The sequence below is a fragment of the Stenella coeruleoalba genome (genome assembly GCF_951394435.1).
Source record: "Stenella coeruleoalba genome assembly, chromosome: 10".
Lineage (NCBI taxonomy): Eukaryota > Metazoa > Chordata > Mammalia > Artiodactyla > Delphinidae > Stenella > Stenella coeruleoalba.
This window is the reverse complement of record NC_137156.1, coordinates 21,375,338-21,519,516: the sequence shown is the minus strand read 5'-3', so window position 1 is coordinate 21,519,516 and position 144,179 is coordinate 21,375,338. Positions and strand designations below refer to the sequence as shown.

Sequence of the window (144,179 nt, the reverse complement as noted above, 5' to 3'; positions counted from 1 at the left end):
TGGAGATTATGGGGAGAAACACCGGAAGAGTGTGCAATATGCCTGCCTCGTACTCTTAGACCGACGGTTCTAATGTTTAAATAGGTTTATTTTTTTTAAATAGGTTTATTAAAGGAGGGTTTTAGCCCTTCTCACGGGCTCTCTCCTTGCCTATGTTACTTTTTATTTTATTGTGGGAATGCGAGAGCATGAACACTGCGGGAAGCAGGCTGAAGCGGTCTTCGAAACCAGCGCTAATTCTGTTCTGTGGGCTTTTCTATGATTTGTGAAATTCCCACACCATGGGGACCGTCGTGGGCCGTGGCCTGGCGGGCCTTTGGGAGGCAGGCAGCGCGGTGCGGGAGGGGTAAGGGGACGTGTGGTGGGAGCGGCTTATCAATACCCCCGGCTCCCGGGCTCTGGGGCTGACTTAACTTTGTGCCATAGCAACAGCCTCTAGCTTCAATCAAAAATTGTCTTTTTGCCTCTTCCGTTTTGCGATCAGTTCAGAGCTTTGTGTTTCACCCCACGTATTCTGGATGTAATACGAATTTCATTGGTTGTTAATCACAGCAGCAGATTATACCACACTTAAAAGCAAATATGTCAGGATGGCCGAGTGGTCCAAGGCGCCAGACTCAAGTTTCTACTTCCCGAGCTCGGGGTTTCTGGTCTCTGGTTGGAGGCGTGGTTTCGAACCCCACTTCTGAGATGGGGTTGTTCTGTTCTTATCACGCCCAAATTCTGCACCTTCTGTGAGTGGTCACAACTACCTTCGTATGAGGCGTTGCCAAATCTTACCCAATACCATCCATATTTCACCCTTCTTAGACCAGTGCGATTTAGATGTCTGTTCCCTCATCACGCCCGCCTTCCTTCCCTCTTTTCCTTTTCTTTCTTTCAATAAAAATTGCATGTTTATGAATATCTATGGAATAATACTAATATATCAGTATTAAAATGCAGGTCTTCAAATATATTTGAGGTGATGGTTATAAGTTCCTATATTCAGTATTTTAACTGTTCTGTAAGGATAACTTTTGCATATTCTTCCACAGCTCTCCTGCGTGTCCCTCCCTCTCCACTGTCCTCAACTGACTCTCTTTTTTTCTTCTCCTTCCTCTTTCCTTTCTTGCATACCTTCTCCCATCACGTCTCTTTGCTAGTCTAAGGGTATGGGCTGTGAAATGAAGAGGTTGATATGTTCTATGGCATAAGGTAAGAGAGGTGTGAGAGGCAGAAGGAGTAGAACAGTGATTCTCAGGCAGGAGTAATTTTTAAATCAAGTTGTTTTCATAGACAGAAGGAAAGAAAGAGAAAGAAGAAAGAAAGAAAGAAAGAAAGAAAGAAAGAAAGAAAGAAAGAAAGAAAGAAAGAAAGAAAGAAAGAAAGAAAAACTTGCCCAGGTCCCATTGCCCCTAAGGGTGGCTCTACCTAACAGAACCTAAATTATTTGTTAAATATATGTTTTATTACCTTGATTTTTTTTTTTTTGGTAAATCCAGCAATTCATATGTTGAATCTTCTTTGCTTTTCTTTTTACATATCATTTTCTACCTAATCCTTTTTGAAATTTTAGTTCTGTTTTTGCTGTTCTCTTCTGATATCCTCTATATCATTTGCTGTTTTTTTCATTGTCAATTCTCTTTTGTGCTTGTGCCATATATATATATATTTTTTATAGTGTGTGTGTGTGTGTGTGTGTGTGTGTGTGTGTGTGGCTCTTCACCCTACTGCATGCTGATATAGCCCTTGGACCTGGCCTGTATGGGTTTTCGAGCTCTTTGGTTTCCAGCTGGGTTAGGTCAGTGGGAGTCCCAGGAGGAGATATGAGTGGCAGGTATTTACTTCTTGTCTCTCTCCCTGCAGGTCACCAGATGAGCTGCATTACTTGACCGGGGGCCACACCTCAAGGTAGCCCTCTCTACAAGGCTCTCTTCCGAGTTCAATTAATTACACTCTCTCGATGCCTCCTCAGGTATAGGAGTAATAATACCCCTACTATTACTTGTGCTGGAGAACTACATCCTCCCTGGTGGTTTTTCTCTAATTGTATACATCTTTATAAATAGTCCTTATATTAAAAATAAAAATGAGTGCTTTCTGAATGTCTCAGTATAAATTCCTCTAGCATGCATATGCTTTGAAAGGTTCAATATTACTAGAAGTCTTATTGTGAAATATGTAAGTCTTCTGTCCCCTAATTCCTCAAATTACCTTGTCTAGATGCCACCAAAATTAACATTTTAACTGTTTCCTTCTTGGATTTACAGATCTCTATTTTCCTAAATAATATGTATAACTGCTATTATTGATTAATCAATTAAGATATTATCCACTTACTTTCCATCATGTTAATTAGTTAACTGTTTTACACCACCATCACCCACTACTCCTTATCCTTCCAAAATAATTATGTTTCAGCTTTTGTTTAATTCAACATTTATTGTTTATGTCATTTTCCTATGAAAGTATTATACATAGCATTGTTGTGAGCTATGATTCTGTTTCCATTCTTTACTGGATGCTAATAATTGCCTAAAAAGGCAAACTTTAAAAAGAAAAACTTTAATGTACCTAAGTTCCTTCGCATCTATTGGTAATTGCTAATTCTTCCTTAACTGCCAAATAGCTTTCAGTAGAGCTTTCCACAAGATCAATCAAATCAGGTAATACATCAGTTCAAATATTTTTCTTGAAGCTATTTTTCCAGTTGACCTCTACTTGCTTGCAGTCTGAACTGGTTGCTCTGTGGACCTGCTGCACAGCTGTCATCTGAATCTTCTCTTTGCTCACCTGTTTATAATCTATTTTTTGTACGTTTAATTGCTCCACTGTTTTAGTGGAGAGTGTTCTCAAGGGTTTTTTGTTTTTATTTTTTAGGTTATAAAAATAACTCAAAGTCTGAGGTAATGGTGAAGAGAGCCTTCAATATGCTTATCTGTTATGTTAGACTTTCCCAACTTACATCAGTTGCCCCATACATAGATCCTTAGTATTTTTATCTTTCATTTTTGAAAGTCTGTTTTTTTCAGTCCTGCCAGCAGGGTAAAGCCCTAACTGGCAGAGATCTGAGAGTAAGGTGAAGAAGAAGAGCTAGGCATTTCGGCCTTCAGCGTTCCTATACACCAAAATGCTTAACCTCTCCCGTTCTCACTATGGTACTCAGATCCTCATCTGTAAGAGTCTAACCCCATTCTTTATTTCCTTTGAAGGATAAATCTCCAGATTTCTTCCTGGGCGGTGGAAGGCCAAACAGTCAGTATATATAAGTGCAGAGAATTTAGGAATCTAATTGCTTCTCAAATTTTAGACAATCTGCTTAAATTTCCCTTTAGCCTCCAGTACATAGTGCTCTCAGTTCCAGAGCTTTTTGAAGAATCTTTGGTATAAATCAGGTTGTTTCTGTGAAGTCTATTTGTCCACCTGTTTTCTGGCTTTAATGTTTCTTGCTTTTCACTTCTTTTGTGTTCTTCCCATAGTTGTGCTTTAAAAAGTCTTTTTACTATAGTATCAGTGAGTTTTCGGAGGACATACAATAAAATATGTAATTTCTGTCTCAATAATATCTTAATTTAATATGGATAATGTTTGTTATAGAAACTCCATGTAATTTCTAACCCATCTAAAAATTTTAAGTTGAATTGAATCAAGCTAGCAATGCTTCAAGTTATTCCAAAAGTTGATGACTATTGGAAGGCATACTATGACTTAAAAGCATAGTCTTCAAACCAGTACATATTGTTTCAAGTGATCTTACTTTACCTTACCAGTGGTCCCATGGCAAGGGGAGGTTTAAAAGAAAAGTATGCAATCCATTATTCTTTAGTAAAACACTTCATTTCTGATGGCAGATTTCCAAAGCACCAACAAAACTGACCAAAACTATGAGAAACATCCGACAGTAGAAACCGACCCTCCTGGAATCCACACAATGGTAGTCCAACAAAGTGATTCAAAATTAGCTGCACTTAATATAGTCAAAGGAAATGACACACAAAATTAAGAATTTTGACTCAAAAAAAAAAACCCACCTGAAAATAGAAAAAGAAAATATAAACTTTAAAACAAAACTTTAAAAAATAATTTAAGAATGTAATGGATGGGTTTTAAAACAAATTAGCAAAAAGAGAGTTAATAAACTGGTCAGGTGAAATTATCCAGAATAAAAAGGTTATTAAAGGAAAACAAAATCAAGAAGTTGAGAAGGTATAACACATTGACAGTTACAGCCAAGAAGGCAAGGAGAGAAAAGATTGGAAAGAAGCCACATTTGAAAAGATAATAACTGGAAATTGATCTGAATATTCAAAAAGCCCTACTACAACCAAGGTGGATAAATACAAAGACCACACTTAGACATATCTGGTAGCCAGCCTCCAAGATGTCCTCCCAGTGATCCCTGTGGGGATATGATACTTGGGGAATCAGTTCAAATGATGTTATCAGGTTACTGATATTGTGGTGAATAATACATTGTCCTTTGTCTCTCATCCAGGAGTCTCATATCTTCTGCCAGTATCCATGAAACTGTAGTAGGCTAACTTCTTAGCTTAGAGTAATTATGATTTCTTTTTAGTGTTTGAGTAATTAAGTTCTAGTTTCTTAGCAAGTTTGATGATTATAATACAATAGTGTTGTCTAGATCGTTTATTTTTAAAAGAAAATTGAAGTGGCCATTTCACTTTATAAAGGAAACTGATTTTTTTTTTTTTGGTAGTGTCTTGACCATTTTGTCTATGGATGATGGATCAGAAAATAGAAATTTATGGTTATGTCTGTGGGTTTTTTTTTTTTTGTCAATGACAGTCCACTATTCCAGATGCAGAACTGGGCAAAGCCATTTAAAAACTTTTTTTATTAAATCCTTTTTGGGCAAAGCCATTTCCCTCCACTTTAGTTCTTGTTCTCATAGACTAACTTCCTCCTTTCCCTATCCTCCCAAAGAAGTGCCTTCTTTGCCAAGCAAGAGTGGTCACTAAAACTTATTTAGACATTTTTGGTACTGTCTTCAAGTCTGTGCAGATCTTATATTCCTTTGGTTCTCTGGATTATTATTAATCTTTTAGTTATTAGAGTCCAAACTTATGATCTTTCCTTCATCAAAGACTTTGTTCGCATCCAAGACCAGAGCCAATTTTAGTCCCCTCCCCTGTGACCAGGTGCTGAGTTAGCCATATTCACATCTTAGCTTTCAAATGCATAATTTTAGCCTATTTAATTTTAAATGAATTTGCATTGCTCTGAAGTAAAACTTCTTAGAGACAAAATACTCTTAACAATGAGAAGTAAGGTTTCAAGTGGGGTTCTGCAGATAGAGTATACTAATGTCTCGAGTATGTTAAGGAAAAAGAAACAACTGCTCTCCAAGTGCTAAGGCGTTGTGGTGAAACTAGTCCAGGATTCCAGAGCCCAGGGCAGCTGTGCCTTGTCCAAACTGAGGAGATGCTGACTGACCTCCTGCAGGAGCCATCATTGGCCCTTTCTTGATTTCCCACTAAATTCTGCACGGTGCCATTCTTCTCCAAGCGATTCTTAGCATTCTGTTCTTTTTCCAATAATCTGCCACAGAACTGTAGACATTGTGTTGTCATCGTAGTACAGAAGCCAGGACCATTACTTCCACTGCTGGGTTCACATCCTGTTACCTCACATTTTTCTTCCAGGAAAGGATCACCAGCATCTTCTCCTATGAATCAGTTACTTTTACTCATAATTATGGTTTCCTAAGGAATGCACAGAAGTGACATAAGAAACAGTTATGGCCTGAAACGTTGGCATTATTAGAACGAACTCCCCAAAACTAAGCAAAGCATTCAAGCAAAAAAAAAAAATTTTTTTTTTCTCATTGTGACAGACCACATTTCTTATGAATGTCCTATATGTGACTGTTTATCTTTGGACCCAGAAAATGACCCATGCACACATCCGTTTCTACTTCTGCCTTATTACTGCATTCTTATTAGTAACAATACAATCTGTCTATCCACTGACCCAATTTTGGGTGCTTAAAAGTTCTTGTTTAGAAGTCCTGGGCTCTAGTAACAGCTCTACTTACAACATGTAGCCACTCCAAGGAATGAGAATGACACTTTCAACTTTGAGAATGACAGAATCTACTTTTCCTCCCATAGGATTTCAAGTATAATTTAAGCCCCAACAATTCTCCCTGATATCTGGCTTTCTGATTCTTTCTCTTCTCCTGCTATCATGTATATACACACAAAAGATGGGTAGGATATATAATTTTTTCATCAAATCACTGTTGACACACGTGGGAATGCTTATGAAGAAGCTCCTCAAATGTAAACACCAGAAAGTAGAAATATCGGCAGTGAGAAATGTAGGGACCTGGTATTCGCTGACTGTGGAGAAAACGTTCAATTCATACAGGAATGGACCGACTATTGGCAAGGGCATCCACTTGGTGACAAAACATCCACGACTCTGGCGGGACTCGAACCCGCAACCTTTGAATACCTCGCTTCCACACTAGAAGTCCAATGCGCTATCCATTGCGCCACAGAGCCTGACAATGCATGGGGCTTGGCTGGTTCCCAAAGACTGGTGATTATTTATTTGCCTATCAATAAATACAATTCGTGGAGATTTAATCTGTTCCAGTCACCGTGAAAGTTCAAGAAACACAAAAACAAATAAGACAGTGCAAGGGACACGCAGTGCCCAACATAGGGGAATTTCTGAGCCTTTCAGTGACTAATGTCATTCGTTGTCATGAAATAAGAAATAGTTTGTCCAGTTTCATTTGGTCTCTCCAAGTCCACTCTCGGGACGGTTGGCTTCGCAAAAATGGAATTTGAGGAACTTCCAGCAAATGACGTTGGGAGATATTGTAAATATGTGGCCAGCCCCACCACTCCCTTTCCTCCAGTTTGGAGTTCTCTCTTTCGATCTGGGGGCCCTTCTTGTTCGTACTTGTGTTCTTTTTGAAAACGGTGAGTTCGTATGTTGTTTTGCCAATGGGCTCATGGAGCAACGCAATCCCACTGTCGCCCTCTCTCTTGAAGGAAAGGACTACAGTTTTTAAATGCGTCCAGGGAGCTTTGGAAAGATCGCAGGTTTTCTAACTCGGGAATTTTCTTTTGGTGACTGCGCTGAAATTAAAAGACGCCTTTTTATTCGCTGCCGCTTTTCTGTGACACCGTATGGTCCAGTCGCACTGGCTCATTTAGCGACCGTCGGTCATGTGGGTTGATGTCTTTGAGGACAGAAAGGGATGAATTACAGGTGAGGTCATTAAGGGTGAAACTCAAGTGCAGGAGAGTCCAAGGTTTGTTGACCCGGAGCAGGCGAGTGGTTGTGATCTGAGGAACTGGAGGAGGGTTGTGGAAGGAAGAGAAGAAAGCTCAGGCCATTTTATTTCAGAAATGAAAATAATTCTGAAAATTACAAGACAAAACGCGATCTCTGAACCGACTGTCTGCAAAAACGCAAAGCAGAAAAAGGACGTGTTAGACCAGAGCTGAAGTTTGAGTTGAGTGAAAAAGTTCTTGCAGCCCTAGAGCCTAGGAGCCTGGGTATTGAGGGCCTGCGCGTTCACACCCGCAGCCCACTCCCGCATCCTCTCCTCCGGGCCGTGGTTGCTCTCCCAATGCTCGGCTTCTTCCCAGGACCACGCCGCGCATCACTCCCTTAGCTCCTCAGCTCCTTCCGGCAGCCTAAGGACTGGGGAGGTGGGAGGTAGATCTGGTCAAGCTTCCTTGACCACAGAGTTTATACTCCAGCCTCTTGTCTTTGAGGACGTGTCGGTTCAAGTCCAAGTTTCGGGAACTGAGGAGACGCGGGCCGGAGCTGAGTGGCACCTCCAGGCAGCCTCAGACTTGGAAATGCTAGTGGGAGAAGGACCCGGAATGAAGGGCACTCGAAAGAATCGGGGTGTCTGCGTTTGCTTTCACAGCTAACCGGTAACTGACTTTGATAACAGTAAACTGGGTTGCCCTTCCTCTGGCCCAAAGGACTATTCGAAGTCTCACGTGGGGGGAATGCTGGCTAAGAGTCGGTGGGGAGCTGACCAGCTCCCTTCCCTACTGAAAAGGAGGATTCAGGGACGGTCTCCAACCCGCTCAGAAGTTCTGTCGCTCACAAAGCTCAAAGGACAGGTAGAAACATGTAAATAAAGCTACGCAGAATTAAGTTTTATTATACATAGGGTTGATTCTGGGTTTAGAGATTATGTGGTTCATGAGAGGAGGATTTTGAGCCAGCTCCCTGCTACTGGGAAACAGGACAGGGACAGTTAATTTAGACTCCCAATCCCCATTCTGGGAATCGAAGTGTGTTGCTAGGGCACAAGTAAATACCAACACATTTTCAGATTACAAGGGAAAAGTTTTCTCAAGTCCATATCTCCCAAACTCTCATTCGTAGTTAAATTTCACCAGCTTCTCTTTTCCTCTGCTGTAACAGGAGTAATTATTCCCTTCTTTATAATCTCACAAGATGTTATTTGTTCCTGAAACCATAGCACTTACCAAATACAGTCATTTCATCTAATTTTAAGCTTGATAACACTTGAATCAGTAATTCGTTTTGTAAAACACTGTTCTAGGAAATTAATATTAAGTGAAGAAAAACACTTGGTGCACAAAAACAATGATGGTATTTTTAAAACACTGATAACAGTAGCACAGCAGAAATTACATAGCAGTCCAACAAAGGGGAATATTTCATTAATTCTTACTTCATCTGAATAATGGAACATTACAAAGCCACTGAAATAACATTTAGAAAGCTCCTGAAAAAATATTGATATAATATTCAATTAAATTAGTAAAATACACAATTTAGAGAGATAAAAGCAACCCTTGACATTTGGGAGCTGACCTGGTACTATCAGCTAGGACTTGATGTTCTTTTATTGAACAGAAACAATTTCACAGAGCACCAATGTCAGACAAGGCCATTCTGTGACCATGGTTGATCAAGACAAAATTAAGATCACTTTGTAATCATGCCTGAACACGAACACAAACATGAAACACACACACACACACACACACACACACTTGCACAAAAGCATTGTTCAAACCACAAAAATGACCCCAAACCTCATCTTGGTAAATACACATGCCAAAAAATGACTAAGGTTTTTTGCCAATCATAGTTTTAGCATTGCTCTATTCTTCCTTCCTTCAGGATAGGATTTTAAATCTTAATCCTAAATTTAAGCTATTTAATCACAGAATCACCCCTTACTTCCAGACAACATTTAATCTAAAACAAAGTCCTGATTCTTTAACTCTTTTCCCAAATCGCCCAACACAAGACTAAATTCTTTGAGTACTCTTTAGTACTCTTTTACTAGGATGTACCCATGCTTCCCCACCGTGTTCTCAATTGCTACAAGGAGCTCTATGCCCAGCTTGTTCAACTGCATATGTATTCCTGGTGGTTTCTATCTGGAAGATATTGGCACAATTCATATCCTGTATGACTTCAACTATCCACATTTTTCTGCATTCAAAATACTGAGGGAGAGATAAATCAAAGTGCTGCTGTTGCTGGTTTCTCTCCATGCCCCCCCGACCCCCAGTGTGTTAGTCATCATTACCCAAGTTTTCTCAAGAAGGAGAAATTTATTTTACTTGGCACAAGAAAGATGAATTCTCTAAATGTAGACTCAAGGACTTTGAGGTTACTGAATGTTACCTCAGTAGTATTTGGTTTGAGCAACTGTCTTTTTCAATGCCCTTCACAATCACGTGGGCCTTGAGTTTGTTTCTTGAATAATTGATGCTAGTTAGAAGTTTGTAGAATCCATGGAGGCATCTCTCCCCCCCATCACCTGCTAATATTTAATTAGACTTTTAAAATTATTTTGTATGCATACTTTGATAAACTAATCTTTTATGGGCCTTTATTTTCATAACAAAAAGATTGTAACTTTAAAAAAACATTTTAGGAAACCTCATGACACAGGTCTGCCCCAAAAATACTCCTACAGGGACTTTTAAAATTATTTTGTATGCATACTTTGATAAACTAATCTTTTATGGGCCTTTATTTTCATAACAAAAAGATTGTAACTTTAAAAAAACATTTTAGGAAACCTCATGACACAGGTCTGCCCCAAAAATACTCCTACAGGGACAGAAGATAAAGATTTTAAATATATTTGGCAATCTCTTAATGCACATGGTTGGGAATTTTCCAAAAATTGCCAATGGAAAAACACATCAGAAATGCTCTGAATCTATGAGCACACAGAGTGAGTGATGCACTTGCTTCTCGTGACCAGATTTCTTCTGTTAGTCATGGCATTATTGATCTTTTCTGGATGTAGATAAAAGTAAATTATTTGATATTTAATTAGATCTACCCCTCCCATAAGGCTTTCTCAGTGATATCTGAATTGAATAGAACTCTATTTAAAGAACACTTTGTTACCTCTGGTTAAATATAATGTATTAAATCCAAGCAACTACCTACCAGCTTTCTCAACGATACATCGTATTCATCAGTTCTCACCTCTTACACACTAACAGTTTGTTGGTCATAAAATGGGGACCTATATATGCATCTTGGGATCCAGCATCTGCATTTAACCATTCTATTCTGAATCGTTTCTGCAGAGCATCTGGAAATTCTGCTGAAGGAACCAGTGAGTTACAAATGTAAAAAGGAGAACGGGAAACGTGCAGTGTGAGTTACATTTAGAGAAAACGAGCCCTTGCATTGCCCCCAAAAAACTGAACACGTAATCCATTTTTTAGAAAGCAGCTATGATCTCACAGAAAATGAAACTCATGGACCGGCAATGCCTCTTCTTAATGTGTGTGGAAAGTGAAAGCGTATTGGCATCTGCAAAGCACTTTCCCAAACACAGTGAGATTAATACTTTGGGCCTAAATTAGGAGCCTAGGAACAACGAGTGAGGGAATCCAGAGGAGATTTTCAACGTCGCTTTTCTCTCCTCCCACCTTAGGCACAAATCAGCGGGAGCATTTCCTTCCCTGAAACCCGTTGTGCACAGTATCATTCATCGAGCAGGCTAGAAGTTCTAGCAGAAGTGTTGGTCCCACCACGCCTAAAAGTAGGATTACGCTGATTTCACCTCGGTGCTGAGTAAATTTGGTTCCTGTTTCGGAGACCCAAGCACTCAGCATGAAACCAACTCATCCGCGAGGGAGGCAGGCGCTAATTGGTGAACTGACCTGAACTTTGAACAATGATACTTGTACAGCGAGTACTATCATCCCAGTTCTCCTAAATGTCGGGGTTGCCGGAGAGAGTTTGACTTCCCTCCCCAAGCTTTCATTCACCTTAGTGTTTTTGCCCAACTCGCTGCACACACTTTTATCTACACAGGAGTCTTATCTTTATATCTACCACATATCGTTTTATAGTGAGACCCCTCCCTTCCCATACCAGTAGTCGTGGCCGAGAGGTTAAGGCGGTGGACTAGAAATCCATTGGGGTTTCCCCGCGCAGGTTCGAATCCTGCCGACTGCGATTGAAATTTTAACCTACGGAGAGTGCACCTGCTCCAACCTGGCAAAAACGTGCCTCCGGCGAGCCTTAGTAATTCCCCGTTCCCATCCTTGTACAAGGGTCAAGTGTGCCCGAGTTTTCTCTCCCCAAAACCCTCCCCAAAATAACACGTTGGTGAAAGTGTTAAGCTATTTCTATTTTATTAAGAATTTTGTCATAGAGTAATATTGGCTTTTTGAAATTATACGCATATATTCCTGTAACCACTACCATAATCAGGATACAGAACAGTTCCATCAATCCATAAACCTCCCTTGTGTTATCCCTTTATAGTCACCTCTTAATCCCGTACATAACAGTTGGACAACCAGATACGTTTTCTGTTGCTTTGTTTGACTTTTTTGAGAATGTTATGGAAACTGAATCATACAAAATGTAACATTAGCTTTTTGAGATTAGCTTCTTTCACTTAAGATACAACATGCCTTGAGATTTATGCAAGTTGCTGCATATATCAAAATTTTGTACCTTTTTGCTGTTGAATAGAATTCCATTGTGCGGGTGTACCACAGTTTATTTCTTCACCTATCCATTGAAGGACATATGGGTTGTTTCCAGTTTTTGGCAATTGTGGGGGAAAAAGCTATTAACATTAGCATATGTACATTTTCATTTTTCTTGGATAGATTCCTAGAAGTGCAATTGCTGGGGTACATGGCAAGTGTATAACTTTATAAGAAATTGTCAAACTGTTTTCCAGAGTGGCTGTACTTTTCTTTATTATCAGCAATGAATGAGATTTCTAGTTGCTCCTCATTCTCACCAGCCACTGATGTTGTCTGTATCTTTAATTTTAACCATTTAAATAGGTGTGTAATGATACCTCATTGTTATTTTAATTTGCATTTCCTAATGGTTAATGATGCTGAACATCCTTTTGGGTGTTATTTGCCACCTTCATACTCCTTTTGGTGAAGTGTTAACTAACCTCATTGTGGTAATCATTCGCAATATATACATATATCAAATCATTATGTTGTACACCTTAAACTTACACAATGTTATATGTCAATTATATCTCAATGAAGTTGCAAAAATTAAAAATAGAATTATGATATGTTCCAGCAATTGCACTTCTGGGTATACCCAAAATAACTGAAAGCAGAGACTCAAACAGATATTTGTACACCCATGTTCATAGCAGCATTATTCACAATAGCAGAAAGACAGAAGCAATCCAAGTGTCCATTGATGGATGAATGGATAAACAAAATGTACATACATACAAAGTATACATACAATGAAATATTATTCAGCCTTAAAAAGGAGTGAAATTCTGGTGCATACTGCAACATGAGTGAACTTTAAAGACATTGTGATAAGTGAAATATGCCAGTAATAAAAGGACAAATACTGTATAAATCTGCTTATATGAGATACTTAGAGTAAATTCATAGGGATAGAAAGTGGAATGGTGGCTGCCCAGGGCTGGGAAGAGGGGGAAATGGGCAGTTATTAATTAATGGATACAGAGTTTCAGTTTGAGAAGATGAAAAATGTTATGGAGATAGATGGTGATGATGGTTGCCCAGCAACGTGAATATGCTTAATGCCGTTGAACTGTACACTTAAAAATGGTCAATTTTATGTTACGTATATTTTGTCACAATAAAAAATCAAAAAGCGATTACCATTTTTGTTGTTAGTTTTGTTGGCTATTTTTCATTTTCAAAATGCATTACTTAATTTTTGCATTAAAATGCATTACTCATAAGGCAACCATACATTTTAAACCTTAAGTATGTGACTGTCACAAGATTTCTTCAGAAAGCCATAGGGTTTCCATGAGCGCTCCTGGAGCTTACAGCCTGAGTAGTCCCTAGGAGTCAAATGTTAAAGCTTTCTCCACAGCCACTTGTGTCTTTGTTGTTTGGGTTAATGAACACAAACTCACTGGATGATTTGTCTTCAACATAGTCCATTTCCATTCCTAAAAGTGTTAGCTGTGCTTTCTTTTCGATGAACACTCTGAGTCCATTTTGTATTTATTTTCTATTGCATTACTATCTGCTCTTTGCTTCATTATTTCCTTCCCTAGTGTTTCATTTGAATTAAATTAGTGGCTGATTCTTAATTTCAGGTAACGAATGCTTAATTACTCCTTAGCATTTATTTTATTTATACATATGTGTTTAAGGTACCCTTCTAGGATATCTAGGGTACTTACCCTCTAAGTACCCTTCTAGCTGCACAGTATACGTCTTGACATATACTATTTTATTATCATTTATTTCGGAATGGTTCCTAATTTCTTTCTTTTTTGGTCAATATTTTTATTGAAGTATAGTTGACTTACAATGCTATGTAAAATAGTTCCTAATTTTGATTGATATTTGGTCTTTAAACCATAAATTATTTAGAAGCATATTTATTTTGTAAACAAATACAAATTTTAACTTTTGTGTTTTGATTTTTGGCACAATTTTATTTTCTGAAATAATAGCATGTATCTAACCCTGTTATGTTTTTGGAGACTTGCTTTGTGGTCTGGTAAAATGTCAAGTTTGAGATAATTCCATGTGTGTTTGGAAAAAGTTGGAATCCAGAAGTTGGTATGTGCACTGTTCCTTATATATGTATGTGTATTATATGAATTGCATTCCTTTGTCTTATGGCTATTTTTTCATGTGTGGTTTTAATTAGTTTTTCAGAGAGGTGTATTGTGCAAACCTATCCCACCATGACTGCGATTTTTATATTGCTCTTTGTACTTCCATCAGTTTCTGGATTTTCTTCTCCATTTCTTAAACTTCCAGAAACAAGAAATTCTGCATAGAGCATGATTTATTTAACAGCTAGGACTTGGAGATACCAGGTGCTCCCTCCAATTGGACAACTGCAACAAGAAAAGCCTCGGGAAAAACATATATTTAATTTATACAAGCTTTAGAATATCCATTGAGACTTTAGGGACATGCTGCTTCTTAGAAATTTACATGTTTCCTTCCTCAAAAGAAATGAGGAAAATGTAATTCAAACATAATTTGTCTCATGGGAAACTCTGTATAAAGACTGAGGATAAGCTGCAGTGCAGATTCTGATCACCCTGTGCTTAAAAATGAACCTGGTTCCATCCACTGGTCCTGACCTAGAGATGTCTGACTCTGGCTTCTCAAAACTGCATAGTCAGGAACCCACGTCCCATAACCAACCACTCTGAGATGAGAGGGGCACTCAGAACTGGTTTGACTAGAATCTCAGCCTCAGGCATGTGTGTAACTTTGCCTCGTAAGTTACAATATTGGGGCTAATGAATCATGGAGCCTGAATTTAAAGATGTTTCTTTAGCAGCTTTATGCCTAATTTTACTTGAGTGATTTCATTTTTTAATAGTTACAATTAGACCACATGATATAAAGGAGAAACTCTTAGCCTAAGTCATAGAGTCTTCAATAATTTTGTGAATTCCCTGGTATGGTTTGCTAAGTGCTGTGTTTTGTGTCTAGGTTCATCTTGGTGTGAGAGAGTGCCTAAGTTTCCATTCCATTTGCCATGGGTTGCTAAACAAACAAAGGTTTTAGAAGTCTTCCCTAATAACTTCACAATCTATTAAAGGGAGAGAGAGGAAAATGCCAACTTAATTTTCTGATTTTGAAAAATGCATTAAATGCCTTTTGGTGGCCATGAGGCCCCAAGCAATTTCTTTTTAAATAGTACAAGCAGCTTTTCTACATGGGCTCAATGCCTTTTTCCCTCATGGCAATCAATGCTCACCAATATATTAAGGATACAAGCCCCACCAGAAGCTCCTATGTTCACCAGCAGTGCCCTACTTGGTTTTCACATTCACATGTGGCATGTCCCCCTAAAAGTAAACAGCAATGGGGCTTGTCTGAGCCATAATTCTAAGTCCATTATGGAGCTTATTCTTTATTTGCTCTTTTATATATTACTATATTGTTGCTGCCCAAGATAAACCACTCCATCTTTTACAATTAGGATCCATGTGCTGCACTCTTATTGTGTATTTTGTGTATGGAAGATCATGGACCAGCACTTTCTGCAGAGTAGCAGTATTAATTCTTGTGCAAACCAAATTCCATTTTATTTGTATTTTAGCTTTCCATCATACCTGTGCCATTACTCTGCGTTACAAGCGCTTTCTCCAACCTATTCCTGGCTAAGCTTTGTTTTATGTACACGTTGATAGAGCTCCCTTCCTAGTAGATACGCATCTCCACAAGGACAGGGGTTGCCCGCTTATCTTGTTTATCTTTATGCCTCCAGCACCTTGCACAGCATCCGATCCTTCACAGGAATTCAGTAAAACTAGCTAAACAAATGATTTGAAACAGGTGCTAATCTAATGACTTTTTTCCACAATAAGAACTTAAAAAAATCTGTTTGAATTCTTTGTTTCATTTCTAATTTCTTCTTATCCCATTCCTTCTTCCTGATTTTCTGCTACACACACACACACACACACACACACACACACACACACACACACACACACATATATATATATATATATATATATATATATATAGTAGCCCTAGACAAAGAGGTGACATCGTCTATCACCCGGCCTGAAAGAATGGCTTATTTAGGAAAGGTGGGGAGGTTTTATCTCTGGACTCTGCAAGCGTTAGTTCTACATTCCCTTTAAAATTATTTCCTTTGGCTATGGTTTTTGTTCTGTGCTCTTGTGAGTTACAGGATAATACTTTATTCACGCGCTGAAGATCATATGCAGTTGTGTTGGGAGAACACAACTCAGGGTCTGGTACAAGTTCCTATAGCCTTTAGAAGGTCCGCACTATAAGGGTTTTACACGGGGTTGATGTTTTGCAAGATCCTCGTGTGTTTGTAAACACTGAGACTGCTGGAAGAAGTGGGCCCTCTTTGCAATTTTGTTCATCTCAGTTAGCAGGAGAGTTCCATTCTGTTATCTTCCGCCGCGTGGGCGAGTGCACCAGACAGCAGGAATCTGCTGTGAGTGAGAGGCGGAGGGCCGTACGTGGCGACGTTCTCGCTGCCATCGCAGAGGCCTCTGTCACTGAACTCTCAGAACAGTCCTGAGGGCGGACATTTGTTTTCCCCGGGTAGTCACTGCGCCGCCTCATTTAAGGGGGCAGATGTCCTTCCATGGAGTTAGAAGTCATTATGCAGTCGTAGGAGAATGCCTATATACACATCCACTGGGACGAGTGCTGGGAAAGGAGCCAGCGTCCCCAGAATTCCACCAACACAAATGCCAAAGCGCAACTCAGCTAAAGCTCTGTGGAAATCTCAACAGAAACTTGCTGCTGGGAGGCCTCGGTGAGTGCAGCCGAAAGGAGGCGAGAAGCCAGGAGAGCTGAAAGGGAGTCAGGGGCTCTATTGGCTGCGTAGACACGGAGGGATCCACCGACACCGCCCAAGAAACCTAGTGTTTAAGGAAGCGCGCTGGGTCTAAGAAAAAGGTGTCTATGGAATAGCAGTAAAACAAACAAAAACACCCCACAAAGTCTTTAGTACAATTTGGCAGCCTTCACTGGGCACCTTCTTCTCGATGAAGGCGAGTATGATGAGTCTCTGATCCTGAAATATCGCGTCCCTTACAGATCGCTACAGGTGACAAAATTCAGACTTTTTCTTCAAGCATACCTTTTCCATTTTCTCGAAAACATAGCTTTTCTCAAGGTTTCTTCTGTGAATGTGCCAGAAATTAACACATTAAAGCTTGTTTTCCTAGAGGCAATGGACCTGATCACTACATAATCTCTGTGGGGAAAAATAGCACATGGCTGAAATTGAGCAGAGGTGCAGATAAAAGACTTGAAATTTCTAAGGCTCAGTTTTCCCGTCTATATAAAGACTAAAAAAGTTTCAGCGAGGTTTTAAGTATTAAATCATATAATGGATATAAGACGTTCAGTTCAGTGCTGGTGTATATAAGAACTGCTCACTCTGTTTTTCTTAATGAAGAAAGCGAGGGCTAGGATCGCCAAGTTTCTGAATTAATGGTAGGGGGCAGACACTATGGGTTCCTTGGCAAAAAATAGGATGAAAAGTAAAAATAAATAAAATTAAATCCCCTAGGATTTTCTTCGAAAGTGACCTGAGTGGACGTAGACTAAAAATTTTGATTGTTTAAGCTAAATGATTTCAGTAGAGCTACTAAGACATATCATGGACAATTATGAGGTGAAACACTTCGTGTGCGGTTCCATGGTGTAATGGTTAGCACTCTGGACTCTGAATCCAGCGATCCGAGTTCAAGTCTCGGTGGAACCTGCTTCGTCCTTTAGTATCACTTGTTTTCCCCTGGAAAATACTGTCCACCTAAAAGACCGCTATCAATTTTGCCTCTAATATCTCCTGTGAGCTCCTGTGAGTCCAAACATATCTGTATCTGAGTGAGGAGGCAGAAGTGGAATTCCATTCTGGTTTAACGGAATTCATTTTATAAGGAATAAAAGAAGTATCAGAAGTAAGTTAAGTACAGGTGGAAGATAACAAAACCCCTGCACTCTGCTGCGACTAGAAAACCAACTCTAATAAAAAGCAATAACGCTCTTTTAATAAAGTTTATTTTCTGTGCACATTAAAAAGAATATTTGAAATTGTTCAATATTTCAAATACGGGAAATAAATAAATCTAATAGTATTGGATAATATACAGTTAATAGCAAATTTCTCTTCTGCCCATGACCTCTACCTGCACAATTTCTGACGCACTCCACCCCATCCACAAGGCCACTGAACCCAGTATATATAAGTGCTTTATATATACTAAATACAGACAGACACCACAGACACGGTGGGGCGGGGGGGGGGGGGGGGCGCAGATCTAAATATGGAATATCTTAAAGTAGGTGACTCTAAGTAAAAGGTCATGCAAGACTCATTATTACATTTAAAAAATATCTACAGATTTAACACGCTTCAAGTTAAAATTGGGGGGGAATCCATAATGATATTTTCATTGCAATATTCATCTGGTCATTGTGCCATGCACAAAACACCAAACATCCCTTTTTCTCAGATAAAATGAGTGACTTATGCTAATGAATGATTTCTTTACTAATTACATTCTTTGTATATAAGTTTTCCTTTCTTCATTTGTTCTTGTACTGTTTTGCCCAGGTCTCAGGAAATTTTTTTTTTTTTTTTAGTATAGTATTTGTCTTGGATGAAGTGTGAGTTGTTTTATTTTGTTTTCCTGAATTAGAAATTTGCAGGCATTTCACATGGACTAGGGGCTGGGAAGATTCCCCCCCCCCCCACACACACACAAATAGTCAGGTTGTGTGTGGAACTTTTAAGCAAAATTTTTTTCTCACAACCAACACATATCACTAACTCCAAGTGTGCTCACAATGAAGATTCTCCCCCCATACACTGATCTTATTCACTGTCTGCTTCTTCTTAACATTGCCCATGTGTAAGTTGCTTATCCAAACATTCATATGTAGATTCTCCTTCATAATAAATGAGTTCTGTGAAGTTCCTGCTTCCACATGTAAACATATTTCATTGTTCAAAACCAGAGAGTGTTGGTTTTCTCTCTCACAGTGCCACTAACTGTGAAACACTATGCACCCCTGTTTGTTTGTTTGTTTTTTGCAAATGCTGTACTGGGAAAACACTGCTTATGGTTTCATTACAGCCCTTCGACCTTCACAGTATGTGGAATCTACTCTTCATGCTCCGTCATTCATATACTGCACAGATCACTTTTAGTTTGGTCAGAATTGAAGTTTGCTTTATCTTTCTTGTATTTATTGATACATAAATTTTCTTTCCCAGATGAAAGTGCAAAAAACGCCTCTACTCTGCAACTGTAACTCTATCTTTACTGCATACATTTATTGCCATCACACAGTTTAAATACCAAATGGAGATATAAATATTATGGAGCTCTTGTTTATATCACATCTTAAGTGTTCAACAAAAATGGTCCGTCTCGCTACTTTTTATGAAACCCGACAGCCCTTTGGTTGACCATAGTGACGAATCAACAGTAGGAGAATATCACTGTGCTTTTATAGTAGCAAGAGGGACTGCAATGTTCTTTCAGGCGTGTTTAACCACGCAGAGTTCCTGGTAAAATCTTAGTCGACAGGATTCGAACCTACGCAGGAAACTCTCAATAGATTTCAAATCCATCACCTTAACCACTCGGCCACAACTACCAACTTACTGACTGTTTAGTGGGCTAAAGTGAAAACTAGTGGTGGATATGTGGCACGTTCCCCAACAGTAGGTCTGGCAACAAAAAGTTTCTTAGCCCTGTCCAGGCCACTCCCTCGAGAATGAATGAGCTCATCTAGAGCAAATCAAGAGCCAGCTGGTGATGTAATTCAATAAAATGCTCCTAGACAAGCGACTCGAACTTCTTAGACGCTGGAGCTTGTCCAAAGCCGGTGATAATCTTGGACACGCACGATCACACCTAATTCTCGGGAACCTGCTGAAGGGGAACTTTGAGTTTAGAGTGAGCTCTAAACAACCTCCAGTCGCAAATACCAATGGGAGAAGGAACTCGAATGAAGGGAACGTGCGAGAAATGGCGGGGGTGGGGGTGGGGAGTCATCTATGTTTACTTTCAGGTTTAAAATCTAAATCAGGAATCTCTTCCATGGATCAAACTGACATGCTTCCAAAAGAACGATTAAAATTGGACTGCGGCGACAGTTCGGAATGAGGGGGCGGGGTGGGGGGCGAGCAATTTCTGTCCTAACTGGAAAAGACAAGGCAGGAGAGGTCTCGGACCCCTTCCTTTGAAGGTCACTTATGTTGTCCTAGTGAAGGACGCGAGACAATTCCCAAGCGAGCGAAGCCTTCAGCCTCCGGAGCCCGGGGGAAAGAGAGGAACTCAGAATACAGGTTTTCCAGGGATCCGAACTCAGCAGGAAGACATTCTCAACGCAGAATAGCGCCAAAAAGAAATGCAAACATGTATATGTCAGAATAAATCTAGCTAAATTAATAAGGTTGGTTCTTGAGTCAGAGACTATCTGGTTTATGAGAATGGGATGATGAAGGGGACACTTGGCTTAGATTCCTTTTCATGGAAATGTCAAGGACTCCAAAACCAAGGATTTTCTCTGAGTTCCAGCAATGGAAGTGCGTCCCCAGGGCATAAACTAGTAGATTTAAAGAGAATCTCAGATACGAAAGGAATGTGACCTCCGTAATCGAGGCTGGAATTTGTCCCTCTGGTAGTTAAAAAACATGTTTTTCTTTAGGACAGTAAAAACAATCCTCCCCTCACTGTAGTCTTGCAAATATTATTTGGTCTTACTACCATGGCGCTTGCTATATACCTCCATTTAGATTCATAAGGAGTTTATAACCTTTAACACAGTAAATTTATTTTCAAGTTTGTTGTCCTTGAGCGGTCTTATCAAAGTTATTGTCCCCAGCAGCAGCGTGTGCACCACCTGGGGACTTGTGAGAAATGCAGATTCTTGGGCTTGAATTCAGATCTACAGAATTGAAAACTTGCTAGGAGCGGGGAGAGCAGAAGCCGGGAGATCCAGCAATTTGTATTAACAAGAAGCCCTCCAGGTGGTTCTGATGCCCACCGAAGTCTGAGAAGCACCCTCTTAAGGAACTAATCTTAACAAAGAAAAACACGTACTGCATAAAAATCTTTATTTTTATTTCTCATTGTGATAGCAAAAAACAGGTATTTAAAAATAGATAAGTGTTTAAATATTTTTGCTTCATCTGTGTAATAGATCATTACAAAGCCAGTAAAACAAAATCTGGGAACACTTTGTGATTGATCTGGGAAAATGTTTATAATGTTCACTGACAAGAGCAGGATGCAAAGAACATGACTTCAACTATGCAAAACTTTTGCATATGAAATATTGGGAGTAGAGGAGGAATACTTCAAAACGTTGCTAGTGCTGGTTTCTGGGTTACAGGATTATGAGTTAATTTTGTTGTTGTTGCTTTTTACAGTGTAAAGTAATCATCAAGTTTTGTAAGTGAATAGCAGAACAATGTCTTTTATTGATTTATTGGTTATTTATTGATGTTGCTCGAGAGCTGATATTTGCCTCAAGTGGTAATTGGATTAATCATCTGTCTTGTTCAATACACTCCACAGTGAAAGCATTCACCTTAAACTTGTTTCTCAAATAATCAATGTCATTTAGAGATTGTTAGAATTAATGAAGACTTCTCCACCCCTTCTTGCTTACTAGCATTTAACTGTATTTTTTTTCTTTTTTAAAAATCATTTTGAAAGAACACTGAGCACAGTTTTATAAGTCTTTTAAATTTGTAACATGAATTTTCACGTTTTTAAGGTTTGGGGAGCTGTTTTATTTGAGGTCTGTTCCCTAGTTATTCTTGCATATGGATGCAGGAAGATAAAAAAGTGTTGACATAGGTGGGACAATCCTTCAAATCAAATAGTTGTGAGTTTTCTAAAAGATTGAAATCTTTTAGAAATTTCAGAATCTTCCACTATATGGATGTCCCAAAAATTTATTTTTAAAACTGATGGTCATTTCAAGTTTTTCAAATCGTGGTTATACTCATAATTCTGCAACAAATGTTAGAGTGTGTCTCAGTTTTGAGTGTGTGTATTTCAAGGATCCCCATCAGAAGCTGCCAGATCAGGAAGCTGGTCCCTCAGGATGTCTCCTGCTTAGGTTTCTTCTAGCAGAGCATCAGAATAAGGGGCCCTTCCAGACTGAGGAGGAAGTGTTACTTGCCAGTTTGCCGCCATAGCATGATATTTGTCTAAATGATGTCAAGGAAAAAAGAAATTTTTCTTAAAAAAAAAAAAAGAAATTTTTCTTAATATGAATACACTTTCTGGTAGAAAATTTGATCCTTTGAAGAGAGCTGGAGTTCCATGCAGCTACTTATGCTAATAGAGGGAGCAGCTGCTACGTAGTCGTGGCCGAGTGGTTAAGGCGATGGACTAGAAATCCATTGGGGTTTCCCCGCGCAGGTTCGAATCCTACCGACTACGGCACCTTTCCCTATTGAGACAGCCAGTTGGGGAAGAATGCTGTTGCCTTACAGAGAGAAACTGGATTGTTCTCCAACCTGGCTCTTTATGGTTGCCGCTGAAAGGCTCCACGAAGCAACCGGATTACGCCCCAAACAGCGTGGGGTCTTCTTATTACTGTTATTATGTTTAGGTAATTACTACTATTATTTTTAAGTAATTCTCCCTAGAAGAGCCAAGGCTTTGGTGATGCCTTCCTGCTTCCTGCAATCAAAACCTTGCTTACAAAACAGATGTTCCTAAAGAAAAAACTTGATAGGAGCATTTCCATGTCCAAAGAATCGCACCCTTATCAGGGCTCTTCTCTAATCATGTACGTCTTTGTTCATGTACAAAAGGAAACTCCACGAAATCTTGGATCAAATACAAATGAAAGTCAAGACTCATAGCTAGGTCACCAAGTCGCGAATCCAAACTGGGTATTAATTAGCAAACTACTTACGCAACTAAAGAAATTAAATAAAGCCATTTCCTTTGTGATCCAGCCAGATAGGGACGACAACATTACACCTGGCTGGCTTTTACTGGGGCCCCAAAGCAGTTATGGGTATGACTGTGGATGGATCTGCAAGTTGTATTTTTTTCTTATTCTTAACTTACTGGGTCCCCAGACATTCTCCACTGGGCAGCGATCTTCCAGGTAGGCCGTAGGTCATATCTGGTGAGGCTGAAATCAAAAGAAGAAAAACAGGGATTTGAATCATAGATGCTCAGTTTAAAAGTGTGCGTCTCTATCAACTCAGTGGTCCATAATCTGAGGGAATATATGGGTCTTTCCGAAGCCTTGGTAATTCCTAATTCCACCCCAGGCCTTGGGGATCGGGGGGTCGGTGGCAGCTGAGTGGGTCATTGTTGATCTCTGCATTATTGACGATAAATACACGAAAGTGCAGGGTAAAAGTAGATCAAAGTCGGGCTGAGTACTTAGGGTAAGATTGATTCAGGGAGTTTATTCCTGGAATCAATGATTGCACGTATATGAAGGGGGTGTGTTTTATCTCCGTGTAGTCAGGAGAAAAGCCCCAGGCCCGAATTATACAAAAATGTGCAGAGGGAAACCAGCTTCTATTTGAGGAAGAAGCAACACCCAGCTGATGAAGAGGACTGAAGCATAATGTATTTGCTTGATGCCTTTTAGGTATGTGGCGGGAGGTCAGGAAGTCCTAGGCTCAAGGGTCAAGTTCCCTCCTGGTCCCTTACCTGAAACCAAACAAACGGGAGCCTGCAATTATTTTTGTTTCAGTTGGTGAAGACCGTCTCTCTCAAACTCCACATCGCCCCAGTCCTGTACTTCTGGTCTCCTTTCTCGTCATCTTCCATTCTTTTTCCTCTTCTCTCCGCTCCTCTCCCTCTTCTCCTGCCATTACCCAGCATTTCCCAACTGGACACTTTCGCCTCCATGTCCCTTCCTCTAGGACAAGGTGAAATCACATTAATCCACCTCTGCCTCCACCCAACACACGGAGATTCCCCATCATTCCAGGTCTTTGTCTAATGCTTTCCTTCCACAGTTTATCTTGACTTCATCCCATTCAAAGACCACAACACCAGCAGTGGAGGAAATGCGTGTGGCCGTGGTCATGGTAAGGCTTCTCTGGTTCAGCATATATTTTTTGAGCACCTCTAAGTGAGAGCCAAGCAAGCAGTGAGGGAGTAAGCAGTTGAGGTGGAAGACAAGTAAGATTGGGTAGCATTTGCCATCATTCTGTGGGCTTTGAAGATAGTTGGAGCAGAGAAAATGAGATACTCCTGCCCCAGGAAGATGAGAGGATGAGAATGGTTGTGAGATTGTCTCCGGTGGCTTTCTTTTGACTGCCATTTCTGCTTTGTGGATGTTTCAGTAGGTGTAGGAATCAGGAAAAAAATCTCCGGACCTGAGAAAAACATGCAAGTCTGGCAGAGAATGGTTTCGATCCACTGACCTCTGGATTATGGGCCCAGCATGCTCCTGCTGCACCACTCTGCTCACTGCAAAAAGCTGAGAAATACTTTTCACTCTTGATTCTTACCCACTTTCCCAACACTTCAATGTCTTCTTTTCACTATTTTTCTTCATCCGCCTCCTCTACACTTTTCACTTTATTTCCCACCCTTACAGTCATGTCATTCTCAAAATATTAATACCACACCACCTCTAGTTTGAGGTCTTCACAAATCTTCAACCCTTTCTTCAAGTGGATGCCAATCATTCCCCTTGGATTGGGAATTATGATAGCTAGGTAGGGAACAATGATGGCTACAATGTCAGATTTCCAGAACTAGAACCCAGCAAAGCCTTATAAAACCTTTCAAGAGTCAGGTTCTTCCTCAACCAAAGCCCTTGCCTCAGGATTTCTTCTTGGTCCTGAAACCGACTACCTTTCTTCTTTTCCCTCCTTCCAAGTACGCACTCCTATCTATCAGGCAAAAGTGGACAATATCTCTGTTTCAGCTTTAGTTTCCCCCCTCCTCCTGTGTCTGCGCAGGTTTCACTTGCTCTGCTGCTCTCTATTACTGGAGACTCCAAAGTAAGCCTCCCTTTTTCCAAGTTCCCCCTTCTTGCGGGATTCAGGGCCAACTGCGATTCCTCCTCTCCATAACTCGATATGGAGTCCTCAACACTTCGCTCTCCACTTTCAAAGGTCTCCTCATATGGAAGGTTCGTTTGAACGTGTTCTCATCGCTCGGAAACGGAGAGACTTAGGAATTAAGATAGAAGGCCCCAGCGACTCAACAGGTTGCCAAGGCCCCAAACTGGAAATGAAATCTCCCAAGGGTAGGGACAAGTCCCTTTTCTGAAATGCGGATTTTTCCATGACCTCGGGACAAGTTTCCCCTGAGGCAAGCGTGGTTTGTAGCAGCAAGAAGTCAAACCTCAGAAGATGCTGACTGGTTTCCTCCTTGAGCTGTCCTTCATTCTTTTTGATTCTCTTCTGAATTCTGCAGGCTGCTCGCCTTCTCCAGTTGATTCTCAGAGTTTCTGTTCTTTTCCCTATTCTCTGCCACAGAAACTGCAGAGCCAGTGTTGACAGCCCAAGACAATTTTGTGGGGGGAGAAGGGGGCCCTCATTTCTACATCTGTATCGACTGCCAGTATTCTCCCGCCAGCATTAACAGAACACAGTAGCCACCTCCAAAGAGGTTCATTTGGCCTATGCAGCTGAGCATCAGTCATTTTCTAGGAAATGGAAAGTTTTGAGCCAAGACCTGAAAAAGGGTATGTGGGAAAGCTGTAAGATCATTATGGCCAGGGACTATGACATTGCTAGAGTCAATTTTATAAAGCTGAGCCAAACTCCCTGCGCATGTTCCTAGTCATGCGCTGATTTGCCATCTGTATATCCCCATCGGTGCAATATCTCATGTGTTTTATCCATGTTCTAATTGGATTGTTAGGGTTTTTGTTGTTGTTGTTTTAATCTGCTGAGTTTTGAGAATTCTTGTGCATTTTCTAGATATTGTCCTTTGTCAGATATGTGGTTTGCGAATATTTTCTCCCAATTTGTAGCTTGTTTTTTTCAACCTCTTAATAGTGTCTTTTGAAGAGTAAAAGTTTTTAATTTTGATGAGGTCTAATTTATCTGTTTTCCTTTTAAGGACTGGGCTTTTGTATCAAGTCTAAGGACTAAGATCCTGAAGATCTCCTATGTCATTCTCTAGAAGTTTTATAGTTTACATTTAAGTTTTGATTTATTTTAAGTTTTGTATACGCAATGAGGTTTAGATCAACGTGGGGTTTTGTTTTTACCTATGGATGTCCATTTGTTGAAAAGGCTATCCCTCCTCCAGTGAATTTTTTTTGTACTGTTGTCAAAAATTCAGTTGGGCATATTATGTACATGTCAGAATATATGTTTAAGGGAGAGAAAAAACCAAGACCATCACTGAATATAAGTTTGCTACCATTCATTTAAAAATAAAGAGTGGATTGAACACTATACACACATATAACTCTGGAAGGTTATACAAAAATTCATTTCACTGTGGAGAAATTAAACAGCCACAGCACACAGATAGAAGATACATTTTATTCATTGCATATAACCTCAAAATCATTAGAGCTTCATATCATGATTATTATGTTTGATTAGTGTAAATATTAAAATTCTTTTTTTTTTTTTTTTTTCCGGTACGCGGGCCTCTCACTGTTGTGGCCTCTCCAGTTCCCGAGCACAGGCTCCGGACACGCAGGCTCAGCGGCCATGGCTCACAGGCCTAGTCGCTCCGCGGCATGTAGGGATCTTCCCAGACCGGGGCACGAGCCCGTGTCCCCTGCATCGGCAGGCGGACTCTCAACCACTGCGCCACCGGGGAAGCCCTAAAATTCTTAATAGGGAAGGAAAATAAACTTTATATCAGTTGATTACTGTTTTTTGGTAGATACAGTTTTCCAGTCACATGGGGGCAAAGAATTTTGCTGTCTTCAAATAGCATTTACTCCTGGCACTTTATTTACCCCATAAACGGGCTGGAGTTGTGTGAAGCAAGCCTGGAGTTATAGATCAACCTCACTCAGACATGAAACTATGAGTGTGTTGAGACATATAAAGGATACAGTTATATACGAGAAAGGAAATCCCTGAAAAGGTAAAATTCCATGGAGAAGCAAGTAGGATTTTGATAGCAGGAAACACCAAGGTATCTCTGAAGCTAGGACTCTTCTTGGGAGGAAAGAAAATATATTAGGATACAGGTCAAGCCTACTGGAAAATACAGTAATTATGACTTCTTTTTTCTGGCCAGCACGATGGAGCCCCATCATGGGTAAGTTAATTGCAGGATCATAAACTGGCGAGTTTAGTAACCACCTGCATCTTGGTTAGAATTCATGTTTTGTCTTTGGGCTAGCAACTCCAGGATTTGTCAAAATGTACAGCCTTAAGGAACTAATTCAGCTAACTACCACGTAGTCGGCAGGATTTGAACCTGCGCAGGGAGACCCCAATGGATTTCTAGTCCATCGCCTTAACCACTCGGCCACGACTACACGACAAGGTGTTTTCTTATAAAAGTAAACAGCTGTGCTGAAACTTAGGTCTCATAAAAGCAAATCACATACCGGAAAGACTGAATCATGTATCAGAAAGAGTATTTGCAGTCAGTGTTTCCTATTCTTTGTTGTCATTTGGGTGACTATCATGCTGTTGTAACCATATTGCCAAGTAACACTTTATCCTCAGAACTGGAAGGACTCCTTATTTGATGGATTGTTGGAATGAGATCAGCTTCCGCTCTGCCAGCCTCTGGTGGAGGTTCGTGAGATATCCCCCGCAAACTGGAACAAACTCTAACATTCACTTAAGAATTATATGTAACAGCAATGATTTTTAAAAAATAGAGCTTAAGTGCATACATATATTTTAACTCTGGAAGATTGTATGAGACCTGGTTTCAGTTTGCTACTGTGGATAGAAATTAAATAGCTGAGCACATAGACTGGAGAGAGATTTTAGTTTTCACTGTACATACTTCAAAATAACTTGAGTTTTATTATCATTATTATTTATTTATATATTTTCCTTTTTCTGGTTTATATACCTAGGAGTGGAATTGCTGGGTCACACGGTAAAGCTATGTTTCATTGTTCCAGGCACTGCTAGACTGTTTTCGAACGTGGACGCATGATTTTCCTTCCCACCAGCAGTGTATGACGGTTCTGAATTCTCCATTCTTTCCCAACACTTGCTATTATATGTCATTTTCATTCAAACCATCCTAGAAGGTGTGAAGTAGTATCTCATTGTGGTTTTAATTTGCATTTCCCAGATGACTAATTACAGCATTTTTTTCTCATGTGCTTATTGGCCATTTGTATATCTTTCTTGGAGAAATGTCTATTCATGTTCTTAACCCATTTTTTTTTTTTACTTCTTTATTGGAGTATAATTGTTTTACAGTGGTGTGCTAGTTTCTGCTTTATAACAAAGTGAATCAGTTATACATATACATATGTTCCCATCTCTCTTCCCTCTTGCATCTCCCTCCCTCCCACCCTCCCTATCCTACCCCTCTAGGTGGTCACAAAGCACTGAGCTGATCTCCCTGTGCTATGCGGCTGCTTCCCACTAGCTATCTATTTTACGTTTGGTAGTGTATATATGTCCATGCCACTCTCTCACTTTGTCACATCTTACCCTTCCCCCTCCCCATATCCTCAAGTCCATTCTCTAGTAGGTCTGTGTCTTTATTCCTGTCTTACCCCTAGGTTCTTCATGACATATTTTTTTCTTAAATTCCATATATATGTGTTAGCATACGGTATTTGTCTTTCTCTTTCTGACTTACTTCACTCTGTATGACAGACTCTAGGTCCATCCACCTCATTACAAATAGCTCAATTTCATTTCTTTTTATGGTTGAGTAATATCCCATTGTATATATGTGCCACATCTTCTTTATCCATTCATCCGATGATGGACACTTAGGTTGTTTCCATCTCCTGACTATTGTAAATAGAGCTGCAATGAACATTTTGGTACATGACTCTTTTTCAATTATGGTTTGCTCAGGGTATATGCCCAGTAGTGGGATTGCTGGGTCATATGGTAGTTCTATTTTTAGTTTTTTAAGGAACCTCCATACTGTTCTCCATAGTGGCTGTACCAATTCACATTCCCACCAGCAGTGCAAGAGTGTTCCCTTTTCTCCACACCCTCTCCAGCATTTATTGTTTCTAGATTTTTTGATGATGGCCATTCTGACTGGTGTAAGATGATATCTCATTGTAGTTTTGATTTGCATTTCTCTAATGATTAATGATGTTGAGCATTCTTTCATGTGTTTGTTGGCAGTCTGTATATCTTCTTTGGAGAAATGTCTATTCAGGTCTTCTGCCCATTTTTGGATTGGCTTGTTTGTTTTTCTGTTATTGAGCTGAATGAGCTGCTTGTAAATTTTGGAGATTAATCCTTTGTCAGTTGCTTCATTTGCAAACATTTTCTCCCATTCTGAGGGTTGTCTTTTGGTCTTGTTTATGGTTTCCTTTGCTGTGCAAAAGCTTTGAAGTTTCATTAGGTCCCATTTGTTTATTTTTGTTTTTATTTCCATTTCTCTGGGAAGTGGGTCAAAAAGGGTCTTGCTGTGATTTATGTCATAGAGTGTTCTGCCTATGTTTCCCTCTAAGAGTTTGGTAGTTTCTGGCCTTACATTTAGGTCTTTAATCCATTTTGAGCTTATTTTTGTGTATGGTGTTAGGGAGTGATCTAATCTCATACTTTTACATGTACCTGTCCAGTTTTCCCAGCACCTTATTGAAGAGGCTGTCCTTTCTCCACTGTACATTCCTGCCTCCTTTATCAAAGATAAGGTGACCATATGTGCATGTGTTTATCTCTGGGCTTTCTATCCTGTTCCATTGATCTATATTTCTGTTTTTGTGCCAGTACCATACTGTCTTGATTACTGTAGCTTTGTAGTATAGTCTGAAGTCAGGGAGCCTGACTCCTCCAGCTCCGTTTTTCGTTCTCAAGATTGCTTTGGCTATTCGGGGTCTTTTGTGTTTCCATACAAATTGTGAAATTTTTTGTTCTAGTTCTGTGAAAAATGCCAGTGGTAGTTTGAGAGGGATTGCATTAAATCTGTAGATTGCTTTGGGTAGTAGAGTCATTTTCACAATGTTGATTCTTCCAATCCAAGAACATGGTATATCTCTCCATCTATTTGTATCATCTTTAATCTCTTTCATCAGTGTCTTATAATTTTCTACATACAGGTCTTTTGTCTCCTTAGGTAGGTTTATTCCTAGATATTTTATTATTTTTGTTGCAATGGTAAATGGGAGTGTTTTATTGAGTTCACTTTGAGATTTTTCATCACTAGTATATAGGAATGCCAGAGATTTCTGTGCATTAATTTTGTATCCTGCTACTTTACCAAATTCATTGATTAGCTCTAGTAGTTTTCTGGTAGCATCTTTTGGATTCTCTATGTAGAGTATCATGTCATCTGCAAACAGTGACAGCTTTACTTCTTCTTTTCCGATTTGGATTCCTTTTATTTTCTTTTCTTCTCTGATTGCTGTGGCTAAAACTTCCAGAACTATGTTGAATAAGAGTGGTGAGAGTGGGCAACCTTGTCTTGTTCCTGATCTTAGTGGAAATGCTTTCAGTTTTTCACCATTGAGGACGATGCTGGCTGTGGGTTTGTCATATATGGCTTTTATTATGTTGAGGAAAGTTCCCTCTATGCATACTTTCTGCAGGGTTTTTATCATAAATGGTGTTGAATATTGTCGAAAGCTTCCTCTGCATCTACTGAGATGATCATATGGTTTTTCTCCTTCAATTTGTTAATATGGTGTATCATGTTGATTGATTTGCATATATTGAAGAATTCTTGCATTCCTGGAATAAACCCCATTTGATCATGGTGTATGATCCTTTTAATGTGCTGTTGGATTCTGTTTACTAGTATTTTGTTGAGGATTTTTGCATCTATGTTCATCAGTGATATTGGCCTGTAGTTTTCTTTCTTTGTGACATCCTTGTCTGGTTTTGGCATCAGGGTGATGGTGGCCTCGTAGAATGAGTTTGAGAGTGTTCCTCCCTCTGCTATATTTTGGAAGAGTTTGAGAAGGATAGGTGTTAGCTCTTCTCTAAATGTTTGATAGAATTCACCTGTGAAGCCATCTGGTCCTGGGCTTTTGTTTGTTGGAAGATTTTTAATCACAGTTTCAATTTCAATGCTTGTGATTGGTCTGTTCATATTTTCTATTTCTTCCTGATTCAGTCTTGGCAGGTTGTGCTTTTCTAAGAATTTGTCCATTTCTTCCAGGTTGTCCATTTTATTGGCATAGAGTTGCTTGTAGTAATCTCTCATGATCTTTTGTATTTCTGCAGTGTCAGTTTTTACTTCTCCTTTTTCATTTCTAATTCTATTGATTTGAGTCTTCTCCCTTTTTTTCTTGATGAGTCTGGCTAATGGTTTATCAATTTTGTTTATCTTCTCAAAGAACCAGCTTTTAGTTTTATTGATCTTTGCTATCGTTTCCTTCATTTCTTTTTCATTTATTTCTGATCTGATCTTTATGATGTCTTTCCTTCTGCTAATTTTGGGGTTTTTTGTTCTTCTTTCTCTAATTGCTTTAGGTGCAAGGTTAGGTTGTTTATTCGAGGTGTTTCCTCTTTCTTAAGGTAGGAATTTTTTGCTATAAACTTCTCTCTTAGAACTGCTTTTGCTGCATCCTGTAGGTTTTGGGTCGTCGTGTCTCCATTGTCATTTGTTTCTAGGTATTTTTTGATTTCCTCTTTGATTTCGTCAGTGATCACTTCGTTATTAAGTAGTGTATTGTTTAGCCTCCATGTGTTTGTATTTTTTACAGATCTTTTCCTGTAACTGATATCTAGTCTTATAGCATTGTGGTCAGAAAAGATACTTGATAGAATTTCAATTTTCTTAAATTTACCAAGGCTTGATTTGTGACCCATGATATGATCTATCCTGGAGAATGTTCCATGAGCACTTGAGAAAAATGTGTATTCTACTTTTTTTGGATGGAATGTCCTATAAATATCAATTAAGTCCATCTTGTTTAATGTATCATTTAAAGCTTGTGTTTCCTTATTTATTTTCATTTTGGATGATCTGTCCATTGGTGAAAGTGGGGTGTTAAAGTCCCCTACTATGAATGTGTTACTGTCGATTTCCCCTTTTATGGCTGTCAGTATTTGCCTTATGTATTGAGGTGCTCCTATGTTGGGTCCATAAATATTTACAATTGTTATATCTCCTTCTTGAATCGATCCATTGATCATTATGTAGTGTCCTTCTTTGTCTCGTGTAATAGTCTTTATTTTAAAGTCTATTTTGTCTGATATGAGAATTGCTACTCCAGCTTTCTTTTGGTTTCCATTTGCATGGAATATCTTTTTCCATCCCCTCACTTTCAGTCTGTATGTGTCTCTAGGTCTGAAATGGGTCTCTTGTAGACAGCATATATATGGGCCTTGTTTTTGTATCCATTCAACCAGTCTGTGTCTTTTGGTGGGAGCATTTAGTCCATTTACATTTAAGGTGATTATCGATATGTATGTTCCTATTCCCATTTTCTTAATTGTTTTGGGTTTGTTATTGTAGGTCTTTTCCTTCTCTTGTGTTTCTTGCCTAGAGAAGGTCCTTTAGCATTTGTTGTAAAGCTGGTTTGGTGGTGCTGAACTCTCTTAGCTTTTGCTTGTCTGTAAAGGTTTTAATTTCTCCATCAAATCTGAATGAGATCCTTGTTGGGTAGAGTAATTTTGGTTGTAGGTTTTTCTCCTTCATCACTTTAAATATGTCCTGCCAGTCCCTTCTGGCTTGCAGAGTTTCTGCTGAAAGATCAGCTGTTAACCTTATGGGGATTCCCTTGTGTGTTATTTGTTGTTTTTCCCTTGCTGCTTTTAATATGTTTTCTTTGTATTTAATTTTTGACAGTTTGATTAATATGTGTCTTGGTGTGTTTCTCCTTGGATTTATCCTGTATGGGACTCTCTGTGCTTCCTGGACTTGATTAACTATTTCCTTTCCCATATTAGGGAAGTTTTCAACTATAATCTCTTCAAATATTTTCTCAGTCTCTTTCATTTTCTCTATTTCTTGTGGAACCCCTATATCTTTGCCCATTTTTAAATGGGTTATTTGTCTTGAGTTGTAAGAGTCCTTTGTATAAGCTAGATGCAAGTCCCTTATCAGATATATGATTTGAAAATATTTTCTTCCATTCTTTGTGTTGTCTTTTCACTTTCCTGATAGTGCCTTTTGAAGCACAAAAGTTTGTAACTTTTAAGAAGTCTAATTTATCAATTATTTTTTGTTATTTGTGTTTTTGCTGTCATATCTAAGAATCCACTGCCAAATCTGAGGTTATGAAGATTTACTCCTATGTTTCCTTCTAAGAGTTTTATAATATTACCTCTTACATTATGTCTTTGATTCATTTTGAGTTAATTTATGTAAATTGTATGAGGTAAGGATCTAACTTCGTTCTTTTGCATGTAGTTACATAGTTTTCCCAGCACCATTTGTTGAAAAGACTATTCTTTCCCTACTGAATGGTCTTGGCACCCTTAAAAAAATCAGTTGACCATAGACATATGACTTTATTTCTGGACTCTCAGTTCTATCCCTTTGATCTAGATGCTTATCCTTACACCATTATGACACTGTCTTGATTATCATTGCCTTGTAGTTAGTTTTGAAATTGAGAAGTACAAGTCCTCTTACTTTTTTCTTCTTTTCAAGATTGTTCTGGATATTCCAGGTCCCTTGAAATTCCATGTGAATTTTAAATCAAGTCATCAATTCCCACAAAAAGGTCAGTTGGGATTCTGAAGGGAATTGAATTGAATCTGTAGAACGATTTGGAGGAAAATTGCCATCTTAACAATGTTAATTTAAGATCCAGTCTATGAACATGAGATATATTCCTCTTTATTTAGATGTCCATTCATTTCAGCAATGTTTTGTAGTTTTCAGAGTATAAGTTTTGCACTTCCTTTGTTAAATTTATTCCTGAATATTTTATTCCTTTTGATGCTATTTTAAATGAATGTATTTATTTTTGACCCCTTTCTTTCCCTGTGAAACATGATGAGGCTGTCTGAAGCCTCCTAGATACAGATATTAAGTGCTGAGAGAGGTCAGGAATAAAATTGCTTAGTATGGTTTTTGTAGACAATGAACTCCTGACAACAGGGAAACAAAGCTGTGAAATAAACAGCTTCTTTAAACTCAAGATGGCTGGATTCAGAGACCAGAGTGCTAATCATTACTTCTGGGAACCACCTTAATGGTTAATTAACCACCTTAATTAAAAAGTCTCTTTCATATGGTTCATGATATGATAAAATCCCATTTCTGAATGGAATTAATCATATTGACAGGAGTGTAATAACACAAAGTTAACAAGGCAAAGAGCATGACCCCTGCCCTTGTGATTCAAGTCCATTAGGTGGAATACTCCATAGAGGGAAAATAAATATAGCTCACACAGGGACAGTTTGAAGAAACTGCCTAATACTGACAGCATGATGACAGAGATAAGGTGGAAAGCATAAATAAAATTGAAATTTGTAATTTTAGGTGAATGGGGCTTGAAGGTGCTGAATAGAAGAGAGTACCAGTCCATGTCTTTTCTATGTACAAGAGGTGGCTTGTGAACTAGATTAAGATACTGCCTATTTGTTCTCAGGATCAATGTGATAGTGAAATGTAAAGAAAAAGAAAAACTTTGTCACTGCCCTTAGCAACATGGGTCAGGCAAGGCTTTGAAAATTATTTGCTTTAGATGGACGTGTGCCTGTTTTGGTCTGTGGACATTAGAAATATACAAAGGCATGGCAGTGAGCATAGTGATTTTCAATAAAACTTTCTTCCCCAGTATAGTGGTAAGTGTGAATTTGTCACTGGGAAGACAGATATTGGGTTCATGTCAGATAAATCTATTACAAAAGTGAGAAGGAATTTGTTTGGAGCCCACATATCTTTTCATAGTCATTTTATGTATTTCCCAAAACAACAAAATAGAGCTAACAAATTCTTCTCATTCAGTGGTCATGAAGTTAGTAAGACAGAGACTCTTAAATTATTTTTTGGCTCAAAATCCCACAGTCTGTAAAATAAAATTTGTTCACCCTCTCACAGAGAGATGGCCCTGACACAAAGCTAACAACTGTAGAAACCATACCAGGGATTCACAAGTACTGTTTGAGAACACAGACACAAGCTGAGAACCCTCTACATTGAAGAGTCTCCTTTATGTTACAAGACCTAATTTTAACTAATAAGCTTAACCATTACTAAACTGTAATTAAGTACAAAGTTGCTGAAGAAATATCATCTTTGAAATATGGCTATGTGAGTCATTAACCTCAATTTTGTAAGTTAGGAGGCCAAAGTGCACCCATGCCTGAAGCTAAAATGCCAGTCAAACCAGTTCTTAGAGCGTCTCTCCCCTTTTTCAGAGGGATCATGGGTGTGGGCTTCTCACGGTACACATTTGGGACACTAGAATTAAACATATGTAGGTCCTACACAGTGGAATGGAACCTTGTTCTTTTTCAACCAGAGGTTATTTCATTTACTTTTCAACCCCTACTCTAAGATCTCCACTGAGAAGAAGCCCTTGATTTGTGATATTCTCCCTTTCTTGTTGAAGAAGGTAGCATGCAAAAGGAGACAGGTGCTAGACAACATTGGCTCTCTTAAGTCTTAATGATTATTCTGAATTCTGTGTTTTTACTGAGTGTTTACTACAATTTCCATGTAGAGGTGGCACTTTCCTTTTCAAAGTCAAAGATAGCTCATAAATAGCACTTAATTTAGGATGTTCTGTTGCTTCTGAAAGACTAACAGGTGTAGCACAGGAAATATAAAAGATTAATAACATATATAAGGAAAAATGATGGATTAATTGACCATCTACTTTATTGAGACTTTTAGATGGTGCCAAGAAAACAAAAGAGATGAAAGGATGCACTAAAGGAACATATTATTTAAAGAACACACACCAGTTCGATTCATAAATGGGGTTAGTTTCTACTACATTAGTTTACATCATTTAAAGTGATTTAATAACCGACTACCTGGGCTTGGAGGATTAAGATAAGACTTAAACAGTTCATTTCTTCAAAAACACACATGCTAGCAGGCAGAATGCATGATAAATATAGAAGTAGTTTCATATAAGACTTATAAACAAGAAATATGGAAGCACTAATATTATTGTTGCATTTTCTTAAACAATGTTATGGTAAAGACACCATAAGCAGCACAGAAGGAGGGGAATGAAGGATGAACTTGAGGACTTTTCAAAGTAGGAGACGTGGGGAGGCAATCTTTAAGAATGCACAAAAAAAAAAAAAAAAAAGAATGCACAGGATTTCAGGAGGTGAAGGACCTGAGAGTGACAACATTGGAGAAGCTAATAATCAATTTTACAGTTGAGGAACACTACCTTGGCTTTAAGGACAGCAAATCAGCCAATCAGAGACGAATGATCCCCAAAACTGAAACAAATGAAAAGAAAAGAGACATGAGTGAAGGAGGCTCGTGGACTTCCCGGCCTCTGCCTTCCTAGAAATAGAATCTTCGGTGGGCTGACAGTGCCCACGATACTGAAACAGGAGCTGTCCACCACGCTGGGCCAGGTGCGGCCTTCCGCGCTGGAAGAGGAGCTGGGAACAGCACTCGCTGGGCTTCCGCAGACACTCCTGAGGGAGGTAAGGAAGAGCTCCCTGAAATAGCAAGTTTAGTTACTGGGTGTTACAGCAGCACGAGTCCCAAAAGCACGGAGAAGTGCATGCCAAGAAGACTTCTATCTTGGACTGTAGCCTATTGTTTGCAGTGTAAACCCTCCCTTGGTTTCAGTCTTCTACCAACTCAGTTCTATGCCCTCTACACACTCTAGATCTGTGATGTCCAATACTTTAGCCACTTGAGACATGTGACTATTGGGCACTTGGTCCTACTTGGGACGAGCTCTTACTGCAAAATACACACCACACTTTGAAGATTTTGTATGAAAAAAAAAAAACACGTGAAATATCACACTGTCAATTTTTAATATTGCTTACATGTTGAAATGATATTTTGGATATATTGGATTAAATAAAATACATCATTAAAATGAATTATGCTTGTCTCCTTTTACTTTTTAATATGACTACTAGAAAATTTTAAATTATGTCAGTGGCTCACATTTATTTCTATTGGAAATGTACTTCCTTACTTACATCCTCTGTTGCAGTTGCTGTAACTCTGGTTTTTGTTTCACTGTTCACCAGTGTGTTTCGGTTTTGGTTTTATTTTCCTTGTTTATAAGAAATTTCAGCGATTTAAAAGTAAAGAGAGAAGAACCCCTTCTAGAATCCTAAGCAGTATTTGGAAACCAGATCACAGGCTGATACTCCACAAAGCAAGATTCTGTGTAATGGCCAGTCCTGGCTCAGGATCTCTATTCCAGCCCCCAGAACCGAAGCTTCATTCTCCATAGGCTCCTACAGAAAGAAGTGTCCAGAATGAGAGGAATTTCTGCTTATACTATCAACACTCTTCTCTAAGGTATCTTTTTGAACAAATTTTTATTTTTAAATTCTGTACATTGATGTCATGTGAGTCACTTTCCTCAGCTCTAAAGTTAGGAATTGTTTCCACAGAAGGGCCTTAACATTTCATTAGCTTTGACATTCCAGAATTCTATTAGTTTCTCAAAGCAACCCGTATGCTGAATGTGAGAGACAGCTTGATGAGAGATGATGAGTTTTGCAAAGAAAGAAGTTCATCCTCTGGAAGCCCAGGTCTTAGTAGACAAAACCAAGTCATGTTCATCAGGCGGGCACTGCTCAGCAAAGAGGACTTGTCACAGCTCAGCATCGCTGACCCATGTGACTTTGCAACTCAACGCTTTTTATTGTACTTCATTCCTCTGAACAGACACATGAAAGAGGAAGGAATCTGGTATTTAATCAATGACTATGGAAAGCACTGTGTTTAAGAAAAATTATTAGATGCATTCTTGGATGAGATGCACCAAAGTATGACAACTGTGCCAATCTCCACAAGAGAGGTGAGGACAAGTTCCATTAAACTGTCAGGGTAGTGATAAATTTTCCTAGGAATTCCTAGAAAGGCGCTCAGCTGAGGTTAACATTCCTTTAACACTTTAATACATTAACCCAAACATGTTAATCATACAATGGGATTTTGCATCTGAATTCTGTGCCCAGAATGAGTCAAAACTTCACCTCATTTTAAGTCCCTCTCTCTTTACCACTGTCCTGGACCCCAGGACAAGTCAGTCTGGCATAATGTCGTCAAGCTTTTTGTTGGGTTACCCAAAAAAAGGCTTAATTAGTATCTTTAGTTATGTAGTGGTTTGCCTATTAATACCCAATTTGGATTCGCAACCATAGCTATGAGTCTTGGCTTTCACTTGTATTTGATCCAAGATTTCGTGGAGTTTCCTTTTGTACGTGAACAAGGACGTACATGACTGCAGAAGAGCCCCAATAAGGGGAAAACGTTTCTGCCAAGTTTTTTCTTTAGAAAACGCTGCCTAGTAAGGAGTGTTTTGATTGCAGGAAGCAGCAAGGCATCACCAAAGCCTTGGCTCTTCTAGGGAAAATTACTTTAAAATAATAGTAGTAATTACTTAAAAATAATAATGGTTATAGAAAGACCCCACGCTGTTTGGGACGCAATCGTGGAGCCTTTCAGCGTCAACCATAAAGAGCCAGGTTGGAGAACAATCCAGTTTCTCTCTGTAAGGCAACAGCATTCTTCCCCAACTGGCTATGCCTCAATAGGGAAAGGTGCCGTAGTCGGCAGGATTCGAACCTGCGCGGGGAAACCCCAATGGATTTCTAGTCCATCGCCTTAACCACTCGGCCACGACTACTTGACGAGGGAGTCCTTTCATGGAAGTAGCTGTAGAGAACTTTGGCTCTCTTCAAAGTGTCACATTTTCTATCGGAAAATGTACTTGTATTAAGCAAAGTTTCTTACTCTTTGGCATCATTTAGACAAATATGCAGTTGTGGCAAGTAATGCCTCCTCCTCAGACTGGAATGACTCCTTATTCGGATGCCCTGACGGAAGGAGGCTAAGGCTTTTGATTTTGTTTATCTTTGTCTCCTTTGATGTGCAGAAGCTTTTTAATTTGATACTCCCACTTGCTTATTTTTGCCTTTGTTGCTTTTACTTGTGGTGTTAAATCCAAAAAATCATCACCAAGACCTATGTCAAAATTGAAATGAATTAAAGACTTGAATGAAGAATCTAAAACCATAAAACCATTGGAATGGGAGAAATATGTGCAAATCATATATCTGATATGGGATTAATATCCAAAATATATAAAGAACTCATACAACTGAAAGGCAAGAAAACAATCCAATTTTAAAATGGGTAGAAGGTCTGAATAGATCTTTGTCTTCCAAAGAAGACGGATATATGGCCAACAGGTACATGAAAAGATGCTCGATGTCATTAGTCATCAGACGAATGCAAATCAAAACCACAATGAGCTATCATCTCACACCTGTTAGGATGGCTATTATCGAGAAAACAAGAAATAACAAGTGTTGGCAAGGATGGGGAGAAAAGGGACCTCTTGTGCACTGTTGATGGGAATGTAAGTTGGTGCAGCCACTATGCAAACTGTATGGAAGTTACACAAAAAATTAAAAATACAACTACCATATGATCCAGCAATTTCACTTCTGGATATTTATCTGAAGAAATGAAAACACTAACTTGAAAATTATATCTGCACCCCCATGTTCATTGAAGCACTGTTTACAACACAAGGTATAAAAACAACCTGTGTCCATCGACGGATGAAGGAATTAAAGAGGTTATAGTATATATATATATGTATATATACACACATACACACACATATATAATGAAATATTATTCAGCCATAAAAAAGAATAAGACCTTGCCATCTATGACAACATGGATGGACCTTGAGGGCATGATGCTAAGTGAAATAAGCCAGAAAGGAAAGACAAATACCAATCTAAAAAAAAAAAAAAATTACAAGCTTATAGATACAGAGAACAGATGAGTGGTTGTCAGAGGTGAGGGCAGGGCCAGGGGAAGTGGGAGAAATGGAGGAAGGGGATCAAAAAGGTAAATAAATTTTTAAAAAATTAGGGATGCATGTACTACCATCAAACCTTTCTACAGAGGACAGGTACTAGAGAGCTTCCCAAGGGCCCTGGCACTCCCTCCACCCATCTGTTTCTCAGGGGGTTTTGTGAGGAAAGTGTCCTTTGAGCCCTCTAGGGAGATAATAGAGGGAGGATGAGAGGGTGTCACATGTGACAAATCCATTGCAAGTTCCCTGCATCTTTTAGGATATTGGATATCTTTCTCTACCTTATACCGAAGAAGTCTTGGCTTCTTTATTTACTGTAGTTCCACTGATTTCAGGTTGCAGGCAACCTACCAAGCACACTGTTATAATAACTCCCAGCTATTCTAGCTAACACACTAACTTCAGAGTCTCCATTAAGTGTACCCATATCAATAAATTTGATCGAATTCTACACTGTGTTTCTTTTTTCCTGACCTAGCACTCCCACACACATTACTCTGGTTTCTTTTGATATGAATTAGCATGATCTTGTAATTCTTTCAGTATGTAAAATAGCAATATATACTGATTCCCTGAGTCCTGTAGGCAGAGAGGAGTGGTAGAGGTGGGTCTTGAGAAAAATCAATATCCTCATGCAAGGTAACTGCTTCAGGTGAGATCTTTACCTGTTTTTAAAGCAAGGATAGGCTAGTGTTTGGGGATAGAGGATGGGCTGCTTCTGCTGGGAAGAAAAATATTTTTAGGAAGGAAGCATCATTGTACTTGAATTTATCCAAAGAGACCAAAATGTCCCCTTTCCCCCATTCTGTCCTTTTCTTTCTTTCTTTTTCTTTCTTTCTTTCTGTCTTTCTTTCTTTCTTTCTTTCTTTCTTTCTTTCTTTCTTTCTCTTTCCTTTGTTCGAAGGAGGAGGAGGAGGAGGGGGAGGAGGAGAGAAAAGAAAAGGGGGAGAGAGAGCTTTAATATTTGTGGAGTGTCTTCCTTAAGTAAGGTACTTACTATGGTAAAACATAGTAAAGAATGCCTTACCTTCTTTTACATATAAAGAGACTGAGGTACAGAGCAGTTATATATTTCAAAAATTACAGTTAGACATTCACAGAGTAAGAATTCAGTTCCAGAGTGTCTCCTTTTCCTGACCTACCATGCTGATTCCACTGTGCTAATAGAAGCAGGAAGTGGCTCCCTGAGGACCCCGCTGCCTACAGCAATTGTTGACTTTGTTAGGTTGTTTCTCCATTTTTTGAGTTCAAGTTTTGGAGGTGAATTAGTAGATGTTTTATTATGGAGTCCTATGTTTAAAAATAGTGTTGTGGACATCCTTATTAGGAACTGGTGCCAGCTGAGGTTCACTGTACCTATCAAATTTCCATGGCTTTATAAGTAAATGCACTCAGGGAAGGTGACAAAACGTGTACCTATAACAAAGGGTTTGAGGCCCCAGGGATATACATCTACCAGGAAGCAGTCTCTGATAATAGCATCCACGCAGGGCTTTGCACAAATTGTATCATTGGTAGAAATGAAAATATGGCCTTTTCACAAACTCCTGAGGAGTTAAGATTTCAAATTACAATCAGGCAGTTGATGTCTTCATAAAATGCAGTATCAGTTAGGCTGAAGTATTAGCAACCACAATAACATAGCAAAGAAAGAAAAGGTGTCGACAGGTGGTTTTCCCCCTTTATTTTAGCAATTTGCTTTTCCAAATTGCTCAGTAACATCTGTTGGTAATTGAAAATTCAGTTAAAAAAAAATAGATAGACGCAATGAGAATAAAAATTCCAGCTATTAAGCATAGAGTGAAAATATCCTTAATGTGCTTTACATGCTGAAATACTATGAATCAGTTAAAGTGTGAATGAATATTCAAGGGCTTCAATAATTAATAATTTGAGAAAACTGTTAATTTTATCTATATTTTATGTAAGATTAATAATTAACAAAAATTGAATTAATTAATATAAGGAAATTAATATAATGAAAGCGTTCTTTAGCTAATAACAGTAGAAAGGACATCATACACTTTTATTCCCAGCAAACGTTTATAAATATTTTCATTAGAATATAATGAGGAATAATAAGGATGTGATTGTATCTTAATTCTTTACTTCTAGAATATTTTAAAACAACTTTGAAAGCTATTTTCTGTTTTGGCTTTGAGTCTTTAAAGTTCTATTTGAAAATTCTTCCCATCTGGTTAAGATAATTTAAAAGCAGAATGTATACTTGGCCATTTTAAACTTTCACAAGGAAGAAAAACTCTAAAATTATGAATTATACCACGATAAATATTCATTTATTCACGTATATTAAAGTCTATAAAGAAAAGGTGAAATGTGAACCGCGGACTCCCAGCCAACCATCCCTAAAAGGAAAACTGGAAAGATACGTAAATACATTTAACTAATTAGAAAGTAAAAGCACTTAGGTTCCACCGAGATTTGAACTCGGATCGCTGGATTCAGAGTCCAGAGTGCTAACCATTACACCATGGAACCCTGCAGCAACCGGCCGTGATAGCGTTCCTCCCTGATACGATATAGCTTCAGTTCTGCAATCAAGAAGCCCTCTGAAAAGCCGAACTTCTCATCCTTGTTTTCTCTATCTGCCTCCACAGCACACGTCCCTTTTCTTGCGCGCACAGGACTCCTAGTGCAAAACCCAAGAGCAAATCGGTTTCTAGGGATAGATACGGTTGGTCCTTGCTTTTTAGCGCCCCTCTGCCTTTTCTGCAGCTCGCGGGGCGGCTGTCCGCTGGGCCGCAGTCAGCCAGGCTGCCCAGACGCAGAGGCCGGCGGCTCCAACACGGCATCCGCCGAGCCGCGCTCCCCGCTTGCGTTGCTGGAGCAACGGCGGGGCTCGCTGCCTCCCGAGTCTGTGTCCCGAGTTCTCTTCTTCGAACGCAAGGAACGCTCTTGGAAGTTTAATTTCGTGACATATAAACTGTGGATGACTTCATCTGAAGTGGTGTGCCAACCAGTCCTGGCCCTGTGGGGCGTTGCCCAGTGGGGAGAAAGCGGGATGCTAAGAGATGGCTTCTGCTTCTCGGAAAGCTTCCACCTCGTGGAGACCGAAGGGTAAAGCACGATAAAAAAAGCGTGAATGTTTTCAAAGCAGGGTTTTGTAACTTGGTTCTAGCTGAGAAAGCTGTGACCTGCCTCTTTTAAGGGCAGCAAATATGAGACTCTCCCAAACTCCTCAGCAGGAAATTTTTCCTGAGGTCAAGCAGGGGACGTGACTTGTCCAGGACGGTTCGTTGCCTCCGCAGCAGGGTAGGGAAACGGCAGGAGACGGAAGCCTCCAGATTGCCAACCCGAAGGGTTGAGGAGAAGAGCAAACGTCTTTACTAAGAGTAAAAAATCGTAGCTGTGCGGATTTGAACCTTCTGAGCAAGAACCCTGGAGACAAATCGGCATTCAGCCAAGACAACCTGTGTTGCATAAAGATGTCTGGTATGTGGAAGGAAATACTTCCAGCTTGTAGAGGCCGCACCGTAACTGCTTCTCTGCCTCATGTAACATCACCTGGCAACAGCAGTTGTGTCTCCTCCATGACTCCAGACCCTACCAGACAGGCCTGCTGCCAGAATGTGATTCCCCCCAACGCCCACCCCCGGGTTCCGATTTCCCTGCATTAGAGACACCCAGATTTAAGTCCTCAGGAGGTTTCTGCTTCCAGGTTATCCCCTCCCACCACCAAATATAATGCATTTCTGAAAAGGTATTTATTCTAACTTCATAAATGATTTAGTTTGGTCAGCTAGAGATTTCTAGAGTGGAAATCATTTTATCTTAGAATTTGGTGAGCATGACTCCTTTGTCTTTTAGGTATCATTGTGGTGATGAAGTTAAATGCCATTCTTAAATAGACGCTCCGGTATATTCTTGGTCTTTTTCATTCATTGTGTGGAGCAATAAATAGGTGGATGTTTTAGGTTTGGGGATTTTTTTGCCTTTATAAATAATTGTCACCCCTTTATTTTCTCTGTTGTCTTTTCCTGGAACTCTTTTAATCAGATGTTGTTGGACTTCCTAGAATGACCTTTTAATTTTCTTATCTTCTGTCCTCTCATTTTCCATCTTTCTTTTCTCTTCCTTTTTATGGGAAAACATTTCCAAATTTATCGTCCAACCCTTCTATTAAATTTTTTCCTATCATCACAGTTTTTAAAAATTTTCAAGAGTTCTTGTTCTCTTGATGCTCTTTCAAAAATAATAGCAACTATTATTGTCCCATAGGTGCAAAATGTTCTTTTAGTTCTGAAAAAATTAATAATACTTTTTTTTTCTTTCTGTTACTTACTGGTCTCTATTTCCATCATGTTCTCTTTCTTCTATTTTTTTCCTTCAGTGCGTATCTTTCCTCAGATTTCTGGTGACCCTTAGCAGCCCAGTCTTATTTAAGAAGTAGACCCAAAAACCTAATTGGTACTATAAGCCTATATACCAATAGATGTACCCATTCTAGAATGATTGTATATGATAGACCACCGCAATCAGGTTACCTGATATGTTCATATCTGTGGTTCAGTTTTTCCATGACAGTTTTCTCAGAGACTAATCCTTTAATCTTCTAAGTGTTTAGGATCAGAGGTTATGTAAAGTTAGCTTTCCATGCTTTCTGAAACAAATACAGAAAAGGAGCTGCGGGTCTCCCAGAGAGACTTTCATTCAATCCCCCAGTATTCAGTATGGCTCTTCACCTCCACCTTCAGCTGTGCTTAATCTCTGTAAGTCAAGAGCATCTTGGAGCATTTTTGCCCTAAAATGAAAGTCTTGTCTTTGACCTCTGTGAGAGAGGGGCAATCCAGAATAATAAGCCTAAGGTTACATGTTTTTTTTTTTTTCAATTCCTATTAGCCTTTCCAAGGATCTGTAATATCCTTTACAGGTGTTAATAACTTTATAATTTTTAGCTTTCCACCTTGCAGACAGTAAGGTTTCAGCTTTAGTCACTCTATGAATTCAATTACTATTTATCCGACGCCTTTCTACCTCCCAAAATGTTGTTGGTAATTGTAGTATTCACCTAAATTCATGTTCCATCTTCCACAGTACAGAGTTGTCTATGGGAATAAGCTACCCAGTCAGCATCTGTATCTACCAAGACAACTTACATCTCAGTGTGACTGTGTGATTAGTAATAATAAATGGATTATGAATGCAAAAGTAACATGTTTCCCTTTAGACTTTTAAGAAGCATGGACTTTCACAAGGCTTAGGAGATAGCAGATCCTTAAGGTGGAAGAAGCTGGGTCCCTGAATCAGCACAAGGGCAAAAATGTGTTCCCTTTTCTTTTCTGACTCAAAAATCTACAATGGACTCTTACACGAGTAAGGAATAAATCTCAACTGCCTCATGCTACTGCAATTTGGAAAGCAAACAATGCTTCTTACCATCTGTTATTTGCTCTCCTGCTCTTTTCATCACTGTGAGATTACACCTCTTTTAATTACATTTATTGTTAACTTACAAGCATCATAAGAAAGCAAAGATAAAGTCCTGGGTTTCACCACTATAGCAAACAGTAGTCCCTTTGGAAAATGACCACTTGAGCTCAATGTTTGATTACGGAGTAATACAAAAGTCTTGTATCTAGAGACTACGTTTTTCTTGTCCCAGCAATAAAATCACTATTTCTGCTTCCTCACTTTTAAAACTTGAGTAATGATGTCTGCTTCACATCATAGAAAAACAAAGAGAAAAAAATAATAACCCTCAATCACACAACCCAGAAACTACACTAGCAACACTTTGGTTTATTTTCTCCCACCACCCAAATTTTACATAATTGAGGTCATATAGCACATATATTTTTTATCCTACTCTTTTCATTTAACATTATATCTTGTGCTTCTCCCCTGAGCTATTCAAAACTTCTTACAGAATATTATTTTCAATGGCTTGGTAATATTCTTCCAGGTATATATATATACTCCAAGTTATATAATCATCCCCCTCCCCATTATTGAAAATGTTTAATTATTTTATTGTTATAACTAAAAGTATCATAAATATCTCTGCACATAAATGATTTCTTTTAGTTTGGATTACCTCCCTAGGAAAGTTTTGTTCAAAATGAGTTTACCATATGAAAGGAAGTAGCTATTTGCATGAGCCTTGCTGGTGGAATTAAGAAGTGCTAACGTGGCAAGAAGGATCTTGTTCCAAGCATAAGGAGAGGGGAACAGTGTTAGCTTCCTAGGGCTGTCTTAACAAATTACCACAAAGTGGGTGGCTTAAAACAGCAGTAATTTATTCTTTCACAGTTCCAGAGGCCAGAAATCCAAACTCAAGGTGTCTGCAAGTTTGGTTCCAGAGGGTCTGCAGGAGACTCTGTTTCATGGCTCTCTCCTGGCTTCTGGTGGTTGCTGGAAACCCTTGTAGCTCCTTGGTTTGCAGCTGCATCATTCCACTCTCTGCCTCCCTTTCACACAATCTCCTGTCTCTGTGTGCCTGTTTTTCTGTATGTCTCAAATCTCCCTCTCCTTATAAGGACGCTGTCATTGGATTCAGGGCCCACCCTAATCCAGTATGACCTCGTCTTAACTTGATTGCACTGGCAAGGACTACTTTCAAATAAAGTCATATTCACAGGTATCTCGAATTAGGATTTCAACATATCTTATTGGGTGACACAACTCAACCCACTACAGGAACAACTGTCTCTTTGCCTGTTGTAAATGACAACAGATATGGGAGAGCTCTACGTATGAAAGAGTTTGAGGGCCTCAGCCATGAAAGGCATTCTCCCGTTTGTAACTGAAAGTCTGTCTGAATCTACTTGACGGTGTTTTTGGCAAAGTACTTCAATTCTCAGAACTCAGAGCTATAGCCCTAAATTCCCCATTTAAAAAAAAAAAGGAAAAAAGAAGCCACTTCTACAGTGTTTCACTGAATCAAGTCTCTAAACCCAGAAACAATCCAATTACTACAGCTAGATTTAGTCTGGCATTCACGACCTTGTGTGTTAAGAGAGATAGAGAATGTCCTCAGGCTGCTTCTCCCTCGTAAGGCTCCTGGGCTATGGGCTTTCCTCTCTGGGGAAGGCGAAAAGGAGTGAACTTTTCCTGAGGGGTTGGAGATCTTCCCAGCATCTTTTCCTTCAGTTCCTGGACCCTCCCCACCCCTCTCACCCCGCACCCGGCTCAAGTCCGGTTTCAAGTAGTTCTTTTAAGGCAGGGAAAGGTAAAAGCAGTTGAAAGCCATTGAAGATATTTCTGTTTTAGTGTTTAACGCTGAAAAGTAAACGCGACTGGCCCCACGATTTCGGATTTCCCCAGATTTCTTCCAGCCCGTTTGCAGTTCCATTGGCACTTGCAGGTCTGAGGCTACTAGGGCGACACTCAGTTCTAGTGCATAGAGAATTCGAATCCCTTTGTCTCAGAATGATTCTTTGAGTTCCATCTTCCTCCGCTGAATTTCAGTTTGCCGTGGATGACTTATTTCATCCAAGCGTGAGAAGCCCTGAATGGACATAGGAAATTCTTTGTTACCAGACCTAATAGTTATGTACCAAAATAGCTCTCACTATGTTTTGATTCACAGCGATTAAATAGCACGCTGCTCTCTATACCTTCAACACTGTTAACAAGAAGCAGCCTTCAGCAGGTAGTCGTGGCCGAGTGGTTAAGGCGATGGACTTGAAATCCATTGGGGTTTCCCCGCGCAGGTTCAAATCCTGCCGACTACGGTTTTATCCGCACCTGACGAAGGCTCCTTTGTATCGTTTCCCGCCACTATCAACCGAAACTGCTCTGTAGTCTCCTTCACCCTGTGTCATTCGTCACCTATTTCCCTTGGATCAAATAACCTGTCCTCCTGAAACACTGACAGTTTGAGATGGAGGAGTAAGTCTACTACGGTGTCAGCATGATATCAAATCCTGAATCGAGGAAGGCCGTTCCTTTTTCCTTATTTACAGGTCATGCCAACTTGGATTCACTCAGCCTCCAAGTCAGATTCCTTCCTCTCCTAGGGTGGAGGTGCTTTCACTGCTACTATCTGTTCTAGGGAACTCAAGATTTATAAAAAACAGTATATATTCTAACAGCTACAATTTTTGAAGCCTTACTATGCCCCAGGCATTGAATTGGCATTACATGGATTATCTCACTTAATCACCAATAGAACCCTATCAGGTAGATAATATTAGCACCATTTTAAACATGAAGAAACTGAGAATTGACTCGCCCAACACTGCACAATAAAATGGTATTTGAACCATCGACTTAAAAAAAATTTATTTGAGTATAGTTGATTTACAGTGTTGTGTTACTTTCTGCTGTACAGCAAAGTGAATCAGTTATACATACATATACCTATATCCACCCTTTTTAAGATTCTTTTCCCATAGTGGTTAACAGAGTATTGAGTAGAGTTCCTTGTGCTAAATAGTAGGTCCTTATTGGTATCTATTTTATATATAGTAGTGTGTATATGGCAATCCCAATCTCCCAATGTATCGCTCCCCTCCTTTCCCCCGGTAACCATAAGTTTTTTTCTACATCCATGACTCTGTTTCTATAGATTAAATAAGTTCACTTGTACCTTTTTTTAGATTCCACATATAAGTGATATCATTTGATATTTGTCTTTCTCTGTCTGACTTCCTTCACTTAGTATGATGATCTCTAGGTCCATCTATGTTGTTGCAAATGGTATTATTTCATTCTTTGTTATGGCTGAGTAATATTCCATTGTATATATGTACCACGTCTTCTTTATCCATTCCTCTGTTGATGGACACTTAGGTTACTTCCATGTCTTGGCTATGGCAAACAGTGCTGCAATGAACATTGGGGTGCATGTTTCCTTTCGGATTATGGTTTCCTCTGATATATGCCCAGTAGTGGGATTGTTGGATCATATGGTAGTTCTACTTTTAGTTTTTTGAGGAACCTCCATACTGTTCTCCATAGTGGCTGTACCAATTTACATTCCCACCAACAGTGTAGGAGGGTTCCTTTTACTCCACACCCTCTCCAGCATTTATTGTTTGTAGACATTTTGATGAAGGCCATTCTGACTGGAGTGAGGTGATACCTCACTGTAGTTTTGATTTGCATTTCTCTGATAATTAGTGATGTCGAGCATCTTCTCATATGCTTTTTGGCCATCTGTATGTCTTCTTTGGAGAAACGTCTGTTTAGATCTTCTGCCCATTTTTTGATTGTGTTGTTTGGTTTTTTGTCGACTTACTTAAACATGGTTGTGAACATTTATCTGGGCTTTACAGTTCATTCAGGAAACAAAATATGAATTCAGAAACTCAGTACTTTGATTCCCATGCAGAAGAAAGTGGAAAGAAAAGGTCCAGGTAGGAGCAGAGAATATGTGGAAAAACGAAAGGAAGGAGAAACAGGAGGGGGTAGTGAGGGAGAGAACGAGAAGGAGGAAGGCTAGGAGATGGATGGGATGGAACAGAAGAGAAGCCAGCAGGGTACCAAATACAGGAATGTCCTCACCCCTTCCGGACACTCTTATTCTGAGCTTCCTCGGTCACAGAAGCCCCTTGTTCTGACAGGCATCTTTGCACCATCTCCACTCTTCAAAATCAGCCCCAGATGTCAAGGCATTTCTAAAATCCACCTCCTCCACAAAGTCACTTGGATTGTTTCCAATTTTGGCTATTATAAATAGTGTTGCCATGAATATTCTTATATATGTTTTTCAGTGAATACAAACAAGGATTTTTGCTGGGTGGAGACACTTATGGACGAAATTGCAGAGTCACGATTGCAGTCATTGTGTATGCTCAAGCTTTAGTATGTAATGCCAAAACAATTTTGCAAGTGATTGAACCAATTTATATTACCATGTATGAGAGAGTCCAGTTGCTCCACATCGTTGATAATGCTTGGTATTATCTGTCTTCTATTATTTTATTTTAACCCTTCTAGTAGGTAAATATTTGTGATGGTTAATTTTATGTGTCAACCTGCTGGACCACAGTGCCCAGATATGTGGTCAACCATTAATCCATGCTTCTGTGATGTTTCTCTGAGGGTGTTTTTGGATGAGAGTAACATTTAAATTAGTGGATTCTGAGTAAAGCAGATCATCCTCCATAATATGGGTGGGCCTCATCCAATTGCAAAAATAAAATTAAAGACTGGTCTCCCTTGTAAGAGGGAAATCTGCCAACAGTCAGCCTTCAGACTTGAACTGCAGCATCAACTCTTCCTGGGTCACTGGCTTGCTGCTCACTCTGCAGATTTTGGACTTGCCAGCCTCCAGAATCACATGAGCCAATTCCTCAGAATAAATCTCCTTCACACATCCTATTGGTTTTGTTTCTCTGGTAAACTCTAACAAATAGAATAGTGGAATCTAATTGTTTTACTTTTCACTTTTTCTGAGGACGAATGAAGATCACCCTTTTGTATGTTTATTGGTTATTTTGATATATCTTTTGTGAAGGACCTGTAGAACTCTTTTGCCCATTTTTCTAATGGATTGTCTATCCTTTCCATATTTGTTTTTCTTATTCACGTCTATCTGTGTTTATACATGTCAAGAGTTTAGCTAAGCTATTCCATGGTATTACTGCCTTAGCATCCAATTTGTTTGGCCAAGTGGTGTGCAGGGACCTTGAGCTGATACTAGCCTCGTCATGCAAGTGTATGCCCTAGATAGCGGCCTACAGAGTCTCAAACAAATGTAAGTTACTGATATTACCTCCCCAACAGCCCTTGTGATCAACTGTCATCCCTGCGCAGGACCATTCCCTTGTGTACCCCTTAGATTAGACCCCTTTGGAATTTACCAAAAGAACTTACTCTCTCTTTTGGTTTGAATTGATCAATCCCGCCTTAGTCTGGGAACCCCAAAGAACTCCACCCATGGACCCTAATAAAAACATGTGCCCCAGGTCCTATTGCTCTGTTTTGTCTATACTCTGCCTTGACCTCCCCCATGTGGCCCCTTGAAGTATGCAGTGTACTACTTCCTCCAGGATCTGTGAATAATAAACTTCTCTATTTCAATTTCTCTGTAGTCTGTTGTTGAAACTTGACTGACTCACCATCTGGCATCCTGTGCTCTACTTAACAACTGTTAATTTAACAAAGTCATAACAATGCATCTATATCTGAATCTATATTCTAGACACAGTCTTCTGTTAGGCATATGTAATACAAATACCTTCTCTAAGATTTGCCTTGTACTTGCTTACTGGTGGACAGTAGTTTCCAATGCTGAAGTCTAATATATAAATATATCTTTTGTGGTGACTGTTCTTTGTGCTCTGTTTTACAAATTCTTGCATAGTCCAAAGTCATGAAGATATTATCCTAAGTTATCTTTCAGAAGCATTATTTCATGTTTAAATATACATTTCATCAGAGTTTTGTGTACGTCGTGATTCATTTATTTCCATAATATCCAATTGAGCCACCAATTTATTGAATTTCAATTTATTGAAAAGAACGGTCTCTCCCTAGTGCACTGCAGGGTGGCCTTTGTTTTAAATCAAGTGACTATATAAGTCGGTCTGTTTAGGATGCATTCTTCTGTTCCATCAGTTTATTTATCCATTCCTGAGTTCCCCGCCCCCCTTCAGAAAGCTTTAATTCGTAAAGTCTGATGTACAGTCACAAACACATTACTTGGAGCTTCGGATCTTGTTGAAAGCAGCAATGTTGACACTCCTCACGTGCCCCTGGAAATTGGGAATCTCCTCTTCCCGCATGTCTGTCATCTTCCTCCACACCTTTTATATGCATCTAAGGGCACCAATTTCGAGTTGCCTAGGCTAGCCAGTTCAGCTGGATGGAGCACACATGGCCCCCAGTTGTGCCAGGTCGGTATCATCATTCCAGAGTTTGATGTCTAGGAGGACGGAGGTCTTGAACATGGGATTTTTGATCTTGGCATTTGGCCTCAGTAGTTCTTTCTGCATTTAAATAGAAGGCAGGTGCCAGACAACCATAATCTCATTAACTCTCGATGAGCATTCTCAGTCCTGTGTCACTTAAACCTAGATTTCCCTCTGGGCCTTAAAGTAGCTTTGATGGGCTGAAATGTTTTCTGATTAGAGCAGCCGGGACTAGAAGTGACGGAAACGGGGGAGGGTGCTGTAGTTGGGAAGAACTGGCAGAAGGGTCCCCGTGTATTTCAGTTCCCAGTCCCAGAGCCCTGTAGTGGCCATCGCCGAACACACTCCAGAATTCAGAAGAAGCCGCAGCAACTTCCGCAGAATCTGAGGTCACCTGCTCAAGATCGCTAACCAGAGTGAGTTCTGCAGCTTTCATGCTAAAGAAAGAAGGTGTATAATATTCGATTCTAAGCAGTGACAACACGATTGTTGGGAATTCTAAAATACGTGACGAGATACAAAACAACACTATCTCCCCGTCGGGGAATCGAACCCCGGTCTCCCGCGTGACAGGCGGGGATACTTACCACTATACTAACGAGGAGGAAGTTAATTTTCGCTTCTTAAAGATACCTAATAAATGTAAATACTAGTGTTCGTGTTCTTTTAGCCGACAGATTTTGTGTTCTACTATAGATTACCTTTGGCAAATTTGAGCCTGAACTCCCTCGGACTCGTCCGCGACCAACCAAGTGTCGCTCCAGCCCTTCTCTCAGCCCTCTCGCTCCACCCACCTCCGCCCCGGAGCTGAAACTGCAGGCCAGGGAGGACAGCCTGCTCTTTTGACAGTGATGGCGTCGGTTTCATTGACGATTTGTTGTACTAGATTTGCAAACAGCGAATCCAGGAGAGCAAAGCAGTTGAACCATTGATTCCCCGGAATTTCCCTGCTAACTGACCGAAGACTGGGCTAGGAAACAGGGCTCCTTTCCATTGCGGAAGGAAAACTACAAAGAGTTGTCTTGAAAATATAGGCTTCCAGGGGGTTTGGAGGGCAGGGAAACTCAAGGTGCTCCGGAGAACTGTGCGGAGGCTCCGCTGGCGGGAAAATGATTAGGGCTCTACTTATTAAGACACCTTTAATTTTAATAAAAAGTAATGAAATAATAATAACTTCCGTTCCCCATAGCTGTGGAGTTTGGGCCTGGGCAAAGAACACAATAAGTTTAGTCAAGATCTCGCAAAGCTGTGGTTTCGTTTCAATTTTCTCTCGGCGGAGCAATTCCCAACTACTTTCACTTGGAAAAAGTGACTGCCGTAGTCGGCAGGATTCGAACCTGCGCGGGGAAACCCCAATGGATTTCTAGTCCATCGCCTTAACCACTCGGCCACGACTACACAATGTCCCCACTGTTTTTTGTTTTTTTTTTTAAATTATAGACAAGAAAGAACGGAAACCAGGGTGACCATTACTCAGCATACAAGAAAGTAGGTTTTGAGAGTTGAATACAAGCCTTCAGGTAAAATAAGGGTTTCATTTTTTTTTTTTTTAATTTAAGTCCAACCTCTCATGCCTCCTACGCGATCGAGAGCGCTTGTGTGAGAGTCCTCACCGCATGATCATAGGTGTTTCAAGCAAACAAGTCAATTAAGTAAACTCTGAGCGAATGCCTGCCGGCCCTGGAGACTAGGCTGTGGTCTGAGCTTGGGCTCTGGAGGGTCTGCAACTAGAACCAAACTTTGCTTACTCCGAGGTGGAGTCAGATCCTAACTTCCAACCCCCACTGAACACTTGCTTTTGAACAGCTCGTCTTCCAATAGTCCTGGATACTCATAAGCATACTGAAGAGAGAGTGGGAGATTAGATAGCTTGTGTGAAATCATCACTTTGACCCACTCGGAAACAGGGCAGAAACAGCTGGTGATTTACATGATTACAATGTCCACTGCAGCATTGTTTGTAATAGCAAAAATATGAAAGTAAAAATTTCAGTCAGGGTTCAATAAGACAAGCAGAACCACTAGGATGGATATATACATTTCATATATGTATGAGGTTTGTAGGGATTGGTAAAATAGTCTCTATAATGCTGAAGCTCGAAATCCACAGAGAAGGTTGTCGAGAAGGGAAGATGAGCCCCATGCAATGGATTGATACCTGTGTCAGCTCTGGTTGCCCCTGACCTTGGTGGTGCAGGTGTCGAGCAGCAGCCAGAGCCCTGTGTGTTTACCTGGAGGTAAACACACACATTTGGTCCAGGAAAGGAGGCGGGTGAAGGAGGATCCAGGGGAAGGTGAGGCAGCTGCAGGCCCAAATGTTGCCACATGACAAGTCAGCAGATGAGTTAATGTGAGCTACAGAATGGCTTCGACTTGACTTTCTCCCTCCAAATTTCCTACAAGAATATCTCTTGAGGACTATCCAACCAGAAACACACAGGAAAAGGAATTCTGGGGAATGTAGTTCAACCTGGCCAAGTTGATACAGAGATGAAGATAATGTTTTTGTACTTACTTATATATAATAACCAATAGCTTACCATTTTAGTTACTGTAGATTTATAAGTAATTACATATGTCTTGATATATATTTGCGTAATTCCTCCAATTTTGCTATCTTCAATATTTTCTTGTTTTTTAATTTGCTCTACATTTCCAAATGTGTTTTTGAAACTGAGTTAACTTCCATAAAATACATATTTGGAGGCTGATTGGGATTTCATGGAATCTGTTGATCAATTTGGAAATAGTTGTCATTTTGACAAGATTGTGTCTTCCAGAAAAATAAACATAGTACTTTCCTCCATTTAATTCCCACAGCAATATTTTGTAGTTTTTAATATAGATTTCTTGCACATCTTCTGTTAGATTTATTCCTAGACTTTTACATTTTTGCTGCAAATGGAATATTTGAATTTTAATTTCCACTTGTTATACACACATACATTTTGTATATGGTCTATAATGAAAAGAAGAAACACAGACAAATAATAGTTAAGCTTAGCTGAAATTGGGCATCTACATACTACTTCAAATGTGAAGTAGAGTGACTGAAGAAATAATTTAGTGAATAATTCTGTTACACAGTATCACGTTTTAATATTTTAACCACTAACATTTTGTTTTGTTTTTAAAATTAAATTTAATTTTTTAAATTGAAGTATAGATGCTGTACAATATTATATAGGTTACAGGCATACAACAGTGTGATTCACAATTTTTAAATGTTATACCCCACTTATAATAAAATATTGGCTATACTCCCCATGTTGTATGATATAGCTTTGTAGCTTATTTTATACCTAATAGTTTGTAATAAATACTAACATTTAAATAACATAATGGTAATAATTAATAGTTAAATTAAAATGTTGATTAAATTTTCAGGTTTATTTTTATAGTCTAGACAGGTGTTTCTTAATTATGAACTTTGATGCTGATGTCACAGAAAAGCTGATGTAAATGCACTTTTCATTTTCACCTGATACAAAACCATTAGACCCCAAAATTATTTTATTATATTCACACACTCCAACCATGCATAATATTACTGTGTAATACTTCCATCTTGTACCTATATCTTAAATATCAGTCATCATTAAAAATAATGTTTTTTGCCTTGCTTGCTATAGAATTTTGCATACTATTCTTCCATCAGGTCTAATATTATATTTAATAGTTTCCTCATCACCTATGTTACACCTAATGTTCAAACTGTATTTGGGGTTTAATTTCCATGAGTGTATTTTTATTATTGTTCTATCTGTTTCTTTTCCTTTTCTAACTTATTTTGATATAATTTCAAATTTATGAAAAAATTGCAAGGGTTGTACAGAGATTTTTCATAAACGCTTTACCTAGATTCCCCAAATGTTAACAATTTATCATATGTGCTTTATTTTTCTTGATAGATATAGACAGATTTACATATGTATAACTTTTTTCTTAACTATTGAGTGAATTTTAGACAAGGTGTCCCTTTACCTTAAATACTTCATTATGTATTTTCTTAAAACATGGACCTTCTCCTTCCTAACCATGGAATAATTATAAAATCAGGGTTGAAACTCATTTAATCTACACACCTTGTTAATGTTTTGCCAATAGTGTGAATCCTTTATTTTAAGAAAAATACACTACATTCAGCTAACATGTCTCTTTAGTCCTTTAATCTGGATCGAGTTCCTCAATCTTGCTTTGTTTTGCATTTCATTGACATTTTGAAAAATCAGGTCAGATATTTTGTAGAATGCCCCCTCACTTTGAATTCGTCTGTTGTTTTCTGAGAGTTAAATTCAGATAATGCCTTTTCAACACGAATACCACACTAGTTAGGTTGTGTCCTGTGCATTTCATCATATAGAGAGGCACATGATGTTGAATGTCCTAATACTTGAAATACTAACTATGATCAACTGATTAAGGGAGTATCTGACAAGTTTCTCCCCTGTCAAGTTACGAGTTTCCTTTTGTGTTACTCATCACATGATTTATTCTGCTCGCTTCTTTTTCATTACATTTAGTTGTCTTGAAAAGAATAAGTTAAAAGAAGAAACTTAACATTTGAGTGGAAGAACAAGAATAGGTTGTCAGAGCCACAAAATTCAGAAAAATCACTTAAATATCCTGTCTGGGAACCGAGCCCCTGTATTGCAGGTAACAAACCAGCGCACACACCACTATACTAAAAAAAAAAAAGCACCTAGTGAAGAGTACCTCTTGTTTCACCTGTAACACAGGCTCCTCGGCTGGGTCATCTAGCGAGATAATGTTGGTTTGCTTGCTGGTGTGACGATTCTTACTAGAATTGTAAATGGAATATCTCAGATTCGACTCCCTGGAAACGGAGCAGTGAGTCAGGATTTCATGAAGTGTACTTTTCTAAGCGAGATATATTTTGTGTGTGTTCTCTCAAATAGGGCGTAATTCCGTGGACAAGAAAATCTGAGGTGGGGGTTTGAGCATTTCGCTCAAAGAAAGGCTTGGGTTGTTGTTGTTGTAATCATCGCAGGACAGGAGCTCCGTGCGTTTTGAGTGATGTCCGGGCCGGAACGGGACAAGTTTAGTCTAGAAGCTTGCGTTATTGTGGTGAGAAACGGTTAGCGAGTTCCTTTCTGGGTAACTTCAGATTGTCAAACTGATCAGTTTAAGAGGTTAAGTATAAATTCAGGGAGGAAAAAAGCTTGCCGTAGTCGGCAGGATTCGAACCTGCGCGGGGAGACCCCAATGGATTTCTAGTCCATCGCCTTAACCACTCGGCCACAACTACATCTGCGGAGCGAAGGTGGAGTGACAGGAATCACGTGGCAAGCTGAGTGGAAACGCTGAGGTGAAACGAGAATTAGGAAGAGAGGCCAACCTCGGACATCCCCTGGAATCAGAACACCGGAATGAGATAGCGCCCTCACCGCGTGGGCATTAGCGTTACCAGCAAACTTCAAATAACACTCCGGGGCGCAGCCTCTGGGGAGCGTCTGCAATCCCCATGCACTGGCACCAAACCTAGCCCGTATCGAGGGAGAGTCAGGACCTAACCGTTTTCTAGTCCGGGATGTTCGGACTTCCAAGGGTCTGCTCCGGGATGAAGGCCGCTGTGCCAAATGGGTTCCAAGCAGAAAATTGCTTCCGCTGATTTGTGTCCCAGGTGGACCGCGCGAAAAATGACGTGGAAAGCTGCCTTGGTATTCCCTCGCCACGTTATTGCTAAGGCTTTAGGCTCATAATCTGGTTTGAGTTTCGGCCCGCGCAGGGGCCATTTCTTTCTAAAGTTAACCAACGCAACAGGTTGTTGTGTTTTTGTTTTTGTTTTTCTCCTTATATTTCGACCTTAGTTTCTCAGTCACAATGTTTTCCCAAGTCCTGAAACTGATTTTTGTCTAGGTTGCTTAGGAGGTATTAATCTAATTTTTAGAAGAAGACGGACGAGGACAAGGGGGAAGACAAAGAAGGGGAGGAGGAGAAACCGAAGACAGAGGAATCTGTCAAGCGGTCCAAACAGAAGAGGCGGAGGGAACAGAGTGGTGAAGAGAAGAGTGCAGCGGCTCAGGGGATGAGGAGAGATTGTTTTCCACCGAAATAAAAGCAACCCTAAGAAACCTCAGGGTTTAATGGAAAAGGGAGTCTGCTCTGAGTATTAAGCCGAGTTTTGGGTAGAGAAGCCAGATTCCATATCTAAGCAGCCTATTATTTGAACTGTCTTTCCTTTCAAAATGAAAATCACATAAACATTCTTCAAAACTCATGGCAAGTTATCACATAACTAATTGCAAATTTAAAGTAAAATATAAGTTGTGATACAGATGTTGCCATATTTAGTCATATCACAGCCCTTTTATTTGGTCTACACATTTTTAACAAGCCTATAACATTGTAGGTAAATTCCTTTGGGACTCTAGTTTGAAGGGAGTTAAACACTGAAGAAATGACAGAACGTTTCATGCTTTAAAAAAAATCTGATCCTCCCCCCTCAAAAAAATTGACTGCAATCAAGATGAACTGAATTTAATCATTTTTTTCACTTACAATAAAATAAACAGAGATCCTTGTAAGTTTCAACCTTGTTTATTTTTCTCTCCATTAACATATATGGACTGAAAAAAAAAAAAAAGATAGCCTGGCAGAATCGATTCAGATAAAAGAAGTGAATCTGAGTTCAGCTTCATGAAACAAAATCGTTCTACCCATTTTAGTCCCAAACTGGAAACAATCCAAAGTCCATCAGCAACAGAAAAGATAAATAATTGCTTTTTATACAAAGGAATAGTAAAGCAATGAGAATAAATGATTTCAACTGCACACAAATTGGGAGAATCTCACAACATATTATTGGAGTGATGCCAGACATAAAGGCATACATAGCTCATGATTTTATTTATATATAGTTCAAACCAGGCAAAACAAATCTTTGGTGTTAGAAATCAGAAAGGTGATTGTTGAAAGCAGAGAAAGGCCATAAGGGGGGCTGTTGGAGATGCTGGGAATGGTTCTGTTTCTCATTCTGGGTGCTGTCTACATAGGTGTGTTTACTTTGTGGAAATTTCTTGAGCCGTAAATTATGGTTTATGTACTTTTCCACATTAATATTGTGTTATATGTCAAAAAATTACTTAAGAAACAAAGACTCTCAAGCTATTTTAAGCAAAAGGGGGATTAATAAGAACACAGAAGCTTACAAACTTTTTGGCACAGAGGGATGAAGGGAGGTGCCAGCTCTAATTCACCTCTAATTCACCATCATTTCTAATGCAGAAATTCCCAAAACAACGCTGAAGTAATAGTCTCCCAGAGAGGTTGCCATTGTCTACAATGAAGAAAATAGGAAATCAAAATGCTGCTGCTGAAATCGTTGATTTCAGGGGTCTATTGCCTGAACTGTAGTGCAGATATCTGTAGGCTTCTGCAACAGCAGTGTTCTCTCTAGGAAAGTTGCTCTCAAAATTTAGTATGAAAGCTATCTATCATGACAGAAAGCAAGTCAGCCAGGTCTTAATTTACAAAGGTGAGTGAGAGAAGACAGGGAGAGGCCAATGCCACCAAAGAGAGGTTTGATGTTACTCACAGTTTCCCTAGAAACAGTTCCTCTAGAAACTACTCAGGGCCCCAGGGGGAAGTACCTGGTGTTGGTCAGGAGGCAGAAAAGAGCAAGAGGAAGGCACAAGTTACAGACTTTATTGGGATTTCCATAGGAAAGGAAAGGCAAGTCAGAGTAAACAGTTTAGGATTAGATCATTTTAATAATCCAGGGAGTTTGGGGGCATAGGGCCTGTCCCTAGTTATCTGGTACCTGGCCCTGGGCTTATTTAGGGCAGGAGAAATATTGGCTTGACTGTGAGAGCTAGATAAATGAGGTGGTAGCAGGAAATGTAAACAACTCTGGTGGTTAATTTGGACCTGTGGTTAATGGGTGACAAATAGACAAACACAGAACAGTCAGAAAGCAACTTACATTTCTAGGCAAGGTGCCAAATGTTGCTGCTGGTGTTGGTGTGGGGACCACACTTTGAGAATTCCACGTTCTGGAGTGTGCCATGCTCCTAGATATGAATTAGCAAAACAACTGACACCCCTCAACTGTGTTCCTCTGCAGGAAATCCCAATTTTTCCATAACAATGCTTGTTAGCACAAAACAACTGAATTAGAAGGTGCCTTATTTCCACCTTAGAAAACTCCCAGAAAAAGCTTAAATCACACCTAGCTGCAAGGGAGCTAGGAAAATGTAGTGTTAACCGTCTAGCCTCTGTAGTACAGGAAGGTTCTCTTGGGAGAGATGGAAATAGATGATTACTGGCCATCTACTATACCCTGTACAGACACTGAAGCGGAAATGTTCTGTCAAAAATGGAGGTTCTTCCCAGAGAATTAAAAATAATGTGTCAGTATTGTGCTGAGAGGGAGCTGATTGACACTGTCCTTGAAAGAGGACCCCTACAGCGACCAGCTTATCAGCCATCATCAGAAGAGATACTACCCAGATTCCCACCATCTGATTTATTACCTATTGTCTTTTTTCTTACTGATTTTAAGGAGTTCTGTATACAGTCTAGACATAAATCTTTTGTCAGATGTACTTATTAAAAACATCTCCCACTCTGTGCCTTTTCACATTGTTAATGGTGTCTTTGGATGTACTGAAATTCTTAAGTTTAAAAAAGTATAATTTACCTATCTTTTATGGTCATTGCTTTTTGTGCTTATTATACAGGGAATCCTTGGCAACCCAAAGTTCATGAAGATAGTCTCCTGTTTTCCTCTGTAAATTTTATTATTTTACCTTGCACATTTAGGGTTTTAATTCATCTTGAATTAATTTAGGGAATAGTTTACAGAAGAGGCCAATGTCCACATTGTTTTCCTTTGTATATCCAGTTGACCCAGCACCATCTTTTGAAAAATCTATCATTTTCCCCTTTGAGTTGCAGTGACACTTTGTTATATGTATGTGGTTTTGTACCAGCATATCTATTTTGTTCCAATGATCTCTTTCTTTACCTTTACGTCAATAGTATATTTTATTAATCACTATAGCTTTAGAATAAGTCTTGTTATGTGGTGGTAAAACTCCTCCAGATTTGTTCTTCCTTTGCAAGATTTCCTTTACTATTCTAGGTTCTTTCCACCTGCACATATATTTTAGAGAGAGTTTGTCAATTCTATCAGAAGTACTCTTTGAGAATTTTATTTCAAATACATTGAATCTGAGCCTTTCAATCAATGAATATGATGTATCTTTTCATTTATTTAGATATTACTAAAAATTCTCTGCACAGTGATTTGGAGTTTTTAATATAGCACTCTTGCACATTTTTATTACATTTATTATTGTATTTATTATTAGGATATTGGTAGTTTTCTTGCTATTGTAAATGACAAAACAGTTGTCTATTTTTGCCAGTATATATGAATACAATATATATTTGAATATGGGGTTTTGTATCTAGTAAATTTGCTATTTTTACTTATTAATTCTAATAGTTTGTATATCTGGGGGGATTTTCCAAGCACTTAATGATATCATCTGCAAATGATGACAGTCCTATTTCTTCATTTCCAATCTTAATATCTTTTAATTCTTTGTCTTATTTTATTTCATGGCCTAAGACCCCCAATACAATGTTGAATAGCAGTGGTGATAGTGGTCCTGATTGTCGTGGTCCCAGTAACTGGGAGAAAGTGTCAAATATTTACCATAATTAGGATGATAGATGTAGGATTTTGTATATATGCATCATGGGATTAAGAAATCTCCTTTCTATTCGTAGACTGCTGGAAATGTTTAATGATTGGCATTGAATTTTTTCAAATGTTTTTCCTGTATCTACTAATATGATCTTTTGTTTCTTCTCTTACATTTTGTAATAAATTTAAAGTGATTGATTTTTATATACAAAACAAATTTCATATTACTAAAACAAGCATTACCTTTTCACTTTGACTCTTCTCTCTCTATATTACTGGATCTGATGGCTATTATTTTGTTTAATGGTTTTGCATCTAGAATGCTTAACACAAAGTTTGACCTGCACTTTCCTCTCTAGTAACAACCTTCTCAGATTTTAGTATGAAGATTTTGCCGGCCATATAAAAAGAGTTGGAAATTAAGTTAATTTAAGTTAAAATGAGGCTGTTAAAATGGGCACTAATTTAACCTGACTAGTATCCTTATAAGAAGAGGAAATTTGGGCACACAAAGAGATGCCAGGGATAAGCAAGCACAGAGGAAAGACCAGGTGAGGATACAGAGAGAAGGTCACTACCTGCAAGCCAAGGGAAGAGGCCTCAGGAGAAACCAAACCTGTGGACACCTTGATCTTGGAATTCCAGCCTCCAGAACTGTGAGAAAATTAATTTCTGTTGCTTAAGCCACTTGATCTGTGGTATTCTGTCATGGCAACCATAGTAAACTAATATAGAAGGTAATTATGATTTTTAAGTTATTTAATGAACTTCAGACTATTTAAACTTTTCATTTCTTCTTGTGTCTGCTTTGGTAAGTTGTGTTTATATAGAAACCTGTAATTTATCTTCTATCGTCAAAGTTATTCCCCAAAACTATTCATTTTATCCTCTGACTCTAATTTGGTATCAGTAAGATCTTTAATGTTGCCCTCTTTTTATCCTTGTTATTTTTTCTTTGTTTCTTTTAAAAAAAATCAATTTGGGGTAGCAATTTTACTAACAAGCGAATTTTTGCTTTGTTGATTTTGTCTATTTTTCCTTTCTTTTTCAGTGATTACAGCTTTTATTATTTCTTTCCTTCTAACTTTTAGAGTTTAATTTTTTAAACTCTAAAACCTAGCTATATTTTTAAGCTAGGTTCTTGAGATGAAAGCTTAGATCATTAAATTTCAATTTTCCCTCTTTTTAATATATGAATTTGGAGATAAAAATTCGACTTTAAGCACTGTTTTGGCTTCATGTCACAAGTTGTGATATGTCTTATTTTCATTATCATTCAGTTAAAAATATTTTATAGTTTTAAAAAACTTATTTGACCCATGGGTTTATTTAGCACTGTATTACTTAATATTGCAACATTTAGGAATTTTCTATTTATCTATGCTATTGATATTGATTTTTATTTAGTTGTACTGTGCTCAGAGAACATATTCTGTGTGATCTCAATCTTCTGAAATTTGTTGACACCTGCATTATGCTTACCATTTGGTGATTTTGTTAAATGTTTCATGTATACCTCAAAAACAGAGGTATTCTTCAGTTGGGTATAGTATTAATCCTATTGCTTAACATTTTCTGACTAAACTTTTGTCTGTTTGTTGCAGTAGTTATTTCTATAGAAGTGTTAAAATATTCAACTATGATTATGGATTTTTGCATTTCTCCATTTAGCTCTGCCAATCTTTTGTTTTCTATACTTTGAAGCAGTTATTATGTGCATATAAAATTGTTATATCCTTTTACTAAATTGACCCTGGAGGTTGTGAAATAGCCTCATTATTTCTAGTAATGCTACTTTCTCAAGAGTCTACAAATACCACATTATTATCACTAAAATGGTTCTGGTCTGCCTTTTTTGGTTACTTGTTCTGATATGTCTTGTACATTCTTTTACTTTAATCCTTTTTTTTTAAAACAAATATATTAAACTGTATGCCATATAAAGAACATGTAGTTCGGGGTAAATTTTTTCCAGTATGACAATCTTCGTTTTTTAATTGAAATAGTTAGTCTACTTACATTCAAGATAATATTTATTTAGTTAAGTTTAAGTCTACCATCTTGCTCTTCTTTTAATTTTGCCAGTATGTTCTTGTTCTCTAATTTCTGCTTTCTTAACCCCTTTTAGATTGAAAGTATTTATATTATTTTACTTCTTCTCTTTGGATTGATTTTTACTTATATTTTTATTTTATTAAATTTACTTTTATTAGATTTACTCTTAAACAGTTGTTGTTTTTGATGTTATTGAAATGGAAACTTTAAATTTCCAATTGTTTGTTGTTGGTACGTATTAACACACTTGATATGTCGTATACTGACCATGAAACCAGCTACTATGTTAATTCACCTATTAATTCCAATTTTCAAATCTTTTATTTTTCTTTAATCCAGGAATACCTTTTATTATGTCTTGTAATGCACAGCTGCAAGTGAGGAATTCTCCTTACTTTTGTTTGAGTTAAACCATCCTTACTTTGCTTTAATTTTTCTCATTTTCTAAATTTAGGTGTAATTTGCATGCTGAAGAGACCATAAATCTTGATTATACAGTTTGATGAATTTTTACTTATGCATATACTTGTATAATAATCACCATGATCAAGATATAGAATATTTTCTATTCTCTGAAAGCGTTTCTGTAAGATTGATATTATTTATCTCTTATTTGTATAGAAGAATTCACAAGAGATTCTACCTAGGCCTGGAGGTTTATAGGAGTGACTTTTTAAATTATGGATTTAATTTTTTAATAGGCATAAGACAATTCAGATTTCCTATTGCTTTCTGTGTCCCTTGTGATATACTGCATTTTTCAAAGAATGCATCCATTTTATTAACTGCTTCATGTATATTGACATAAAGATGTTTATGATACCATTCTTGTTTTTAAAATATATCTAAAAAATAAACAAATAAAGTATATCTAGGATATATATGAATATCAGCTATTTCCTTCCTGTTGTGGTATTTTGTGTTTTAACTTACTCTTTTCTTTATTAGTTATTCTTGTTTGGGATTTATCTATTTCATCAATTTTTTCAAAGAACCAACCTTTTACTTTGTTGATTTTCTCTGATGTATGTCTGCTTTCCATTTACTGATTTCTGCACTTATTTTAATAGTTCCTTCTACTTTTTGCATTTAAGTTCCCAATTTTTTATAGCTTCTTGAGTTAGATCACTGATTTCCAACCTTTTCCTTGTTCTAATACTTGCAACTAAAGACAAAAATTTCCTTCTAAAAATAGTTTTAGCTACATTAGACAAATTATGATGTGTCATATTTTCATTATCATTCAGCTCAAAGTATTTTAAAACTTCTATTGTGTTTTCTTCATTGATCCATGGATTATATAGACATGTATTGCTTTCTTTCCAAACATTCAGAGTTTTCTGGTAGTCTTTCTGCAATATACAAAGATTGAGCCTTTGTTATGGTCGGTCTATTTAGTTTTTCTTTACTCTGAAGACATAGCCCTTGCTCTTCTTGTTTGGTCCTTACAGCTGGGTTTGTCACTTACTACTTAAGAGGTATGCTTCTGAAGTCTCAAATGACAGCTGATAGTGTTTATCGGGTTCCCTCCAACTGGGAGAGGTATGAACTTAGTTCTCCAGAACTAAGCAGCTGCTGAATCTCTACAGATCATTAGCCTTCCAGCTGCTCTTTCCCACAGAGTTTTGGAACATCTTCCTGTGTGTGTACAATTTAGGAATTAGCCAATGCTGTAAGGAGAATTTATACATGGAAATTTGAGCTCCTTCTCTGTGGTTCCCTCATCATCTGAATTTTGACCCTAAGGTCCTATGGATTTTGGTAGCCAAACACTGACGAGTGTCTCCTCAGTCCAGGGCAACTGCTTCTTTCCACTTGGAGTCTATTCTAAAATGCTGCAAAATAGAACATGTCCCTCAAGGGCAAGCTCTTGTGCAACTCATATCATGTGTTTCCCTTCTCTCAAGGATGTGGCCCTTCAAGCACTGCCTGTGTTGATTGCTCATCCATGCCCTTATAGTTCTTATCTATGATCAATCATTTTTTCCTCTGTAAAAAATAAAAAAGAATATTTTGTCTATGATGAAAAGAATTAATAGTTAGAGACAAATGAGATTCAATGTTAGTTGAAAAGGAATGGACTTTGATCACTCAACTGTGCAACAGAATTACTGAAGAAATAATCTAGTGTCTGGCAGTGCTGCATAAAAATATTAACTTTTAAATTCGACTAAATTTTATAAAATGTTAAAAATTAATTCTAAATTAAAATTTCAAATTTATTCTTATATTTTGGAAGGATGTTCCTTCATTAAAAAGAAAAGCTGTTTGGCTTTGAACATGGCCCACAAAAATACTGATTTTAAGACTCATCCATTCAGCAATTGGTCCAAAGTATGTATCATGTTTTGAGTGAACATCTAATTCTGAACTTATTCATTATTATAAAGGAGCATAGAATAATTTGGATTATGGCCACACCTTCCCATCATACATGTTACTGCTGTTTTGAATTATAGTACCATCTTATTTTCATATCCCCAAATATAGTCATTATTGAACAATACTGTTTTAGGCACGCACTCTCTATTTAGCTCTTCTCATGGTTATGAATTTTCTTGCTCACTGTAGCAGTTTGCATCCCATTCCTTCATCAATTCTAAACTCTTATTCATTAATTTACTTCTTATCTCTTTTATATCTATGGTTCAAATTGCATATCTGTGCTTTTAAATGTCAATGAATATATTTTTCATTTATAGTTTTATTAGTCTTTTTTTCTTTTAACTTTTTATTTTAAAATAATTTAATTTTGAAATAATTTCAGAGTGACAGAAAAGTTACAAGAATACAGAGAATTCCTGGTTATCCCAGTCCCCAAATGTTAGCATATTTAGCATATTACTGCATTTTCTTTTCCTTTTCTCTCTGTCATATACATGAGAGAAAAGTACACACACACATATATATGCTTTTAAAATATATACTCTTAAATGTGTATATATGCATGTATTTTTAAGTACATATGTACACATAATAGTATATATTTACATCACATCAAGATGTAATCTTTACTTGTCACCAAACCGGCTGTATCACTTGGTATTTGTGGAGAGGCCATCCTCTCTTCATGTTACTTCCTGAACCCCAGTCCTTGGTGGTTAACTAGAAGAGAGACAATGGCCAACGTGTAGCGTAATTGAACTATGGTCTCCAGCATGACAGGTAGAGATATACACTACTGCACTAATGTGGAAAACACAGTATGCTACTCTGGAGGAATTTCCATACAGTTGCTCACTGTTGTCTTTATTACGTCACTGTGCAGGCTACGCTTCCTGCTATCAAGCATACATTATGCGATTCAGCGTCCGAGCCGAATCTGTCCAAGTCTAGCCTTGAGTCCACTCCAGTCCGTCCCTCACTTCCCAGAACAGGCAGCACAGAGGGGCGGCCGGCCATGGCGCTATGTGACAACCTTACGGTAAAAGACAAAAAGGAACCAGTGCACCGGTTCCTATCTATACTCACAGCCATGATCTGAATCTACTGAACACGGAGGTAGTTGCTAAACCCTACCAGGGGCATCCGTTGACTACAGAAATACTTTCAAGTTTCCAAGGAAGGAAGTGCACAGAGGCAAAGGAAAAAGAGGTTGCTTGCAAACCTATATAATAGTCAGGTAATAAGCTTCGTATTTTGCTCGCTAAAGTTAACGTAGTCGGCAGGATTCGAACCTGCGCGGGGAAACCCCAATGGATTTCTAGTCCATCGCCTTAACCACTCGGCCACGACTACACGAGTAATACCGAATGCTGTTAAATACTTAAATAGAAATTTCACTGGCTGATGTAAGGTAAGGACAAAAAGGGAAGAAAGGATAAAAATGAGCTGGAGTGCAAGAAAACGCACTCTGCAAATTGGATAGAAACCCTCAGGTGAAGTGCAAGTTTGGCGTGGAGGCCAACCTCGCTGGGCAACTGCGGGAGTCGAGAGCCTTAAAACGGGGTGTCCTCACCGCATCAGCAATAGGTTTTCCAGACAACTTGAGGCCTCTGTAATGTCCTCACCTGGAACCAAACTAACCTCCCAACGAAGTGGAATCAGACTGTCATCCTAGTTTTAGGCCTGATACGTGTAGCTTTTGTTTGAAACTTTCAGGCACTGAAGCTCCTTGAAGAGCTAGTGGCTAGTGGCTTTCAGAGAGGAACTTAGTTCGATGACTTGCGTCCTGAGTAAAGGGCGAGGGAAATGATGCAGAAAAGCCTCCTTGCATCCCCTTGCTCTGGTGTCCCCAAGTGCCGAGCCCACATCAATCCTAAGGGAACATCAATCCCATTGTGTTTGCACCGTGGTTTGCATTTCACAGTGTGTTTCCACGCTCTCGTCACGTTAAGAACAAAATTTATAGATGGTTCGTGAGTTCCTGTCGCCCCTGGAACCTGGCTACCTTCTAAAAGGAAGATCCTAGTTTGATTTTTGGCCAAGACAGGAGTTCATGTTCTCGAAATCTAAACAACGCAAATATGTTTCCTTTCCCCCTTCTTACTTTTCCATCTGAGTCAAAACTGCGGGTCACGTGTTTTCCTGAGCCTGTCCAGTGCAAACAATACTGTAATTGGCTTTTGTCTACTTCTTGGTATTATTTACTAATGATTTAAGAAAAGAGGAAGACGATCACAAACAGAGAAACCACGTTGCCTAAACAGAGAAGTGAGGAAGAGGGACGAGAGGGAGAGGGAGAAGGAGAGGTAGAGAAGAGAGTGAGACGAAGACAGAGAGACGTAAGATGTCCAGTGGTTTTATGGCAGACGACCTGCTCTGACAGGAGAGGCATGAAGCAGTTTTGATAGAAATTATACTATAAAAGATTGCTGTCCATAATTTATACATATCACTTTATTCGATGTATAGATTTTTATCAAGCATATATATATATTTTTTTCCTTAAGTCATTTGGAACGCTAGTTTTGCCTGAAGTTACATACCAAAGAAAACCTTGTGCTTAAAAAAAAAAAAAAAAAATATATATATATATATATATATATATATATATATATATATATGCAGGGGCTTCCCTGGTGGTGCAGTGGTTGGGAATCTGCCTGCTAGTGCAGGGGACACGGGTTCGAGCCCTGTTCCGGGCAGATCCCACATGCCGCGGAGGAACTGGGACCATGCGCCACAACTACTGGGCCTGCGCTCTGGAGCCTGTGAGCCACAACTACTGAGCCTGAGTGCCACAACTATTGAAGCCCACGCAGCCTGGAGCCAGTGCTCTTCTGCAGCAAGAGAGGCCACCCAATGAGAAGCCCGAGAACCGCAACGAAGAGTGGCCCCTGCTCACCGCAACTAGAGAAAAGTCCGCGCGCAGAAACAAAGGCTCAAGGCAGCCAAAAATAAAAATAAATAAATAAAATTAAATATATATATATATATATATGCAAAACAGAAAGCAATTAGTGATGCATTTGAAGCAAAATTATTTATCAACAGGAGTTTGTTTTAGGGTAACAGGGAACAAGGACTGGACACAGCTGCAACTTTTACTGCACTGAAAAAAAGTTTAAACATATCAGAATAGATCTCAGTAAAGGAAGAGCCAGGGTTGAGTTGTAAGAAACACAAAGTAGTCTAGTTATTATTTTAGGCCGAAACTCGAAACAACACAAATGTCCACCTACAGTAGAAAAGACATATTGAGAGGTTTTCCCAATGTAATACCACACCACGAGCGTGAATGAATTACAAGTACACACAACCACATGGATTAAATCTCACTAACTAATATTGAGTGGAAAAAGCCAGACAAAAAAACACATATTATAGTGCCTTCCAACTTTTGAAAGTTCAAAAACAGGTGAAATTAATGTTCCTTGTACAGTAGAAACCAGGGTAATGATTACCCTTGGTAGGTAGTGACTGGGAGGTCCCACTACCCTCGGAAGGAGTTTCTGGGATTCTGACAATGATTTTGGTTCTCAGATTGGGTGCTGGGTATATGGATGTGTTTGCTTTGTGTAAATGCATTGAGTGGTTCGCTTTCATATGTTTTTTGTGTGTATCTGCTAAGCTATGGTAAATATTTTTCTTTTAAAAAATTATTCATCAATATGATGCAATACTTTTGCTGCCATTAAAAGGCATTCAATGCATGAATATTTATTGATGACATACTAAGATATTCATTATGTATTTTTTGAGTAAAAAAATCTGGTCATTACCAAAATTATGGCCATTGTGCAAAAAGATACATTATTAAGGTAGGGTTGTATCTTAAATTATTAACCTATGCGTTTTCTGTGAATTTCCATCCTTTTCTGTTCTCTATTTGGTAACCGGAGTTAATTAAATGAGTTGATTCAAGTAAAGTACCTAGAGCTAGGAGCCAAGTAAAAACTCAAGAAACTTTGACTTTTATTCACTAGATTATACCTTATATGCAGAGAGTGTTTCTTATTAGTGTTCGGCACATAGTAGGTACTCAATATTTTGCATATACACTCAGGAAGTATCTATATGCTGCTTGCTATGGTTGCTTACTTTTTTTATGTGTACACCCAGTTGCTAAAACTACAAAGAGAAGTCACTGAGGACAGAAATTTTACATATATATATGTTTTTTCAATACATATGTATTTCAATTTGTATCGAAAGCCTCGTTTGTATAAGGTGTAGCTGAAAATTTTCCAAACGATCAAAAAAATGGCTCCTTTTGCTTAACAGGTCCTTTCTCAATTTGTCTCTCTCCTCACATATTTTGCTATAAATAGCACACAGAAACCAGGATGCTCTTTGCTTGGAAATCTCCTCAGCTAAATATTCAAGTTCATTGCTTACAAGTTGTTTTTCACCCAACTGTAGAACACAATTCAGCCAAGTTCTGCCACTTTACAACAAGAATCAGTTTTCTTCCAGTTTCTAACTACACATCCCTCATTTCCTGCTGAGACCTTAAGAGAAGCACCTTTAACATTTACATATTTTTAAAATTAATACACTTTTTAAAAAGTTTTAGGTTTACAGAAAAACTCCATATGCTCTCACCACTGCCCCTCCCCCTAGTTTTCCCTATTAACATTCATGCATTAGTACGGTGCATTTGTTACAACTGATGAGCAAATATTGATAAATTATTATTGACTAAAGACCATAGTTTATATTAAGGGTTCACTCTGTGTGTCTGACATTCTATGGGGTTTGACAAATGTATAATGACATAGAGCCACCATTACAATATCATACAAAATAATTTCACTGCCCTAAAAATCCCCTGTGCTACAACCATTCATCCCTCCTTCCCTTCCCCAAACCCCTAGCAACCACTGATCTTTGCTGTCTCCATAGTTTTGACTTTTCCAGAATGTTATATAGTTCGAATTGTACAGTATGTAGCCTTTTCACATTAGCTTCTTTCACTCAGCAATTTGCATTTAATGTTCCTTTGTGGAGTTTTTTGGTAGCTTGATTGTTCATTTCTTTTCATTGCTGAATAATATTACATTGTATGGTTGTACCGCAGTTTAGCCATTCGCCTATTGAAGAACATCTTGGTTGCTTCCAAGTTTCGGCAATTAGGTTTTCGTGTGCGCATAAGTTTTCAACTCATTTAGGTAAATACCAAGGAGTACAATTGCTGGACCATATTGTAGGAGTGTGCTTAGTTTCGAAACTAAGGACTGTCCTGCCAAACTGTCCTCTAAACTAGGTCATCTTGCACTCCCACTCGCAGTGAATGAGAGATGCATTCTTTCTTAAACTTAGGAAATTGTTCATCTCTTTACTAGGGATTCTAGTGTTAAAGATTAAAAGTGGGAGCTTGGGACCAAAGTACTACATTCAAGTCTTAGCTTCCCCATTTATTGGTTATGTCACCTTGGGCAGGTTACTCAACTCATCTGTGCCTGAGTTTCCTTTGTAGTAAAGAAAGAATAATAATGAACAACTTCATTAGATTGTTTTAAGAATTAAATAAGTCAGGTGTAAAGCACTTAGAACACTGTCTGGCACATAGAAAGTGTTAAATGATAGCTGATTTCATGTGGTCTCTCCTTCCTGATGGGCAATCATCCACATGTTGGCTTTCCATCCTCTGTCCTTTATATCTATCACTTTCTTCTATTTCATTCACCTTTTTCTTTTGAACCATGCAGCTTTAAAAGAATATCCTATACATAACTGATTCACTTTTCCATAGCATCAATTCAGTTCTTTTCCAGTACGATTCTAGTTATGTTGCTGCATTTTAAATATGCTTGCACGTGTTTTAATCCCTTTTCATATAGTGTTTTTATTTCAGACTGTTCTCTCACAGCTTTCATTCCTGTTTCACTTAGGCCATGTCTTCCTGATTTCCAAGTTTAGTGTTTTGTCAGTCAACAGGCTGAGTGACTTGACCTTAGCCCCACTATACAAATATGGAGATGCACTGAAGCACAGTAAAGTGCTTGGGCCACACATTTAAAAATACAGAAACCTACCTACTTCTGTTGGATTCTTTTCTCCCAAGAACACACCGACAGACTGGCGTTGGGCTCCATTTGAGAGTCGTGGTTGAGCGTCAATATAATGGGTCACGGCTAGAATTTTTTAAACAAAGGGATAGAACACTAAATACAATGCAGGACAGGTAATAAAGGCAAGTTATGCATTGTGAAATGTTTGTTTGCGTTTTTAAATTATATATGTGTGTAAATGTGTATTCTTAAAATCAGTCCGGTGACACACGCTTGAGAGTCACTGCTCTAACGCATACTTTTACCTGAGACGTGTACGAACAAACGACTAGTGGGTACAACACTCGTCCCCGCTCCACTGGATTTCATACGTTGGCTTTCTTCTGGGAAATGGAGTTTAGCGTCGTGGAGCACTCTGGGAATCGTAGTCCTATGTGTCCGCGGGGCGCGGTTTAACGCTAGCGAGCGGGTGGGGGGTGGGTGTTCTCTTCTCCCACCAGCGGAAGTGGCCGTTGAAGCCGGCTGTAGGCGTGAAAAGAGCTTGGCGAGGGGGAAAGTCCAGCTGCTTCGGCTCACTTCACTAGGTTTGGTGATTGTCCCAGAGCTTCTGGACCCGGGATCAGAGTGCGAAAATCGCTCTAGCGGGAGGGAAGCCCAGGTATCACTATGGCAACCGCCAGCCCCTCTGGCCGCGTGACGTCACCCCTCTCTCTCTCCGCTTGAAGCGGCCTCTGCGAGAGGGAGCTGGGGAGTCCTCGAAGGGGGCTCCCCTCTCCTCCTTTAGTGTGGGACTATTCCGCCCCGATCCCTGGGAGGGCTTTGTTCTTTTGTTCCGGCCTAGGAGGAAGGACGCGAGCCGAGCCCCGCCCTGTTTGTCCACCTTCCAGCTTTTCCGCTCCGCAACAGGTGTGTCTTCTTGAGCCCGCGGGGGTGTGAACCCACAAGTGTGCACCGAGGTAACCGTCCGAGTAGGTGGGCGCCTCTGCCCAGATTCTAGGGTAGGCGCCAGGGGTCTTTTGGAATCTGGGGCCGAACCTGCGTACTCGATCTCCATTCTGTTTTTGTTCAGCGGGAGTGCCACATGCCTCTTTACTGTTCTCTCCGGGCACTTCTCTTTTCCAAGGACCTCTTGGCCACTGTGCAAAACTCTTGAGGTGTGATTTTGTGACGGTTGCCGCTGACCCCATCTTGTGTCTTTTAGGGCAGCCAGCTTCACTGTGTGTAAGGGCACAGACTCGTGCCGGACATCTGGGCTCCAGAGAGAGGACCCCACTGGAGGGACGCTGCTTGGGAAACCCTGGTGTCCAGATTTCAAGAGGAACGGGATGAGCACCTGAGATGGAAGGTAGTGGGGACGACTTGGGAGAGAGTGGGATAAAGGGGGCAAAAGAACAGCCATGACATGAAGATTGAATACTTGACAGAGCTGGAAGAAGTGGAAGGAGGGAACCTTATATGACGATCGAGAAAAGAAACAATTACATCATAGGGAGAGATTCTTATTTACATTATAGGGAGAGACTTGGAGGAAGAGTTAATTCTGCTTGGCTTTGGGATTGGGGAATGAAAAGGAGTAATGATTCAGAATGTCTGTGACCCTCACATGATTTCTATTTATTAAAAATTAGAATGATAATCTTACAGTCAGAAAAAATCTTGGTAATCATCTCTTCAATGTAAGAATCAGTTCTGAAATATCCTTGGCGGATGACCATCTGTTAAGCCTATGCCTGAACAATTGTGGCATTAAGCTCCATTTTGGGTGCAGACTATTCCCTTGTTGGTGTTTTCTTTTTTTAGTTCCTTATATGAGGCAGAAGTGCCTTTCCCTGTAACTTCTGTGTTGATCTTAGTTCTTAGTCCCCAAAAGCAAGAGACTGCTCTCTCTTTAACATTGCTGCCCTTCAGATATGTGAATTCAGCTGTTACAACTCCTACTCACAGATTCTTTTTCTCAAAGCAAAATAGCCTCAGTTCCTTTGATGGGTCTCCATGCGATATATCTAGACCTCTTCTCTAAAAACTCTACTGCATGATAGCATGCTTCTTAAAATGCATTGCCTAAAACTAAACAGTCATTTAGATGTACTTTGAAAAATACCTTAAAGTGTGACATACTATTTCTTTTGATTTGGATATTTCTGCTGTTTAGTATCAGATTGTATTTGCTTTTTAAAAAATGAGCGATATTATGCTGTTAGTCCTAGATCTTTTTTACATAAACTGCTGTGAACTAGATTTATGTCATCCTTGTATAATAGACTTGTTTTTTATCCTTAATGTCAGGACTTCACATTTATTATGATTGTTCACATTTTTTGGCCAAGTGTTCCAGCTTGTCAGAATAATTAATAATTAATATTAACTTGGTTGTTCAGTGTTTTAACTGTTCTTTCCAACTTTATGTCACTAGCATATTTAATGAATATTCCTTCTCTTTCTTCCTATATGTCATTCAACAGGTCAGGGTAAGGACAGAGCCCTGTGATATGTCACTGTAGACTTCTTTCTGCATTGTCATTGTCTTTACATTCTGTAGGTATGGCTATGCAGTCAGGTTTGGTTTAACCTAGCTGCTATCATACAGTCCTTTTTCTCGGATTTGTTTAATATCATTAGAAATCTTAACATTATTTAGGTTTGAGCTATACCTTATATTTGTTCTCAGCTCTTTTTTTCTAAAGATACAAAGAATCTCTGTTTTATTTCTCACAACTGCATGTGTATCTACAATTATCTCAAAACAAAAAGTTTGATGAAAAAATCAACTGTTTCATTCTATCACCAATGAGCAATTGGAAATTGTAATAAAAATAATAATTCCATTTATAATAGCATCCAAAATATGAAACAAGAATATAAACCAACAAAAATATGCAAGATCTCTACACTGAAAGCTACAAAATTTTGCTGAGAAGTTTTTTCCAGCTTTATTGAGATATAATTGACCCTGACATTGTGTAAGTTTAAGTTGTCCAGTGTTATGATTTGACCCACCTATATATTGCAAAATGATTACCACAATAAGGTTAGTTAACCACATTGGTCACCACACATATTTGGTGGGGTGTGTGTGTGATGAGAATGTTTAAGATTTATTCTCTTAGCAACTTGCAAGTGTATAATACTGTATTGTTAACAATAATTACCATACTGTACGTTAGATCTCCAGAACTTATTTGTAACTTAAAGTTTGTACCCTTAATCCAAAATCTCCCCATTTCCCTCACCCTCCAGCCCCTGAAAACCCTCATTCTGCTCTTTGTTTCTGTGTTCGGACCTTTTAGATTCCACATATGAGATCATGCAGTATTTGTCTTCCTCTTATTTCACTTAGCATAATGCCTTCAGAGTCCATCCATGTTATCCCAAATGACAGGATTTCCTTCCGTTTTATGACTGAATAATATTGCATTATATATGTGTATGTGTATGTACATTCCCACTGTTTGTGGGAATGTAAATTGGTTTACCCACTATAAAAAACAATATGGAGATTCCTTAAGAAATCAAAACTAGAACTACCATATGATTCAGCAATCCCACTTCTGGGTATGTATCCAAAGGAAATGAAATCACTATCTCAGATATCTGCACCTCCATGTTCATTGCAGCATTATTTGCAAGAGCCAAGACATGAAAGCAACCTAAGTGTCCATCAGTGGATGAATGGATAAAGAAAATGTGGTATATATTTATATTTCCATAGTGGCTATATCAATTTACATTCCCACCAACAGTGGACAAAGTTTCCTTTTTCTCCACATGCTCACCAACACTTATCTCTTGTCTTTTTGATAATATTCATTCTAACAGGTCTGAGGTGATATCTCATTGTGGTTTTGATTTGCATGTCCCTGATGATTAGTGATATCAAGGACCTTTTCATATACACTGGCCATTTGTATGTCTTCCTTGGAAAAATATCTATTCAGGTTCTCTGCCCACTTTTAAACTGGATTATTTGTTTTTATGCCGTTGAGTTGTATGAGTTCCTTATACACTTTGGATATTAACCTCTTATCAGATATATGATTTGCAAATATTTTCTCCCATTCCATAGCTTATCTTTTCATTCTGTTGATGCTTTCTTTAGCTGTGAAGAAGGTTTTTCGTTTGATGTAGTCCCATTTGTTGCTTTTTCCTTTTGTTGCTTGTGTTTTTTTGGTGTCATATTGAAAAGATCATTGCCAAGACTGATGTCAAGTAGCTTTTTCCTCCTGTTTTCTAGGAGTTTTACAGTTTTAGGTCTTGTTTAAATCTTTAATCCATTTCAAGTTAATTTTCATGATTGGTGTAAGATAGGGATTCTGTTTCCTTCTTTTGTATGTGATTATCCAGTTTTCCCACCACCATTTGTTGAAGAGACTGTCCTTTCCCCATTAAGTATTTTTGGTCCCTTGTCAAATATTAGTTGATCATATATAGGAGACTTTATTTCTGGGCTCTCAATTCTGTTCCATTGGTATCTGTGTCTATTTTATGACAGTACCATATTGTTTTGATTGCTGTAGCTTTATAATATAGTTTGATGCCTCCAGCTTTGTTTTTCTTTGTCAGGATTGCTTTGGCTTTTAGGGGTCTTTTTTGATTCCATATAAATTTTAGAATTTTTTTTCTATTTCTGTGAAAAATGCCATTGGAATTTTGATAGGGATTACATATAATCTACAGATGACTTTGAGTAGTATGGACAGTTTAACAATAGAAATTCTTCTCATCCATGAACACAGGATGTCTTTCCATTTATTTGTGCCTTCTTCAAATTCTTTCATCGATGACTTATAGTTTTCATTCCACAGATTTTTCATCTCCTTGGTGAAAGTTATTTCTAAGTCTTTTATTGTTTTTGATGCTGTTCTAAATGGGATTATTTTCTTTATTTCTTTTGCAGATATTTCCTTTTTAGTATATAGAAACACCACTGATGAAATCACCTCCTCCTGTCTTTACTGATTGGCTTTGGGAGAGAAATATCCTCCATCAGCAATTCTGTTAGGGATTCTGAGGCTTTCTCAGATCTTCTATGCATACATCTGCTCCATGCTTTTTGTTTCCTCTTGAGGGGGATTCTTAAGATTGTATGCCATCTCTTAATCCTGCAAAGCCAGGCTGGGTGCTAACAGCTTCACCTTTGCTTTTCCTTGGTGGTGCTAATGCTCAGGTGCTTTTGGTAGCTTTCTCCAAATCATGCAGAGTCAGGCTGGCTTTCTGTGTGTGTTCATAGCTATATAAAAGCTCCTCTTGCCACCATTAGGGTGTGCACAGAGAGCTGGCCATAGGTTGTGGGGAGGGTGTATAGGAGAGGTGCATGGAGCATTGCAGTTGGGAGGATCCACAAGTGAAGCATCCCCAGTGGCTCTTTGTCAGGCTTCCTGATTGAGTCTGTGAAGTGGTTAGTAGGATCCATGTTCCTTTGATATACCCTCCAAGTGCCACGGCTGCTGTTCTCCCAGCTGCTCTCTTCCCCTCATTCTCTTAGGACACCTCAGTATTCTGGATGAGGTGAGAAAGAAGTGGATATCTTTGGTGGTGTCCCATACTGCTGGGGAACCTGGGCACTCACATGCTTTCACTTTTTTCCGTGAGAGAAATCACAGGCCAAGAAGGCCGCCTTGGCACTGAGCTGTACCTCCTTGAGGGTGATGCTGGTAAAATGAAACTGTTCCTCTTACCCTCTTCAATGCATCCATGTTGGATTTTTTGTTGTTGTTGTTCCAGTGGTGTGCTGGAACTTCTGTGCTAGACTCCTGGACTTCCACAAAGACACTCTCAACCATGGATGATTGTCTAAATCAGTGTTTTTTGTGGGGAAGATGGTAGAAAATTCTTATTCCACCATGTTGATGACATCCCTTCTCCCCTTCTCAGCTCTTTGCCTCTTATATCTTTCATAAATATTCTTTTTAATTCTAACTTCCTCAGAATTAAATCAGCCCAAATGGTTTCATTTTAAGGCTTTGCCTTTTTTTTCTTTTTGGGATTTTTCACGATTGTATAGTTAGGATTAACTTTCATGAGCCTCTGTCCCTTATAGTCATGGTAATATTTGTAACACTTACTGAGCATTTACTATTGCCAGGCACTTAGTTGGTTTCTATAGCTGTTACTGTTGTTGGTTTTGTTGGTTTCTGTTACTTGGAATCAAAATCATCTTACCTAAGACATTTCTCTTTATTCTATTTTCCTAAAGTCTTGGGTACATATCTGCCTATGTACAACATTTCCTCAACTTTCCTCCAACTTACATCTTCATTTTCTTCTCAAGATTTCTTTTACAAGACAGTTTTCCATTACTGGTCAAATTAAGTCTGGAATAATAGTTCCTTTTATTACTTCCTCTACTTTCTGAGAATCGGACTTTCCCGTCAACCATTACTCTGAATAGACTTCCCCAAGAGCAAAGTTTGTTTCTGTTTTGTTATTGATGTGTAAGTTACTACATTAAGTGCACAGATCTTAAGCGTACCAGTTGATTAATTTTTATATATTATATGCCAGTGTAACCACTACCCACACTAAGATATGAAATGTTTCTAATGCCCCAGAGGTCTCTCTTGTGTGCCTGCTCAGTCAGTAACCCTCCAGAGGTAACCACTAGTCTAAGTTTTTGTACTTAATATACAGGCACACCTCAGAGATATTGTGGGTTCAGTTCCAACCACTGCAGTAAATCAGATATTGAAATAAACTGAATCTCATGAATTTCTTGGTTTCCCAGCGCATATAAAAGTTATGTTTACACTATACTGTAGTCTATTAATTGTGCAATAGTACTATGTGTAAAAAAAAAAGTATATACCTTAATCTAAAACTATATGTTATTGCTAAAAAATGCTAAACATCTTCTGAGCCTTCAGCAATTTATAGTAGTAGCATCAAAAATTACTGATCATAGATCACCATTACAAATATAGTAATAATAAAACGTTTGAAATATTGTGAGAATTACCGAAATGTGACACAGAGACATGAAGTGAGCAAATGCTGTTGGAAAAATGGTGCTGATAGCCTTGCTCGACATAGGGTTGCCACAAGCCTTCAATTTGTAAAAACAAACATGGTATCTGTGAAGTGCAAATAAAGTGAAGCACAATAAAACGAGGCATGCCTGTAAATGTACTCATACAGTATGCATTCTTTTCTTAAAAATTTTATTTATTTATTTATTTTTGGCTCGTTGGGTCTTCATCACTGTGCATGGGCTTTCTTTAGTTGTGGCGAGCAGAGGCTACTCTTCGTTGAGGTGCGCGGGCTTCTCATTGCGGTGGCTTCTCTCGTTGCGGCGCATGGGCATCAGTAGTTGTGGCGTGTGGGCTCTAGAACACAGGCTCAGTAGTTGTAGCCCACGGGCTTAGTTGCTCGGCGGCATGTAGGATCTTCCAGGACCAGGGCTCAAACCCGTCTCCCATGCATTGGCAGGTGGATTCTTAACCACTGCGCCACCAGGGAAGTCCCAGTATGCATTCTTTTGTGTTTGGCTTATTTTGCTCAGTATTGTTTATGAGATACATCCGTGTTGTTAGGTAAAGCAAGAGCTCATTCTTTTACACTGTGGGATAATATTCTATTGTATGACTATATCACAGTTTATCCATTCTGCTGAAAGACATTTGGATTGTTTCTAATCTGGGCATATTATAAACAAACCTGCTGTGAACAGTCTTGTACAAGTCTTTTGGTGGACGTAACCCCTCATTTCTCTGGATATATGCGCAGGAGTGGGATTGCTGAGTCATAGGGCAGGTGTACGTATAGCTTTGGTATATACTGCCAAACAGTTTTTCTAAATGATTGGTAAATGTTTACTTCCACAGCAATGTACAAAAGTTCTAATCTCTCTGTATTCTTGCCAGTAGTTAGTATTGACCATGTGTATTTAAGTTTAGACACTGTGGTAGGTAGGTAATATAGATAAGTATATGTCGGTGTGATATGTAATTTATACTAATAGCAACGTTTCAAAGGGCATGGGAAGACTTTTGGAAAGTAATCTGATTATTAATTCATATTTTATATGTAGCAGAGAAGGCAGCAGAAATATTTTGCCTCACTTAATGAGGAATGTAGATTGAGTTGTATGATCCATGTGACTGTAAGTATCTAGGGGCAAAATTGTGAATCTTAAAGTAATGCTTTAATTCCTAAGCCTACCCATGAGAGTACGAGGGTCCTAGTCAGCAGTTACGTTTTTTTTTTTTTTTTGGATTTTGAGAAGGAAATGGCTTCTCAAATGGCAGAAATAGTTCCTGCTGTTTTCATATAGAAAAATAAGTGGATTTTGTGGATTGCTGGGAACAGCTAACTTGGACAGGATTCATTGTGGTTTCTTTTTCCTCCCCTAGATCTGTCTTCTCCAGAGTCTGCCCTTCTCCAAGGGGGACATACTTCACTCCCATCAGCTAGTTTTCAGGTAAGTTGGGATTTCCTCAAATGTCATTTCAGTCGTTAGAGTGGGATTGTGTATTCTTTTGCTGTGGGTTATGTTTAGCTGAAAACCAATGTTGGCAGTTCATTCTGGGCTCCCATCTGCCAACCACTTTTTTCTTAGCTCTGCCTCTCCAGCTTAACTAATATATTCACCACTTAACTTCTTGCTTACGTCTTGCCATGTGCCACTGATGAGAGAGCAGAAGAAGTACAAAACTTGATACTTTACCTGAATAGACCAAATAACTGCTAAATATTAAAAAGGTGAAATGAGTACCATGGAAAACAGAGACTCAACAAAAACGTATGTGGTCTGGAGGGGTTAGGAGAGTTTCTGCAGTTCTTGCTTTTTTCCTCTGTAGCTCTCTTCCCTACAGTACTCTGTGTGAACTCTAGTCGCCTTGACTTCCCCAAACTCTCAGCATTACCTCTTCAGTTCAAGGAGTCTGCTGGTTCGCTCCTGGGTTCCCCTTCCCTGCACCCCTGCCTGGACACTCTCAAGGTAGTAAGCTGGAGCAGTTGTAGGGCTCACTTCATTTGTTTACTGATTCTTGGGGATCACTATTCTTTGTTATCTGAGATTCAGTGCCTTGGAAACTGTTGTTTCATATGTTTTGTATGGAATTTGTTGGTTATTTTAATGAAGGAGGGTAAATTCAGTCCTGTTAATCCCATCTTGGCCACAGCTTGATCCTTTTGAGGTTTGGTTTTGAACTGTAAGCTTTGTTAGGGCTGACCTAGTGTAGCCTTATTCTAGGACTGTGTTTCATGGGGTCTGTGACTACACTTTAGTTCAGTGATATGCTAGGATGACCCACCCAACCCAGCAGCATAACTCAGGGATAGGGATCATTACAACAAAGGATACAAAACGCATCAGAAGGACAAAGATATTTATAAGAATCCAAAGAAATCAGGTGCAGGCTTCCAAGTCCTCCTTGTGTGATGATCACACAGATGTACTTTCTCTAGAGCTGTTGTCCATAGAGACAGAGAAATGTCTCTACCCAGGGAAGTCTTCTTGAGTCTCACAGTCCAGAGTTCTTAAAGGGAGCTGATCACATACATCAGCGTGTACTTGCTCTTGACCAGCCATGGTGCAGACCTCAAACTAGGCACCACATGTGCATCGTAAATCTTCATGTATACTTTAAACAATGCTGACAGTCTGGTACATCCTGTCCCAGTGCTCCAGGCACACAATAACATCGTCAATGGGTGACTATATAAACATTAGTTTTCAGAGCTTGTTTAAGGTTCAGAAACATGGATCCAAGTGTCCCTGGAGATTAGCAAGGATTGGGCAAGCCGGACTTGCTGCTTTAACTCTTTCCTCACAGGCTAAACTTCTGCTGCTCCTAAAGCGCGCTGGAACTGTTTGTGGGAACTGATTGTGCGTATGTCTTCTTAACTCTGGGTTCAGTTATGTCACATTGGTAACTTGATATGGCCTGTGGAGATAGTATTTACACCAGAGTTTTGGAGCTCCTCCTCTTTGTATCTCCCTTCTCTCTAGTATCTACCCTGCAAATTCCCTGCCTCTGTAGTCCTGAGCTGCCACCTTTGTTTCCTTAGTTCAGTGAGACCACTGTGTCTTGCTCAGTTTCTGCCTCCAGGCAGGAAACTGAAGGGTCTGTGGGGCTCATGTGATTGTCTCCCTTCTCTCAGGGATCACAGTTCTGTTCTGTCTGCTGTTCAAAAATACGAAAGCACTTGTTTCAGTTTGAGTTTTACAGTTGTTTACTCTTGGAGAGCTAGTCCAGTAGCTCTGTCGTGGTTAGAAGTAGAAGTCCCAATAATTTATTTATCTATTTTGAAACAAAATTAACTCACTTGCCCAGTTTCAAATACATAATAAATAAAGAAAAAGTAGGAAGTTCCCCTGCATTGCCTCAAGAGTCCCACTAAACAGTCGCACTGATAATATTCGGTAGTGTATTCTTTTAGCTTTTTCTCTGCATTTACATACAAACTTTCCTATTCATAAAAATAAAAATGGGATAATACCATGTATGCTATTTTTAATATGATATATATTTCCTAATCAGTACATATAGAGACACTTTATTTTTAAAATGTCTACATAAGCTGCTTTAGTATGGATGTACCATGAATTCTTTAACCACTATCCTATTAATAGACATTTAAGTTTGCTTTTTTTTTCCCCTCACAATGTTGCAAGGAAATTTTTACATATGTCTTTGCACCCTGAGGTGTTTCTAAAGAATAAATTCCTACAAGCTATAAATCTGGATTGAATGATATATGTATTTAAAGTTTTGATAGATCCTGGCAGAGTGCCCCCTGATAGATTGCATTAGGGCCCTGTTCCCACTGTAATACACATGAGCACTTTAAGCAGTGTTCACTAATCTGGTATCTCATTGTTTTATTATGTTTTTCTTGGAGTGGAGCATCTTTTCATGGTTTGTTAACAATGGTTTGGGTGAATTGCCTGTTTGGGTTGTCGGCCTTTGTTGGTTATTGTTGTAGGTTGTTCATTTTTTCTGCTAATTAGTTGTAGCAACTCAGAATATTGCATTTTATTTATGGTTTTCTACAGAAGTTTTACATTTTTATGTGGTTTTATGTGTCAGTCTCTCTGTCTTATAATTTTTGCCTTCCACATATCAAGCTTATAAAACTATTTTTCTGTCTTTTATTCTATTTTATTTTTGCTTTTTCTTTAAAATTCAGTCTCTAATCCAGCAGATATTTTTGTGTATGCTGTGAAGTAGGGAACTCACCTTAGTTTCTTTTCTCAAATAGACAGCATTTGTTATGACACCATTTAGTGAATAATCCAGCTTTTTAAAACTAATTTGAAAGTTGCTTAATCCCATTTAGTTCTTATAAACATGGCTATATTTTGGGTTTCTCTGTTTTTCATTGAGTTTTATTCCATACTAGACCACTCTGTTCTAATTTATCTTTTCTTTCGGTATATTTTGGTATGTTACTTAGTATATTTTGAAATGTGGTAGGGTAAGTCTCCTCCTCAAATTCTTTCAAAAACGTTTTTGTTTTTGCACTTACAGGTAGTAAAACATATTATTGATGTTAATAGGTATATTCTTAATACTTGATATATCTTGGAACACAGAGATCATGATGATGATGATTATGAAGATCAATAACAACAATAACAGTGGCCAACATTGACTGAGCACTTGTTATATTCTAGACCTTAAATTAAGCATTTAATATTGAACATTGCTTATTTAATTCTTGCAATAGTCCTATGAGTCAGGTTTTGTTTTTATATTCATTTTACGAAGGAGAAAATATCAAAATCATTTTTCAGATAGCCCAGAGCTTGCCTTACTTCTGTCAGTATTGCTAACTTTACCCCTTTCTGAGGTAAATCCTTTATGGCTAAGCAGAAATATGTTTGGTATTTCAGGAATCAGTGACCTTCAAGGATGTGATAGTGGACTTTACCCAGGAAGAATGGAAACAGCTGGATCCTGTACAGAGAGATTTATTCAGGGATGTGACATTGGAAAATTATACACATCTGGTCTCTATAGGTAAGGATGACTTCTCTGCGTTACTATCTGGGGGTGTGTAGGAGGAGGGTGCTCTTGTGCTTAGGTGAGTTTTGCCATTAAGGAACCAAAGATTCCTAAACTTTGAAAGGTTTTGAAAAGGTTTCTACTCTCTAGCAACTAGAAGGACAAACTAATAATTTTTCTGAACCCAGATCAGTTCCCAAGTTATACCACATCTGGGAATGTATAACATGGAAGCTATATGTGCTTTATATGCTTTACTCCATCTGATTTGTCCATGTATCCTTTCCTCTAAAGACAAAGTGATGAGACTGAACTCTGATACAGCACTTTTCTCTCAGTGCAGACAGGTAACTTTTTTTACCCCTATGAGCAGGACTCCAAGTTTCCAAACCTGATGTGATTTCCCAGTTAGAGCAAGGGACAGAGCCATGGATTGTGGAGCCCAGCATTCCAGTAGGTGCCCTTGGAGGTAAGTAATGGATACCCGGCAGATGAGTGTTATTGACACTAACCACCAGCCTGATGAGAGGATTTTACGTCTGAAATGTAGATGTACTTCTCTTTAAAGTGGCTCCTGTGGAGAATGGGAAGGCATCTGGACTCTCTTTTTTTTTTTGTGGTACGCGGGCCTCTCACTGTTGTGGCCTCTTCCGTTGTGGAGCACAGGTTCCGGACGTGCAGGCCCAGCAGCCATGGCTCACGGGCCCAGCCACTCTGCGGCATGTGGGATCTCCCGGACCGGGACACGAACCCGTGTCCCCTGCATCGGCAGGGGGACTCTCAACCACTGCACCACCAGGGAAGCCCTGGACTCTCTTATGCTTTGTCAAAACAGTAAATGTCTCAACATGTATTCTAATTTTGTACTCCTTTCAAAGGAGTTGTTATCCTTCTTGCTTTTTTCTAAAGGCAACTTCTTGACATGGAATCTGGATTCCTCCTTTCCCAGCCTCCTTTGGGGCCCTGGTCTCATAATTATTACCCCACTTTTCACCCTTACAGTTTTCTTTTTGGATCTACAGCCTCCACCCCCAGTACCTTCAAACAGAAATAGGTAACCTAAATTCCAAATACTTTCACTCAACACTGTTAATCTTTCTGGCTACCATCCAGTCTGCCTTCTTGCTTTCCCAACCAAACTGTGCAAAAGTGAGTTCCATACCTGTAGCCGTCATTTCTTCATCACCTGTTCCTGTCTTAATCTCATTGTGTAGCTTCTGACTCTATCACTTATTGGACTGCCCTTGAAATTTTGAATAACTTTCTTGTAAACCATCAATTCCCAAACTGCACAGAGAGACTTCTTCAAAGATCTGACCCTGAAAAAATGTACAAACTTAGTCACTCTAGGTAAGGAATGTATCTCCAGATTTAATGAGGTAGGAGTAGGGGGTCCTTTTTATGGGGAGAAACAATGCATGCCATGTTCAAATTTAGCAAGTACTGGATTAGCTAAAATTTAGCAGGTTTCTTATTGGAGGACCACTCAGAATTTTTTTTTTAATTTGTAGTTGGGAATTATGAATTTCCAACAGAGTGCATAGAATGTAACATTTCTCTCCCCCATCCTCCTAATGGTGATTCCGTTTTTTTTTTTAATATTGCACCTTTAAAATCTTTCTTTTAAAAGATGGTTTCATGGGACTGCCCTTGCAGTCCAGTGGTTAAAACTACTCCCTTCCAATGCAGGGGAGCGTGGATTTGATCCCTGGTCAGGGAACTAAGATCCCATGTGCTGTGCAGTGTGTCCAAAAAAAAAAAAAAAAAAAAAAGATGGTTTCATGGAACACAATTTAGAAAACTAATTTTTTAAAAATAAGAACTTTATTAACTTGTGCTTATAGTTTGTTAACTTTTGGAAAGTTACACTGAGGTGGCCACTGGCCCTGGGCCTTGTCTGCGTCATTTTCCTATCCTCTTCTTTAGGCTGTCTTGGTGACTTGGCCCCTGCAGAATTGTGATTGTATTCTGATATATATTCTGTCTTACTGGTCTATGTTGTTCTTTTACAACCTGGATGTCAGCACCTTCTATTATCTCTCCATGCACATGGGTGTCTGAATATTGTGGTCAGTGCCCTTCGACTTTGCATATAGTAAAGTGAGAATTGCTTCCTGCAGTAGGAATGGTGCTGTTCAGTCTGGCTTTCTGGAATTTTCTCCAATCCTTCATTCATTACCCCACCTCTGATATTCTGGTAACTCTTTTGGTTAGTACGTGGACAATATGACAATATGTATGATATTGGTCACAGTCTGTTGCATGTTTATTGCTTTCAACTGGAACTCCAACTTGAGCTAGAGATCAGTCACTCCCACACTCTTTTTGCCTTTAACAGCATCCGACTCCATGGTCTCCATATCCTTTTCCCTGTGAAGTACTTCCCAGGAGCTATTTTTTATGGCTATCTGCTGTACACGTATATCCTTAGTGTCATTTTTGTTGATGAAAACATCCATTTCTTATACTGATTGGCTGTTCCCCAAAACTTGTGTTACATTAATTGTCTTGTCCCTGCTGGAGAAGCACTGCTGTTGTGAGGCTGCCTGCACTTCTGCATGCTGATGCATGCTGTACCATTTCCCATGGTACCAGGTATGGAGAGGATGGTAGGCAGCTCTAGGTCCCTGCCTTGCTTCTTATGTTTGCAGTGATAATGGTGGTGACAATGACTGGGCTGGCAGCACAGGAGATTCAGGGTTCTCTGGGGGTCTGCTGTACCTTCCCGTTACCAGTGGAACCAAAGAAATGCTGTTTTATTTTATTTTATTTTAAATTAATTGATTTATTAAGTTGGCTGCGTTGGGTCTCCACTGCTGCACGCGGGCTTTCTCTAGTTGCGGCGAGTGGGTGCTACTCTTTGTTGTGATGCACAGGCTTCTCATTGCGATGGCTTCTCTTGTTGTGGAGCACAGGCTCTAGGCACGTGGGCTTCAGTAGTTGTGGCACACGGGCTCAGTAGTTGTGGTTCATGGGCTTAGTTGCTTCACGGCATGTGGGATCTTCCCAGATCAGGGCTAGAACCCGTGTCCCCTGCATTGGCAGGCGGATTCTTAACCACTGCGCCACCAGGGAAGTCCAAGAAATGCTGTTTTAAACACAGCCTTTTTTTCTTTACTGAATCTGCCAGCATTGACTACCCTGTCATCTTTCTTGTCTTGGCAAAAAACAAACTATCCCAGAGTAGACAGTAGAGTACTGTAACTCTATGTCCTGATTATGTACTTTTCTGGTTCTCATTTTCTTTTTAACAACTTTGGTTCTGTGTTTCTTATATTCTTTTGTTTGCTTGCTGAAAAACTGCTTTCTTTCGTTAGTATATTTTATTCGTCCCATTACCCTAAACATCCTCAAGGATCTTCCTCCATTGCTGCTTTTTTTTCACATACATTCTTATGGCTTTAGCTATTCTTTTCCTTCTTCTTTTGAGCTGATATTTTCTGTCCTATATTTGAACATTTTAGTTATCCTGCTACTTTTGGCATCTTCCACCCCCACAAACACCATTATAGTCTAGTCTTCCATTTCTCTTCCTAATTCTCAAAATGCCTAGTGTTGAACTCGGTATCTTCCTCCACCTAAATTACTTCCTTTACTATTTACAACTTTCTCATTTCTAGCAGTGATATGACTATTTTGTCCGTTTTCTAGGCTAAAAATCATGGAGCCATAGTCATGTCTTGTGTTTATCCTGTCTCGAAATCATGGTTCTTAGACTTTTTGTTGCTGTTCACTGGCAAGGAATCCCATTTCAGACTGCCTCCTTTAGATTCAGTCCATCTCTGTCTCCTCTTATCTATCTCTGTGGTCACTTTCTAAATTTACTATCAACTTAAATGGAGTTCCCTTACTGGTTCTTAGAGATTATCTGTGAAGTTGAATTAGACATTCTCTTGTTACTCTCATATTTTATTTCTCGTTCTCCTTAGCTCTTTCCAAATTTCTCCCTAAATAATAGGGCTGTGTTTGAAAATCCTCAGAATTTGCTGTGGGCTTTATTTTTAGTTTCATTAGGTCATTCCCACAATAACACTTTTGTTGTTGTGTTTGTTTTTTTCCCCTCAATTCAGAGAATACTGACATTTTCTCTTTCAGACTGGGAGACAAGACCAGAAAATAGCATATCAGTCTCAGAGCTGGACGTTTCTGAAGAAGAGCCATTTCCAGAGGCAATAGTAGAAAAGCACAAAAGGGATGATCCTTGGGGTTCCAATGTCTTAGAAACTGGGGAATCTGAAGGCAGTCCAGAAAGGCAACAGGCAAATGAACAGGCCCTACCAAGGGAAATAAAAATAACTGACAAGACAGTACCTACTTTGAAGAGAGACCATGTAAATAATGACTTTGAAAAAAGCATCAATGTGAGTTCAGACCTTTTAACACGAAAAGAAGTATCTCCAGAAGAGACCTCTACCAAAACAAGTGTCAAACAGAATTTAAAGCCGGTTAAAAAAGAGAAATCTTGTAAGTGCAATGAATGTGGGAAAGCTTTTAGTTACTGTTCAGCTCTTATTCGCCATCAGAGAACACATACTGGAGAGAAACCCTACAAATGTAATGAATGTGAAAAAGCCTTCAGCCGGAGTGAAAACCTTATAAACCATCAAAGAATTCATACTGGAGATAAACCATATAAATGTGATCAGTGTGGAAAAGGCTTCATTGAGGGTCCTTCTCTTACTCAACATCAAAGAATTCACACTGGAGAGAAACCCTATAAGTGTGATGAATGTGGGAAAGCCTTTAGTCAGAGGACCCATCTTGTTCAGCATCAGAGAATTCACACTGGTGAGAAACCATATACTTGTAATGAGTGTGGAAAAGCCTTTAGCCAGAGAGGCCACTTTATGGAACATCAGAAAATTCATACAGGAGAAAAACCTTTTAAATGTGACGAATGTGATAAAACCTTTACCAGGAGCACACACCTTACTCAACATCAAAAAATTCATACTGGAGAGAAAACCTATAAATGTAATGAATGTGGGAAGGCTTTCAATGGACCCTCAACATTTATACGTCATCATATGATTCATACTGGTGAAAAACCATATGAATGCAATGAATGTGGGAAAGCCTTCAGTCAGCACTCAAACCTCACTCAACATCAGAAAACACATACTGGGGAGAAACCTTATGATTGTGCTGAATGTGGGAAATCCTTTAGTTACTGGTCATCCCTTGCTCAACATCTAAAAATTCATACTGGAGAAAAACCTTACAAATGCAATGAATGTGGAAAGGCCTTCAGTTATTGCTCATCCCTTACTCAGCATCGGAGAATTCACACCAGAGAAAAGCCCTTTGAATGCAATGAGTGTGGAAAGGCTTTCAGTTATCTCTCAAACCTTAATCAACATCAGAAGACTCATACCCAAGAGAAAGCTTATGAATGTAAGGAATGTGGGAAAGCCTTTATTCGGAGTTCATCTCTTGCTAAACATGAAAGAATTCATACTGGTGAGAAACCCTATCAGTGTCACGAATGTGGGAAAACCTTCAGTTATGGCTCATCCCTTATTCAGCATAGGAAAATACATACTGGAGAAAGACCTTACAAGTGTAATGAATGTGGGCGAGCCTTCAACCAGAACATACACCTTACGCAACATAAGAGAATTCACACAGGAGCAAAGCCTTATGAGTGTGCCAAGTGTGGCAAAGCCTTTCGACATTGTTCATCTCTGGCTCAACATCAAAAAACTCACACAGAAGAAAAACCCTACCAGTGTAATAAGTGTGAAAAGGCCTTTAGCCAGAGCTCCCATCTGGCTCAGCATCAACGAATTCACACTGGAGAAAAACCCTATAAATGCAATGAATGTGACAAATCCTTTAGCCGGAGCACTCATCTGACTGAACATCAGAATACTCATACTGGAGAGAAGCCTTACAACTGTAATGAATGCAGGAAGACTTTCAGCCAGAGCACTTACCTCATTCAGCATCAGAGAATTCATTCAGGAGAGAAGCCCTTTGGATGTAATGATTGTGGAAAAGCCTTCAGATATCGTTCTGCTCTCAACAAACATCAGAGACTGCACCCTGGCATATGACTCTTCTAGGAACATCATAAACACAGGGGATGCATTTACTCTAGTTTGTCCTTTTAAGTACAGAAGAATCAGGGTGGATTGAGAAACTGCCGAAAATATTTTTATTTTTCACCGTCATGCTGTGGAATGGAAAGTACATTGGGCTGAAGTAAGCCAATTATGTTGTTAAGCAACTTTGTGACATTGGCAAATTCAGCCATTTTAAGCTTCAGTTTCCTCTGTGAAATGAGGGATTTGGAGTAGGTCATTTCAAAGGTCGTTTGGAGTTTTATATTCGGTTTTGTATATTCACAATATATTCTTGAATAGGATTATTGTACATCAACATTTTGCTATGTTGCATCTAGAATGTATGTATTTATGCATGTTTTGCCAATAGAAAACATTTATGTTTCAGTAACTAGACTGGAGATCTATCATGCTCCTGTTCTAACACATTTAAGTTCTTTAAGTAACCGGTTCCTAATAAAAAGAATTGTAAAGTACCCTCAAATTAATAATTCAGTAATATATAATGGCTTAAGTCAGTACAAGTGTTAAACCTTCCTACTATTTTCTCTCCTAGTATGTTTTAACATTCTAGAAGTTTATCACAACTACATAGATCCTCTACTACAGCTTAAACCTGTGTTATTTAACCCCAGTTACATAGTGGAATCACTTAAGGAACTTTATAAAATTCTGTTGCCAAGACCCCACCCCCAGTGACTGGCCTAGGGGGTGGGATCCTGGCTTCAGTTCTTTTTTTAAACTCCTAATGTGTACCCTGGAAAGAACAACTGGATTAGATTTCAGTACTCATTTCCTTCGTAGCTTCTTGTGGCTCCTCCTAGAAGCTCACAGATTAGCTCTTCAGTACACATAATGTACTGAAGGGGATGTACACATAATGTAATTTTGACTGTTACCTTGTTTTGTAAATTGGTTTCTCATGAACTTTGAGAGGTAAGGTCAAATTTGTTTCCTTACCAAAGTACAGAAATTAAACGGCTGTATAAAATAATGGTCATTTTACTTGCTTTTCCTTGGCCACCTGTTATCACAAGCAGATGACAGTGTGAGTGACACTTCTGAAGATGGGCAGCCCACAGCCTGCATGGCCATTTGTGGCAACCCTGGTCAAGATAACATTTGAGCCAGAAATAAATATGGGTCTAGCCATAAAGAAATGGGCCCTTATATTTTCTCTAGATACAGTCTAATTATCAGGTCTACTCTTTTAAGAGTAACTGACAATTTCCTAGCCTGGCCTTGAGAGTAGGAGCTCTGAGAACAGGAGGTAGCACAGAAGTTGATCATTATTTATATAAAAGGAGCTCAAGACCCTTCCCACAAAGGAGGTTTGGGGGAGTGCGTGCTGCAGCTTTCTTCAAGTGAAAAAAAAATTCAGTCATTTTTGCTTATATAAATGCCAGTGACCTGCATCAGAATTTTGTCACCTCCTTAAAGAAGATGCCAGACAGTGAAGAACAGAGTTCAGGAGATAAAGTAGCCATTTAAATCTCAGGACTTTTTTCTGTCATAGTTTTGAAATATCTATGAAGAAATGTCATCTTGGTATTTTTTAATTTCTCAAGGCTTCCATTATGTAGGAATTTTATTGATCCCATAGCAGAGAGGTGGACACTAGCAGAGAGGAATGGATCTCAGGTTATAGGATATGCTTTGGTTGGAATCTGAGCCACTCCCACAGTATAAGGAAAAGAAGTTTGTATATCCAGGTGAAGGGTCCTCCTGTTTCAAAGGAGATCCCAAAATAGAGAACACCAGAGTCTGCCTGAAAAGGACAAAAAGACTCTTGTCCTTTTGCCACTATGATTCCTATATGAGGGAACAGAATTTATTTGGGAATTTGTCATTAACCATGGAAGATCCTACTTTGTTCCATTCATTTGATCTATTCATAGATACCGTCAGATCAAATGCAGAGCACCGAGAATGTGTGATCACTATCTGGAGGTTGCTTGTTAGTTCCGAGTTCCTTACCAGGACCTCCTGTTTTAAGATAACTCATGCAAGTGGTTACTATAGGGCCTGGCCAGCACGAGCTGTTTCGGTCAGTGGTTCCCCTAACAATATGACAAGAGGAAAGTCAAAGGAGTTTACCTCTCTCTGGATTTGTTTACATCTCAAGAGGATGGTGTGGAGAGGGGAGGGAAAGGGGGACTGATATGAATGACCTCACAGTGTGATGGAACCTGTATTCTAGACCCTGTCTTGGACACACCTCTGCCTCAGATGGGCTCAGACAGGTGCCTGGGCCATGGATGAACTCACCCTTGCACAGGGGCATTCATCTCGATCTTGGACTACTGAGAAAGCATGAAGGCTCAAGGTCCAGGTCCAAAATATGTATCATTACTGAGGCCTCTGAGCAATGTAGTTCTGAGCAGATTACTTTGGGGCCAGGAGAAATCTGGAACCACAGTTCTGGGAGGCTAATGGCCCAGCATTGCCCAAGAAGACCAGGAAACAAGGAGTGGGTCTATTGGTGAAGGACAGTATTTTCAGGGGCCACTTTTTATTTGGTCCATATTTTTCTTCACTCCACCTCTAGGCAGAGTCCCAGGCAGAAACTAAGGGCCATACTCAAGCAGTTTAATTGAAGAAAATTTAGCCAAGAGGGAACCAGCAAAGGACAGTGGAACACTAGCGTCTAACAATTGCAGGAAAACATTACCACCCCTGAGCCTGAAAGAGCAAGAGCAAAAGAAGAATGTATTCATTTCCTATGGCTGCTATAATGAATTACCACAAACTTGGTGCCTTAAAACAACAGACTTCTTTTCACAGTTCTGGAGTCCAGAAGTTTGAAATCAGTTTCACTAGGCCAAACTCAAGGTATTGGCTGGTTCACACTCCTTCTGGAAGTTCTAGGGGAGAATTAGCTTGGTGGCTAAAGCAGTATGTGAATTTAATGAGGATGTTTTTAAATAGGAGAGACATACTAGACTTGTTTAAAGTGATAATGAAATGAGTCACTAGAAAAGGAGAGATTGAAAAGTGGAAAGAGTGTGAGAGCAAAGTTCTAAAGGAGGCAGAAAGAAATGGTGTCTCTGACAATGTTGGGATGGATAGAAGCTAAGTGGTGGGCGTGGAAAGTGTGAAGGACAGAAGGTTGTGCGTGGGGAGCAGATGGCAGGCACCTTGTAAAAGCAGAGGCGGAGGAGGACTTCTGGAACAGGAATTAAAAAGGGAAGGATAAGATTCACCGGTGGGAGAGGAAAAGCACGGGCAGCAGATGCTGCATTACCCACAAGCGCGGGGATTCCTGCCTGCCAAGACCCCAGGGTTCCAGATAAAAGGCAGAATGTTTGCTGGATGATTCATCCACGTGGACATTAATTGATTCAACAAATGTTTACTGAGCAGTTACTCTGTCATGATGTCACTCAGAATGAAATGAGACGTGAAATACAGCAGAAAACTATAAGCCAGATGCCAAAGTCATGTACATAGGAGATCAGGAGGAGACTAAGATGCAGGAGATCATGAAGGTAAAAGGAGTGTTCTGTAAAGAGTTGAGACTTACTTTAGTTTCAGATGTACTGTGAAAAAAGTAGTCAGAAGATGGGTCCCAGGAAAAGGAATCAGTCAGCATCAGAGATGACAATGGAAGTGAAAATTCTTCATTTGGGCAGTGGTCAAATGATGACTTGAACATGAGGTTGGAAGGAATTAGCTGGCCACACTGCTCCAAGAGGAATGCTGGTATACATTAAAAAAAAAAATTATTACAGAAAATTTCAAATAGACACAAAATAGAAAAGTGAACTTCAGTGTATTCTTCACCCAGATTAAACAATAATCAACATTTGCCAGTCTTGTTTAGCAATCCCTCCCTGACTCCCCTTTTATTTATTCCTGGAATATTTTAAAGTTAGACCCAGACATCATTTGTCTCGTCAGTATGTACTTTTAGCCAGTAGGACTTTTTCTTCCTTTTAAACATAACCATAATATCATTATCACAACTAATAAAATTAACAGTAATTTTTAAAGTTGTTTTGACAACAGCAGACTGAAGCATTTGTTAGGGGTTCTAAATAAAATCACTGGTGTTTAGGAAGCCTGAAAAGAAATGCTTATACAGGGACAGGATTAGTTCTTTGACAGTACCATTAAAAATTATTTTGGAAAATATTAACATGGGGAAAGTTCAAGATGAATGTATATAGTAAATCCTTTGTTACGTATAAACTATAACTTTTTGTTATGTATAAACGTGTACACACAATCCATCTCCATATCTAGCATATGCAGATACACAGATATAAGAAGAAAAAAAGTCTGAAAGAACATTTACTAATATGTCCAGGGATTATCTGAGTGATGGGACCAGTGTTTATTTTTTGCTTTTCATCCCTTTATGCTTTTCAGCGTGTGTGCCTGTGTGTGTGTGTCAGGGTGAGGGGTTGGGCGGCAGGGAGAATGTTGAGGAAGGATCGTGGCCTCTTTAACGGAGCTGAATTAATATTTAGCGAAGAAAGTGACTCATCTTCAATCTCACAGTCCACAAATCAGAAAAGCGGATTAATACATAGTAGGCACGGAAAACACATGGTAAATGAATAAAATCTAACGGAAAAGGGTGGAAGCTTCACTCTAATTTATCAATTTTTTAGAAAAAGAAGTGACAGAGATTCAGGCTAGAAGACCATCCAGAAACGAGGCCCAGTGGTATCGCCACATCACGTTGCGTGGCAGCGCCCACCCCGCCAGCCTTTAGAATCTTCAGCAGAAAGTCGATGACGTCACATAAGGTTTTCAGTGAGGATGGGAATTGGTCCTAAGACTTCTGGGAAATGGAGTCTGGGCGCTGTGATGACTGCGAGTCTCCGAGGTTTCTGGGAATTGTAGTTCTCAGATGTAGGATCAGCTCTTTGGCCGATCTTGCTTCAGAGCGTCCCCGGGGAAGCGGGAAGATGGCGTCTGGGGTGGTCGCGGGACCCCATCCGGTGGTTCTAGGAGTGGCCATCGCAGCCTTGATGAGGGGAACTGGAGCACACAACGGTCACCATAAAATTCCGGGAGCACAGCCAAAGCGCAGAGCTCTGAGGCTCTTACCCCCGCGGTGGTCTTCGCACTCACGCGCCTCCTTCCCTACCCGGGTTCCCGAGGAATGGCCTAGGCGTCCGGACGTGCGAGGACAGGGACGGCAGCTGGCCTCCGCGGGAGCCACCTGCAGGGCTCGCAGAAGAGGGCCCACGCTGAGCGCCTAGATGTGGGCTCCGTGCAAGGACGGAGATTATTTTGAAGACATTGTTCAGTGTGAGCCGAGTCACAGTGCTTTTGGCTGCATTGGAAAACCCTCTGTTTCTCCTTAGAATAAAGCTCCCCACTCCAGATCGCTCTTATCTTCTGACCCGATTTCCCCACCAGAAATCCCAAAAGTTTTTGGTTCCAAATCGACTTTAAAGATGCAAGTTAATCATATCAGGCGTTCAGCTTTTTAATGTTTTGTATTCATGGCTAACTGCTGAGTGTGTATCAGAAATTCCTCCCTCCATACCCTAGGTAGCTTACAGGAAAGTTAACAACAGCAATTAAGGAAGTGCTGGTCTCTCTTCTTCCTTGCCGTATCTAGTCACCAGTTTCATAGGATCCTTACTTTATACTGTCTCCTCATCTGACCACTGCTCTGTTCCACAATACCACTATTCTAATACTTCAGCTTCTCACCTAGTTTCTGCGTGCTGTCTCTCTCATTTCCAAACCACCTTGTCTCCTCTACCAAATTAATCTTCTCCCCGAAACCAAATTTTTATTACCATGATCAAAAACCTCCTGTAATTCCCTCATTGCCTAAATGATTAAATCCACACACAAGCTAGTACTCAGGGCAGCCACTGTCTAGTTATCCAATTCCAAATAAACTTTCTTATTTTTATTTCACTGAACTCCCTGCCATAGACAGTCCAGTTCATCTATTGGAACAAACAGAGCATTTTCCTACCTCTATACCTTTACTTACACAGTTCTTTCTTTCCCAGATCTTGCCAGGGCCCCGCTTAAGAGATCCAGTAGTGGGGTCAAATCCTGATCCTCGGGTAAGCTATTTAACATGTGTAAATTTCAGTTTCTTCATCCCATAATGTGGTAAGTTAAGAGACTCAAAAAGAGCTTTTCTTCTGGCACCCAGTAATTACTTGATTATCTCTACCCTCTGCTCCTTCTAACCCCACTCCACCCCAAGAAGAATCTTTATATTTGCCTTTCTGAGACTTCTACTATGAACTAAATATTTATTTATTGGAAAACATACTATATGCTAGGTGTTGTAGAGAACACATAATTTAATTTTAATTTTTTGTTATCAAGCACATTGTATAATTACATGAAGGCCAGTGGAGAAATTCATCTTAACTCTATTAGGCTTTCCTTGAAGAATGGACATTTTCTCCCCTTCCAAATACAATGTAAGCAAATGACCATCTCACTTTCATACCTGAATAACTATCTGGCATACCATAATTTGTCATGATCTTGATCTTCTAGGCATTTTCTTCTTTAATGCTGATTTGTATTTTTTCAGTTTTGTATTTTATCATATCTTGTAAGCCGCCTTGAGTCATTTTTGACACACAATAGAGTTATAATAAAATAGATGACAATTGTCTGTGATGGCAGAAGAAATATCTTCTTACTTATTTGACTGTGATCCTAGTTTTCCATTCTGTGGAGTTACAGACCCTTTAGGGATGAAATGAAAGACTACAGGCAGATATGAAGGAATAGAATCATAACAATTAGCATTTATTGAACACTTACTATATGTCAGGCACTGTTTTCATCACTTTATATGAATAAACCCACATACTCCTTAAAACAGTGGAAAGCCAAGAGGCCAGCATCCCAGGAGCTCTGAAGGAGAGTCAGTCCCAAGGCTTAATGTATATAATTCAAGGTAGGACAAAAAGGACAAAAATATTTATGAGGTAATCTCACCATTCAAAAGAGTAAAGTGACTGCATTATTAAATTAAACCCTCCTGATTTAGATTAAAACTACAATCCAGGCCTGCATTGTACTATGTATTAGATGGGGCTTCTAAGAGATTTAAGACAATTTCTAACTTCAAAAAAGTTCATGGAAAAAAGCACCTGACAGAACCAGAGAACAGAATAAGAAAGTATGTAATACAGGAGAATAAGGGAAACCATCACTGTAAAGGACTTCTAAGGGGGGTGGTGGTGCTGAAATTATCACAGAGGAGGCAGGACCTGACCAGGGCCTTTTATAAAGTATGGATAGATTTCTGGAGATACAGGGAGGAAAGCAGGGTATGTAAAAGAGTGCCACGGAATAGTTTGAAGCGGAGCCAAGTGTGAAGAGAAAGGGTGTCGTAGAGACAAAGGACAGGGCTGCCCAGTTGTACTGGGGAGTAATGGAAAATAAGTAAATAGATCCAACTGTGCAAGGTCTTCAAGTTAAAGTACTTTGAACTTTTTCCTTGGGACAATGGGAAACCTGTGGATTCTTTCTGAACCAAGTGGTAGTTTAGTCAGGCAGCTATATAAAGACAGGGAGACAAGAGCAGCAACAATGTGTTTACTCTGGTAATCTAGGCCCAAACTACTGAGGACTTGGCAGCAGCAGTAGGAATAGAGAGAAAGAAATCAACTATCAAGACATTTCAAATAAATCCTAGCAGACTGATTACCCAGGATAGATAAAGAGGAATCAGTAAGCAATAATTTGGGGACATTTAGTGACTGCTCAGCACTGTGTGATGTTTTATAGGGATCTAAAACAAGATTTCTGTTTTCAAGAAGCTTACAATCTAATTGAATAACATGAAGTACTATAAGCCAATAAAATGAAATTATTCTGGTCCAACTCTTGCCCAAGTCACAGAGCTGATCATTGTTAATCAGAGAAGTGCTGGGAGGTAGGAAAAGTGTGGATCAGCACAGAACCATGGATCCCAGAAGCTCACGTTTTAAGGCATAGGAGTGGCCAAAATTACCAATTCTGCAAATGTCAAGTAGGAAGAGGACTGAGAAAAAGGCACTGAGTTTGTCTTTGACAGATCAACTTAACAAGGCTGGTGAGTGTCAGAACCAGATGGTATATGTTTCATGAAGTCTGTGAACAAAAGAAAAGTTTTTAAAATAGGACAGCAATTTTTTAAAAGATAATGGAGGAACTAAGATTTTTAGGACCTTCTTGGTAAGGATAAGATAAAATAACACTGGGATTAGTTAGGCACATTAGAACTATGGGCTATACTTTGAGGAAACTATGCTATAGCAAAAAAGGTAAGGGAGGAAGGAAGAGAAAAATTTGTCCATATAATTCGAGACTGAATTTTTTATCCCCAAACTGGTGGGAATTTTTTATCCTAATCTGAAGCCAGCTCCTTCTCTTCTGCCACTGGAGCCAGCAAGCATGAAAATACACACACATGGTATTTCCTCTTTTAAGTGAAGGAGCTGATGTGGTTGGGAAAGAAAGGGTTCGCTAGTTGTTCAGGGATCCAAGCTCCATGGAATAGATAAGGTGAGGAACTGCAAGGTGTTAGGTAGCTGTATATTCTAAGATTGGAGCCCTCCAGAATATTAGAGTGAATGTTAGGTTTTAAAATTCATCCCCTTGTTGGATTGATCACTCATTTGAGCATTTAGTTTGCAAAAAGGAAGGAAGGCTAGCTTGAAACTGGCTTAGAGTTAGCTAGTAGGAAGGAAAATTCAAACAAGTATATATGTTTCTTTTCAGCTGTGGGAGGTTATGCTGTGTGCTCTTGTGCTAACATTAAGGAAAGCACAGATATTACTCTTTAGTGTGAAGTTGCTGATGTCTGATGAGAGATGAACTCTGACTGAAGGCTTTTCCACAGTTATTACACTTGTAAGGCTTCTCTCCGGTATGAGTTCTCTGGTGAATAATAAGGGAGGAGCTCCGACTGAAACCCTTTCCACACTCTCTACACTCGTGGGGCTTTTCTCCAGTGTGTATTCTCTCATGTTCAACAAGGGATGAACTCCGACTGAATACCTTCCCACAGTCACTGCACTCATAGGGGTTCTCCCCAGTGTGTGTTCTCTGATGTTCAATAAGAGATGAGATCCAACTGAAAGCTTTTCCACATTCACTGCATTCATAGGGATTCTCTCCAGTGTGTATTCGTTGATGCTGAATTATGGTTGAATGGTCACTGAAGGCTTTCCCACATTCATTACATTTGTAAGGTTTTTCTTGAGTATGAGTTCGCTGATGCTGACTAAGGTTAGTGCTTCGGCTAAAGGCTTTTCCACATTCACTACATTCATATGGTTTTTCTCCAGTATGGATCCTCTGATGTAGACTAAGGTGTGTACTCCGGCTAAAAGCTTTTCCACATTCACTGCATTCATAAGGTTTCTCTCCGGTGTGAGTTCTTCGATGTTCAATAAGGTGTGTACTTCGGCTAAAAGTTTTACCACATTCATTGCATACAAAAGGCTTTTCTCCACCATGAATTCTACTGTGGACAATAAGGTCTGATTGGTAACTAAAGGCTTTACCACATTCATTGCATTTACAAGGTTTCCTTTGCGGAAAAAGTTTTTGGTGTTTAATTAAGCCTGAATTATCTTTGGAGTTTTTCCTAGATATGGGGGACATAGCTCCCTTTGGAATTTTCTGCCGTGTATTAAGCTTTGAGCTTAGACTAAATTCACTGGATTCAGGGCCTCTCTCCCTAGTGAAAATTTTCTTGAGGGTCATTGACACTTTTCTGATTGCTGTTTTCTCAAAAGAAGATTTCTTCTGTGGAGGACATTTTGTCTGCCTTGATAACTGGCCCTCACTTTTACAGGCTTCTTCATTCATAGGACGTTGGGCAGTATTCCTTCGGAGACTTTCCATTGCTGACCCTGGAAACTCTAGTTCTTCAGAAATAGCCTGATTGGTGTTGATGCTTTGGTTCAGTTCAAATATCCCTATCTGAAAGACATTTAAAGTGCAAATGTCACCTGTGTCTAGTGTGGAGAGCAAGGAAAATAAACCAACAGGAAAAAAAGACAACTAATTTGCAATTCATGCACACTAGCAACTTTATATGGGCAGAAACTTAAAAGGGACAATGAAAGAGAAGTGAACAAGGCCAGAAGTGATAACAGAGTTTTCACAGTGGATGCACAGAGACATCAAGAAATACAGGTAGGGGCTTGGTTAAATGCTGAGCCCCCAAAATGGACATGAGCAGATATACCAATTGATGAGCAGAGAACAGGGGATTAGAAAGTAAAATGAGCTATTAGCTATTGTAGCCAATTAGTTATGGTAAATGAGAGACAGGAAAGGGATGAGAAAAGTAAAGACTCTCAAATGTAGAAAACATAACCACCACCACCCTGCCAAAATGCGAAAAGTGAGGAAGACTCTATCAAGCTTGTATGCAACCATTTTCTTGGCAAAGAGAGAAAACAGAATTTCAGAAATGCTAACTATTACCCTGCTATCCCCATTTGATCTCCCTTTGATCACCCAACCCTTCTTCCAGCTAGTTTAGGTACTCTTCTAAACAAGTCTACAACCACAGACTTCAGAGGATTAACAGAGCTCATCATAACAGATCTTAACTTAGAGTTCATCAAGGCCAACTTGCTTATTTGACAGATAGAAAACAGAGTAACTTAAGTCACCCAGCAAATTGCAAGAGCTTAGACTAGAACTCACGTCTCCGAAATTTCAAGTTAGTGGCCTTTTCATGATACTACTCACCTAGACAGATATTTTTGGTCACTCCCCTCTTCAGCTCCCTGAAGATCCAGTGTCTACAGTTGTTCTTTCTCCAACTGGGTGATCATGTCCAATTCACATGCTGGGATCCCTGCTGATTGTAAATGATTTAACACAAGGCTATTGGTGCTGGAGACACAGGGCTATTGAGAGCTCAACATTAATGCTTTGATCTATAGAAAAGATAGTGTGTGGGAATTCCCTGGCGGTCCAGTGGTTAGGACTCCGCGCTTTCACTGCCAAGGGCCTAGGTTCAATCCCTGGTCGGGGAACTAAGATGCCACAAGCTACACGGTACGGCCAAAAAAAAAAAAACTCCAAACAAACAAAAACCATAGTGTGCATTTTTAGAGGCTGTGGCAGGAGGGGCTGGAGAAAATGGGTATCTGAAAGTTCTGGGCTAAAACTGGTTCCAAAAGAAAGGTTATACACATACCCATCAGAATCACTTATGGAACTTGTTACTCTAGATACTGGGCATTACTTCAGACCTAGTTAAGTACAATGAGGCCCAGGCATTTGCATTTATTAAGTTCATATGACTCGACAAGTTGAATTGTCCAAAATGAACCTTAGAAACACTCTCTAGGTTGCCTGAAAAATGTGTTCACTGGGACCAGCCTTTCTACCAAACATTCTTCTCACAGCCAGAGGGTCTAAAACATAAACTCAGCTTCCCTTAGGACAGGTGACTTCTTCCTTCTGCTGGAAGGGCCAACACTTCCCAAGGATCTCAAGGTTTCCAGGTATTAGGCAGCTAGCTTTCCCAGACGATTCCTTTAAAAAGCTAGCACCCCACATTCAGACTGTACCAAGCAGTCTGTTTATCTCCCCACTCACAAGGTTGTTCTAACACTTGCCTTATAATAAGGAAGAGCAGCAAGGCCCTCTCCTAGAATACTGACCTAAACTCATGTATAGCAGAGCATCCTGGCTCTGGCAACCTTTCTGTTGGTAAAATGGGGAGGATATGGGAATCTGTGCCTACTCTTCCAGCCCTTCTCTGGACTCTATGTTTCCCCACTGAAGTTTTTTCTTTAACCCATTTTCTTGTAAATTCACTCAGAGCCCTTGGGCATGACAGTAGGCAACAAATTGTATAATAGTTCCTCTAATGTTTCTGCTCACAGCACAATTTAAGATCCACTAGGTTAAGAGTTGATCTGGTTTCACAAGTCTTGCCTTTCTCAGAGACTGGGAACCTCCCAAATGTGGAAATGAATCCTGGAGGATTTCACGAAGAAGCCATCCATGGAGAACCTCAAGAGCAACATGACGATGCTGTCTGTGTCCAGCTTTGCCAAGAACATGCCTTTCAACTGAAAGCAGGGAATGCAAAACTCTACCACTAGGTTGACTGAGAAGTCAGAATTTCTAATTTATTTAGAACCTTGCAATAAAATCCAGTTGCATACTTTTTGGCGCTAACATTCCTTAGTAGGCATTTGTCTTACTGCTTAGGTTGGCTGGCCTACATTCTTGCAGCCCAGATCCTTAAGCTACTCCATCATTATTCTGTTGGCAGTTCACTGTTACTTCTCTCCTCTATTACAGTAATCCTCAAGGCAGCAATATCACCTCCTAGGGAGAGTTTTGGGAATTTGTGAGGGTTTGTGTGTGTGGTTTTTTTAGTTCGGTTTGGTTTGGTTTTGGTTTTGGTTGTCATGTTGATTGAATGGGGCTATTAGAATTTAGTGAGGGCCAGGGATTCCTGTAAAACAAAGAATGTCCCTTATCCTGCCAGACTTTCAAAAGAGTTGTTAATGGTTACCTGAGACTGGAACTACTTTACAAATAAATACAAAGTATTTTGCACAACTTTGCTATGTATTGGAAAATCAAGGAAATATACTTCTTTTTCTTTGAATGATATTCGGAATTGTTCGCCATTTTAGGAAAATCAAGCCACTCATGATATTAGATTCACAAATACGACATTCACATATCCGTCTGCATTTGTAGCTGTTGTATTCACATGATTCTATGAATAGGTACAAGTGTCTATTTCATCCAATCATTTACATGCTGAAAAACTATTATTCTATTATAAATTACTTTCCTTTTCTTTCTCCTTTATATTACAGTTAAGGTAACGTAGTGATATTCTGGAAATTATATCTATAGGTAGTTAATATTATCTATAAATTTTATTTCAAGATAGTAAAGGGGATGGTAGGTTTGAAAGGTAGAAAATTACTTCTCTAGTGCAATAGAACTAAAGTATTAACAGTTACACAATAGATAAATAGTGACTGTCTCAGGCAGTAAATTGCAAAGCCTCTAAAGCCTTAAAGCAAAAGTCCTTGTCCCCAACAGAAGTCCTTGAAGATCTGAGAACACCCAGACTGCCATAAAGGTGACGTAGGAGCAGTGGGAATTTTGTACATAGTGGAACATTATTACATTATTACATATTACATTCCATCTTGGAGAAGAGATATTGTTGAGAAGAGATTTTGTTCAGGTTTTTGGAGACAAAGGGAAACCAGGAAGATCTGAAATGTGAAGATCTTTATAAACTGACTCACTAGAACCATTAAAACATAGGACATCTAAAAGTAGGCACGATCTCCTGAACAGAGAGAGAACTAGGACAGAGTTCAAAGGAGAGAGCCAATTTGAAGTTGAGGGTTTACTCTCACGCTTATTAATACCTTGATGATTGGTAAAATATGCCAATTTGATATAAGATAATTATAATTTAATGTGTATATAGTGTGCAGTACAAGAGTCCCAAGATGTAGTTGTTTTTGCATTTCAAATAAGCTCATGACATGTGTAACTGTATTATGCATTATGTGTTTGTATATGTGACACCTATGACAGACACACAGAAACCACATTGGGGAAAGTTTCTACATTAAAAAAAAAAGAACCCAACTGTGAAAGGAACGTGAGTTGGAGGTGCAGCCTCTGGAAAGGCCCGTTTTTGGTCTTTTCTCTTGGGTCTGCCTATTCTAAGCATTTTATGAATACTGACTCATTTTTGTCTCACAACAATGAGAGGGTTACTATTATTATTTCCACAATACAAATGAAGAATTTGAGGTACAGAAAGCATAAGTAATTTGGCCCAAGGCCAAGTGATAAATCCTGGACTCAAACTCACTACACTACATCATACTTACTGCTTCTCAACAAGCAGGGAAAAAACACTTGAGTCATGCTTTCCATTCATATGGCCTCTAAAGGGCCAAGAAACTAAACCACTGATCCCAGGACACCAGCATGACCTTGACACAAGAGTGACTACCTCTGAGAGATGACTATCCTGAGAGGCTGCAATAAGTCCCAACTACACTAAACGCCCTATCTGGGTAAACTAAGGATTAAATTTCCTGGCTTCCACTAAAGTGCCACCACAAAGCAAGTGGCATCCTTGGCATAAATCAGTGAAACACCAGATAGAGGCCCCGTGGTATAAATAATTACTTGGTATTACATTTACCAAGTAATCTGGATTTTGATCATAGCTCTGTTGGTAGCTAAATAAAAACCAAGGAAAAATAACCAGTCTGGTTTTATGTATCCTCATCTGTAAAAGGAAGATGTTGGACTTGATTAGTCCAGAGCTGTCTGATTCCTGGAATTTAATTTTAGATTCCAAACTCTGAGGCACAGACCCATCTGCCTAGACTAAGGGGATAAGACTAGAACGAACAGACTCTTTTTCAAATCCCCAGAGACATGTGAGAGCCTAAGGTCCATGTTTCAGAAGAAACTGTTTGAGAAAGAGGCCAATTGCCTAATGCTGAAATAGAGCAAGGGGGTGCTGAGGAAGGTATCAAAAGCAGTCAGCAGGCAACCAGGGACTAATCCCATACTGGGCAAAATTTGCCACACTCACCTAAGAAGGGACATTCTCTGAAAAGAGAAATACATGTGTCTCCATTTGGCGAGATGGCACAAACTTCCAGAAAAGAAGGAAGAATCCTTAACATACATGGTATACGATCTTATAGTGAGACAGAAAGTTGCCTTTCCCTCTTCCACCTCCTCTTCATTTTCTTTCTGGTCAAGGGCAAACCTGGGGGATAACACGGGCTTCCCTGGTGGTGCAGTGGTTGAGAGTCCGCCTGCTGATGCAGGGGACATGGGTTCGTGCCCCAGTCCGGGAAGATCCCACATGCCGCAGAGCGGCTAGGCCCATGAGCCATGGCCGTTGAGCCTGCGCATCTGGAGCCTGTGTTCTGCAACGGGAGAGGCCACAACAGTGAGAGGCCCACATACCGCAAAAAAAAAAAAAAAAAATCTGGGGATAACAGGTCTTATCCTAAGGTATCCAGAGTCACTGGTCTAGTAATGTCCACACTGGGCCAGGTGAATGCAACCCTAGGTATTAAGAGGTAAAACAAACTTCCCAAAGTAACCCCACCTCCTCCCAGACACAAAGAAAATGACAGTAGCCATTTATGTCTGGGTTTAAGTCCCTAGTTCTTTAATGAGAAAAGGTAAAGGGAATTGGTCTGGGCTGAGTCCAAACTCTCTCTAAACTCTCTAGGTGTTCCGAGGCATATAATCCAGTCTGCTTATCGATTTCCTCACATGGGATGTGAGTTCAAAGGGAGTAGGCAGTAGTCCCTTACTTCTTCCTGAGAGTCAAAACAGAAGGCAGATGATACTGCTCCACCACAGGGCAGTGCATCTCTGGGCAAGCCACTCACCTTTTTGAAAGGCTGGACCCACACTATAAAATGGCATTACTAGTACTCGCTTGTCTTTTCTCACAAAGCTTCTATGAATGCTACACGTTATAAATGGCAAAGCTTACTATAAAGAATATCATCTATGACATAAGGAGATATTACTGCTGTGCTTACCTCAAATGAATTAGTTTTTAAATTGTGATAGTATACATTTAGGGAAAGATGCTCTCAGAGGATTTGTGCTGCTGTTCTAGAGTGTAGACAGATGCATTCTTTTTCCTGGCTTTGGAGGATGCACATGAAATGGGGAAGGCAGAGCTGGTGGATATGACAAAGTTCTCAGGAGGAGCCCCCAGATATATTTCAGAGAGGCTAGGAGGTCTCTGTCTCCACAAGGTTAGGACAATACCCTTATCCAGGTTTCATACAAGGGGTTCCTCCACTGTGATGTGGAATGTTGCCTCTCCTTTTCTCTTTTTCTCCTTTCTTCCTCATACTTTAGTTTTATCTGGATCACCTTACTGGTCTATAGATATTGTAACCTTACCAAATCATTATTCTCGAAAGTACAGTGGTCAGAAAGTGCTGCAGCACCAGCAAAACCCATTCTCCTCTTTATATGACTAACTTTCCAGCCCGCACAGCCCTGACCCCCTCCTGTTACCCTAACCATCTGAAATTCTTTTGACCATGCCACTTTCTCTTTTAATCAATTGCTGATCTTGGAATAATTTTCCCTTGAATATTAAGAAATTATCTCATTCAGAAGGAAGCAGGTTCTGAAGGTTCTGAGATAGCTCTTCTTCTGGTGCTTTGCTTTCTGGTATCAGGCTGACTACTTCCTGGAGCCTTTGTGAATACACAAGAGTCAGCAGGAGGGCCTAGGCAGCCTCTGTTCAACTCTAAAACAGAGACAGTCAAGTCTCCAGGCCTACCAAAAGATGGTCTTCAGACAACAGTGTCCTTGAAGATTGGTTCAAAGTCACAACAAATTCACAGAATTTGATATACAGCATTTGTCAATACCCCTAACAACATCTACTATACTGAAGTACAACCGTTATCATCAGAACCATAAGATAAATACTACTACTCTCAAGCTCTGTAACTTTAAGTAAGGTACTTCATCTCTGTGTGCCTCAACTTTAAAATCTGTAACATGAGGATAATAATCGGACATCTCATGGGGTTAACGCGAGGATTAAATGAGTTGACGCAGGTAAAAACTCTTAGAACAGAGCCTGGTACACGGTAAGCATCTGGGAAACACCCCGAGTACAGATGCCCTTCCTCGCCCAGCTAGAGCGGAGCGGAATGAAACTCTGAGCTTTTCCATCTCCCAGGGGTTCACCGGAGAACACCACCTGCTGTCACTGCAGCTGAGGAACTAGGTTGTGCCCACCCGCAAGGCGAGCGCTGGGCGCCGCGCAGAGACACCATGCCGCGTCCCAGCCGCGGAGGCACCTCTCGGCCGGATCTGAGGCCACACCACCCTTGGACCTCTCGCCGGTCTCCCCCCGAGAGAGTTGAGTGTTCCGCACGACCAATTCCTAGAACCTCCAGGCCCACCCGTCCAGGCCCCGGGACCCGGAGCCCTACGTGCCCCACTCACCGGCCGCCTCGGGGCGAGCGCCGGGACACACCCTGGGCCGGACCCACGCTTAGACGGAACCTTAGTACGCGGGGCTTGAGGAAGCCGGAAGGATTAACGGGAAACCCTTGCGTCGACCCACTGCTCCCGCGCTCACCAAGGTTCCCGAGGTCACAGACACTCTTCCACTCAGACCCTTGGTCGTGTCCTTGTCAGTATGTGGGGCCAGTCATTGCCTGATCAACGGCCCTGACCTAATTCTCCTGGAGCAGATGATCTGTTAGAGAACAGAGACGATGAGGAGAATGGGCAGCACGCCAGAGGCCGTGGCTCTGCGCCTGCGCTTCAGAGTCCGGGACCGCCAGGTTGTTTCCCGGAGATTTTTGCAAAGCACTTTCCCTGGTGTGTGTGACGCCGAGATTGAGAAGTTGATGCTAGAGGCCTGAGAAAGTTGATGCTGGAGACCCTAGAAAGGTCCTGAAGATCTTAATACAGTCTATGCAGTATAGTCCAAACCAGTGGTTTAGTTTTAAACAGCATACCCGCAGAGCTGGTTAAAATGCAGATTCCCAGGCTTCGCACTCGTTGGTCAGAGGAAAATCCCAGAAACACTGCATTTTCAGGGGGCATCCCAGGTAATTCTTATGCAGGTGGTCCTCAGACCATCTCTGGGGAAACAGGCTTTTTTGCACAGTCTAGATGCTTAGATGCAATTAAGTGCAGGACACTTCCCAAATTCCATCAAGAGAAGTAAAGGTAAATAAAATCAGGAGCCTATTCTGGTCATGAAGATTTTTACCTATGTTTTATCCTAAGAGTTTTATAGTTTTACTCTTAAATTTAGATCTTTGAATTATTTTTTTGTATTTGGTGTAAAGTAAGGGTACAACTTCATTATTTTGCATGTGGATATCCAGTTTTCCCAGTACCATTTGTTGGAAAAGACTGTTACTTCCCAATTATGTGGTCTTAGCACTGGTTGAAAATCAGTTGATATATACGTGGAATTTGTTTTTTCTGGGCTTTCTTCTATTCCATTGGTCTAGACGTATATCCCTATTCCGGCACCACACTGTTGAGATTACCACTGTGTAGCTTTGTGGTAAGTTTTGAAATTAGGAAGTATGAATCTTCCAACTTGTTCCTTTTCAAAATTTGGTTTGGTTTTGAGGGTCCCTTGAGATTCCATATGAATTTTAGGATGGGTTTTTCTATTTCTGTAAAAAACATTGTTGGTATTTTGACAGGGAGTACATCAAATCTGCTTTGAGTAGTATTGCCATCTTAATATTGTCTTTCAATTCATAAACATGGTATGTCTTTCCATTTACTTAGGTCTTCTTTAATTTCTTTCAGCAATGTTTTGTACTTTTTGAAGTACAAATCTTTTTCCTCCTTGGCTAAATTTCTTCTTAGGTATTTTATTATTTTTGATGCTATTGTAGATGGAATTCTTTAATGAATAGGGCAACCAGATTAGTTTAAAAAACTAGAGGATTTGAGCAACAATATAAACCAGTTAGACCTAACAAAATATACATATAGAACATTTCACCCAACAACAGCAGAACACACATTCTTCTCAAGTGAACATGAAACATTCTCCAGGATAGAGCATATGTTAAACCACAATAAAAGCATTAATAATTTTTAAAAGATTAATATCATACAAAGAATATTTTCTGATCAAAATGGAATGAAACTAGAAATCAATAACAGAAGGAAAATTAGAAAATTCATAACTGTGTGGAAATTAAATAACATAGTCTTAAACAAAAAAGAACATAAAAGAAATCACAAAGGAAATTAGAAAATAACTTGAGAAGAATGAAAACAAAAGCACAACACACCAAAGCTTATGGGGTGAAGCACTGTTTTTTAAAATCCCCTAGGGGTTGGGAAGCCATTTCAGCTCTTTGGAGTTAAAACTATGGCTGGACTCTGTACTGGCTCCTCAGCAATCAAAAGCAGTGATAAGCAATCAAAACATTAAACCCCAGTGTTTAGAGTGCAAGGTTTTTATTGCCTACCACAGCACCAGAAAGCTACACCAGGAGCAAGGCCCATAGTTCCCACTGGCTGCCTGCCACAGTGCTAGGAGATGGGGGATGGTAGCCATTGCATGAAACAGTGAGATTCACCAAAATTTATCAATCTCTTCATCAGTCTCTCTTCTGGACTCTGCAAGTGTTTGACTAGACCCCAGATTTCCAAAAGAGTTGCTTCACACAGTCCTGCGAGCTCAATAGTTGTTTCTATGGAGGGACTGATTCCTGGACATTCCTACTCATCCCTCTTCCATGACATAACTGTCATTTCCTTTCACAAAATCATGGAATGAAGAGTGAAATGACACAGACAGATACAAGGCTAGAATTAAATCTTGTGTTCTTTAAGGGGGAAAGGGTCTCCTGAATATAAAGAGTTTAAGCAATATAAGGAGAGAAATTGGTTGGAAGAAGAGGGACAAGAAAAAAATTTTAATCTTAAAAACAGAAGAAATGCTGAACATACTTAACTTACACCTTTCTATGTGACTTCTTGGACTCGTGTCTTTACAATTTTTGTACTGCAGAGAAATTTAAAATCCATTTGTAAACAATTGCTGTGAATTTTGAAATGGCACTTTTATGAACTTCTACCAAACTTACCTTTAAGATTTTCCCAATTTGTATATCTGTTGCTTCATGTGAAAGAAACTTCTTAAAATGAATTTAATAAAATAAAGCATTCTTCCTACCATACGACCCAGTAATCCCACTACTGGGCATATACCCTGAGAAAGCTGTAATTCAAAAAGCGTCATGTACCACAATGCTCATTGCAGCACAATTTACAATAGCCAGGACATGGAAGCAACCTAAGTGTCCATCGACAGATGAATGGATAAAGAAGATGTGGCACATATATACAATGGAATATTACTCAGCCATAAAAAGAAACAAAATTGAGTTATTTGTAGTGAGGTTTTTTGCACCTAGAGTCTGCACCTAGAGTTTGCACCTAGAGTCTGTCATACAGAGTGAAGTAAGTCAGAAAGAGAAAAACAAATACCGTATGCTAACATATATATATGGAATCTAAAAAAAAAAAAATGTTATGAAGAACCTAGGGGCAGGACAGGAATAAAGACGCAGACGTAGAGAATGGACTTGAGGACATGGGGAGGGGGAAGGGTAAGCTGGGACAAAGTGAGAGAGTGACATGGACTTATATATACTACCAAAGGTAAAATAGATAGCTAGTGGGAAGCAGCCACATAACACAGGAAGATCAGCTCAGTGCTTTGTGATCACCTAGAGGGGTGGGATAGGGAGGGTGGGAGGGAGATTCAAGAGGGAGGAGATATGGGGATATATGTATATGTATATCTGATTCACTTTCTTATAAAGCAGAAACTAACACACCATTGTAAAGCAATTATATGCCAATAAAGATGTTAAAAAAATAAAGCGTTCTTCAATCAGCTACAAGGGATGATAAATTGACAAATCTGGCTATACTGTCTATTGAAGGTGACTATACAAACAGGATAAATTTTGTCAGTCATTGAGAAATTTGCAGAAGACTCAAAAACAGAAACTATGAAGTTATTATTCATTACTGCAACACACTAATATGTAGGTGAGTTTTTTTCATCTTTTCCCAGAAATACATTCATGTAATTAGAAATACCAATCCATTATTTAAAAACTTTTTGGCCTATATTAAAAACTTTTTTAGGGCTTCCCTGGTGGCGCAGTGGTTGAGAGTCTGCCTGCCGATGAAGGGGACACGGGTTCGTGCCCCGGTCCGGGAAGATCCCACATGCCGCGAAGCGGCTAGGCCCATAAGCCATGGCCGCTAAGCCAGCACGTCCGGAGCCTGTGCTCCGCAACGAGAGAGGCCACGACAGTGGGAGGCCCACATAACGCAAAAAAAAAAAAAACTTTTTTAAAACTTTCATAATTGTATGTGAAGTGAAATAAAGACTATTTCACTGGCCATTATTATTATTCATTCCATTTCAGGATTATTACTGAAAATAATTTTTCTTGTACAGAGGAGAGAAGTGTTTAAAAAAATTATCTGCTCTTGATGTTAAATAAGCCTTGGTAAGGGTACCCAGATTATGTTCCTAAAGAACATAAATGGAACCTGAGACTCTGGTTTTACGCAGGCGTTATTCTCTGCCAAGAAGACGAAGACATGGGAGGATAAACAAAACTGGATTGCTAGCAGGAAGACAGGCGGACTTAGAGTGCTAAGCTTGACCCTTGGTTCCTAGGCTCAGATCAAAAACCGCTGCCTTGAGCGCTGGGACCAATCTGGCTGTTTCCATGGAGACGGCGGGAGCGGCTGGTTGCACAGGATTCCCGGCGCCTCTGTTGCGTCATTTCCCACCGCTGGCCCTTGGCTCCGTCGCCCCAGCCCGCGTTAATTGGGAGGGTGAGTGTCTGTTGGGAGCCTGAATAGTGTGTTCCGGAGTATTGGCTGACAGTACGCTTTGCCCTTTCGGAAAAGTTTTCTATGGAGATGCCCCACTGTCAGTTGTGAGGCTGCGGCACCACAACGCTCCGGACAGAGTCGTGGGAGTGTCTGGATGGATAGCTACGTATCCTGGCAACCGCCTGTCCTCCAGGTGAAGTCTCGAGTTTTATCGCCAATGCTGGGGTTTGTTCCAGGCAAGTGTGCACATCAAGGCCTTTCTTTAGCACTTGTCTGCCTTTTCCGTTCTGTTTTTCCTCGTAGGTTTCCCCATTGTGGGATCTGTGTTGCTCCCTGTTCAAGAGATCGGTTGGGACACACGCAGGATGACTGTTTCTGCCAGAGTGATTTTGGGGACTCATGCTTTTTCTTTAATAACAACGTCATGCACCTACTTTACATCCTTAAAATGGGCTTTATAAAAATCATTTGGCCATTCTTGTTACCTCCCGGAGTAAGTAGGACTTGAGGATGAAGGCTGCAGTATTCTTTCTCGAGCTGCAGAGTGAGGGTTCTCTCCACAGAGATTCATTTTTTTGTGTTGGACACTTCTCATTGTTTCTTTTAATCTCCAGGTCCCAGAGCCATAGAAATAAAGTGCTTCTTCAGAGTGAAAGCATTTTTTTACCCAAATGGAATAGAAAGTATCAGAGAGCAACACATATAGAAAGGGCAAGTATTTGTTTCGTGAAGCTTTTGTGTATTCAAATGTGTGTAATGGGTTATAAAACGTATTACTGTGTGGTCAAAAGTAGACACTGACTTAAAACGAACTATATGCCATATAGGAGGACAGAGGAGACACGTGAGACACAGAGAACTCCCTTTGTCAGGAGATAACCTTTGGCTCGAGATTTTCAGATGGACAAAGTCCTCTGGTGCTAAGGAATGCTCTGAACAGACTGCTGGGAAAGATTAGCATTTAGATGGTGGCACAGTATCTGAGGATCAGAGAAGCTGTAGTGACTAGTGTTTTTCAAACTTTGGGACCATTGTGAGTTATGAAATCGATCCAGTGGCTTGCAAACAGCGTTTTAAAAAAGGAAGAAAGAAATAGAATAGCAAATATGTATACCAGAGTAGCTTATACACACAATAAGAGTAACAGCAAACATGTATAGTAGGAATAATTGTTGTTTTGTGAAATTTTGGCTCAGACACACACCATACACACATAGAGGCAAGTTTGTAGTAGTTGCAAAGTAAAATGTATTTCTGAATGGAAAGAAAGTACTTCACTAGTAGATGATTAAACTGAAATGCTTGAGGGTTATAGATGAGAATAAAGGGAAAGATGCTGGTATTCTCAGAATGAGTAAAATACAGCCATTTCAAGGATTGTGGTAGAAGTGAGGGACTCTGAAACTGAGATTCAAGGAAAGAAAAGTAACTCTATCCTTAGGGATTGAAGATAGATACTGTTGGCTTGTGCCAGTAAGAGTGTATCATACTTTATTTCTTTTTCAACTCTTCTGTGTCGGTCACCCAGCCACTAAACCAGGAAAGGGAAAAAAACTTAGAAGAATGTTAGAGATAATCATATATAATTTTTAGGGTTATTTTCCTTCTTCCTCCCCCCTCCCTTCTTTCTCTTTTTGCCCCCTTTGGTAGTATGTCTTAGGAGAAGGAAATTATCCTCCTTATTAACCTTATATTTTTTAAAAATTATGGAAAGATCCAACCACACAAAAGTACAGAACTTTGCACAATTAACCCCTTAATTTAAGTTGGTATGATGACTTTGGAAATAAGTTTGGTATTAACTAAATTGAAGATATATATATTATGAGCCCATAATTCCCTTCCCAGGTAAATTCTCAACAGTGATACATATACAAGTGTCCTAAATCATGTACATGAATGTTCATAGCTGCATAATTTATAGTAGCAAAAACTAAAAATAACTCAAATATCCAAAAAAAGTACAATGGATAAATAAATTGTGGTATTGAATACTACATCCGCCTTTTTGTGTTTTTTAACATGGACATTTTTAAAGAGTGAAGGTCAGTTGCTTTGTAGAATGTTCACAATTAAGATTTGGCTAGTTATTTTCTTATGATTAGATTATGATTAAGCATTGTTGGCATGAGTATCACATATGTATCTCCCATTGCATCACATCAGAAGGTACTTTATGTCACTTTGTCCCACTGTTGGTTAAGTTTGATCACTTAGGTTAAGGCGGTATCTGCATAATGTTAAGGTACATTTCTCCCCTCTTATCAATATTTTTATGTCCTCAAGCATTCTTTTACAAATTCAACATGTTATATGCATTACTGTCATCATTCTTTTGATTCTCGAATTATCCAAAATTTTGCTAATGGGAAGACTTTAAGTCAGCTTCTGTGTCTTTTTGCTGTATTTTCAGAGACCTTCCTTGTTTCCTGGCAAAACTGCCTTTCTGCTCACTATGTATTCCCCACCTGAGACTTGGATCAACTACTTCTTCAGGGAGGCCCTTCCACTTTTTTTCAGTTTGTTTGTTTGAATTAGTCCCAAATGAGGTGCACACATTGTGTTTAAGTCTTTCTCTTTTTAAAAGATAAACTTTTAATTCTAAATATTTTTAGATCTATTTAAATTTAAATCTACAGAAAAGTTGTAAAGATAGTATAGAGAGTTCCTGAATACCCCTGACCTAGTTTCCCCTATTGTTAACATCTTATACCACTATGGTATGTTTATCGCAATTAAGAAACCAACACTGGTACATTATTATTAACTAAACACTACACTTTATTAGGATTTCACTGTTTTCCCCTCATGTTCTTTTTCTGTTCCAAGACTCTTTCCAGGATACCATGTTACATTTACATGTCATGTTTCCCTAGTCTCCTTTGATCTATACATTTTCCTCAGGCTTTCCTTGTTTTTGATGACCTTGACCTGGTCAGGTATTTTGTGAAATGCCCCTCAATTGGGATTTTTTCTAATTTTTTTTCTCATGATTAGACTGGGGTTATAGGTTTGGGTACGAAAGACCACAGAAGAGAAGTCCCAATCTCATCACATCAAGGATACATCTCATATCAACATCTCATGCTATTAACATGACTTATCACTGATGATATTATTCTTGATCACCTGACTGAGGTATTATTTACCAGGTTTCCCCACTGTAAAGTTACCTCTCCTTCCATATTCTATTCTTTGAAGCAAGTCAATAAGCATAGCCCATAGAAGGAGTGGGAGGAGAGGAAATTTACCTCCCCATCCTGCAGGGGAGAGTAGCTATATAAATTATTTGGAATGCTCTGTAAGGGAGATTAGTTTTTTAATCCCCTATTTATTTATTCAATTATTTATATCAATATGGATCCATTGATATTTATTTTATACTTTGTGTTATAATACAATAGCACACTATTTTATTGCTCAAATTATTTCAGCTTTGGCCATTGGGTGCTCTTAGGTTGGGTCCTATGTCCCTTTGACATTCCCCCTACCCATTTCCCCATTATTTTTTTAAGCATTTTCTTACTTTCTGTCAATACAAGATGCTCCAGGTTCATCTTGTATTTTCTCTGTCCCAGTCCTGGAGTCAGCAATATAGGGTGTGTTCATTGTCACTGAGGTGTCACTGCTTCTGGGCTCTCTCAGCTGCCAGTGTTAGACTATACTATATATGTATACTAACCAATATATCCATACATATCTATAATTATTTCTGTATCCATCCATATCTATATTAAGCTAGAGGTGAATACATGCTGATGTCTCTGACTCTAATCCAATACCACGTGTATCATTTTAACCTTCCCTCTAGCTTATTTGTAACTTCCCTGCCCAATAGTGAGAAACCTGGCACTCACAGTCAACCATCCATTTACTTATCTGTTCAACTCCAGTGTACATGTACAGCTGTTGCAGAATTTGTTTCTCATATTCCCAAGAGAAACAAATATACCAACTAGAGTGCTGTGTGAAGTTAATTCCTTTTGTCTGAGTCTTACAGTTTCCAGTCATTTCCAAAGATACTTAAATCATTCCCTTTATTCTCCATCCTCCTTAGTTAGGTCATATCATACATTTGTAACACAATTAGAATCTTTTTTCACATCTTACAATCTATCCTAAGATCCCCCAATCTCCTGGTTGGGTTTTTAAACATTCTAATTTATTAAAGTTCATTCTTTACGTTGTAAAGTTGTTGGTTTAAAAAACTGCATAGTTTTGTATATCCAAACTACAATATGATACAGGTTAGTTCCATCACCCTAAAAAATCTTCTGTGCTTCCCCTAGTCAAATACCTTCCTCTCCCCAAACTACTGGCAACCACTGATCTGTTTTCCATCCCTCTAGTTTTGCCTTTCTAATAGAATGTCATGAATGGAATCATGTAGTATGTAGCCTTTTCAGTTTGCTTCTTTCACTTAGCAAAAAGGATTTAAGATTCATCGATATTGTGTGAATTAATCTCTCATTCCTTTTTATTGTTGGATAGTATTGGATCCACAGTAGTTGGGCGTACACCATTTGTTTATTCATTTACCTGTTGAAGGACATCGTGATTGCTTTGAATTTTTGAAGATTATGCATAAAGCATTTATAAACATTTGCATGCAAGTTTTTGTGTGGGTTATGCCTCTCTTGTTTTATTGGGGTAAAATTCACATAACATAAAATTTAACCATTTAAGTGTATAATTCATTAGTTTTTAGTATATTCACAATGTTGTGCAACCATCATAGCTATCTAATTCCAGGACATTTTCATCACCCCAAAAGAAGCTTTGTACACACTGAGCAGTCACTCATTCCACCCTTTCCCCAGCCCCTGACAAACACTGTTCTCTTTTGTCTATGAATTTGCCTATTCTGAGCATTTCACATAAATAGAGTCATACAATATGTGGCTGTTTGTGTTTGGCTTCTTTCACTTTCAAGGTTCACACATATAACATTTATTAGCACTTCATTTGTTTTTAAGGCTGAATAATATTCCATTGTGTGTATATACCACATTTTGTTTATCCATTAATCTGTTGATGGGCATTTGAATTTTTCCCACTTTTTCCTATTATGAATAATGCTGCTATGGAAATTCATGTATAAAACTTTGTGTGAATGTGTTTTTGTTTGTTTATTTGTTTGCTTTTCTGTTTTTCAGTTTTCTTGGGTTTATGCCTAGGAGTAGAACTGCTGGATCATATGGTACCTCTATATTTAAATTTTCAAGGAAATGTCAAACTTTTCCACAGCAGCTGCACCATTTTACATTTCCACCAGCAATGTGTAAGGGTTCCATTTCTCAACATCCTTATCAATATTTGTTGAAAATCAAATTGTTTTCAGTATAGTTGTCCTAGTGGGTGTGAAATGGTATCTTGTGGGTTTTATTCACATTTGCCTAATGACTAATGGTATTGAGCATTATTTTATATGCTTATTGGCTATCTGCATGTCTTCCTTGGCAATATGACTATTCAGATCCATTACCTGTTTTAAAAATTGGATTGTGTTTTTGTTGCTGGGTTATAAGAGTTCTTTGTGTATTCTATATACTAGACCCTTGTCGGATATATTATTTGCAGATATTTTCACCCATTATATGGGTAGTTTTCATGCTTTTCATAGTGGCCTTTGATCCACAAATTTTTAAATTTGATGAAGTCCAACTTATCTATTTTTTTTCTTTTGTTACTTGTGCTTTTGGTGCCATATTTAAGATAATTGCCTGATCCAGTGTCCCAAAGGTTTATAGTTACATTTCCTTTTAAGAGTTTTAGTTCTTACATTTAGGTCTTTGATCAATTTTGAGTTAACTTTTGAATATGTGGGCATAGGGGTCCAAATTCATTCTTTTGGATGTGAATTTGTTGAAAAAGTGATTCCGCAAAGTGACTCCCCATTGAATGGTCTTGAAGCCCTTGTCGAAAATCAATTGACCATAGTCACATAGGTTTATTGACTCTAACTTCTGTTCCACTGACTTTTGCTCATACCACACTATTTTGATTAATGTAGCTGTGTAGTAAGTTTTGAAATCAGGAAATGTCAGTCTTATTTTGTTCTTTTCAAGATTGCTTTCCCTATTTGGTGTCCCTTGCAATTCCATATGAATTTTGGGATCAGCTTGTCCATATCTGCAAAGAAGGCAGCTAAGATTTTGAATCACTGAGTCTGTAGATCATTCAGGGAATATTGCCTTTAAAACAATATTAAGTGTTCCAGTGCATAAGCACCAGATATTTTCCCATTTACTTTGATCTTTTTTTTTCTTTTCTTTATTTTTGGTCGCATTGGGTCTTCGTTGCTGTGCAGGGGCTTTTCTCTAGTTGCGGCAAGCAGGGGCTACTCTTCATTGAGGTGCGCGGTCTTCTCCTTGCAGTGACTTCTCTTGTTGCAGAACACAGGCTCTAGGCACACAAGCTTCAGTGCACACAGGCTTCAGTAGTTGTGGCACGCAGGCTCAGTAGTTGTGGCTCGCGGGCTCTAGAGTGCAGTCTCAGTAGTTGCAGCACACGGGCTTTGTTGCTCCACAGCATGTGTGATCTTCCCTGACTAGGGCTCGAACCAGTGTCTCCTGCATTGGCAGGGGATTCTTAACCACTGCGCCACCAGGGAAGCCCTACTTTGATCTTCTTTAATTTCTTTCAATAGTGTTTTATAACTTTCATTGTAAAATTTGTGCACTTCTCTGGTTAAATTTATTCCTAAGTATTTTTTCTTTTTCATACTATTATAAATAGAATTGTTTTCTCAATATTATTTTTGGATTATTCCTTGTTAGTATGTAGAAATACAACAGAGTTTTGCAAATTGATCTTTCAATTTTATCTTATCCTGCAATTTTGTTGAACTCGTTTGTTGGAATAGTTTTTATGTGTGGGTGTGTGTTGTGTGTGTGTGGATTCTTTAGGGTTTTAGATATAAGATTGTGTCATCTGTGAATAGAGATAGTTTTACTTGCTCCTTTCCAATCTGGATGCTTTTTTTGTTTTTGTTTTTTTCCTTTCTTTCTGAATTGCCTTAGCTAGAGCTTCCAGTACAGTGTTGAATAGAAGTGGCAAGAATGGACATCCTTGTCTTGTTCCTGATCTTAGGGGAAAGCTTTCAGTCTTTTACTATTAAGCATGATGTTAGTTGTGGTTTTTTTTCATAGATGCCCTTAATTAGGCTGAGGAAGTTCCCTTCTTTCCCTAGTTTGTTGTGTGATATATATATATATATATATATATATATATATATATATATATATTATATAATATATATAATACATATATATAATATATATATTTATTCATGAAAGGGTGTTGGATTTTTGTCAAATGCTTTTTCTACATCTATTAAGATGAACTAGTGGTTTTCCCCCTTCATTCTGTTAATAAGGTATATTACACTGATTTTTTATGTTGAATCATCCTGCATTCCTGGGATAAATTTCACTTGGCTGTGGTATATAATATTTTAAATATGCTACTGAATTCAAGTTACTAGTATTTTGTTGAAGATTTTGACATCTGGATTCATAAGGGATATTGTTAGGTAGTTTTGATTTTTTTTGTGATGTCTTTTTCTGTCTTTAGTATTACGGTAATATTGGTCTCATACAATGAATTAGTAAGTGTTCAGTCTTCTTATATTTTCTTTGAGTCATTCCTCCATGAACCCACCTGACAGGTAAAAACAAAAAAACCACAATTCTTTGTGGATGAGGTCTATTCCATTCCCTCTGGTACTAGTACCCGTGCTGAAAATGAGGGCTATTATCTTCAAGGCTACAGCCAAACTAGGGAGTGTAGAATGGGACCAGTTAAAATGCCATAAAGCTCACTGTTCTTACTAAGATTCAGATGATTTTCCTTGATTTTTAAGCATTCCAATGGCTGCTGCAAGTTTTGGTTAATCTCTAGAATTTTAAAACAGTTGATTCTGACAGTTTTTTTCCAGAATTGCAATTGTTGCTTTTGTGGAGGGATAGACTTTTGGATTTCTTTACTCTGCCATTTTCTCACAATCTCCTTTCTTTTTTTCCCCATGCCATTTTTGTTGTTGTTGTTGAAGAAACAGTGTCATTCATCATGTAGAATTTCCTACATTTTGGATTTGGATAATTACATATTAGTGGTATCAATTAACAGTTCTTTTTAAAACAATTCTGTCTTCTGTAATCTCTACAAGCTAATGGTTATATCTAAAGACTATATTTAGATTTAGATTCAAGTTCCTGACAAGAATACTGATACCTGTGGCTTTGTCCTTCTTTTTGCAGGAGGCATATGATGGCTTGATGTCCCACTGTTCTGCTTGTCCATCTGATTTATATATAATAAAGGTTCCTGTCAACCTTCCCCCTAATAGTTTAACATCTTTTAAAAGTTTGGAATCCTGGTGTCCTCTACAGAGTACTGTTCAGTAAATGTTTGCAGTTGTGTTTCTGCCCACAGATTTTCTGGATAGAGGCCTCAGCTTGGAACTTCAGAGGTTGAAAGTACAGCTCAAATGCCTGAGATGGAGGTGAGCCTCCAAAGAAATTGCATCTTGGAAGAGGATTTGCAGTCTGAAGAGAAGCTTTAGCTTCCAGCTCCTTTCAGACATCTTCTGAACCCTTGTGTGGAGGAAAAGCTAGTTGTGCAGGATCAATCAACAGACAAATTGACCCAGAGGTCTTTAGAGCATTGGCACTGGCAAGATCAAAGAAATGGTGAAATTACTTGTGCTGAAACAGTTTCAGATCCTTCTGAACAAGGAGTTTAAATTTTGTCTCAAAACTCTGAAAATAATGAAGATTGTGTCTCTGGAGGATTTAACCCAAATGAGGAAGAAATAAGTATGGCTTATAGAAAAAATGTACTAATGGAATAAGCTTAGAAGAAGGCAGTCTGCAAAGTAAAAGTAGGAAACATAAGTTTTCCTTACCCTTCTTTAGGCACAGAGTCAATCCTAGGTAATTTTATTTTCTATTACTGCACAAACTTTCCAACAAGAGTGAAAAGGGCAAAAATCAACCAGAATCTTATAACACATCAAGTATATTTTCCATGTTTCTTTCCACTCCCTGCCTAGATAAATGCATACTTTTTACTCAATTTTAATTGTAGAATAGTCACAATAATTGTTTAAGACATTTTCATTCTATCACAAGTATTTTATATGTTGGCTGTGTAGTTTTCATAATTATTTTGATAGATGTGGGCTGTTCCCTCAAGATGCCATTTTAATACTTTGTAAATTTTATTTCTTTTTATGACATATTTAGATTGTTTGGAATTTTTGATATTTTAATGCTTTCTGCAGGGATCGTCTTTTAACCTGCGATTTGTTTTTGTTTTTAAAAGATTCTGTTTTGTAAAAAATGATTCTCTTATAACTACTTGTTAAGAGTACTATCAACAAAATGCTGCATGATTCTGTGGTATGAGGGGTCAAATTACTCTCCAAAAAGGATATAACACTTTATACTACATGAACACCTTACTGAGGTTAAGTTTCTCCTTAATATTTTCATCTTCCTTTTTTGTATCTGATTGTCACCTCCTAGTGTTCCCTGCCCAGGCATCCTATGTCCTCATGCTTCCCTCTCTGTTCCTGCCCCCGATAGCACCCAGATAACTGTTACCTGCAACCCACTCTAATAACAGAGATAAGAATTCCTTTCTCTGAAACTTAGGAATTGGGAGTTATATCTGTCCTTTTGCTTCCTTTGATAGCTTTCTTTGGAGAGAAGGTAGGGGCCACATCTCTTGTTCTGAGGGACTTGCTGGTCAGTAGTTTGTCTTCAGGAGTCCATGTTCATTTGACATCCCTGTCTTCCCAGGATTCTTCCTTCCCTCAAAATGGAGCCCAAAGGAGAGAGGCTGGCTACCATGCATCTAACTGCAGGACACCAGGTAAATATGAGTTTATTCCCCTCAGAAATGCCATTCCAGTGTTCAGAGCATTAACACATTTTATCCTCTCACCTTAAAATTTATGTTCCCATATATACACTTCTGAAATCAAATCTAAAGTTATTTGACTTATTGTAGTAAATGGTAGGTTCTGTAGAAAAAGCTCCTTCTCAACAGTACCATTCTCTAGTAATCACCTCTTCAAGTCATTGGTTTACTTATCCATCCATTAAACATTTTGTGTTAGGTTCCTGTTGCTGCATAACAAATTACCACACATTTGGCAGCTGAAAACAACACCCATTTATTATCTCACATTTTTGTAGGTCAGAATTCAGAACAGGGCTCAACTGGGTTCTCTGTTCAGGGCTTAATACAGGCTGAAATCAGGATGTCAGCTGGAACCACAGTCTCATCTGAGGCTTGAGATCCTCTTCTAAACTCATTTAGTTTGTTAGCAGAATTCAGTTCCTTATGTGTAGGACCCATTTTCTTGTTGGCTGTTGGCTGGGCATTGTTCTTAGCAACTAGAGGCTGTCCTTTGGTGCTAGCCACATGGCCCTATCACAGTGAGGCAGCTGGCTTCTTCACAGCCAGAAGGACAATCTGTCCATTCTGCTACCATAGAGTCTTATATAATGTAACCTAATCAAGGAAATGACTACCCCACCATAGTCACAGGAGCTATGCACACTCAAAGGGAGGAGATTATACAGAGTTAGTACCACAGGAGTGGGCATCTTGGAGCTATCTTAGAATTCTACTCAATGGAATATGTGCAGAAGTGTCAGGTGGCAGCTTCTGGGAAACTTTCTGAAGAAATGGCTGATCTTTGCCCTTCTTTATCCCTTCTGTTCTCCTTATAATCTTGGAGTATGAGGTCAAGTTTATACATGATGGACAAACAAGATAGAAGAGCCTGGGTCCCTGACACTTTGGAATGCCATGATTGCCCTCACCATCTACCTAGACTCTTGTGTGGTCCATGGTTATAAAACCCCACTGTGTGCAAAACAGTGTCACCTTGAAATTGTAGAGAACAGATTGGGAGAACGTAGATGGCTGCAATGAGGAGAGACTGCCAGCTATGAAATTAGTCAGGAGACACATAATTTAGGCACGAAGACCTAGATTTTAAGTTCAGATACCTTCCCACAGTTATTATACATATGCATGTTTCAAATGGGCTAGGGATTGGGGGAAAGAGAGCCTCTTTACCAAATAAAAAGAAACCCTGAAAATTTCTAAACTAATTAGCCAACTGTCTTCAAGCTTGAAACTTAGGTGGTCCTACAGAGCAGGAACAGATGCAGCATATCTCACTGTGGCTCACCACATTCCCCAGGATCCCCCAACAAAAGCCAGGTACCTGAAGATGACATTGTTTTGCACATGGTGTACCACATAATTTTATAGTAGGGGCATTTGTCACTATTCAGGAAGCCTGCTACTTTCATTTAAAGAAATGTTTACTCAGGGGGCTTCCCTGGTGGCACAGTGGTTGAGAGTCCGCCTGCCAATGCAGGGGACACGGGTTCGTGCCCCGGTCCGGGAAGACCCCACATGCCGTGGAGCGGCTGGGCCCATGAGCCATAGCCGCTGAGCCTGCGCGTCCGGAGCCTGTGTTCACAACGGGAGAGGCCACAACAGTGAGAGGCCCGCGTACCGCAAAAAAAGAAAAGAAAAGAAATGTTTACTCAGATTGGGCTTTCCTGATTCTGGTATTGAAAACACCAGCAGGAGGTGATATTCTCACTCGACTGTAAAAAGTGAAATAAGTGCCCAAACATCTCTGAGTAATTGCTTTGCCTCCAGCTTTCCAGTATTCTCTCCCCCACCCCACTACCCCCAACCCCAGTCATTTCCCTGCAAATGGCATGACCATTTTCCTTTTTTCTGGTCCATCTGTCTAACTTCTGATGATGCTTCCCACTAGATCACCTCCCTTCCTTCTCTCACATTTTGAATTATGCATATAGATTGATGTGGCCCCCTTTCATACCATTCTTGTCCTGTGTATATCTTCCTTCCTCATCCCTCTGTGATGTTAAATGCAAAGACATATTTCAGAGTGTAAGAGCCATATATATCTGTGGACATGTTTTCATGATATCACTTCACCTTCACCAGTGCTGTCACTTCACTTGGGCTGTCACTCAGCACAAGACACGTGCATTAAAAATTTTTTCTTTCAGGCTGAGAAAATAATCTTGGAGACCAAAAAGTCTATTGAAAATCAGGATGTTTCTGAATAAGACCGCCTTGGGAACAATGAAAAGACTTACCAAAGATGGTCCCTGAAACCTAAACTTGAGAGAAGATGGGGAATGTAAAGAATAGGTTGGAGAGCCAAGAGAGGGAGGCCAGCAGAGTATAGGATCAAATGTCAGTTGCCAGCAAAAAAATACTCAACAAAGAGAGGGGCCAGGCAAAAAGAAAATTTGCAAGAATATATCCTATTATACAACAAAAATTCCTATAGGAAAGAGAGCATATAAGTGTGATGTGACTGAAGGTATTTTCAAACAGAATACAGAACTAATGAAACATAAAATGTGCAGTGTAGAGAAACAATACAATTGTAAGGAATGTGGGAAAATTTTCAGTTACTATTCTTTTCTTAATAATCATCCAAAGAGTCACCCTTTATCTTCTCATTTTGGAGAGAAATCTTCTGAATGTAATAGTTGGAAAATCTTCAGTGAGAATGTAACCTTTACTCAGCATGAGAAAATCCACTGTGGAGAGAAACCCTTCAAATTCAATGACTGTGGGAAAACTTTCAGCAGGAGTTCTCTTATTAAACATCAGACAGTGGCTCCTCTGGTGGGCCAGTGGTAAAGAATCTGCCTTACAATGCAGGGGATGCAGGTTCCATCCCTGGTCAGGGAACTAAGATCCCACATGACCCGGGGCAACTAAGCCTGTGTGCCACAACTACTGAGCTCTCGCGCCTCAACTAGGTCCCACATGCCACAAACTACTGAGCCCATGTGCCCTGGAGCCTGCATGCCACAACTAAAGAAGAGAGAACCCGTACACCACAACTAAGGAGAAGCCCACGCACTGCAATGAAAGATCCCGCATGCCTCAGTGAAGATCCCGCGTGCCAGAACCAAGACCCAACACAGCCAAAAATAAATAATAAATAAATAAACCTTTTTTAAAATACACACACACACATCAGAGAACTCACACTGGTGAGAAACCCTATGGACATAATGAGTGTGGGAAGTCCTTCAGCCAGAGCTCATCACTTATTAAACATAAAAGAATACACACTGGAGAGAAACCCTCTGAATGCAAAGTTATAATGTAAAAAAGCCTTCTGAAATTGGTCAGCTCTTATTCAGCATCACAAATACACACTGGAGAGAAAACATATGAATGTAATGAGTGTGGGAAAGGCTTTGGCCAAAGATCATCCCTGACTCATTATCAGAGGACTCATAATGGAGAAAACGTCTTTAAATATGTTGATTGTGGGAAGGCTTGCAGAGACCACTCTGCTCTCAGAAGTCACTACAGAACTCACACTGGAGAGAACCCGTACAGGTGTAATGCATGTGAGAGAGCCTTCAGCCAGAGTTCACACCTTACCATACATCAAGTAATCCACACCAGAGAGAAGCCTTATAAATGTGGGAAAGCCTTTAGCCAGAGTGCAAATCTTGCCAAACATCAGAAAACACACTGGAGAGAGACTCTGTAAATGTAGCCAGTGTGGAAAAGCCTTCAGCCAGAGTTCACACCTTACCACACATCAGACAATACATACTGGAGAGAAACCCTATGAATGTGGTAAATGTGGTAGTCTTTAGCCAGAATGCAAGTCTCACCAAACACCAAAAGAATGCTCACTGGAGAAAGACCCTGTGAATGTAGTGAGTGTGAAAAGCCTTCAGCCATAGTTCAGTTCTTTTAAGCATCTGCCAACTCACATGCCTAGAAATTTCATGAATGTGATGAGTACTAATGACTTCTGGTAAATATCAGTCATCACCAGATATCAAAGATTTTAACATAAGGAAAGTTTACGTAAGATTTGACGTTTCATGAAAGGTCAGCAAGTTAATATTCTGAGCAAGAGAGCACTAAATAAATTTTGTGAGATACTATACTTGAGGACAGGTATTGTGTGGTTCTGATATTCCTTAGCAGCTTTTTCTTAGGGCTTTGTACAGTGACTCTGTATTAAATGCTTGTATCGTTAATAGATTTTTCGTCAGATTTGTTGTACTCCCATCCTCAGAAACTTTTTTAGGCTTTTAAAAATAGGAATGCCCCAACTGGAAATAGAATCACCCAAATAAAATTGAGAAACTGCTTTTAATTAGGAAGAGCATCTCAAATTCTGTATCTACAATTTCTATTCAGAGAAGCCAGGAATCCAGGTATCTATAACATGGGTCTTCTCCACCATAACAGAGACAATAACAGAGGACCTGCAAGAGCAAGAGGATACCTTTTAAATAACTGATCCCTTTAACAGAGCAATTCCATCACTATGCTTCTCTTTACCTTCTCATCCCCAACACCACGAGGTTTTATCTAAGGAAAGACGCATGGACAGAGAGTGATTTTCAAGATTTATTTCACAAAAATACATTCTACAGGATGTAAGCATGTACTCTTTGAAGTCTATCTTCTCCCCTTTGAACATACCAGTGAGCAAGTAGAAGATTGGGAAAAACAAAGATACTAAATCTCCAAGCCTATTTCTTATTACTTTGTACTTGGTTTACAAAGCACATCATTTTAAGAGATTCAGCCTTAGGTAGAAAGGTATGATGATAATAAATCAGATTTCCCCTGAAATACCCACAACATAGAAGAATAAAACCAGAAATCACCTAAACATGATGGAACTAGGGGACTTGGTTTACTCCTTCTGTTCCTTCTCAGAACTGCTCTGCTTCCTCCTTAAACTTTATTTCTATTTAGTTTTAGTTGACTGTTAATCAGTGTAAGTTCAAATACAACTTAAAATATACTCTAGATTGTATGGCACTGCAACATTTACAATACAGCCTAACATTGGCAACAGAAATAGCTTAAATATATTATACAAAAATTATTTCTCTAAATCTTTAGGTCAATATTTAGTGATAATAAATGGAAAATACAAGTTAAATTTCAACTAACTTCAATTTAAGCTATCCATTGATGGGTTAATGACATTGTGGTTATTTTGGTACAGTTCTAACAACTGGTATTTTGGACGGTTTGAGTATGTAAAAGTCAATAATGCTGATTTTCATTTGCAAAATCATTTAGTTAACAAATCCAAGAGACATAACTTCAAATAAAGTACTATATAAAATTTTCATTATAGAATCTATGATTCAACTGTATTTTTAATTTTAAAAATTCTGATTTCATATATTTAATGGGAAATTGTTAAAATGTTATATACAGGGATACTGATTGCAAAAGGGTCTCTAGGAAACTTTCTGTAGAGAGAGATGGGGGTGGTGGTTACTGAAGTGTATACATTTGTCAAGTCATTTACCTGTATACTTAAAAATTATACATCAACAAATATTTGAAATTTTTTAATTTTAATAGCCCATTCAATAATTTCTGTTGTTTCTCTTTCAGGTAATATATTTTTTCTTTAAGATCTGTAACATTCTTAAAAAGTTTTTAAAACTGGGTCTTTATTTAAATTTGAAAATCTACAGGATCCAGATTCAAATTCAGCAGCATTCATTTCTCTTTTTCTCTCTATACACATATCACATGCACACATATATGTATATACATATTTCCATCTCTTGCTGCATCATTGAATATCATAAAATTTAATCATGCCTATTTTATTTTGACAATGATTTTCTAGTTTTTAATTTTCCCAGATAGTATTCCTTGTACTTTTCTTATTTTGCTTTATTTGAATGTCCATGGCAGTTTTTATTGAGGTCCTAGATACTTAATTATGAGTTCCATTTGACTCTCTCTTAACTGTTCCAATTTCCTTGAGATGCTCCTGTGTCATTTGCCAGGCTGTGGTCTCAGCAACATTACATTACTAACTCGTTTAATCTTCACAACCGCCTTAGGAACCACTAAGGAACAATCTTCAAAATGTACTACGGGAGAACGCCATACCTTGTGAGGCTCTCAAATTCTGTCCATTCTTAATCAAAAGATATGAGAGACTTGCTTAGATATAAGAATCTAGAAATGTAGAGAACCAATCCCCTAAATCCACTGATGGTGGTTTTCCCAGGCTTGTCCATTTAGGAAGGAACTGAAGACATTTTAAGTGATGCTGACAAAACAACACTTATTCAGTACCAGGCACTGTGCTTTTCTGTGCATTACTGATTTCTCACAATAACCGATATGCTTCTCAGTGTGAGGCCCCTTAACATTCATCACTGCTAGAATGAACAACAAAAAACATCAAGGCCATACCTTACCAAGGGATGGCACCTAATTTATTTTCCATTTTAAATATGAAGGTATTGGATCTCAGAGATATTGTCATGCATGGATAAATAGTATACAGAAGTCTATACAAAATCAGGCAGATGAGCTAGATTGTACACACAAACATACATATCCAGAAAGTACAGTGACGTAGAGTAGGAAAAGAACTGGACTGGGATTAGATAAGGACTCTAATTGTAGTTTTGCCATTTGCTATTTGTGAAACGTTAAGCAAGTAACATCTTGGGGCTGTTTCTTTGCATTTGGAAAGTAGTTGGGCGCAAAACACAGCAATTAAGAATATGAGTTCTTGTAGCCAAACCATATGGGTGACTTTGGGTGAGTTACTTAGCCTCTCTGAATCTGTTTCCTCATCTGTAATCTGTAAAATGAGGAAACAGATTACATAAATCATTAATTATTTGATTACAATGTGGCAGTCTCTGAGCTTATGTTTTGAAGTAAAATGTGTTAAAACACATCTGATAAGGACTACCAGAGATAAACTTACAGTCCAACAAAATTAGATTTATTCACTTGCTACCAAAAGGTCACCAGCAGAACCATGGAGCATCTCACAAAGGGTGAACCAGGGTTATTGTAGCATTTTAACAGGCTCATTGCAAGGCATGTTTGGATTAAAAAATGGACTCCAGGTCCTCTCTCTTTAGAAATCTCAAAGTTATGGTAAATGTGATATGTTGTGTCTGAAAATGCTGTATCTGAAGCTCTGCACCTGGCTTGGAAATTGAGATTGTTTTTCTTTCAAAGAGGGCTCTGATCTTCCAGGCAAGAGTGAGACGTTCATTTTTCCTGATAGGATGTCAAATAGTTTGACAGTCTGTGATTTTAGCAAGCAACATTTCTCAGTATTTTTTTGAAGTGGGAGTAGCAAAGCAAAGATGGGGATGTCGCATTGGTAAGAAAGCAGTATTTAAAGAGGACCATTATGACACTTTACAGCTGCAGTATGATTTGGGGGAAAGATTGTTTGCTATTAACTTTGCAGCAGGCTTTATCAGTGTCATCTGAGTCTGGTTAATGGCAGGGCTGATTTTTGCTTTTTCAGATGAGATAATACATCTAAAGTGTAAGAGTACCTGGCACACAGTATGTGCTTAATAATCACTGGCTATTGTTATTATAAAGTAAAGGAGATTGCTTTTCCTATGACACTAATTTTTAATTAGTGGTTTAATGTAAGTCGTAAAAAGTTAATAGGAATCTGCCTTTGTCCTTTGCTTACTAGAGAACAGTGAATGCTGTAATTTGGAAGAACTTTGTTTCATGCAAATTATTCACGTAAATCCCAGTCATCGTGGAGGTGTCACATAAATCAGGACCATACTGGGAAAACTCCAGGCAAGCGACGCTCTCCAGTGGCCACGCCTAGTTCTGCCCAATTAGGATTACAGGGGTCGAATCTAGACACGCCCCTGCCCCTGAATCAGAGCAGCCGCAGACTTGCTGGGAAATGTACTCGTTGGAGGGAGAACGGGTTCAACGGACGGCTAGAGGCGCGCAAGCGTAGTTCTGGGACGGGGGAACACTGTCAGTGCTTCCCGCTGCGAGCTGTCTGGGGTTCCCCTAGCTCGGGACAAGTGGGTCAAGCCTCGCAGAGTCTGAAGCTTCGCTGAGGGTAGGCCTTGCTCTTTCAGAAGTGGGGGCGGAGGTTCACCTTTTTACCTGTGGCTGTCGCTAACCCTTGAAGGGCCCCGGGGGAAACCAGGACGCTCCCTCTTGGCCATCGGACTTGCGGTGTGTCTCCGCGGAAACTCGAGCCAGCTCGGGGGCCGTGCAAGATCGGGGTTTCAGGAACCCCGGGATTGCGACGGCTTCTGGGCGTTGGAGCCTGGCGCTAAGGGGACCATCCAGAGAGTGACAGCAGCTGGCAGGCGCTGGTGATAAAATACTAGGCCCTGCCTGGCCTCCAGATGTCAGAAAGAGGTAGGTGCGCGAGAGGGAGGGGCAGCGGCGAATTCTCTAAGAGCCTCAAACTGGATAAGAGAAAGCCCCCTAGCCCGGACCAGGGGCTCATCTGGTGGAGGCCCAGCGTCACTAAGGAAACAGAACCAACAATAATACAGAGAACAGAGCCTTCGTGATGTCACAGCAGCCAGAGCACTGCAAGGTGGAGGCGACGACTCTGCATTAAAAGAGAGGTAAGAAATCGATGAGATCGAGTGCGAGAGTGACCTGGAGACTGAATTTGAGGAAAGGTAGCTTTCCTTTTCCTCACCTTGATGGGTGAGAGGAGAACATAGGGGCAGGAGCTTTGTGTGAGAAGGTGGGAAGAAAACTTCCGGGCTTGCGTGGTGGGGTCTGTATGAGAGGGGATGCCTGAAGCCTCGACCAAAATAAAATCACTCCTTGTGTTGCCTCGAGTAACCCCATTTTTCCACGCCAGTCTTTTATCCACCATGGCACAGAGAAAACGGCCTGGTTTAGTTAGTTTTGTAATTATCATACAGTAAAATCTATCTGAGAGGGGCGTACGGTTCTACACCATTAACCCCTGGAAGTCACTGATTATTCACCATCTCTGTAGTTTTATCTTTTCCAGAATGTCTTGAATGGAATCATACATTACATAACATTTTGAGACTGGCTTCCGTCATTCAGCACAATGCCTTTGAGTTTCATCCATCTTGTGTGTGTCAGTTCCTTCTTGTTCCTCAGTAATATTCCACTGAATAGATATACCACAGTTTTGTTTTGTTTTCTAAATCCATTCACCTGTTGATGGACATTTGAATTTTTCCAGTTTTTGGTAATTATGAATGATGCTGCCCTAAGTGTTCATGTACAGGTTTTTGTGTGAAAATCGTTTTCATTAAGCCTGGTGTTTGAAGGCAAACAAGTCTGAATTTGAATCCTAGCTTTGAGACTTATTAACTGTGTGGTGACTTTGCACAAGTTATTTAACTTTGATGAGTACCTTCATCAGGGTCTTGTGAGGTTAAATGATGCAATAGATATCAGTGGCTCTCAACTCTTTCAGACTGAACAGTCCCTTTTTATAAAAAATATTTTGTAATGCTTTCATTTCTATCCTGAAATAAAGTTTATTAAATTAGTAAAATTAACCTACATACTTTTTTTAAATAAATTTATTTATTTATTTAGGCTGTGTTGGGTCTTTTCTTGCTGTGCACAGGCTTTCTCTAGCTGTGGTGAGCGGGGGCTACTCCTCTCTGCAGTGCACGGACTTCTCATTGTGATGGCCTCTCTCGTTGCGGAGCATGGGCTCTAGGCACACGGGTTTCAGTAGCTGCGGCACACAGGCTCTAGAGCGCAGACTCAGTGGTTGTGGGCATATGGGCTTAGCTGCTCCAGCAGCATGTGGGATCCTCCCAGACCAGGGCCCGAACCCGTGTCCCCTGCACTGGTAGGCAGCTTCCCAACCACTGCGCCACCAGGGAAGCCCCAACCTACATACTTTTAAAAGCTATATAATGCTCCAACTCTAAAATAGAGGAGAAATAAAAAAGGAACACACTGCATCTCAGGCTGATAAAATATCCAAATGTTAGTAAAATTCAGAAAAATACCTTGATTTAGACTGTAGTTACCTTTAGAGAAAAATCATTGTATATTAGCACTGGAAAAACAAACACAAAACTCTGTAGTCGTGTGTAAAAAAGAGTTATGTTCTAGGCTCTGCTAATTGTCAACAGATTTACACCCATGTGAATGTCCTGCAGGACATTTGAAAATTGTATGGGACTATCCTATGCTGAAGGGCATCTAGCATCCTGGCTCTTACACATTAATTGCTAGTAGGGGCCCTTTCCTCCAGTCATTATAAGGGCCAGTTCCTGCTCATTGAGATCCTGAATTATGTGAAATATTCAGTATATTTACTAGCTCATGGCAGCTGCAAGCAGCAATGTTCTGAACCTCCAAGAGGAAATTCTCATTGCTTGGTAATTTGGGGACTGGCTCAACAATTTCACCTTCTTCTAAACCAGTGCTTCTCAAACTTGAGTGTGCATCAGAATCACCTGAAGGATTCATTAAAACACAGATTACTAAAACCATTGCCAGTTTTTATTCAGTAGCTCTGGGGTGGGACTTAAGAATTTGCATTTCTGGGGCTTCCCTGGTGGCGCAGTGGTTGAGAGTCCGCCTGCTGATGAAGGGGACACGTGTTCGTGCCCTGGTCTGGGAAGATCCCACATGCCGCGGAGCGGCTGGGCCCGTGAGCCATGGTGGGGCCCGTGAGCCATGGCCGCTGAGCCTGCGCGTCCAGAGCCTGTGCTCTGCAATGGGAGAGGCCACAACAGTGAGAGGCCCGCATACCGAACAAAAAAAACAAAACAAAAAAAAACAATTTGCATTTCTGGCAAGTTCCAAAGTGATTTTCAGACTGCTGGTCTAGGGACCACATTTTGAGAAGCAGTGTTCCAAACCTCTCCCTTCAAATTTAGTGGGCCTTTAAAATTTTTAAATCTTTCTTAATCCCTACAAAATTCTGTAAAACAAGGGGAACAGATACTGTTAAGCCTATTATTTTGTTACTGAAGAAACCAAGATTCAAACTGACTTGCTTAATACTTTTACAGCATTTTACTCAGATATTAGAATCCAGGGTCCTTTATCTCCAGCTGAGTGTTTTTTTTTTTTTCCATTAAATAACACTGCCTATGATAATAAAGCCAGTATGTCCTATACTGTAAGAATTTAACAAGCAAGTTCTCCCATATCCTTGAAGAATAAGGGAGATGGCATTCCAGTTGTCCCTCGGTATCCACAAGGGATTGGTTTCAGGACCCCCGTGTATACCAAAATCTTGGTATGCTCAAGTCTCTTCTGTAAAATTGTTCAGTACAGTTGGCCCTCAGTAACCGTGGGTTCTGCACACATGGATTAAACCAACCTCAGATCCCAGGGGCTGGCTGTATTTTACACCACATAATGATCCATTCCTCATTTCTTACACTCTCCTAGCTTACTACTCTCTCCAGGTACGCTGGCCTCCCATTCTTCCCATAGCATCCTGAAGTTATTCCCACCTCAGGATTCTGATGTAGAGATCTTGTACTTGCTGTTCTCTGGGTCTGTCCTCAGATATATTCATGGCTCACTCCCTCTTTTTACTCAGGTCTGATCAAATGTTTCCTCCCATAAAAATTTTCCTTGACCATCCTATCTACAATAAAGATCCTCTTTATTCCTTATCCCCTTACCTTACTCTTTTGATAGCATTTTTCACTACCTGAGCTTCTATATGTATCTTTATCTGTCTATCTATCTATCTATCTGTCTGTCTATTTATGCTGCCCCTTTCTTCGTGTATGAACATAAGTTTTCAATTCATTTGAGTAAATATCAAGGAGCACAATTGCTGGATCATACGGTAAGAGTATGTTTAGTTTTGTAAGAAACTGTCAAACTGTCTTCCAAAGTGGCTGTACGTTTTGCATTCCCACCAGCAGTGAATGGAGTTTCTATTACTCCACATCTTCCCCAGAATTTGTTTTTGTAAGTGTTCCAGATTTTGGCCATTCTGGTAGATGTGTAGTGTTATCTATTTGTTTTAATTTGCATTTCCCTGATGACATATCATGGTGGAACATTTTTCATATGCTTATTTGCCATTTGTGTATCTTTGGGGAGGTGTCTGTTAAAATCTTGGGTCCATTTTTTTAAACAGAGTTGTTTTCTTATTGCTGAGTTCTGAGTTCTTTGTATATTTTGGATAACAATCTTTTATTAGATGTGTCTTTTGCAAATATTTTCTTCTAGTCTGTGGCTTGTCTTCTAATTCTCTTGATATTGTCTTTTGCAGAGCAGATGTTTTTAATTTTAATGAAGTCCAGCTTAATAATTATTTCTTTCATGGATCATTTTGTATCTAAAAAGCCATCATTATACCCAATATCATCTAGGTTTTCTCCGATGTTACCTCATAGGAGTTTTATAGTTTTGTATTTTACATTTGTGTCTATGATCCATTCTGAGTTTTTGTGAAGGATGTAAAGTCTGTGCCTAGGTTAATTTTTTTTTTCATGTGACTATCCAGTTGTTCCAGTGCTATTTGTTGAGAATTCATCTCTGCTCCATTGTGTTGCATTTGCTCCTTTGTCAAAGATCAGTTGACTATATTTATGTGGGTCTATTTCTGGGCTCTTTATTCTGTTCCATCGATCTATTTGTCTATTCTTTTACCAATTATTTTACCATGCTGTCTTGATTACTGTAGTTCTATAGTAAGTCTTGAAGTCGGGTATTGTCAATCCTCCAACTTAGTTCTTCACTTTCAATATTATGTTGGCTATTCTGGGTCTTGTCCCTTTCCATATAAGTTTTAGAATCAGTTTGTTTATATTCATAATATAAGTTGGGATTTTGATTAGGATTGCACTGAATCTATAAATCAAGTTGAAAAGAACTGACATCTTGACAATACTGAGTCTTCTTATCCATGAGTATGGTATATCTCTCCATTTATTTATTTCTTTGATTTCATTCACCAAAATTTTGTAGTTTTACTCATATAGATCTTATATATTTTCTGTTAGATTTATACCAAAGTATTTTATTCTTTTCAGTGTTAATATAAATGGTATTGTGTTTTTAATTTCAAACTCCACTTGCTCATTGTTTGTATATAGGAAAGCAATTGGCTTTTGTGTATGAACTTTGTATCTTGCAATCCTGCTATAATCTCTTATGAGTTCTAAGAGTTTTTGTTGATTCTTTTGGATTTTTTACAAAGGTGATCATGTTATCTGTGAATGAAGAGCGTTTTTTTTCTTCTTTTCCAGTCTGTATACCATTATTTCCTTTACTTTCTTGTCTTATTGCATTACCAAAGACTTCTAGTACATTTTTGAAAAAGAGAGGTGAGAGTGGACATCCTGTCCTTGTAACTCATCATAGTGGAAAAGCTTCAAGGCTCTCACTATTAAGTATGATGTTAGCTGAAGATTTTTTAAAAATAGTCTTAGCAAGTTGAGAAGGTTCCCCTCCATTCCTAGTTTACTGAGAGTTTTTATCATGAATATTGTTGGATTTTTTTCAAGTGCTTTTTCTGCATCTATTGATGTGATCATATAATTTATCTTTTTTAGTCTGTTGATGTAATGGATGACATTAATTGAAACTAGCCTCACACAGCTACTTTCTAAGTGCTTTACATATTAACGTATTTACATATTTGTTACATATTAATTTATCTAATCCTTGTGATAAGCCTGAGTTGTAGGACTTGTTATTGTCCCTAAAATATGGGCTTCTTATTTAGTTGTGTTTTGATTTTTGGATGAAAGTAATAAAGAAGTTTCAAATAAAAGATTGGACAGATATAAATAAAAAGGAAGTTAAGCTGCAAGTTGATTTCAAAATAGACTTCAGGTGGGGGGAGGGGGGTTCCCTGGTGGCCTAGTGGTTAGGATTCTGGGCTTTCATTGCCATTCCCCAAGTTCAATCCCTGGTCAGGGAACTGAGATCCCGCAAGCTGCCCAGTGCAGGGGGAAAAAATTATATATCTGTAACATAAAATTATTAAAAATGGAAGATATATTGACAAGCATGCAATGATCACATGCCTTTCATACTACTGGACAAAATCAAACAAGCAAAAAATAAAGATGAGGAATGTCTGGATAATTCATTAAAGTTGATTTTGTACCTCTACAAATGGAAAATACGTTTTCTACTATAAAGTCCAGTAAGAATTATGAAGTTAATCATGTATATTAGGCAACCAAGAAAACCCTAATAAAGTTGCAGATTTTCAAGTTCAGTTATCTGAATCTCATCCTCATTTTAGTCTTAGCCTCTTTATTTATGTACTTCCATCTACTGTGCATCCTTTCTTTTACACCAATCCTCATGGCAGGTATTTACACAGTTCCACAGGATAATACACAAAAAAAAATTGTTTATGCTAATAGTTATATATTTAGTTGAATTATTTGTAATATTCATGATCTTGATATAAAATTTCCTTTAAAATGCAAGTAATTTTTGAAGCAAGTCAAATAATATTAAAAGTGGTTGTTAATGTTGCTCTTTTAATGATCACACAATCACTTCTTGACTATAATTTCTGTTTATCTTTCACCACTGTGTTGCAAATATGCTTATGGAGGGCATTTCTCCTTTTCTTTCAGAAAGAATCTGATTATCTTTTCCTAGCCCTCTTTTATTTTCTCCGATAAAATTGATTGAGTTCACTGTCCTTTATGAAACCATCTTTTCATGCTGTGCATGACAGTGTAAAGCTCTGACACACCTAAATTTCCAGCTACTCCATGGGTTCCTTCATGGTTTCTGAAGGAAACTGAAGGAACTGAACTGTAAACTGAAATTTGTTTCAGTTTACAGGTTGAATATCCCTCTTAGCATTTATGCCTGTAATGATTTTAAAAGGAGATGCTCACTATCAAACATTATTCTTCCAAGTATTAGGATAGTGGCTTTATCTCAACTTTTGCTTTAAGTAATTTCTAGGGCTTAGTTTTAAAAAAAAGTGGACAGACTAATTTTTAAAAACTGCTATCATTGTGGCATTCTCATAAAAAAACCACCAAACGTTCCTCATGCATATTCTATATGTCAGATACTGTGTTAGGAATTGACAATTAAAAGGTTAAAGACTAGTTTATGATCTCCAGAAGCTCAAAGTCTAGTAAAAAAGACTGATGAGTTCTCTGATGGAGAATATGCTGACACAACATGGGGACCAGTCGTGAAGAAGGTGGACTCTCTCACCCAGCTGACTGGGTTGGGTCCTGGCTCTGCCATTAACTAGCTCTGTAGCCTTGAGCAAATGTCTAATCTCTCTAAACCAGCACTGATCAATAGAAATATAATACAAGCCACATATATAATTTAAAATTTTCTAGTAGGTTTTTTGGTTTTGTTTTTGATGCACCGCACTGCATATGAGACCTTAGTTTTCTGACCAGGGATTGAACCTGAACCCCCTGCATTGGAAGCACAGAGTCTTAACCACTGGACAACCAGGGAAGTCCTACTATAGAATGGCATTGCCATGAATGTGGTACACTGGAAAAATGTTCAAACAAAACTCAGATTTAATTATACAAAGTAAATGTGATGTAAAGAAACCTTGTAAATATAGTGAATGTGGGAAAACCTTCAGAGACTACACTACTCTCACTCAACATCAAACAAGTCATACTGGAGAATGACCCTTTAAATGTAATGAATGTGAAAAGAGATTTAACCAGAGTTCCCATTTAACAAACCATGAGAAAACTCATACTGGAGAAAAGCCCTACAAATGCAATGAATGTAGGAAGGGCTTCAGTTATTGCTCAGTCCTTATTCAACATCAGAGAATTCATAGTGGGGAAAGACCTTACAAGTGTACTGAATGTGGCAAGACATTCAGTCGTAGTATATAACTTACTCAGCATCAAAGAATTCATACTAGTGATAAACCATATAAATGTTTTGAATGTGGAAAGGCTTTTAGCCAGAGCACACATTTTACTCTACAACAAAGAATTCATACCGGAGAGAAACCTTATGAATGCAACGAATGTGGTAAAACCTTTAGTCAGAGTGCACATCTTACTCAACATCAAAGAACTCATATAGGAGAAAAGCCCTATGAATGTAACGAATGTGGGAAAGCCTTCAGTGATCACTCAGCTCTTACCCTACATCATATTGTCCATACTGGAGAGAAACTTTTTGAATGTAATGACTGTGGGAAAGCTTTCAGTTACTGTTCAGACCTCATTCAACATCAGAGAATGCACACTGGAGAGAAACCATACAAATGCAATGAATGTGGGAATGCCTTTAATGATTGTTCAGCCCTTATTCAGCATCAAAGGACTCACACTGGAGAGAAGTCCTATGAGTGCAGTGAATGGGGAAAACCCTTGGTAACTACTCAGCTCTTATTTGACATCAAAGAACTCATACTGGAGAGAAGCCATATGAATGTAAGGAACGTGGGAAGGCCTTCAGCAGAAGTATGTACCTTACTCAACATCAGAGAAGTCATAGAGGAGAGAAACCATATAAATGTAATGAATGTGGGAAAACTTTTATCCAGAGTTCATTCCTTACACAACACTGAGGGTTCATACTGGAGAAAAACCTTACAAATGTAATGAATATGGGAAAGCTTTTAGTGACCGCCCAGGGCATATTCAGCATCAGAGAACCCACACTGGAGAGAAGTGCTATGAGTGTAACAATTGTGGGAAAGCTTTCAGTTTCTGTTCAGCCCTTAGTCAGCACAAGAGAATTCATACTGGAGAGAAGCCCTTTAAATACAATGACTGTGGAAAAGCCTTCAGTGATTGGTCAGCACTTATTCAATATCAGAGAACTCACACTGGAGAGAAACCTTATAAATGTAATGTATGTGGAAAAGCCTTCAGTCAGAGTACAAACCTCACAAATCACCAGAAAACTCATACCATTGAAAAATCTTATAAATGCAATGAATGTGGAAAAGCTGTTAGTTACTGTTCAGGCCTTATTCAACATCAGATCATTCATACTGAAGTGAAACCTTATGAATGCAATAAATGTGGCAAAGCCTTCAGCCAGAAGACAGACCTTAAAAAACATCAGAAAACTCATACTAAAGAAAAACTCTACAAATGTAATGAATGTGGGAAAACCTTTAGCCAGAACACGTATCTTACAAAACACCAGAAAATTCATAGTGGAGAGAAGGCAAATATACATACTGAGTGTAGGAAAACCTTTAGACAAAACTCTTCTTTTGTTCAACATGAAAAGCTTCACAACGGAGAGAAATCCTCTGAATGCCTTGGAAACTTGGCTAGTATGGAGACCTTCCCCAGGGAAACAGAAAGAAGATCCTGAAAACTGTCAACTTCAGGACTTCCCTGGTGGTGCAGTGGTTAAGAATCCACCCGCCAATGCAGGGGACACAGGTTCAATCCCTGGTCCAGGAAGATTCCATACGCCACGGAGCAGCTAAGCCTGTGTGCCACAACTACTGAGCCTGTGCTCTAGAGCCTGTGAGCCACAACTACTGAGCCTATGTGCCACAACTACTGAAGACCTCACACCTAGAGCCTGTGCTCTGCAGCAAGAGAAGCCACTGCAATGAGAAGTCCATGCACCACAACAAATAGTAGCCCCCACTCGCCGCAACTAGAGAAAGCCCAAGCACAGCAACGAAGACCCAATGCAACCAAAAACAAAACAAACAAACAAACAAAAAACTGTCAACTTCCTAGAGTGACCACATAGTTCAGTGGAAAGAGCACATGTCTGGGTTTTGGAAGTCCTGGATTCTAATCTCAGCTCTATTACTAACTAGGTCTATTCGTTATTTTGAGGTAAGTTGCTTTACCTCATTAAACTTTGATCTACTCACCTGAAAATTTGGAAGGCCTGATTAATTTATATTTAAGTTCCACATTTATTGTTTTTATTACTAATGCAGGCTTCTGTAGATGTGGTTCTTAAATTGTGACTTATTTACTCTACATCAAGTGTGATTCAGCGAAGATACAGACCATATGCCATATATGCTATATATTACCCTTGTACTTTTTCTCCAAAATGCAACATATTATGAATATTGAAGAATATTGAGATAAAATAGTATAAATTCCTTGATTTCAGCAGGAACATTGAGATCTTTTCTTAAGGATATGATGTTGGATAAAACCCCAGCAAAGAATTAATCGAACTGTTGGTATATAAATCTAGCTTTCGGGACTTTCCTGGTGGTGCAGTGGTTAAGAATATGCCTGCCAATGCAGGGGACACAGGTTCCATCCCTGGTCTTGGAAGTTCCCACATGCTGCAGAGCAACTAAGTCCGTGTGCCACAACTACTGAGCCTGTGCTCTAGACCCTGAGAGCCACGACTACTGAAGCCCGTGTGCCTAGAGCCCGTGCTCTGAAACAAGAGAAGCCACAGCAAAGAGAAGCCCACGCACCGCAATAAAGAGTAGCCCCCACTCGCCACAACTAGAGAAAGCCCACGCGCAGCAACAAAGACCCAACACAGCCAAAAATAAATAAATACATTTATTTAAAAAATAATAAAATAAAGCTAGCTTTCCTAGAATTTATTCAAACTTAATCTTGCAATGTAACTTTCTCAACTTTCTCTACTAAATTGAGTAGTGTTGCCATCATCTCCCAGATGAAAAGGAACTAGAAATATGTCTTGGGCAGATTACCAAGAAAAGATGAAATTGGGAAGTTCATTTGTTATTTACACACCTAAATATGTAAGGGTCATCTGAATGAGAATAAATTTTGAGTTTCAGAACATCTAGAAAAGTCCGTTGGTCTGTTGTCTGACTTCTTCCTGTGGTTATAGAGACAATGGCCTGAAAATATGAAGATTTACCTCAGAATCCTGTGATTTTAAATTCACTTCCTAGGGACAGAAAAAAATCCACTTATGGAACTTATCCAGTACATGGTTTTGGAGAGTAGTCCAGACTATCAAAGTTTGGTGTTTGTTTTGGTGTCCAAGAAGACTGTTCACACAAAGCATAAAGTGTAATGGACTTGCTACAAAAGTTTTGGGAAAACCTGGACTTAAGGCGGCAGTGTTTAAGCTTTTCTGAATTTATGTATCCTTTTAAGAACCTATGAAAGTCGCAGACTTTCTCACCAGAAAAATGCATGACACGTTCACACAATTTTGTAAGCAGTTACAAAATAAAGTTAATAGTACTACACATACGTATACACTATACTAACAATAATTTGAAAATGTAATGGAAAAGAGATTTTATTCACAATAACTATAGAAACAAAAAATATTTAGGAATGAATTTAGTAAGAAATAGGCAAAACCAAAAAAAATTTGAGCAGTCTGCACATTCTCTTGAGGAATAGCTCATTTGAGGGAATTGGTATGGAAAATGGTTAAGGGCACCAATTTCTCAACCTATCAGTTGTGTAACCTATCAGTTGTGTAACTTTTGGTCAGAGAATATAACCTCTCAGAGTTAGTTCCTTCATCTGTAAAATAATGACAAGGTTACCTGTCAACAGTTACCTTAGGGATTAAATGAGATGATATATAAATGTGCCAGACACTTTGTGGGAAGTTTACTATTGTAATTATATAACATATATAATATTATATGTTATTAGTTATATAATATAACATACTGTAATATATAGTATATAATATACTACAATATACCATAATAGTTATTACAGTAAGCTATTATAGTATACTGTACATATTATATAATAACTTATGTGAACTATTTTATTATGTTGTGACCTCAATGATGGCATAAATTATAAATTAGTCAGTCAAAAAATGGTAGGCTCAGAAGGAGTAGGAAATATCCTTTCTATTGAACAATAATAGTACCTAATGGCCCTGAAACCAAAATTGACTGGAAATGTAACTTGCCAAAAGACATTTTTTAAAGTCAGGTTTATTGGGGTATACTTGAATCAATAATTTAAAATCTTCCCACAAAAAAGGCTCTAGACACTGATAGATTTACCAGTGGATTTTGTCAAACAGTAAAGAAAGAACTGTTCCATGCTTCCAGAGAGTAAGAGAGTCTGCTCTTCCCAACTCATTCTGTGTCTAGCATAGCCTTCATACAAAAGTCTGAAAAGGACAATATTTAGAAAGGAAAATTCCAAACCAGTCTCATTCATGATCATAGATGCAAAACTCTTGAACAAACTATTGACCCACTGTCTATCCACATAAGTGTGAAAGATAATACAGCACTACCAAGTTGGATTTATCCAAAGAATGAAAGTTGGCTGAAGATTATAGAACCAATCCACATTAATTCATCCCACTGAAAGATCAAAGAAGGGAATTCCCTGGCGGTCCAGTGGTTAGGACTCCACACTTCCATTCCAGGAGTCTCAGGTTCGATCCCTAGTAGGGGAACTAGGATCCCACAGGCTGCACAGCTATAAAAAAAAATTTTTTTAAAGGAATATTAACATTATTTTAAAAAAATCAAAGGAGAAACACATATGATCATCTCAATGGATGCAGAAAAGGTTTTGATAAAATTCAACATACATTCACCAGTAATAATAATACTTCTAAGCAAACTAAAAATAGAAAAGAACTTCTTTTGTTTGAAAAAGAACATGTATAAAAAGCTAAGGGCAGCATCTCATTTGTGGTAAAATTGTGAAAGCTATCTCAGCTATCTCAGAGTAGTAAGGCCACTACCATTCAATGCTGTACTGTAGGTCCTAGCCAGTGCTGCAAAGCAAGACAAACAAAAGAGAGAATTGTAATGAAGAGATAAAATTCTTATTATTTAGAGTTATTACTTCAGTATGCAGAAAATTTTAAATCCACATAAATAATTAAAATCAGTAAGAGATTTAGCAAGATTGCTGGATACAAAATAAATTGTTTTTCTATGAATTCTAACATTAAACTTAAAATGGCATTAATATCAAATACTCAGGAATAAATTTAAGAAACAATGTAAAATTCTTCATAGGAAAAATAAAACTCTATTGAGGGGCATTAAATAAGACCTAGATAACTGAAGTTACATATTATGTTTATGGATTGTAAAATAATACAATATTGTAAAAATATTTACTCTTCTAAAATTGATTAATAGATTAATGTAATTCCAGTTAAAATCTTAACATTTTTTTGAATTTAATAATGTCTTTCTAAATATTTGGGAATGCAAAGAGCCAAGAACAGCTAAAAAAGTCAAGAAAAAGGAAGAAGAGAAAGAGGAGGAAGGGGACACTTTCTCAACCATACCCGAAAACTTCCTTTAAAGCCTTATCAACTCAGACAGAGTGGTATTGGTACAAGGATAGACAAATGGACCAATAGAACAGAAAAAAAAAAGAGCACATCTTGTATGTAATAAATAGGACCCTGTAGAAGAGTAAGGAAAGGAAGGACTTTTCAATAAATTGTGCTGGCATAATTAGATCTCTATATGGAAAATATACACCATACATAAAAATTAATTCAGCTGCATTAATTAATTTGTTGAAATGTAAAAGGAAAAAATATAAAGCATTTAGAAGAGAATATTTCAAAATCCTGGAGGACATTGGGATAGGAGAGGGTTTCTAAAGGAATAAGACACAACAGCACTAAACATAAGTGAAAATTTGATAAATTTAAGTGAAATGAAGAACTCTGTTAATCCAAAAAAAACTATAAAATAATGAAACACAGAATGGGAGAAGATATTTCCAATATAAATTACCAACAGGAGTAGCATGAAAATATGGTATAAAGAACTTTTATGAGTCCATGACTCTATGAAGTCTATGACTTCTTGAGAGAGTGAGACAGGCAGAAGATGTTTGTCTTTTATTTAGCTTGAGATGTCAAACACAGCGTCACTTAGGCTTCATTCTGTTTCTTAGAAGCGAGTCACTAAGCCCAGCCCATAGTCAAGGAGAAGGCAATCAGACTCCACCTATTGAAAAGAGGAGTGCCAAAGAATTTGTGGAAATATATATATTTTAAAACCACAGCAACCAACTTTATTAGAAATTAGGAAAATGCAAGTTATCCTATAATTAAATACTACTGATCTTTCACCAGAATTACTAAAATTAATATGACAAGAAGTACTATTTGGCAAAGATGTGACAATAAGAACTTTCATCACCACTATTGTCTAAACTGATACAACTACTTTAGAAAACAGTTGGACTCTATCTAGTAAGTTGAAGATACACATACCCTATTAACCTAAACATACACCCAACAGAAATATGTGCACAAGGAGATTTGTATAAGAATGTTCATAGTAGTATTGGTTGTATAGCCAAGAACTGGAAACAACCTGAATGAACCTTTACAGTAAATTGGATACATAATGTTGAAAACTATTCAACAATTGACAATGAACAGATCAGAGCTACACACAAAAATATGGATGAATCTTACAAGCATAATTTTGTGAAAAGAAGACACAAAGGAAACACTTAGTATGATTATACTTATATAAATGTAAAAACCACAAAATTATGATACATTGTTTAGGGATGTATGTGTAGATGGTAAAATGTATTAAGAATGTAAAAAATGATTACAATAAAAGTCAGGATTGTGGTTTTCTGGGGGGATAAGAAGAGTGTGAAGGCAGGGTGAGTGGAAGGGACATACTGAGGGCTTCTGGAGTGCAGCAATGTTCTGTTTTTTTGGGTTTTTTTTTTTTTGCTCCTGAGTAATGGTTAAAGGGGTGTTCAATTTATAATTAATTGTTAAGTTGTAGAAATAAGGTTTTATTTACTTCTCTGTATGTTTTATTTTGCAACAAAATGTAAAACTGAGCAAAGACAAACAAGGAAGCTTTCTATGTTATCAATGTGTAAAGTTTTCCAAAATATACTGTGAGGTATCAAAAGCAACACCCAGAACATTTGAATCTATATATTTACATGCAAATGGATAAAGAAACTCCAGAAGGTTAAGTAACAAATTAATAATAGTAGAAACCTGTGGAAGGTGGAGAAAAGAGAAGGAACCAGGTAGGTGAGTAACAGGGATGGGAAGGAAACTTTTAACCGTATAACAATTTATACATTTTTGAACTCT

The 144,179-nt window shown here is 38.9% G+C and overlaps 2 protein-coding genes and 2 long non-coding RNA genes across 12 annotated transcripts; 2 read left to right on the top strand and 2 right to left on the bottom strand.

Moving 5' to 3' along the window:
• Positions 1-36,293: 36,293 nt before the first annotated feature.
• Positions 36,294-72,338, bottom strand: LOC307192193. Its single transcript, XR_013830008.1, has 3 exons — positions 72,259-72,338; positions 71,978-72,076; positions 36,294-36,411 (listed from the first exon to the last, which is right to left on the bottom strand). It is a non-coding gene; the product is annotated as an uncharacterized lncRNA (long non-coding RNA).
• Positions 72,339-72,424: 86 nt separating this feature from the next.
• On the top strand, positions 72,425-90,957 carry ZNF184 (zinc finger protein 184). 6 transcript variants are annotated; one of them, XM_079934669.1, is made up of 7 exons: positions 72,425-72,611; positions 72,795-72,859; positions 73,155-73,298; positions 80,299-80,366; positions 83,787-83,913; positions 84,272-84,367; positions 87,994-90,957. In XM_079934669.1, the coding sequence occupies exons 3-7, from the start codon at positions 73,292-73,294 to the stop codon at positions 89,952-89,954; spliced, it is 2,259 nt and encodes a 752-aa protein (XP_079790795.1). In that variant the 5' UTR covers positions 72,425-72,611; positions 72,795-72,859; positions 73,155-73,291; the 3' UTR covers positions 89,955-90,957. The 6 variants fall into 6 exon arrangements, with proteins under 6 accessions (XP_079790795.1, XP_079790796.1, XP_079790794.1 ...); XM_079934671.1 differs by having other exon boundaries at positions 72,456-72,537; XM_079934670.1 differs by lacking the exon at positions 72,795-72,859.
• Positions 90,958-97,811: 6,854 nt separating this feature from the next.
• Positions 97,812-106,991, bottom strand: ZNF391 (zinc finger protein 391). 4 transcript variants are annotated; one of them, XM_079933990.1, is made up of 3 exons: positions 106,938-106,991; positions 100,662-100,773; positions 97,812-99,881 (listed from the first exon to the last, which is right to left on the bottom strand). In XM_079933990.1, the coding sequence occupies exon 3, from the start codon at positions 99,801-99,803 to the stop codon at positions 98,727-98,729; it is 1,077 nt and encodes a 358-aa protein (XP_079790116.1). In that variant the 5' UTR covers positions 99,804-99,881; positions 100,662-100,773; positions 106,938-106,991; the 3' UTR covers positions 97,812-98,726. The 4 variants fall into 4 exon arrangements, with proteins under 4 accessions (XP_079790116.1, XP_079790118.1, XP_079790119.1 ...); XM_079933992.1 differs by having other exon boundaries at positions 100,662-100,770; positions 106,938-106,983; XM_079933993.1 differs by lacking the exon at positions 106,938-106,991 and adding an exon at positions 104,527-104,599 and having other exon boundaries at positions 100,662-100,770.
• A 4,326-nt stretch (positions 106,992-111,317) lies between these two features.
• Positions 111,318-125,774, top strand: LOC307193194. The gene is made up of 4 exons (XR_013830249.1): positions 111,318-111,537; positions 119,781-120,280; positions 121,151-121,223; positions 123,419-125,774. It is a non-coding gene; the product is annotated as an uncharacterized lncRNA (long non-coding RNA).
• Positions 125,775-144,179: the final 18,405 nt, after the last annotated feature.

What these genes read in the sequence shown, in the direction of transcription:
- ZNF184 (XM_079934670.1), top strand. An exon ending in TACACATCTGGTCTCTATAG is followed by an intron (nt 83,914 to 84,271) that starts GTAAGGATGACT and finishes CCCTATGAGCAG; the next exon opens with GACTCCAAGTTTCCAAACCT. An exon ending in TCCAGTAGGTGCCCTTGGAG is followed by an intron (nt 84,368 to 87,993) that starts GTAAGTAATGGA and finishes TTTCTCTTTCAG; the next exon opens with ACTGGGAGACAAGACCAGAA.
- ZNF391 (XM_079933990.1), bottom strand. Translation starts at nt 99,803, where the DNA reads ATGGAAAGTCTCCGAAGGAATACTGCCCAACGTCCTATGAATGAAGAA.